Genomic DNA, 144,179 nt, shown 5'->3' on the forward strand with positions numbered 1-144,179 from the left:
ACCATTGGATGCCAACTTAAACCCCCTAAAAGCGAAAAAACAAGAACAGTCAAAACCCACAATACCAGAGGAAAGATTGACCCAATGGAATTCTGGTCCCACTTCGAAATCAACACCAATCCAATAGAAGATACGGAACAAATCATGACCTCATGGATACAAGATAGTACCAATATACTAAACGAGATTGCCCCCAAAAAAACCCGCAGAATAAGAAACCCCAACCAAGAAGGCTGGTTCGATTCTGAACTGCTGCAATGCAAGAAGGACCTCAGAAAAGCCGAAAGATCATGGCAAAAAACCGGAACGCTAGAACACAAACTGGCATGGAGACAAAAATTAAAACAGTACAAAACCCTCACTAGTGAAAAAAGAAAAAAATTCTACTCCAACAAAATCGGTAATCCTAAAACCAATAGCAATAACCTCTTCAGATTGGTCAATGATCTTTACAACATAGAAACCTACACAAACCTACACGAAGAAGCCACCTTAACCGCCAACACCCTGGCTGACTTCTTCAATACCAAGATCCAAAAAATAAGAACAACTCTACCAGCCAGCCCCAACCCCCTCGAGCTCTTCCCCATCCTCACAGACATGAATCCACCAAACCCAGACCCGGGAGCCAAAGTCGACCTTAGTTGGAAACAGTTCGCAGTAACCGATTGGCAAACCTTCAATACTTACTACAACAAGTATACTCACTCCTACTGCCATCTGGACACATGCCCACCAAAAATCATGAGAACGGCCCCTCCCCATTTTAAAGCAAAAATGATGACATGGGTTAATTACCTATTATCCAAAGGTAACTTCCCATCGGAGCAGGGTCAAATAATGATCACCCCAATTTTAAAAAATGAGAAAGAACCACCAAACTCCCCTTCTAATTATAGGCCGATTGCCAGTATCCCCCTATTTACCAAAATAGCGGAAGGGCTGGTAAAAGCGGAACTTTCCGCATACCTTGAAAAATTCAACATTCTAAGTGACAACCAATCAGGATTTCGGGCGGACCACAGCACTGAAACCATCATAGCCTCCCTTCTCGACCACCTCCTCACACTCTTCAGTCAAGGCTCAAGTGCCCTGATCATACAACTCGATCTGAGCAGTGCTTTCGACCTGGTCGACCACACCATTCTCCTGGAATGCCTAGCGCACATAGGCATCTCAGACCAGGTCCTCAATTGGTTTCAGGGGTTCCTACAAAATAGATCATACAAGGTACTCAAGAATAACTCTTTCTCATACTGCTGGGACAACACCTGCGGGGTCCCACAGGGCTCCCCCTTATCCCCCATCCTATTCAACATTTACCTTGCCTCACTAGGTAAACTCCTACACAACCTAAATCTCAAATTCTTCATTTATGCAGACGATATCACAATAACCATTCCATTAACCAACTTTTCACAAGAACTACTCGACCACATCTCAAACACTCTCAACCAGATAGAACTCTGGATGCTTTCATTCAGACTGAAATTAAACCCAGACAAAACAAAATTTTTTCTAGCCTCCCCCAAAGATAAAATTAAGGAAACCACAATTCAACTAAAAGGAAAGACCTTCCCCCTTGATCCGACCATAAAAATTCTGGGAGTCACGCTGGACAAAAACTTATCTCTAGATAACCATACCGACCTCATAATTAGGAAAAGCTTCTCGGTACTTTGGAAACTTCGCACCATAAAAAAACACTTCTATGACAATGCATTCCGCCTACTTGTACAGTCCTCCATCCTCAGCATCCTCGACTACTGCAATATCATCTACCTTAACGCCACTAAGAAAACTACCAGGAGACTAAAAACAGTCCAAAATACCGCGGTGCGCCTCATCTTTGGCCTAAAGAAATGGGAACATGTCACCCCTTTCTATCACCAACTACACTGGCTACCATTTGAATCTAGAATCCTCTTTAAATTTGCATGCTTCTGCTACAAATCGGTTAACGGCTCCTCCCCAAGTTACATAAACACACACTTCAACCTCTACTGCAGCAACAGGACATCACGGAGAACTCAACTGTTCGCCTTCCCCTCGCCTAAACACTGCCCTCTCAAAAGATTCCTGGATAGAACTTTTGCCTTCCAAGCAGCCAAGTCGAATCCATGGCTAGCACAGATGATACTCGAGGCCCCCACTTACCTATCATTCAGAAAACTACTAAAAACGTACCTTTTCAGCAAACACGACCCTTAATAACCCATTCACCTCACAGGACACTTACCCCACCGCTGCCCCCTTCCTCCTTCACCAGTCCCCCCCTCCCTCCCCCACCCTCTACCTCCCCTACCTAGCTCGGTCAAACCTGCAATTTCTGTAATATTGATGTAAACCTGCCCTCTGTGCAGACAGTTAAGAATCGCTGTAACTTCATGGCTGACTGCGGCAAATCACTGTAATTTATCGTAATTCGGCCTGCAATTTTCTGTCAAAAATTCTTCTAATTATGCTGTAAATCTGCTTCTAATTTTGTAAACCTACTTCTAATTTTGTTGTAAATCTGCTATTCAATGCTGTAAATCTGATTCTAATTTTGTAAACCTACCTCTAATTTTGTTGTAAATCTGCTATTCAATGCAGATCATTTGCTAATTGATGTAAACCGCCTAGAACTCACTGGGTATGGCGGTATATAAGAATAAAGAATAATAATAATAATAATATTAGCGTTTAGCGCATGTGGTATTGTAGCACGCATTAAGTGTGTGCTAAAACCACTAGCGCACCTTAGTAAAAAGAGCCCTTAGTCTAGTTTCACCTGATAAGATATAAAAAATTTTTTAAAGAATCAATTTTCTTTATAATACTTTAGAAAACTTTCAGAGACAAATATAAAACGCTATTGTAATTATATTCACTTATCTGATACTGCAGTGTGTCATCTATTGTTTTTGGTACAGGAACGCCAATGAAAGTTGTAGTTCTAAAGGAGTTTCTGCTGTTAAAATTCTGTTAGGTTAGAGGAATCAGAACCTACATGTAAACATTCAGTTAAATTTACTATTTAAAGACTTAAAAAAATAACATTTTAATAACATTCTCATTTACACATAGGAAAAGAATAGGTAGGCAATTTGAAGAACAAGCATGTCAATATTCTCATGTCAACAAACATCAAAGCCCACTAGCCCACATCTTGGGAGAGCAATCTTGTTATATTTAAAGAAAAACAAAGGGGTCCTTTTCCTAAGGCGCACTAACTGATTTAGCGCATGCTAAAAATTAGCACGCTCTAAATGCTAAGGCGTCCATAGAATATAATGGGCACCTTAGCATTTAACACATGCTAAATCGGTTAGCGCACTCTAACTCCCTCTTCTACGAAACCGTGCTAGCGGTATATAGCAATGGGAGCCGCACTAAATTGCCCGCGCTGCTCCCGACGCTCGTGGGAACTCTATGAGTGTCGGTAGCAGCACAGGCCATTCAGCACGGCTCCCCGTGCTAAAAACCGCTAGCGCGGTTTCGTAGAAGAGGGAGTTAGAGTGCGCTAACCGATTTAGCATGTGTTAAATGCTAAGGTGCCCATTATATTCTATGAACGCCTTAGCATTTAGAGCGTGCTAATTTTTAGCATGCGCTAAATCAGTTAGCGCGCCTTAGTAAAAGGACCCCAAAATAATGAAACCTAGACAAAATCTTGTCTACTTCCATGTGATCATTAATCTTTTTTCCACTCCAAATTAGCTTAGATCTTAATCTCATGACTAGTAATAAATTCATCTAACTGCAAAGAGTCCCCCCAAATATATTCTTTCTCTTGAAAGGTAATGAGACATTTACAGGGATACTTAAGAAAAAAAAGTATCTCCCAGAGTTAACGCTCGAGGCTTTATAGCCAAAAATGCTTTATGTCTTAAGTGAGTTGCTCTGTAAACATCTGAAAAAATATTTATTTTCCCCCCGCAGAAATTAACATCTTTTCTTTGGAAATAGGTTTTTATTACCAATGATGTATCTTTTTCATGGACAAATGTAACTAATATAGTGGATCTGATTGTAATATTATCTTGGGAATCTTCCAGGATTTCTCTTAGTTCCACTTGCTGTACAAGAATCTTTTTTTTTTCTAATTGATAAATAATAGCAATTACTCAGTTGAATCTCGTCAGAATTTACCAATCCCAATACTTCCTTTAAATACTTTCTAAATAATATTTCTGAAGATAATAAGTAAGTAGAGGGAAAACTAAGGAGACACAAGTTCTTAAAACTACGAGCATTTTTCATCATTTTCAATTTAAAATATATTGATATGGAAATCTTTGATTGCTGAGATAGAAGTAGCTCTCAGATTAGTAACCGGTGTATCCATAACTGGGACATGTTTATCAGGTAATATTAAGTTTGCATCCACATTTTCACATTGTTCCTATACTTGCTTAGAGAAGGTAGCAGTCTGAGATATTATGGGGTCCTTTTATCAAGGCATGCTAGTGCGTCTGGTGATGGGACTAAAGCGCGACAATCGCGTGCAGACAAATAGCTCAGAGAAATGTGTGCAGGGCGTCAGTGCGACGGATTAAAAATTAATTTTAAAGCACTCTGAAGGTGTGTGTGGGGGGGAACTCCTACCCTCTTTACTTAGAAGTGTTGGCACTGCCATTGGGGTGGGGGTTGCCCCAAAATCATAAGTGTTCGAGGCTTGGGCAGTTAAGGCAGAGTTTACAGGAATGGAGTAGGAGCAGGGACAGCGACAAAACTCACAGGGATGGGGCAGGATAATTGAGTTCCTGCGGGGACGGGGACAAATTTGTCCCCGTGTCATTCTCTACTTTGTACCACTCAGAATTTTGTATATACCTCAATCATATCCACCCCCCCCCCTCCACACCCCCCCAGATGCCTTTCCCAAACTGAAGAGCCCTAACCTCTTTAGCTTTCCTCACCTTGTATCCAGTGGCGTAGCCATGGGTGGGCCTAGGCCCAGGTAGGCCTAGGCCCAGGTAGGCCCAGGTAGGCCCAGGTAGGCCTAGGCCCACCCATGGCTACGCCACTGGATACAAGGTGAGGAAAGCTAAAGAGGTTAGGGCTCTTCAGTTTGGGAAAGGGACATCTGGGGTGTGTGGAGGGGGGGCAGTTATGATTGAGGTATATACACTTATGATTTTGGGGCAACCCCTCCCCCCAACACACACACACAGACACTTAGATAGGAAACTGTAATTTTTCCCTAAAACATGGAAAAATTACACTTTCCTCTGTAATGGGGGGTTTCCTCCGAACCCCCCAACGGCAGCACCAATACTTCACAGTAAACTGGGGGGGTTCCCCCCCCCCACACACACACACCCTCGGAGCGCTTTACAGTTAACTTTTAATCCAGCGCGCTGACATCCTGCACGCATCTGTCTGCACTCCTTTGTCCTCGTGCGATTGTCCCGTGTGCTTTCATCTATATACCATGCGTTTTAGCGTGTGCTAAACCCTAATGCGTGCTAGCGTGTCCATTATATCATATGGATGCATTGCCACACATTAGCATTTAGCGCATGCTAAGATGCACTAGCACGCCTTAGTAAAAGGACCCCTATATTTCTAAGCAAACCCTCCATAAATATATTTATTTTCCAAATATCTTGCAAAGATATCTCCTTCGTTGGCTCTATACAAGATTCATTACTAGCCTCAACAATATATGCTCTTTCTATTTAAAGACGTCTAACATTTTTTTTAAACTATTAATTGGAATTTAACACTACATTTTGCCTATTTAAATGGATTTTAACTTAGGTGCAAATTTTAATTAATCATTTTAAAGTTTTTAAATTACATTTTTTAATTAGAATAATAAAATACCATAACACAATCTATACTGGTCATATTTCTTGATTTATTTAACATTCAATAATAATATTGTAACATCAAATGCATATTCATAACAACATCTATTTCTCTTAATGAGATTTAATTATCATTAAACATATTTTCCTCTAGTCTTCTTTGAGGAGTTAAAAGATGAAGTCTGTTTTATGTGATTTCCTGGTTCTATTCTAGAGCAACTTTGTCTGCGGTATCTATTTTCAGCCACCGGTGGTATATTTGTTGGACATCTGGTAAAAATAAAATAAACATTCTGCATGACATAGATAGAAGTGTGGAATCCATATGAATAGAAATTCCATGTGTGAAGGGAAGGAATATAAAGGTAAGGTTATATTACCGTCCCCGATCAGGCAGATGAAGCAATATTTTCAGAGATTAGGAAAGCTGGTGAATTGGGCAACAGTATAATAATGGGTGATTTCAATTACCATACAAAAAGGGGGAAAGAAATATGCTTGACACTAAGGGCTCCGTTTACTAAGGTGCGTCAGGGCCTTAACACGCGGAATAGCGCGCGCTAAATTGCCATGCACGCTAAACCTTAATGCCAGCATTGAGCTGGTGTTATTCTAGAAGCGTACTGCGCGGTTTAACGCACGGTAATTTTGTGCATGCGCTAAAAACGCTAGCGCGCCCTAAGGGCTCATTTTACTAAGCCGCGGTAGCATTTTTAGCACACGCTGCAGATTAGCGCGCGCTATCCCCCACGCTACGCGGAAAAACTAATGCCAGCTCAATGGAGGCATTAGCGTCTAGCACGCATGGCATTGTAGCACGCTAAGCGTGCGATAAAATTGATAGCACAGCTTAGTAAAAGGAGCCCTAAAGGATAGCCACACTGTCACATAGATGTCAGAATGCAAACTCAAGGAGAAAGTCTAATACTGTTAATACCAGCACTACTTCCACAATTAATTTATGGACATAAATTTGTGGAGAAAAAAAAGGCCTCAGTTAAAGCTTTATGGGCCTTTAAAAAAAACCTCCACATATCTGATATATTGCTTCTGGTATGTGCACAACCATGTATATTAATCACAATCAATTGAACAGTCCATCCAAGTCTATTTACTCAGAACTGTACAGTTCTATACACGCTAATAGGGTCTAATAGACTCTAATAGAGTTGAATGGAGCCTTAGTTCAAACTCCCTCCTGTAACACAGTCCAAAGACTGCAGCAAAGCTTTATGGCTTCTCTTTATCTCAGTGAGTCTCATTCCAAATCCCCAAAGGAAAAAAAGAAAAAGGAGTACAATTCTTCTGGCTGCCCTCAGCCCTCAAAACAAACACTTTAGCCCCGATTCTGTATAGGATGCCCGGTCTCAGAAGCTGACGGGTGTCTTATACAGAATCGCGCCTAAGCCCGCCTGAAGTGAACACGATTATTTAACCATCCGTCTGGCCTTCCTTAAAGGTTAGAGGGAGGTCTTGTGGGTCTGGGTGGGGTTCAGGTGTGTGTGTGTGTGGGGGGGGGATGTGACCGGGTGTAGGGCGTTGCAATCTACAAGGTGATCGTTTGTGGAGGGGGGTAAGGGTTTCCGGCAGGAGGAATTGGGCATCCCTCCTCCGGCGATCATTTGGGTGGGATGGGTGGTCACTCCTGCAGCCGCTAAACTTATCGAAGCAGGGAGATCCCTTGCCACGATAAGCTCAGCGGCTGCGTCTATTACAATATAGGCCAGCATTTTGCTGGCCTACATTGTACGTGTCTCCCGCTGGCCTAGGGAGGCGCGTTCGGCTGCTTAGATCCACCTAAGGCTACTTCTCAGGCAAACCACACCCAAACCTAGCCTTAGGCATGCTTTGGCATGCTTGCATGCCTCCTTATGCTCCCGGAGGAAACTCCAATGTTGGCAGCCTGCCTCGGGAGCTTTTTTTTTTTTTTTTTTAAATGTGCATCCTGATTGGCTGGTAGGACGCCTGCCACTGCCAACAATCGGAATACCGTTTATAGAATCCAGGCTTTGTCTTCAGCTCCAGCATAAAAACCACAATCAAAAAGAAAAGGAATACTTTGTTCCCCACTTCCAATGCATTTGTTCTGGTCCAGACTATTGCCTAGCTTGGGGACAGATCTGGGGTACCTCAGTAGGCAGGAAGGTGTACCTTGACCTCACTGATCTTCAGCCACTCACCCAAATAACAGGCAACTATCTTTTCCATAGCCCAGCCAGCAGCTTTGGTAGAAAGTCCAGATTCAAAAGCACAAAAATACAAACTTTCAAAAACAAAACGGCATTTCTTCTCACGCAGTCCAAGTGCTAGGCCTGCCACATCCCACAGAGAAAAAAAAAACACTTTATGCTGAGATAAGTCCTTGCACCCAGAAACAAAGGCAAAAAACCAGCTTTGTAGCCAAGAGGATTTACCGTATTTTTCGCTCCATAAGACACACTTTTTTCCCTAAAAAAGTGGGCGGACATAAGGGTGCGTCTTATGAAGCAAATATACAAAAAAAAAAAACCCCAAAACCCGGCGGTACCTTTAAATGTTGGAGGTCGGTGGACGGCTGCCTGCTGCTTGTCAGGGCCTGCGGCGCACAAGCACGCTGCTGCGTGGGTGGGTGCCATTTCTGAATGGCTGCCTCAGTAGAACTGAGCAGTCATTCAGAAGTGACGCCCGCCCACGCAGCAGCGCGCTTGTTCACCGCAGGCCCCGACAAGCAGCAGGCAGCCATCCACTGACCTCCAACATTTAAAGGTACCATCAAGGGGGGGGGGGAGGGGCAGGATGCAATTTAACTTGCTTGGGGGGCTGGGATTAAATTTAATGGTGCTGGAGGGGTATGTAAAAATGATGATTAATTGGGGGGGGTGCTGGGTCAGAATTTAAAGGTGCTGGGGGACTGGGATTGAATTTAAATGTCCTGGGGAGTATATAAAAGGGATGATTGATTGGTGGGGCTGGGATAGAGTTTAAAGGTGCTGGGGTATGTAAAAATGATGATTGATTGGTGGGGGGGGGGGGCTGGGACGGAATTTAAAGGCGTTGGGTATATATTTGTATACAATTTGATTTAGAATGTTTTTTTTTTTCTTGTTTTCCTTCTCTAAATCTGGGGTGCATCTTATGGTGAGGTGTGTCTTATGGAGCAAAAAATACGGTATTCACGATCCATTCCTTGTTCCAATAAGTCTGGTGAGCTAATATCTGGCTCCCACTCCATATAGACCTCTCCACCTGGTTCCTTTGTTTCACTGATGGCTCCAATGGATTCTGCCTTGTTCATTTCCCAGTCAGGTGCTTCAATATTTGACTTCTCTTCCTTGGCACACTCCTCCAAAGGAAAGACTGGTTTCCTTCTGGGCTGTGGCATGCTTCCTGGTCCCAGCTGCTGTCTCTCTCTTTCTGAAAGATTGTACATGAGGGAATTAGGTTACAACACCCCTCCCCCCCCTCTGGTAAAAACCAGGGCTGTTCTTAAAGGGCCAAGCACTACTGCCTAAACTTTCTTACAGGGTTTTTCCTTTCATTTGGGTATTTGACAGATTTAAAACCTGTATCTCTAGCAGAACTGACTTGTTCCTCCAAAAGCTCTGGGACTGGTCTAGCGGGGTCCCTGTCACAAGTATATCTAGATTTTCAGAAAGCTTTGACAAAGTTCCTCATGAGTGGCTCCTGAGAAAATTAAAGAGTCATGGGATAGATGGCAAAGATCAGTTGTGATTAGGAATTCGTTTTGGAATAGAAAAAAAAGGGTAGGGTCGTTAAACTGACATTTTTCTCAATGGAGAAGAGTAAACAGTGGAGTGCCGCAGGGGTCAGTACTGGGACTGGTGCTTTTTAACTTATTTATAAATGATCTGGAAATTGGAATCATGAGTGAGGTGATTAAATTTGCAGATGACACTAAACTGTTCAAAGTTGTTAAAATGCATGTAGATTGTGAAAAATTGCAGGCAGATCTTAGGAAATTGGAAGACTGGGTGTCAAAGTGGCAAATGAAATTTAATGTAGTCAAATGCAAAGTGATGCACATTGGGAAGAATAACCTAAATCACATTTACCAGATGCTAAGATCCACCTTGGAGGTTAGCATCCAAGAAACATAGTAACATAGTAACATAGTAGATGACGGCAGATAAAGACCCGAATGGTCCATCCAGTCTGCCCAACCTGATTCAATTTAAATTTTTTTTTTTTTCTTCTTAGCTATTTCTGGGCAAGAATCCAAAGCTTTACCCGGTGCTGTGCTTGGGTTCCAACTGCCGAAATCTCTGTTAAGACTTACTCCAGCCCATCTATACCCTCCCAGCCATTGAAGCTCTCCCCTGCCCATCCTCCACCAAGTGGCCATATACAGACACAGACTGTGCAAGTCTGCCCAGTAACTGGCCTAGTTCAATAATTCATATTATTTTCTGATTCTAAATCTTCTGTGTTCATCCCACGCTTCTTTGAACTCAGTCACAGTTTTACTCTCCACCACCTCTCTCGGGAGCGCATTCCAGGCATCCACTACCCTCTCCGTAAAGTAGAATTTCCTAACATTGCCCCTGAATCTACCACACCTCAACCTCAAATTATGTCCTCTGGTTTAACCATTTTCCTTTCTCTGGAAAAGATTTTGTTCTACGTTAATACCCTTCAAGTATTTGAACTTCTGAATCATATCTCCCCTGCCTCTCCTTTCCTCTAGGGTATACATATTCAGGGCTTCCAGTCTCTCCTCATACGTCTTCTGGCGCAAGCTTCCTATCATTTTCGTCACCCTCCTCTGGACCACCTCAAGTCTTCTTACGTCTTTCGCCAGATACGGTCTCCAAAACTGAACACAATACTCCAAGTAGGGCCTCACCAATGACCTGTACAGGGGCATCAACACCTTCTTCCTTCTACTGACTACGCCTCTCTTTATACAGCCCAGCATTCTTCTGGCAGCAGCCATTGCCTTGTCACACTGTTTTTTCTCCTTTAGATCTTCGGACACTATCACCCCAAGGTCCCTCTCCCCGTCCGTGCATATCAGCTTCTCTCCTCCCAGCATATACGGTTCCTTCCTATTATTAATCTCCAAATGCATTACTCTGCATTTCTTTGCATTGAATTTTAGTTGCCAGGCATTAGACCATTCCTCTAACTTTTGCAGATCTTTTTTCATATTTTCCACTCCCTCTTCGGTGTCTACTCTGTTACAAATCTTGGTATCATCTGCAAAAAGGCACACTTTTCCTTCTAACCCTTCAGCAATGTCACTCACAAACATATTGAACAGGATTGGCCCCAGCACCGAACCCAGAGGGACTCCACTAGTCACCTTTCCTTCCTTCGAGCGACTTCCATTAACCACCACCCTCTGGTGTCTGTCCGACAGCCAGTTTCTGACCCAGTTCACCACTTTGGGTCCTAACTTCAGCCCTTCAAGTTTGTTCAACAGCCTCCTATGAGGAACTGTATCAAAGGCTTTGCTGAAATCCAAGTAAATTACATCTAGCATATGTCCTCGATCCAGCTCTCTGGTCACCCAATCAAAAAATTAAATCAGGTTCGTTTGGCACGATTTACCTTTTGTAAAGCCATGTTGCCTCGGATCCTGTAACCCATTAGATTCAAGGAAGTACACTATCCTTTCTTTCAGCAACACTTCCATTATTTTTCCAACAACTCAAGTGAAGCTCACCGGCCTGTAGTTTCCTGCTTCATCCCTGTGACTACTTTTATGAATAGGGACTACATCCGCTCTCCTCCAATCCCCAGGAATCACTCCCGTCTCCAGAGATTTGTTGAACAAGTCTTTAATAGGACTCGCCAGAACCTCTCTGAGCTCCCTTAGTATCCTGGGATGGATCCCGTCTGGTCCCATCGCTTTGTCCACCTTCAGTTTTTCAAGTTGCTCATAAACACCCTCCTCCGTGAACGGCGCAGAATCTACTCCATTTTCTCGTGTAACTTTGCCAGACAATCTCGGTCCTTCTCCAGGATTTTCTTCTGTGAACACAGAACAGAAGTATTTGTTTAGCACATTTGCTTTCTCCTCATCACTCTCCACATATTTATTCCCAGCATCTTTTAGCCTAGCAATTCCATTTTTTATCTTCCTCCTTTCACTAATATATCTGAAAAAATTTTTATCTCCCTTTTTTACATTTTTAGCCATTTGTTCTTCCGCCTGTGCCATCGCCAAACGTATCTCTCTCTTGGCTTCTTTCAGTTTCACCCTATAGTCCTTTCTGCTCTCCTCTTCTTGGGGTTTTTTATATTTCATGAACGCCAACTCTTTCACCTTTATTTTCTCAGCCACTAGGTTGGAGAACCATATCGGCTTCCTTTTTCTCTTGTTTTTATTGATTTTCTTCACATAAAGGTCCGTAGCCATTTTTATTGCTCCTTTCAGCTTAGACCACTGTCTTTCCACTTCTCTTATGTCCTCCCATCCTAACAGCTCTTTCTTCAGGTACTTTCCCATTGCATTAAAGTCCGTATGTTTGAAATCTAGAACTTTAAGTATCGTGCGGCCGCTCTCCACTTTAGCCGTTATATCAAACCAAACCGTTTGATGATCGTTACTTCCCTGGTGAGCACCCAATCGAACATTAGAGATACTCTCTCCATTTGTGAGGACCAGATCCAATATCGCTTTTTCCCTTGTGGGTTCCGTCACCATTGGTCTGAGCAGAGTCTCTTGAAAGGCATCCACAATCTCCCTACTTCTTTCCGATTCCGCAGACGGAACATTCCAGTCCGCATCCGGCAGGTTGAAATCTCCCAACAGCAGAACCTCCTCTTTCCTTCCAAACTTTTGGATATCCACAATCAGATCCTTATCAATTTGCTGCGATTGAATCGGAGGTCTGTAGACTACACCCACGTAGATAGAAGTTCCATCTTCTCTTTTCAGAGCAATCCATATCGCTTCTTCCTTTCCCCAGGTCCCTTGCATTTCGGTCGCTTGGATATTGATCTTTACATAGAGAGCTACTCCTCCACCTTTATGACCATCTCTGTCATAGAAAAAGATCTAGATGTCATTGTAGAGAATACTATGAAACCTACCGCCTAATGTGCAGCAGTGGCAAAAAAAAAAAAAAAAAACCCAAACAGGATGCTAGGAATTATTTAAATAGGGATGGTTAACAAGACTAAGAATGTTATAATGTCTCTGTATCGCTCCATGGTATGACCTCACCTGGAGTATTGCATTCAATTCTGGTCTCCTTATCTCAAGAAAGATATAGCGGCACTAGAAAAGTTTCAAAGAAGAACAACCAAGATGATAAAGGGGCTGGAACTCCTCTCGTATAAGGTTTTTTTGCAATGACTAGGGTTAAATGATTATTTTATAATCATAGTAACATAGTAGATGACGGCAGATAAAGACCCGAATGGTCCATCCAGTCTGCCCAACCTGATTCAATTTAAATTTTTTTTTTTCTTCTTAGCTATTTCTGGGCGAGAATCCAAAGTTTTACCCGGTACTGTGCTTGGGTTCCAACTGCCGAAATCTCTGTTAAGACTTACTCCAGCCCATCTATACCCTCCCAGCCATTGAAGCTCTCCCCTGCCCATCCTCCACCAAATGGCCATACACAGACACAGACCGTGCAAGTCTGCCCAGTAACTGGCCTAGTTCAATATTTAATATTATTTTCTGATTCTAAATCTTCTGTGTTCATCCCACGCTTCTTTGAACTCAGTCACAGTTTTACTCTCCACCACCTCTCTCGGGAGCGCATTCCAGGCATCCACCACCCTCTCCGTAAAGTAGAATTTCCTAACATTGCCCCTGAATCTACCACCCCTCAACCTCAGTTTATGTTATAATATTTTGGTATCACTGTATCTACAAACTACTTCTCTTTTCATATAAAAATATTTTTGTGTTTCCTCTTTTTCTTTTTCTCACAAGTCCAATTAATAAACCCTCAAGTGATAAACTAGGAGGATGGTATATCGTATACAATGGACAATTGTCAGTGCATAGGACCTCATATAACATACATTATTCCAAGTCCACATTCTGTTCAATTCTACCAATAATCATTTATACCATTATCTCCTTCCCATCCCTTATCTTTTTGTATTTCTGTAATTAATGAATGTATGTGCTATATAAAAACCTAATAAACTTGAAACTTGAACTTGAAACTTTAATATTAATCAAGCTATTACATAAATAAACTATTATATATTTTCCTAGTTTTCTCAGTTAACAATTTTGTTTTTCAAATCAGCAATACATATCTTATACAGCAAACTGCTGGTCCAACGTTAGTTCAATGGGCTTAAACTACCCGTTGCTCTGATTTCACTCGAGCATTTCAGTCAACTGACCTTCATCGGGGAATATCATTGTTGCTGAATTCCTGAAAAATATATATGAACATTCTAAATAATTACATGAAACCTGTGTTAAAAACGTAAAGTTAAAACCAATTTCATACGTTCACAAAGCAACTTCACAAATGCTGCAACACTACCTAATTGCCACAATCCTTATCTATAAATTTTGAATGTGAAATATTATAGAATTTCTAACTTTTAGCAGCACAGCAAATATGAATAATTCACACATTACATTACATTAGTGATTTCTATTCCGCCATTACCTTGCGGTTCAAGGCGGATAACATTCAAACTAAAAACAAGAATACATTCAAAATTTGAAAGAATAGAATAAGCGATGATATAAAATTTTTAAGGTAATAAAAAAAAAAAAAATACACATCATTCAGCTGATTCACTTGCACCATATTTTATCCATCGCGCAAAACCGCTGCACAAGTCCTGAGCCCAAAAGAACTTGCCCGGCTCTCCACCATTATATCCCCGCTCATCATCACGTGCGCGACGTGCATGACGTTGAAACGTGATGTAATATTATAGGTGGAACATGCCCGCCGCGCTGACATATGCTTTTCTATACATTGTAAGTGACACTAATTAATACCTGTCAAGTTTATGTCTGTATCCCACACTGGACCCTGCACTCAATCCTACGATGGGGGGACATACCGACCCTGCTAGATGGAAAGCATTCTTTAATTTAACTATCCCACTCTCTATTGAGTCCTCCCAGTGTTAAACTGCTTAAATAAAAAAATCCAGCGTCTTTCTTTCTTCAACAACACTGAGTTGATATCACTTCCTCTTAATGACACGTTTACTACTTCAAGCACTGCAAATCTGAGATCATCAAAATCATGTCTAAGCTCTAAGCAATGAGCAACCATAGGTGCAACAGTGTCACATTGTCACAAACGCGAAAGATGTTCAATGAGTCTCAACTTTAGTGCTCGTGTGGTCTCCCCAGCATACACTAGCCAACATGGGCACCAAATTACATAAATCACTTGAGTAGTTAAACAAGTGGAGTGATGTTTCAAAACAATGGTGCGAGTGTTCAATTGTAATGTGTGGCCTGAAAAAGAACACTTACACAAACGACATTGGCCACATGGAAAGTGACCCAGTGGACCAACCTCAGGTGTGACACCGTCCCTCTTGGGTTTTTGTCAGATGCTAGAGACCTGGATCGGAAACCATGAGGACAGGTTACTGGGCTTGATGGACCATTGGTCTGACCCCGTAAGGCTATTCTTATGTTCTTAAGTAGGACAAAGCTTGCTCTTGGAACCGGAGGGTTCCATGAAAATGGCATCTTGAGACAGGATTCAAATTCGGAACGTAAAAGGTTATAGAAGAGTCTAGATTTCTAGAAATCCTAGTATTAGCAATTTTTTTTTGTCCCATATACTCCACAATTTTAAAACAGAAACACAATCTCAAAATATGCTTCTGATACTGGGGAAATACAAAGTAGCCATGAGGGTTGCACAGCTCACTGCTTCAGATTCAGATGTTTCCAAGAACGCACTCAGATCCAAACTATTTTGAGTTGAGATTTTATTTTTAATGTCTCCAGAGGTTTTCTGACCCCTTAAAGGCAAATATTTTGCTGAAAGTCAGGATGGTATACTTTAGAAAAAGGAGGTAATACCTCTTTAGGGATATGCACAACTTTTTAATAAATCTGTGGCAGATAGAATTGGTTGTCTTGAAAAGTTTATAAAATGCAAATTAAGATATCTCTGAGCATTTTCCAAAGCCTCCAATTTCCTTGCTGTTAGCATTTTTTTTCCTTTATTAAAGGTCACAGTCTGCTTCTCAATGTTATCCACTCTGAGCTGCAGTCCCATTTGTGATTTCTTGATTAGAAGTCACTACTGCAGTCAAATTAGAAATGGATTAATGAAGCAGAATGATTCTATCCCATTTAAAAAAAAAAAAATCAAGTATTACATTAGCTGGCTTAGCCAGTGAAGGTAACTTCAATAAAGGTTCCATGACCTGCTCTTGTGTCTGAACTGAACTCAAAGCTCCTGGAACATCCACCATTCTCGGCATACGCAAAATCAAAGGAACTGTCTCACAAGCAACTGCCAAAATTACCAGCATCTCTTCACTCAGTCCAGAAAGCCCCTCAGCAATCGGGCAGCCGACTAGCAAGAGCTCTGATTGCACATCCAGAGTCAATTACGCCCTAACTGGAGGAAGTGAAGCAAACCCATTGAACAGGGCTCAGCATCATTTTGAGTTTTCAAAATGACACTGCTCCTAGTCCCCCAGTGGAGCTGAACCAATGGAAATCGGAGAAAATAGCGAGCAGCTCTGGAATAGTTGCTTGCCTATAGGGAGATGATTGCATGGTCACTGAGGATAAGTCCTGCACTTCCCCCTAGGTTTCTTCACCACTACAAGGAAACTCTCAGAGCATTGTTCACTGCATCCTTCCTTCAGGGCACCATCTTGTTTCTCCCACAAACAAATTCTATTTCATGCCAATTTTTGCAATTATTGCTACTTAAGGGCTCATTGATTGATTAAGTTGCACATGCAACTTGGGCACACACCCAAATTCTGGCATGCAATTTTGGGTGCCGCATATAGAATTCCCTTACAAAGGTCTGATTGTACTTCAGGTTAGGGTGATCTGGGGTGGAGCACAAGCAGAATCAGAATTAGGTACAGAGAAGGGTAACAAAAATGATAAAAGGTTTGGGATGACTTTCCTATGAGAAGCGGCTAAAACAGCTAGGGCTCTTAAGCTTGGAGAAGAGATGGCTCAGGGGTGATATGATAGAGGTCTATAAAATACTGAGTGGAGTAGAAGGGGTAGATGTGAACCACTTGTTCATTCTTTCCAAAAATACTAGGACTAGGGGGCATATAATGAAACTATTAAGTAGTAGATTTAAAACAAAACAGAGAAAATATTTCTTCACCCAACGTGTACTTAAACTCTGGAATTTGTTGCCGGAGAATGTGGTGAAATCAGTTAGCTTAGCGGGGTTTTAAAAAGTCTTAGATAATTTCCTAAAAGAGAAGTCCATAGGCCAATATCGAGATGACTTGGGGAAATCCACTGCTTATTCCAAGGATAAGTACCATAAAATCTGTTTTACTACTTGGGATTTAGCTACATACTTGGGACCTGGGTTGGCCACTGTTGGAAACAGGATACTGGGCTCGATGGATCTTCAGTGTGTCCCAGTATGGCAATTCTTATGTTCTTAACCAGTTAACTGAGCAGATAAAGTTAGGCCAGCTGAAAAGCTGTACTATCTTTATCTGCCAAGTTAACCTGGCTCTGGTCTCAATGTTGGCCTGTGTTCAGTTAACTTTTGGGTAGCTGCACTAACCTGGGTATTCAATGTCAGAGGCCAGACATACCCCAGCACTTAATATGGAAGCTTAATTCAGATCGTGGTTGTGAGCAACTTGCAAGTCATTTACTACTTCAGGCTTAATTTTAAGTTCAATGTGTAATACATGTGGAGGAACATTTTCGATACGACATCTAAGTCTAATTTTTGGAAAAAAAAAACCATCTAGAAATCCAGTAAAGACAATGTCCATTTTCAAAACAGCCTTTTATTTTTGAAATTACCTATGTAGACATCTTGGTCCTTAGTACGTCTATCTTTTTTAGCCATTTAAAAAAAATAAAAACATCCACATGAAAAACACACAAAAGCAAGCTTTGTAGATGTACCCAACTATCTTGTTTAATCACAGCAGGGGAATCCCCATCAGAATCTCCATCAGCTGAACCAGTTTAAGGGATTCCTGCCAGCTCAGCTGATGGGGATTCCCCTGCCGCGATCAGATGATGGCAAGCCCTCAATGTACTGGTTTCCCCCCACCCCACCCCCATCTTTGGATGGTGGGAGGTAGTCAGTGACCACTGGAAGAGTAAGGGAGATCATGCCTTAATTCCTCCAGTGGTCATCTTGTTAGTTTGGCCAACTTTTGGGCACTTAGATGCAACTAAAACAGGTCTAACTGCCGGCGTCTAAGTTCTATCTAGGATGTCCTGGAAAAGTATTTATTATTGCTGCAAGATGCCCAGGTCTAAGCCTGCCTGATGTCTGCCCATAACACACTTCCTAATATGCCCCTTTGAGCTCTGGATGCACAGCGGCCTAGAAGTGCTGCTGGACATCCAGAAAATCAGTTTTGATTTTTGGCACTTGGACGTCCCGGCTATCAGGATGTCCAAGTTCTGACCTGGGCTGGTTTTTGGACATTTCAAACTTTTGATTATGAGCCTCATTGCCTCCACCATTCAGTGCCTTCAAACAACATTTTTACATGTGGTGATCATTTAGTGACAGTAAATAGTTGCTAGCAGAGATTAAAATCTGAGGAATAACACATATAGGACATGTGGTGTTCAAAGAGCCTTAAGTGGGCAGGAGAAGCTCTTAGTTGCTTAAGTTGCTCTAAGCCACCTGATGATCTTCCAAGTGTACTACTGCTGAATATTGCCTATGCCTGCCCATGTCTAAAGTTGGCAGGTCATGGACAGTACAGGGCAGCACTGGGGAGGAGTTGGCGATTATGTAGGTACCAAAAGTATTTAGTGCTGGGACCAATACATAGACAGCGGAATGCTGTGGCACAGCCTCTCACCAGCTCCTGACTCCCCCACCCACCTCCTCCCAGCACTGTACTTTTAAATCTTCGGGCAGCCACCATGCAGCATCAATGAGCAGGCCTGCCCGCCGAAGTAGAATGAAGATTTCTGGGCCAGGCCTGCTCGTTGATGCTGTGCGGCGGTTGCCTGAAGATTTAAAAGTACAGCACCAGGAGGGGGTGGGTGAGAACCGACAGCTGTCAATCTCGGGGGAGGCCACAGCCCTTGTGGCCTCTCCTGTTCCGACGTACATGGACCTCTATAACTTTTAGCTTTCTTATCCCCTGAAAAAGCCTCCTCCTGTCTTTCTCCTCGCCCCAGTCTGCAAGTAACAAACCTCTTCAGACCGCCTCTGGAATGATCTCTTGACCACTCAATTCCGCTTGTCTCAGCAGGCCCTCTCCTCCCTGATAACCCTGGTGATCCCGTGGGGTTGAAGAGGTAAGAATGAAGGTCACTCGCTCCTGCCCTTTTCGGCCGCTAAAGGAAAATGGTGACTGCAACCTTTTGTGGCAGCCTCACGGTACTACACAAGAACCAAGAGCTGCCACAACAACTCACAACAGCTATGTTACCTTAGTGGCCTTAAGAGGTAGGAGCCACTGGCCTTTGCTCCTACCCCAAAGACCCCACTGGACCACCAGAAATTTAATTTAGGCCTGGGTGGTCTACTGAGATAGGGGAAGGGATTAGGGAATTGTTCTGGAGGTGGGAGGGGGTTTGTGACTTACAGTCTGGAGAAGTGGGAAGAAAAGAGGAAGAGAGGCTTTTTCAGGGGATCAGATAGCTAAAAGATGTTATTCTGATCCTGACCGATATTCAACCGGGGCCCATATAGCTGTTTCATGCAGGCCCCAGCTAAATTTCAGCCACTATTTCTGTGGAGGGGCATAAATAAAAAAAACGTCTAAGTCCCCTTTTGACCTAAGTCCTTAAACGTTCAAAGCAGAAGCAGGGAAAGTGTCCATAACCAAACAAACGTCCTTGTTTTGATTATTGCCTGCCTCTAATAAACGCTCAGATCACCACTACGTCTAAAAGTACACCCCCAGGACGTCTACACTTTTTGGCCATAATGAACCAAAAAAAACGCCTAAGCCCCAAACGTCCAACAGAAGGGCTTTTAGGCGAAGGAGGAGCCAGTCCTTCGCCTAAAAGCTGGATTCTGTAACCAGTGTCTGTCAAAAACAACACCGGCTACAGAACCCCCCCCCCCCCACAACTATCCAGGCAGAAGGGTGCCCAAGCCCTCTTGCCCCGTACAACCGCGACCCCCCCCCCCCCCGACAACATCGGGGCAAGAGGGAGCTCAAGCCCTCTTGCCCCGCCGACTCCCCGACGATATCAGGGCAAGAGGGAGCCCAAGCCCTCTTGCCCCGGCGATCGTGCCCCCCCACGACTCGATCTGGCCAGGAGAGAGCCCAAGCTTTCCTGGCCCCGGTGACCCCCCATACTGGATTGGGCGACCCCCTACCCCTACCCCCCACTACAATACGGGCAGGAGGGATCCCAGGCCCTCCTGCCCTCGACACCATCCCCCTCCCCCCAACGACCGCCCCCCCAGAACCCCCGATCAGACCCCCCCGCTGATCCGCGACTCCCGGCCGACTCCACGACCCCCCCTACCCCCACCCCTTCCCCGTACCTGAACGTTGGCCAGACGGACGGGTGCCAAGCCCGCCCGTCCGGCAGGCCAGCCGGATCCTGAATGGGACTGGATTGGCCCAGGCGGAAGAAACCCCACCCACAGGTGGGGCCTGAGGTGCCTGGGCTAATCAGAATAGGCATCTCTCCTGCCACGTGTCGCGGCAGTTCGGGTAAAGGAGTGATGGCATCACGGTAGGGGAGATGAGGCATCTCTCCTGCCTCGATGCTTGTGGTGGGTAGGTTACCGAGCCGCTGAACTGAAGGTGCCAGTGGCCATCAGCTCAGCGGCCCCTTTTTCGGCACTAAGACCTGGTTTGACTTTGTTTAAGTTAAAAAGGTCTAAGTGCCGACTAGGCAACCTGTTAATGTTTTGGTTATACGTGTTGTACGCCTAGGTGTAGGTCGGCCCACCTCCCACCCACTGCCCGCCCTTTCCCCTTCTCTAAACACACCTCTTTTCTCTCTGTGCGTTTAGTGGCAGAGGAAAGGCCTAAGCTGCTTTTAGATACGACTAAAAAACAGCTTTGGTTATGGGTACTTGGACGATCAGGCTTTTTGATCGTCCAAGTAGCCATTTAGGACACTTTTTAGACTTTTTTTTTATTATTATGAACCACATAAGCTCTAGCATCCAGGGTCTGTTTAGTTAGCCCTGAAAATTAACAGTGACTGGACAAAACCCAGCACTGAATATTAGGGGCTAACCTAGCTGGAGACAGTAAACATTCACATTTAAAAAAAAAAAATCACTGACTGCCATCAGCTGAATATCGGCTTGCTTGTATTTTAATAATCAGATTTTACTTGTTTAGAAAATTTTTGATTGACTAAAATAAAAAATATAATAGGACCAGAGAGTGCTGATGTTCTCAATAGCAGCAATAAGTTCACAGTTATGGAAATAAATCTATGATTCCATTGATCAAGGAAGAGAAAAATGATAGCTATTATTTTGAATCAGAAGTAACATAAATATTTTATAGAACATTCCTAGTGGATAAGTTTAACAATATTTGTAGATTCTCAGTGAGTCAGTGCACATTATAACTGTAGTCTAAACTGATTTTTATGTTTTTATGTATGCATTTATTTATTTGCTTAAATCTGTAAGCCTTCCACGAATTCTGTTCAATTCTGTTGCAAAGAAACTAATCCGCCAGTCAGTGACCTTCATTCAGAGATCCATATGCTGCAGGATCAGGAGACACAAATCCTATTAAAAGTATGGTGATTTGTAATATTGCTGAAATAAACAGCATTAGGAAAACAGCTTAAGAAGCTAAGTGCCACATAGGAATTGGCAACAATATAAATGACTACTACATTTCAAACATTGAAGCTGAAGCCAAGGGTGTATGAAAACAGAAGGACAGGCACACTGCATCTTTCCCCCAAATAGCACTTACATCCTGGCTATTAATGTCAAATCCTTGAAGAGAATGGTTTTCTGCTATTTCTTCAATGATTTTTATTTCATTTGTGAGCAAGTTAAAACAACAGGCTAAATAAATACTCTAAATAAAACAATATTTTTTTAAAAAAAATCTAAATAGATGTCTATGGATATTTGATTAGTCCATGGTTCTATGGGTAATGCAGTAGAGGAATGATTTTCCATAGTAGTCTGGTGGAAGAACAACCACGACGATATTGGGGATGGAATTCCTCTCGTCTGAGGAAACACTGAAAAGGTTAGGGCTCTTCAGCTTAGAAAAGAGATGGCTGAGGGGAGATATGATTAAAATCTACAAAATCCTGAGTGGTGTAGATTTTTTTTTTTTACTGTATCAAGATTTACAAAGACTAGGGGACACTCAATGAAGTTACAGAGTAATATTTATAAAACCAATAGAAGGAATTATTTCTTCACTCAGAGGATGTGGTAAGAGCAGTTAATGTAGCTGGTTTCAAAAAAGGTTTGGACAAGTTCCTGGAGGAAAAGTCCATAGTCTGCTGTTGAGACAAACATGGGGGAAGCCATTACTTATCCTAGATTGGTAGCATGGAATGCTGCTACTATTTGGGTTTTTGCCAGGTACTTGTGACTTGGATTGGCCTTCGTGAAGACAAGATACTGGACTAGATGAAACATTGGTCTGACCCAGTAAGGCTTTTCTTATGTTCTTATCAATGTAGGAACAAAGGAAAGGAAAGAGAAGAGAGTAAGAAATGTTCAGTCAAATTTGAGGTTGGTAAATTATGATAAAAGTGCTGAAAAGAAAGAAAGATTCACCGGTAGAAAAGAAGAAACTGATAACCCAGAATGATGTAGAGCAGTGGTCTCAAACTCAAACCCTTAGTGGGGCCACATTTTGGATTTGTAGGTACTTGGAGGGCCGCAGAAAAAATAGTTAATGACAATTTTGCTTAAGGTAAAACTCTTTATAGTTTATAAATCTTTTCTTTAGCAGTTAAAGGAAAGATTTATAAATTATAAAGAGTTTTATCTTAAGCAAAATTGTCATTAACTATTTTTTCTGCGGCCCTCCAAGTACCCTATTTTTTCTGCAGCCCTCACATTTAAAGTTTAATATCTTTCCTTTCTCAAAACTGACACATTTCAATCACTATATTGAAAATAAAATCATTTCCCCTACCTTTGTTGGCTGGTGACTTTATTTTTCTGTGCTTTTAACTATGTTTCCAGGGCCTTCTTGTCCTTTGACTGTTTTTCTCTCCGTCTTCACTTTCTGCCTTGCATCCATCTTTATAGAACAAAACGCAAGAAACCCCCTCTCATCAAGTTTCTCAAATAGTATCTTCATATAACATTTAAAGGCTTTTAAATATTTAAATGTGCTCATAAGCTCTTCAGCAAGGCGCCACAGCAGGGGTACATTGTCGCTGGAAAGGTGCTTGAATTTTAATCATAACACATTGGATGGAGCAAGGATACTTGCTTCTTCTGGAGTGGCAAATGTTATAGCTCTACAAAATTTGTTTAACAGTAGACCACTTATCTGAAAAAGGTCAGTTCACAGCTCCGGATCCAGGCTGAGAGGGGGCGGAGGAAGGCTGAGATCATGAGATGCACAGCGCAATCCGGCAGCCGCTCACTGACATTAATGCCACCTAGAGACGTAAGCCAAAGTGGGCAGAGGGAGACTGAGACTGGAAGAAGCATAGCGCCACCAGGAGACCGTTTTCTGACATTCCCTCCGACGCAAGTCAATTACAGCAGTCGCGGTCTGTACGCGATTGTACTCTCCACAATTGGAAAACTTGTGAAGTGGAGAGGACAAACCGCGAGCTGCAAAATAGTCCCTGGGGGGCCACATGCGGCCTGTGGGCCACGTGTTTTAGACAGCTGATGTAGAGGATACAGAAAGTGGTAATTCATATTTTACTTGATGTGAAATTAAATTATCATATTTCACCTAAATTCTGTCAATCACATTTGTTACTTATTATAGTAATGATTAAATTCAAAATCCTTTCCAATTTTTTTAAAATTTATATTTATTTGAGAGAAAGAAACCAAAGAAATACAAGTACTGTACAAAAAAACCCCAGTTGTAACATGTCTCTTTGATACAATGCAAATAACCCCTCAGCATATGTACTTCAATCATCCCTGACCATCCCTCCCCCCCCCCTGTGGTTCTGGAAATAGCAAATATAACGGTATAAAACCACTAAACAGAGAGCCCCTTTCTTCACACCAAACTAAATTCTTTCTGGATCAGTTTTAGTGATAATATTCAATATTAGGCAGATCTCTTCATGCTTTGTCCCAAAATTAAGCAACTCTGGTGCTTAAGCATACAAATGTCCCAAAATGCTGAAATGAGCATCCATGTGCTTGAAATGTCCAAATCCTAACTTTGCAAAATCAGAATTTGGACATCCAAATAGCAAGGGGGCATGTTGTGGGCACCTGATGCCCATTTAATGTTGAGCTAGTAAAAGAGGTGGTATATAAGTCACCTGTAAGCCTCAAGGCTTTTGAGGTGGTGCATATTCAGGTATAGCTGGTATTTTTCTGTTCCTGTAGGGCTCACAATTACAAAATAAAAGAGTTGGCATGGGATTTGGACCTGGGTTTCTTGGTTTACTGTCCACTCCATTAACCACTAGGTTGTCCCTCTGCTTTGCATGGATAGCTGTATGACCTTTTCTAAGAATGCTGTCATACAGATGCCCCTGTGCCTTGTTTTCTGCTCACTCATAATCTGAATATTCCATTGTAAAATGGCTGTTTTATGCTGGACATCTCCTGTAAAAATACATGTGTGATGGATTTCTATTTGGGATGTTCTTGGTTTTTTTGGGGGGGTTAACTTTCTTTTTTTAAAAGGATATTCAAAAATTACAATCAAAATAACATTCATGATTGAATAAATATAAACAAAACCCACTTTGAGGAATAAAAATATAAAGAATTCAAATACAAAGAATTTTGGCCACAATGTATAGTAAATATGAGGAGGTGCCCAAATGTGTATAGTAAATAATGCATAGTATAAAGAAGAATTCAACATTTTGGCCAACAGTAAATACGAGGAGGTGCCGAAAAGTTCTCAGCCCAACCAACCAACTTCCTAAATTCTGAGTCTACATGAGTGTTATTTTATTTCATTACATGCCAATTTGCAGAAACAAAATCTTATGTTTTGACTTTGTTTCAGATCATTGATTGAACCATATCCACGTCATTCTCTTGGTTGGGAAACAAAACTCAGGGAAAAATGAAAGGAAAGAGAAATTAACCAAATACAAATTCAACTCAATATTTCTAGCCAGCCATAATGGAAATATCTAAATGATATCAAGACCCTCAACTCATCCTTGGAAATGATGGGCCCCTTTAATCAAGCTGTGCTCAAGGCCTTTTTATGAAGTTCATTACAGTGCCTCACTGCTCTGATGGGATGTCTGTATAGCCAGTCTACTAAAAATGCTGGCCCTTCTTACATCCTAATTCTATGAGCGTCAAAGCATTTACCGTGCCGACTCACGCTAAAAAGCATGAGCCGGTACGGTAACTGATTTGACGCTCATAGAATTCCTATGGGTGTCTGAGCACTTACCTCATCAGCCTGCGCTAAGAACCTCTAGCACATCTTGATAAAAGGAGAAAATATAAGGGGATGCTGAAAAGTTCTGAGCCCATATCTTAAAAATGAATATGAAGTGTACAAAGCTCTGCTTGTATGTAAGACAGAAAATACAAGCAACAGATGGCGTCCCATAGGGATGTGTAGCCTGGAAATGGAACACATAATTGCCGGTGCTTGAGAAGTAACTCAGAGCAAAATTGTACAACTTAAAAGCAAGAGCATATTCTCAGCCAGAACCAACTTTCAGACCAAAACTACAGAGAAATAATGCACCAAAATCAAGGCTGCAGAGAGCTGAACAGCATGCTTCTTATAAGTGACAGAAATCAAAAGCTCTGATTAGGGAAGAATAAGAGATGGGCTAAACCCCTACTGTCCTCTATCATTTCTCTGAACAGTGGGAGCATTTCATTCTTTGCTATATTTCAGTATAGGTGATTTGTAGGAAGTATGAGTACTTAAGCAAGTCTAGTAATAAGAAGTGGAACCTATATTGTCAATGTGAACCAAGTATATTTTATAGTCAATTGTACTCAGGTATGTTGTTATCTACTTGCCCTAGGGTTACCAAACTGCCAGGAAAACCTGGATATGTCCTCTTTTTAGAGGGCTGTCCGGGCTCCCAGACCAGGCATTTGCCCAGGTTTTAGAAAGACGCAATGAACTCCAGACACACATGGAAGGCCTCTGAGCAGGCATGGATGACGTCACACACATCCGCGCATGCTCCAGGCCCTCCGGAAGCGACCGGAGCTCGTCGCAGAACAGAGGAGGCTTGCTGGGGGAGGGTGAAACTGTGCAGGGCCAGAGGCGGAACGGAGCGGGGCTGAGCAGGACCAGAGGTGGAACTAGTTGAGGCTGGGGCAGAATGGGGTGGGGTTATGTCCCTGGGGTTTTCCATAGCAAAATATGGTAATCCTATATAGCCCTATGCAACTATATAATCCTAAGGGCTTCAGTACATTTAGGGCTCCTTTTATCAAGCTGCACTAGCGGTTTAATGCGCGTAATACCGCTAAACCGCCAGCCGCGCTAGCCGCTAACGCCTCCCTTGAGCAGGGGGTAGTTTTTAGGCCAGCGCAGGGGTTAACGCGTGATGAAACGTTATGCACGTTAACCCCACTAGCGCGGCTTGATAAAAGGAGCCCTTAGTGTGGCAGCATCGTTACAGCAGCTTTATAAAAGGGGGCTTATGGGGTTATGATGAGATGTGTATGTAGGCCTTTTTATGAAGTTCATTACAGTGCCCCACTGCTCTGCTAGGATGTCTGTATAGTCCAGTGGTTCCCAAACCTGTCCTGGGGGACCCCCAGCCATTAGGTTTTCAAGATATCCCTAATGAATATGCATGAGAGAGATTTGCATATAATGGAAGTGACAGGTATGCAAATTCTCTCATGCATATTCATTAGGGATATCTTGAAAACCTGACTGGATGGGGGTCCTCCAGGACAGGTTTGGGAACCACTGGTATAGCCAGTCTACTAAAAATGCTGGCCCTTCTTACATCCTAATGGTTTGTTTTGTGCATTTTTATTTTGGACATTTATTTTTTTCAAAAAGATAGTATCACCCAAAATTTGAGATCTTGTATGTGAGCCCCTATATATATATATTGTTTATGATGAGTATCATTGCAGTTATTTTATTTTTATTTTTTATTTTTTAACATTTTCCCTCTTTATATTTTGCCAATTGCATTTGGTTTTTATGTTTATTTTCCTTCTGTTTTTTGTTTTTTCCTGTTTTTTCCTCTTTTGAGGACCTTATAGTATCATTTGGCTTTCTGGTACGTTTCTCTTTAGATATTGATGATGTCATCACGTTTCTTACGTCATCACGTTTTTCCTGCTTTTTATTCACTGCCTTTTTGCGACCTGTACAATTTCACTTTACAGCCAGCATTCGCATGACGGCGTTTTGGTAAGCGTTTCTTTTTTATCTTTATCTTTATTTTCATTTTCCACTTTGTTTTTGTTCTTAGTATTGTTTGCAACTTTGCTTTTTAGTTTCACTTTTAGCAGCGTTTGGGGCACTACATGTCTTACCCTCAACTGTGCTTTTTAGTTGCCTTTGATTTTTTAATCACAGCTCCGTTCGGGCTGTGGCTCTATAGCCACTTTCACTGTGTTATTTTTTGCTTTTTACTTTCAGCACCGTTTGGCTGTGGCACTTTAGTCATTTTGTCTATGCGTGTTTCCACTGTGCTTTTTAGTTGCCTTTGATTTTTCATCACAGCCACTTTTACTGTGTTTTTATTTGCTTTTTACTTTCAGCATTGTTTGGGCTGTGGTCATTTTTTCTATGCGTGTTTTCAACATTGTTTTTCAATCACAGCTCCGGTCGGGCTGTGGCTCTATAGCCACTTTTACTGTGTTTTTAGTTGCTTTTTACTTTCAGCACCGTTTGGGCTGTGGCACCATAGTCATTTTTTCTATGCGTGTTTTCAACTGGTTGTGCAAGCATTCATACAACTATGTTTTGACAAAAGTTTTTAGCAATTTATGTACATTGAAATGTGGTACTATAGACATATGTTTTACTTTTTTAATTTTTTAATTTTTTAATTTTATAATGGCATAGTCTTTATATATATATATATATATTTGGTTGTTCTACCGTTCAGTAGATGTACCTTTTCCATTTTTAGATAAATACAGTTTTCTAGAGTGGTCCATACACCAGGTTATTTCATACCCAAAGATCTCTAAGGTACTGCAGTGTTCTTATTACTATTATTCTAGTTATTTAATCCTTTTTAATATTGACGTTTGCTGGGTTAGTTGTTTTTGGTTTAAATTATATTCTCTTTTTATAGATATCTGTTCTTTTGGCTTATTGTTCTTTTTACTCCAGAAAATACACTGATGCATTGATTGATTGTTATATCTAGATTGTGTTTTATTTTTAAATTTATTTGCTATATATGGTTTATTTTAAATTTATATATGCTTTTATATGATACATTTATGTGATATATGTTATTTAAACTTTTTTATACATTTGGTGTATTAAAATATTTGGTTGTGTGTATTGGTTAATTAATATTGCTGTTTCTTCTATAATATATTTTTATGTGTTAATATATATTTTGATAGTGTTTATATGTTTTCATATATGTTTAAATGATTTTATACATTGCCTATAGACTCCTGACGCAGGCCGTAGGGCCGAAACATGTACATGTCGGGTCGAGTATTTTTGGAAGAATAAAGGATCACCTGATTATTCAGATGAGTTGAAAGACATTTTTATTCATTGCACCTTTTCTTATTGGACAATTCCACTTGTCCCTATCATCAAAAACAAAACCCAACATTACCAAATACAAATTGTCAATTCAATGAAAAATTTGGTAAAAATATATATGAGTATATATATATAGGAAAGTGAAAAGGCTAATAGACCCAAATTACACAATTTCTCTAAAAAGTGTATAATGTTGAAAGAAAAGAGGAAAACTTCAGTACTGGAGGAGACTGCACCAAGTCAAACCTTGCAGTAAACCCCGCGGGCAGACAACTCATATATTAGCTCTATACAATGAAGCCTAAATGAGTTTGTCCCGTACATCACAATGTCTCCTCTGTGTGTAGTGCAATACCAAATGATAATGTGAAAAAATAGTGTGAAAAAGTAAACAAACACTTATTTTCAAATTCTCCCCTCTTAGTCCTATTTTCATTCAGTTTTTTTTTTCACTGCTCATGAAATAAATTGTAAAAATAATTCAGAATCAACTTATCTGATTCCCAAGTCAATATTCGCTGCCCTGAATCACATAGTCACACTGAGTACAAGCACATCTGAGAAATGGCCATTTTTGAATCAAAAAGAGGTTTTTGGTTTTGAAAATAGCCATGTTCACCACTGGATTTTTGTGCATGTTCCTTAAAACATCCAAACTTGGATTTGGACATCATATTGAAAAGGCACCTCTTGATGTGATGTAAAATAACATATTTGATCCTGATCTGTCATTGCCATAATTGACTAAGTCAAACACCGAAAAAGGAGGAAAAACTAAAATGCTTGCAAAATTGGAAGCATGAAAAATCAAAACTCAAAATAATTAATAACATGTTTGCTAGCACAATTTGATATATAATTCTCTACTTGCAATAAACTTTTCATATAAGAAGAATTTGTGCTCAGAGACATGGAGGAAAAAGAGGAATAAAATTCCCCCCAAAACCTCACCACCCAACATTGTATCTTTTCCAAAAATACAATAAAGCTGAATTTATATTGGATCTTATAATAAGTAAGGAGCCAAAGAAATAATAGCATGTCTCCCCATTTAAGTGGGCTTGAAAATGAATTATGTATGTATGATTGATTATGTATTGTTTTTGAGATTCCTTTTTTTCCTTTGTTTTATTGAATTTTGTAAGTATTCAAAATTATAATTAAAAAAAAAGAAAAGGGGCGCTTGGAACTTACTTGAGGGATATTGGAGGAGATTTCTTTGGCTGCCCCCGAGCCCACTGCAGCAGCGGCTCCTTCTCTCCTTGGCCTAAACGGCAGGCACTGACTGAGACGGACCCCTGACGTCAACGGGTCCATCTCCAACTATTTAAAGTGAAGCCGCTGCTGCGGCAAACTCGGGAGCTTGGAACTTACTTGAGGGATATCAGAGGAGATTTCTATGGCTGCCCCCGAGCCCACTGCAGCAGCGGCTCCTTCTCTCCTTGGCCTAAATGGCAGGCAATGACTGAGAAGGACCCCTGACGTCACCGGGTCTGTCTCCAACTGTTTAAAGTGAAGCCGCTGCCGCGGCAAACTCGGGAGCTTGGAACTTACTTGAGGGATATCGGAGGAGATTTCTTTGGCTGCCCCCGAGCCCACTGCAGCAGCGGCTCCTTCTCTCCTTGGCCTAAATGGCAGGGACTGACTGAGACGGACCCCTGATGTCACCAGGTCCGACTCCAACTGTTTAAAGTGAAGCCGCTGCTGCGGAGATGCTAAGTACTTTTTCGGACTTTGCACTTGTTTTTCTGTCCCTGCTTGGATGGTTGATTTGGTCGCTCCTGCACCCTCGGATGAGCAGCAGAGACATCTATACCTTCGGGATTTTCATTTGCACTTTTAGCACAAAGTTTGCACATTGAATTACACTTCGGGTGAGCCCGAGGATGTTTCATAGTTTATGCTCATACAGGCACAATATTGTGTCAGCTACCGCACTAGGGGTTATGATTATACCCTATGGCGAGCTGTGTGACTGAGGGCTCCCCGTTCACCACTTATTATTATTATCTTTCTCGATTATTTTAGTTTTGAGTTTTTTTTCTGTGGGTATAGTTGTCTCTTCCCCTCGTCCTTATTCTAGGGTAAGGGAAGATCAGTTTTTTCCATTGTTTTGTCGTTTCTTCCCTTTTTGAGTTTTTTGAGATTTCTTAATGATTGTTGGAACATCGTTCCAGGTCTTGGTGCCAATATAAAAATGAAAGTGAGTTAAATATTGCCTTATATTTTACTCCTTTGAGTGAGGGAAGAATAAGTTGGAGTGTTTTGAGTTTTTTGAGTAATGTGGACCAGCATTTGGTGAAAAAATTTATGAATGGTTCTGCCGAGTTAACATACAGGATGTAATATATTACACATGATAGTTTAAAGATGATTCGAGCATTGATTGGTAGCCAGTATAACTGGCTATAATAAGGTGAGATGGAATCATATTTCTTCAGTTTAAATAACAACCTCAATGCTGTGCTTTGGATCAATTGCAATTTGTGCAATTGAGTTGATGCCAGTACTAGTACACAGCCTCTTAGTTCCTAATCGCTGTCAGTGATGAAGATCAGACCAAAATCAACAGCGTTTAAGTTGTTCTCACTGTATTCAATATAAGCAATTTTTGGAAAAAAAAAATTTTAAGTCTTCAAAATGTGCCAACCACCAGCCAATTGATTCAAGGCTCGGTCACTCAAATGGCAAGTTCATCCTCGTCAGACTTGTTTTTTTTACATATTTGTGCTCTCTGCATTGTGCATTTTAAGTGCAATAAATAACTTCTTACAAATTATTGTTGCTTTTCTTTTAAAGAAAAGAAAAAAAACTTGTACTTAACTTCATGTATTGTTTTTGCATGAGAAGTAAATTAGCTCTTCTTAAGATGTTGGGTTGACAGGTCCCTACCCGATACCTTAAGAAGATCTAATTTACTTGTATTGAATACAGTGAGAATAACTTAAACGCTGTTGATTTTGGTATTGAGTTGATGCCAGCATAGAGAGAGAGTTACAATAGTCGAGCTGGGATAATATAAGCATCTAGGTCAGTATGGCAATGTTCGTGGAAGAAGGATCTAGCAAGGTGATTGGGACCTGAGTTGGTCACTGTTGGAAACAGTATACTGAGTTTGATGGACCTTCGGTCTGTCCCAGTATGGCAATTCTTATGTTCTTATGTTCCTATTAGTCTACGTTGTCTCATGGTATAGAAGGGTTTTTTTTTTTCTATAGATTTGTAGCTCGTAGGAAAAAGTAGAGTCAAGTATGATTCCAATTACCTAATTTTTAGAGAGGTTCCTGAGGATATTGTGACAATTATAGAGACTGTTTACAAAGTATTGTGAAATCACAGGACTTTGGTTTTTATTTAGTTTGAGTATATTAAGTGTGGCCCAGGCTTGTATATTGTCTATGTTGTTTGAAATTTTTTGTGAGCATTGCATTTACTTGGAATCAGTAGGAGGATGTTGTCTACATAGGATAGCAGGTATTCGTTATTGCTGAATGTAGTATGACTCAAAGAACTCATGAAAAAGTTAAACAGTATTGAAGAAAATGAACATACTTGAGGGACACCACAGAACAAATGTCAGCTTTTAGAGAGTGTTCCATCTTTCCATTATGAGGTATTTCCTATTTTGCAGGAAATCCTTGAACCAGTTTTAAACAATGCCCTTGATACCTATTTTATTAAGTTTTGTTAATAATAGATGGAGGTTTACTGAGCCAAAAGCAGGTAATATATCAGATTGGAGTAGAAGTGTCTGGTGTTCCAAGCTTAAGGTTTGCTTGATTTTCATAGTTAGGTTAGTAGGAGAAGCTCAGTGCTATGGTGAGGGTGGAACTCAAACTGTGTGAGGTAGACGTGGAGAATTTAAGAATTGGCTAATGATTGAGCAGTTGGTTGATAACTAATGTCAGACTTACCTAATCTTGGTGGAGAGGTCATGGAGTGCATTAGATGAAAAAGGGTTTTTTAATGTCAAATTCACACAAAATCTCATGTGGCATGTTTTGTGCGGGATTAGGGCATACTTATGATTTTGACATTTTTCTGCAATAATGGTACATTACGGAAAATGTCCAGGGCAAAACTTGGATGTTTGAGGCTAGGCCTGTTTCCAAAAAAGTGGCCAAACTAACCAGATGACCACTGGAGACAGCCCAAAGATATGAATGAAACTGTTCCTACCAGCATGTATGACTGCTTCAGATGTTTTGACCAGTCCTATTAGAGCAGCAGGGAGGTCTCTGGAGTAACCTAGTGGTCAGTGCAGTAGACTACAGAGATAAAGATCCAGACCCATATCCTACTCTAATACACTTGTGGTAGAATGTGTGAGCCCTCTAAAACCTATTATACTGACATATAGGTAGCACTGCAGGCATAAGGACTATTGGGAGTTGGTGCAGTAGGTTATGGGTAAGGTTTGGAAGGCTCACCATACACTGTAAGGAAGTTAAGGTGAGATGTATACCTGGAACCTTATATGTGAATTCTACTGAAGTGCCCCCTAGGGTGCCCCACTGCTCTGAATGCAGGTCCCTCCTGTTTTTTGTGCATTTATCATTTAGACTTTTTAAATGGTTCAAAATGATAGATGCACTGAGGACAAACACATCTAGAAATGGTAATTTTCAGCCCCAAAACATAGATGTTTTTCTGTTTCAAAATAGTCATTTTCCCTTCTGGATTTTTGGACGTTCCCTGCAAATCTCCACCTTTTCTTCATGGAGTACCGTATGAGCACTGTTGCTATAACTGGTCATTAATATACATTGGTAGACAATTTTAACACTGATTAGTGCATTGACCTCTATGTCTGAGCTGCCCTACTAAGGCAGATTTGTGGCCGTGTGTGGAAGCCGCGTCACAAATTCTTGGTGACGTCCGTTAATAACATTGCTTTAAAAAAAAATCAACTGAATATCTTCATTCTGAAAATAATATTCCGAAAATAGTATTCACCCAAAATTAAATATCCTCTCATAATTGCCACCTTTCAAATCAAAACAGGTTTGGTTGAATGAAGGCCTCTGAGGCCTCTATTTTTTTTTTTTTTTACTGAGTCTGCAGTCAGGAAATGGAAAATCAACAGAAGCATTGCCATTTTATTTCCTACTGTTTCTTGAAAAATTGAAGTAAGTAAACTGTCTGTTCATCTTGGATCCTAACAGTGAACCTTTATTTATCATGTTACTTTTTAACAAAGGACAGGTAGCGTGGCGTGTGCATTAGGCAATCTATCTCCGAACTGTGAAGGCTAAGAAGCTGGTTTTGGGACATCGGCACAATGAGGTGAAATGTGCTCATTTCATTGACTAGGTACATGCAACTAAGGTGCTGCCTCTTCCTTCACATAAAGCAAACCCTTGCTGGATAAAGTACTATACTGGATTGACCAGAAATGATACCTACCAGACTGTTATTACCTATATCCCAGACCCCTCGTTAGAGCTAGAGACATTGTATATGTAGATAAAACTCGCACATGGATGTTGGCATAAGAACATAACATAAGAACATAAGAACTGCCTTCTCCGGATCAGTCCTTCGGTCCATCAAGTCCGGCGATCCGCACACGCGGAGGCCCTGCCAGGTGTACACCTGGCGTAATTTATAGTCCACTATAGTAGAGTCCCCCAATGGGAAAAAACCACTAGTATATATATTATCTAAATATTCCCATATACTTAAGAGAAAGTGTATAACACTAATAATTCAACTATACTTAGGAAGAGACCTCAGTAACGGAGCCCACGCACAGTCGTTTTTCATAGACCGAAATTTCAACGTGGTTGTATGCTCCTTTGCTCCAATCATCGGTCTCCTTCCCACGTGTATTCTACCCTATATTCTAACTATCTTATGAATAGAGTATCATTATTTATTCTTAATATTTATTTTTTAATCCTTTTTTTTCAACAGTGAAATATCCTAATAATTTTACTTTAAAAATGATCGTAATTCATCTAATATAAGTCAGGTGTCTACACTCACTCATTAGAGACCAAACTGACATCATTCATACACTTCTAATTTCAAATTGTTGTTAAACATTCGGTATTAGTCTATAATATTTTTGAAAAAAGTACTTAGCTTTCATTTTTTAACTTTTAGTTTTCATTTTTTAGAAGAGTATGAGCTCTACTAAAAAATGAAAACTAAAAGTTAAAAAATGAAAGCTAAGTACTTTTTTCAAAAATATTATAGACTAATACCGAATGTTTAACAACAATTTGAAATTAGAAGTGTATGAATGATGTCAGTTTGGTCTCTAATGAGTGAGTGTAGACACCTGACTTATATTAGATGAATTACGATCATTTTTAAAGTAAAATTATTAGGATATTTCACTGTTGAAAAAAAAGGATTAAAAAATAAATATTAAGAATAAATAATGATACTCTATTCATAAGATAGTTAGAATATAGGGTAGAATACACGTGGGAAGGAGACTGATGATTGGAGCAAAGGAGCATACAACCACGTTGAAATTTCGGTCTATGAAAAACGACTGTGCGTGGGCTCCGTTACTGAGGTCTCTTCCTAAGTATAGTTGAATTATTAGTGTTATACACTTTCTCTTAAGTATATGGGAATATTTAGATAATATATATACTAGTAATTTATAGTCCACCATATCCTTATATGCCTCTCTTAAGGAAATATGCATCTAGTTTGCTCTTGAAGCCTAGGACGGTCGATTCTGCCATAATCTCCTCTGGGAGGGCATTCCAGGCGTCAACCACTCTCTGAGTGAAGCAGAACTTCCTGACATTAGTCCTGAACCTGTCCCCCCTTAGCTTCAATACATGTCCTCTAGTCCGTGTCAAATTGGACAATGTAAATAATCTTCTCTGCTCTATTTTGTCGATTCCTTTCAGTATTTTGAAGGTCTCGATCATATCCCCACGCAGTCTCCTTTCTCAAGGGAGAACAATCCTAGTGTTATAAGTCTGTCCTCGTATTCCAGTTTCTCCATACCCTTCACCAGTTTTGTTGCTCGTCTCTGCACCCTCTCCAGCAGTTTTATATCCTTCTTTAGGTAGGGAGACCAATGTTGGACGCAGTATTCCAAGTGTGGTCTGACCATTGCCCTATAAAGCGGCATTATAACTTTCTCCGATCTACTCGAGATTCCTTTCTTTATCATGCCCAACATTTTATTTGCCTTCTTTGCCGCTGCCGCGCATTGTGCCGACGGCTTCAGGGTCCTATCTATCAGTACACCCAGGTCCTTTTCTTGTTCACTCTTCCCCAGAGTTGCACCTGACATTGTATACTCGTATTCCTTATTCTTATTGCCTAAATGCATTACCTTGCATTTCTCCACATTGAACTTCATCTGCCATTTCTCCACCCATGTTTCTAACCGACACAAGTCGCTCTGGAGTTTCTCTCTATCACTTGTTGATACATAGGGCTCCTTTTACCAAGGTGCGCTAGTGTTTTTAGCGCACGCACCTGATCAGCGCACACTATAGTGCGCGCTAGCTGAAAAACTACCGCCTGCTCAAGAGGAGGCGGTAGCAACTAGCGCACGTGGCATTTTAGCGCGTGCAATTCTGTGGGTTAAGGCCCTAATGCACCTTCGTAAAAGGAGCCCATAGACTTGACATATACATCACATCCCTTTATCGTGATCAGAAAATGTACTAACTGCAAGTCTCCCCTATAAAATTTCTTCCAATAAAAGAAGAATTAAACGAATCAATGCTTGGAACCTATTGATTACTTCGTGTCGCTTTTTATATCTGTGTGATCTATATTGATGCATAGTGCATAATAACCTTTTTGATTAAAAAGATTAATATAGACAATAATGCAGTGCATAAATATACATCCATTAGTCACGTATTTTAATGTTGATTTTCATTAGTGTGTATTCTACTTGCTCTTCTGTAGCATCTGTTGGTTATTAATATTCTAGTCTTGACTAAAATATATTGCATTTAGATTGCGTTTTTTTTTTCCAAAGGAAGAGAGCATAGTTAAAATATAACACTGTTACTTTATGTTCCTCATAGTTTCCTGGGTATGCAGAGATGGTTTCGCCTCCAAATGAATTTATTCAGCCCCTCTTGAACATGAGCAAGTCCTTTTGTCCTAGAACAATTGGGAGTAATTGTAAAACATAAATCTACTTAGGTATTGCTATCATTTGATATATGCAAATCTTTCCCAGCAAAAAGGTCAACGTTTCCTATCTTTGGAATGTGTCCAATATATTTTTGAGTGTGACATACACCTGTCCCCAAAAATGCCTCAGCTATGGAGTATAGAGTGGGAGATTTTATGGGAGTCGCAGAGAGGAAAATTCTGGTAAGGGCCACCTAAAATTCCTAGATCACCCCAGCTAGCATCCAACTCCTAACTTAGGCCTGGATGCACTAAACTCACCGATCGTGTCCCAACCAGTTTGCGATCATTCCCCGACCCTGACACAATTCACTAACCTGCTAATCAATCTCCCATGCAAATGAGGGGAAATGGCATGCACAAGTAGGAAGCCATCGTTTTTCTAAGCAGAAGAAGAAGCACTGATTGGGTTTGCCGATCTGAAATGAAGCGACTTACTGTCCTTGCCGACTCTCCTGCTCTCTGCCACCCTGAAATCCCAGTATCGAGGTTATAAAACAAACATCAAAATAAAAAATAAAACTGTACATATGCATACGAACTCCCTTTTTTATATATTCTGCAAAAAGCGCAGTGCGAGTCCGTGGTTCTAACCTGCAGGTTTAAAGTGTGTTCTGTTCCATAATCTGGCTACACAAATTGAAATGATTCCTTTTAAAATGTCTACTCGTAGGGCCAGCAAGTAAACTGCAGCCACTTCTCCCCCTTTATTTTGACCTCGCTTGTGTGAAGAGCAAGCGCATGCACATGCACATGTGCAAATCACATCTATAACCAACAAGGATAATCTGAGCATGCGTCTCAATCGTTCTACAGCCGTGGGATCGCTGTAGGGTGTGCGTCCGATCAGATCATTTGCATGAAGAATCTGTAGTGAATCGGTCGCTCAGCATAACTCGATCAAGAATCGCCCAACAACGATCCAAATCTAGGCCTAAATTGTTTTAATCAGCTGTAAGTGGCATAATAATTGATTGTACCATTAAAAGCCAATTAAAAACAATAACAAAAAAATAAAAACAGAGCACCACTGGGCATCTCCCGGGATTAGTGGCTAACAGCTGGGCACCTAGCGGTGATTAGTGATGCTGCACACCTAAATAGGCGTGATTAGAGGTGGAGTTCGCCTTAGGTGCTACTAAGCGCCACTAGCTACAATTCTACAATGAATCTAGGTGCCGAAAATGTAGGCCTAAGCTCTGACCTATATTACCAGCGTCTAATTTCATCATTAGGCACCGGTAGTTGTGATTCTCTAAGTGGAACCTGAACATGATTGAAATGTGGCAGATACCATTTTTCTAGGCACCTGCTGTTTCATGCGCCACTTATAGAATCAGCCCCTGAGTGGGGTATGTGGATAGAAAAGCTATGTTTGAGGAATTGGAGAACCCTAACCCAAGAGGAAGGGGGCCGTGTATAAAAGGGTTAAGCTGAAAAGAAGTGGGGCTTTTGGCTATCCCCGTCTGCCACCAGAGTCTGCGGTTCTGAGGGAGGCTCCTGAAAGTGTTGCCAGCCTTTGGAGTGAGAGTCCGAGTGAGTTTGCCAGTTGAGCAAGCAGAAGAGTGTTTCAGCTTTGCAGGGAAGAAAGGACAGAGGAAAGGGAAGAGTGTGAACCCCCGTTTTGGCTCACTGAACGTTAATACAGAGGGACCCTACAACTAAGGGTTGATTTTAAGAGGGGACAGAGACAGTAAGTCTGGATACCAACCTCAGTGGAGAAAAGGACGAGTGAGTGATTTCACTAGCAGTAGAGCCTCAGTGGATTATTTCAGCTTAGTGGAAAGATAGCATGGTCCTGGGCTGAGGGGAGAGGGTGATACCTGATGCAGCTCACTGCAATAATTAAAAGATTTATATGAAGAGTTTGGGAAGCGCAATGAAGGCATGATTGGACTGCCATTTCTAAAGGAGCTTTTACCAATTTCTGTACTCTGAATCTAAGATGTAAATAGTTTACCAGCTGGAACTACAAATCAAGATTTAATTAAAGTTCAAGTTACCAATTGCACCTCAAGTCTCTGCTTAAATTATTCTGTTTAAGTGGAGGACAGTATGGAATGATTCAATCCAGAGAAAATTATCCTCCGGCCTACAGGGACTTGGCCCGGCCTTCACCCAGCTCAAAATTTGACTTTCTTTTTGTGAGCCCTTGTCATGGGTACCTGACCCAAAAAGCTAGCTGGCACCCCCAGACTGTGTGTGAATGAGGCCAGGGAAACAAAAATGGTGTCCAATCCAGGGCAAAAGGATATAAGTATTTCTCTGGGGAGAAAGACAGTATTACATCAGAAAATTATATGTGAATTACAAATTCATCTACCTTTAGGAGGGAGATCAGTAGTATGGAGAAATCTCAACACCCTTTGATGTCAAGAACTGTGAGTACCGAAGGGGTTCAAAGTGGGTGGGAAGAACTTTTGAAAAATATGGCACTCATTCACGCAGGTGGGAAACACAACTGAAGAAGGATGATAACTCCACATTGGTGATGATGGCTGGAGGGTTGTAATAATGTCATCATGTTCCGTAGAGACACTTTTGTTGTTGAAACAAGTGATGTAGCTTGGAACTACACCCAGTTTGAATATTCGCACATGGAGAGTGAGAGTAGTCACAGCTACAGATGAGCCTGAGATTCATTAAAAGCAACAGCATGTCCCATCAGCTGATGGCGAGAATCAAGATTTGAGTGGAGGATGGGAGCCCAATGGGCCAAATAATATGTGATGGATGCCTAGGGTGATGCTATGAATATTTAATTGAAATGCATTCTTTGCAGCTACAAGTTGTTGTTTTTTTGTTGGAGAAGAGACATCATGATAAAAAAAACTACATTTTATCCAGATGAGGACACATCTAGCCTAGAGACCAAGGGAGAAGTTAGCTTCAAGGGATATGAATCTAGATCATCCCCTTCCGAGATTTAGGGAAATTTAGTTCAGGAGATGGCCTGACAGAAAAAATCCTCTCTGAGTCTAGGAATTTGCAGAGTGGAGAATGGCCACAAGGAGACGGCCAGAACAAACTTGTGCTGAGTGGGAGAGCCCCCTTAGGCCATGGTCAGAGGGGGCGAGGAATATTCGATGACTTGTGTCCCCTCCATCCTACCAGATCACAGTGCAATCAGCAGTCCATAGGGTGGGGACACTACCGAGTGGAGACTGGGAGTGGAATCCCAGGGAGTGAGACAGAGACCCGAGAAGCCATTGAGGGAAAAGTCCCTGCTGCCATACCACTTGATTTGATCTCCATTTGAGGGATTGACTTTCCAAAAAAGAGTTTAGAGAAAGTTGTGTTGTATCCACAAAGACATGGAGATGCGATTATCATACCCAGAAAATACTTTCCAAAATCTATGCCTGGCTACTTTGAACAATATTGATACTCCTCTTTTCTTCTTTTGAGCAGGGGAAAACACATATAAGTTATACCCTAGAGGTTTGAAGAAGGAGCATTCGTTCAAGTTAAGATGAGTTTCTTCTACAAGGAGAATATCATAATCCTTGAGTCTGAGATAATCCATTATTTTCTTACTTTTGATATGTTGATTTAAACCGTTGACATTCCATGATGTGAATTTAAGGGGAGTCATGCAGCATTGCAGCAAGGGCATAATATGAGAAGCTGTAAGTTAAATTACACATGAGAAGTAATACAGTATGAAAAAAAAAACCCTATTTCAATTGGGATGGAGGTGCTAAACATCTTTTATAACAGGGGTAGGCAATTCCGGTCCTCGAGAGCTAAAACCAGGTCAGGTTTCCAGGATATCCACAATAAATTTGCATGAAATAGATTTGCATCTCAAGGAGGCAGTGTATGCAAATCCATCTCATACATATTCATGGTGGAGATCATGAAAACCTGACCTGGTTCTCGAGGACCAGAATTGCCTACTCCTGTTTCATTCTAGTGCTCTCTTATTTTCCTTTATTTCAGTCATCAGTGGCACCACCACCACCACCACTACCACCACCAAAATGCTTTCTAGAATACCGCAGAATTTCTTAACATTGTGTAAGGAGTAGTTTTATAATTGGTCCATGCTTTCTTTCAATTACCACTGCAAAACAATTAGCATTTCAAGTGCTCTTACTTCCTGCACTTGTCATTCAGAAATGCTTTTTTCAAGTCTATGTCATTAATGGGCTATGAATATAGATGACAGCAGATAAAATATTTAATTGGCCCATATAGTGCGCCTAATCCTGTTTGATTTAATTGGCTTATTCAGTCTGCCAAAGAAAACATATCCTCTGGATTCCTACTTCTAAGTCCTGTCTAAAATGGGGCTGCACACGAAGATATGAAGACTTCAGAAAGACATGCTTGCTGTGAGCATACAGCACAAATAATCTGTATGGGAAAGGAGCTTTGCAAGGGTGCTCTGTACAATGCAGTACAAATGATTTTCTGTACTAGCTGCAGAAAATCAGTTTGTTTTATTTTTCACATTCGTACTAAATTTAGACCAAAGGTCCAATAACCTGAAACATGTCTTCCACACTAAGGGGGGGTTTATGTGCCAGAAAAGAATGAATAGAAATGCTCTGTTTCACCTTACACTTTCCATCATCACCTGCTTTAACTCGGAAATTCTTTTCCAGCAAGGATGCATTCAAAAATTTGTCCCTAGCAAGAGATACCATGGATAGGGTTACCAGATTTTACTACTGTAAACTATGGCCCCAAGGTCCCGCCCCCAGACCCACCCAGCCATGCCCCTCAACCTGTTCTCATGCTCGGAGCCATGTCGGGAGGGCATGTGCAGATACCCTCCTGACGCTGTCCCATGCTGAAACCTTTTCAAAACCCAAAGTGCCGGGTTTTGAAAAACCACCTCTACAAAGAGGACATATCTATTGGGGATAACCCTAGCCATGGGGAGAAATGGCCAGTTAAGATGGAAGCTTCCATCCTCTCCCCACCCAGCCTGCATTAGGCTTACCGTTCTGGTGCTTGAATAAGCTGACAACAACATTCTTTGCCAGGCCAGTGTGGGACCTTGAGCTTCTACGCATGCTCAAGGCCTGTCGGCTTCCGCCCTCTCAGAGAATAGGGTGGGAGCCAACGGGCCTTGAGCATACACAGTAGCTCTCAAGGCCCTGCACTGCCCTGGCAAGGAATGTTGGTGTCACCTTCTTCGAGCACCAGAACGGTAAGCCTTATGCCGTCAGGGCGTGGGGGGGTGGGGGTGGGGGTGGGTGGGGAGGAAGGATGGTGTCAATAGCAGCACCTCTGATGGAGGATTTTAAACTTGTGAATAAATTGCTGATCCAGTTGGCAGAGAAATAAAAATGAATTAAATTACATGGCGCATTCTAAAGTGCAATATAATATACAATTTAAAACCATAGGTGACATTCATGCACATTTTTCCATTTGTAGTGAGCAGCTCCAAAGACCATGAAGAGGAACAGAAAGCACAAAGGGATTCCTACATTTTTAAATGACACATACATCAAAGGGGGTTAAAATACACTTTCCTCTAAAAGCAACAAAAAGTCCTCAAGCCTAAAGATATCAGAAAACAAAAGTCATAGTAACATAGTAGATGGCGGCAGATAAAGACCCGAATGGTCCATCCAGTCTGCCCAACCTGATTCAACTTAAATTTTTTAAATTTTTCTTCTTCTTAGCTATTTCTGGGCAAGAATCCAAAGCACTACCCAGTACTGTGCTTGAGTTCCAACTGCCGAAATCTCTGTCAAAACCTACTCCAGTCCATCTACACCCTCCCAGCCATTGAAGCCCTCTTCAGCTCATACTCCTCCAAACGGCCATATACAGACACAAACCGTGCAAGTCTGCCCAGTAACTGGCCTAGTTCAATATTTAATATTATTTTCTGATTCTAGATCCTCTGTGTTCATCCCACGCTACTTTGAATTCCGTCACCCTTTTTTTCTCCACCACTTCTCTCGGGAGCGCATTCCAGGCATCCACCACCCTCACCACCCTCTCCAGCCAGATTGGGACTGCTTTTTAAAAACAATTACTGAAACAAAAGCAGAACAAGAGAACAAGGAGTTACTCACAGTCTCAGCCCTCTGTTAATAGCACAGCAGCACTATCCCTTAATGCAAAATGTGGAAATTATCATGTTGGAAAGGCTGCTAATGCTTATTGCGTCAACAAAGGTGAAAGGTCACACTCAAAAAAATATTTAAATGGCTAGAACAAACAATTTTGAAATTTCATAGTCCATAACTAATATTAAAAGTGCCTATATGGCTTGGGGATCATTAAAAAGAATTGAAAATATAGCTATAAACATCATCAAAATGCTAAATTAATATGTGGTCATTAGGATGTGAGCTCTTACCGATATTTAGTTTGTAGGGATTAAGGGCTCCTGAGTTAATCCTAAACTAATCACGTCAGCATGTGCCAGTGCCCACATACAAGGGGGTGCTGAAAAGTTCTTAGCCCAACCAACTTCTTAAATTCTGAGCATTATTTATATATATATATATATATATATATATAAATAATGCTCAGAATTTTATTATTTTATAATCTACAACAGTGTATTACATTTAATTGAATACAAAAAAAATTACAGAAGTTACACTATTTCATACAATCTAATATAATAAAAGCCTAAGCCGCGCATGCGCACTCTGACCTGCGTGCTCCCGTTTTCTGTGCACTGTGGGCCCCTGCAGGTATGAGTATGCATGCGCGCTTCCATGCATCTCTCTCTCCCAAGGTGGATGTCGGCTTTGGGTGGCGCGGAGGCTGTCTGCTGCAGCAGCTGTCGGCAGTGCAGGCCGCGGTGGCTGTCGGCGTCTGCAGACCATGGTGGCTTGAGGCGGCTGTCGGCAGAGGGCAGACGCGAGGTAAGGGGTGCTGCTGGATAGGGGAAGAACAGGGGGGGTAGAAAAAGGAAGGGAGGCCTACTGCTGGACGGGGGAGCAGGAAAGAGGTGCTAGGGAGGAAGAAAAAGGAAGAGAGGCCTACTGCTGGAAGGGGGAGCAGGAAAAGAGGTGCTAGGGGGGAAGAAAAAGGAAGGGAGGCCTACTGCTGGACGGGGGAGCAGGAAAGAGGTGCTGATGGACAGGGGAAGAGACGGGTGGGGGGGGAGAAAAAGAAAGGGAAGCTTACTGCTGGACAGGGGGAGAGGAAAGAGATGCTGCTGGACAGGGGAGAGATTAAAAAAAGGGAGAAGGGCTGCTGCTGGATAAGGGGAGCAGTGAAGGGGTGGTGGTGGACACAGGGAAGGTAAAAGGAAGGGAGAATGGGTGGACAGCCGAGGAAAAAGAAATACAGAAATACAGAAGGAGAGGAGAAGAAGGAGAGAGAGAGAGAAAGAAAGAAAGACAGACACACACACATATATTATAGCATCCGTTAATGTAACAGGCTATAAGACTAGTTAGTATATAAAACCATAACTTTACCCACCTACCCTTCTATCAATTATTGATAACACAAGATAATTTTATTATATTGATACCAAGATTTAATATTCAATTTACAAGTACCTCTACTCCCCCTACTCCCCCCCCCCAGATGTGTAAGGCAAAAACCTCAGAGAAAAATACGTAAACCCTTAATGTGAAGCAGCAAATAAAGCCAATGGACTCCATACTTTGTTAAATAATGCACTGGACTCTAAACATTCTGCATTCATTCTCTCATATTTGTATGTATTACATACATTTGTCCACCAAAATGTATAGTTTAGTCTATCATGACTTTTCCAATTTATCGTGATCAATTGAATAGCTATTCCAGTCAATATCAAGAAAAGACAGCTTTTATATTTATCAAAGGGAGGTTTAACGTGTAACATAGTACCACAAATTATGGCTTCATATGTTAAGGGAATTAAATTCTGAGCATTATTTTTGGCACTGTAGCTGAAAAGACTGTTATCTTATTCTGTTAAGTGCCAATTTGCAGAAACAGAATTCTATGGGCTCCTTTTACAAAGGTGCGCTAGGGTTTTTAGCGCACGCACAAAAAGGAGGCGGTAGTGGCTAGCGCACTCGGGAATATAATGTGCGCTATTGCTCGCGTTAAGGCCATAGCGCACCTTTGTAAAGGAGTCCTATGTTTTGACATTGTTTCAGATCATTGATTAAACCGTATCCACGTCATTCTCTTCTAGGTTGGGCTAGAGAACTTTTCAGCATACCCTTGCACTAACCCAGGGGTAGGGAACTCCGGTCCTCGAGAGACATATTCCAGTTGGGTTTTCAGGATTTCCCCAGTGAATATGCATGAGATCTATTTGCATGTACTGCTTTCAATGCATATTCATTGGGGAAATCCTGAAAACCCGACTGGAATACGGCTCTCGAGGACCGGAGTTCCCTACCCCTGCTAACCGATTAGAGCACAATGGGCCCATTCTCCATCCTGAAACACATCCCTAATTCTAAAAGAACTACTAAGTATTTTTAGTGTGTAGTTGGTGTACACAGATCCCAAAATTAGTGCATGGCACATAAGTGCACTGTGCTGACTAAATCATACTATACAGCTCACTGTATAGTATTTATCTCAGGTTTTTGTGCCACTGTAGACGGTTCCTATTCAGCCAACCCCTAATTCCGTAATCTTGGTGTCACCAGCCAGACTCTAAATTCATTGAACAGTTTCTTTAATAAATTAAGCAAAACAAGCAGTCACATGGATTCAATGCAGTTCAAGCCTGTTACATATCTTCTTACGTTACCAGCATATCAAGGTTACACTGGGAGTGTCTGCCTTGTGGAGAGGACACTGGTCTCCAGACTTAGAAATAAACCTAAGCTGTGTTAGATCATTTGAACTAAAGGGGAAACCTGGTGGGAGAATAATGCTACACTCAGGTTCTCATTTAGCCATGTGCTCTGCAATATGGCCTCTGCTGTCTTTCAGACTTCAGAAGGAAGCGGGCTTATGCTCTGTGGAAGCAGTCTAGCTCTCAGGAAAAGCAAAGCCCTCTGGGAATTTAAGTCCACAAAGCATACCTTACTTACAAACACTTAACTAGTTCTTATACAAGAAACTGAGCAAATGCTCACATAACATGGGGGCAGAACATGCAGCGTGTGACCATGTATTTTAAGCGGCAGTAAGCATGTTAGCACTTTCTGCCGCTTGGTAAAAAGGCTCTAAAGTTATTTGGGACATGAAATTATACTGTTTCTTGTGTTGCATCATCTCTCTGGAAATCATTTCTTGGGGAAACTCATATAGCTATTTTATTCATAAACTGAAGAAGACATATGTTTAATTTTTGACCTTTATTTTTGGTTTATTTGATTATTGATGGAAAGTTAATAATTTTTTTTTTATCAATGAGGTAGTTTTGTCTTGTTATGATAAAGTTATTTTATGATTTTAATTAGGTTTCTAATGTATACCACTTGTACAGTATTGTTTTTGTTGATCATTTTGTTGTACATGATCGCCCTTGATCAATTTTGAAAAGACTGGTTGCAAATCCTAAATTTTAAAAAAGAAAGTAGTTTATGAAACACATTTACTGTAGCCCATGGAACTCACTGTCACAAGAGGCTAAGGAGAAAAATAGCATAACATGGTTCATAAAGAGATTAGATAATTTATGAATGATAGAGTCCATCACAGGCCATAACAACTTGGTATGTCACTCCAGATTGAATGCATCACTAAATCATAACTACAGATTAACAACGCTTCACATACCATATTTTCTCTAAGCAACCACTGCTTGTCACTGTTAGAGACAGGAGAGGCTGGAGTAGATGGATTGTTGGTGTAGCTCAGTCTGGCAGCTCTGATGCTTTTAATTCTTATTGCCATTGATTATTAAATATAACAGTTATGTATTGCATTGCTACTGGAAATAAGAAGAACTTAAAAGATAGACCCGCATTACACTTACCTGTTCTTATATACAACATCTTATAATCTACTACTTCCTGTCAGAAATAGGAATTTGGCAGAGGAAAATAGTAGATAAGATGAAACAGAGATGAAACTTCATCAAAAATCATAAATAAATACTAGAAATGAAATGAGACCGAAGGTAAACTTCATGACTCTGAGTGTATTTACCTCCCTTTCCCCTTTTACAAAACAATGATAGCATGTTTAGTTCTGGCAGCGGCGGGATCAGCTCCGAGGCTCATAGAATGCCTAAGAGCGCCTGAGCTGTTACTGCTGCAGCCAACGCTAAAAACGCTAGCACGGCTTTGTAAAGGAGGGGGTTAAATCTTGTGTGAAGGGCATTTTCTCCAAAGATTTGGAGATTTACATCCTCCACAAGAAGCAGTTTTTCCCTGGTCTTTAAATAACAATAGTGGACATTGTGTAATTGTCATCCTTTTGCACTTGCTCATATTAAAAGTCATCTGCCATTTTGCCACCCAATCTCCTAGTCTCACAAGGTCCTCTTGCAATTTTTCACAATCCTCTTGTAATTTAATGACTTTGAACAACTTTGAGTCATCAGTAAATGTGATTATCTCACTAGTTATTCACATTTCTAGATCATTGATAAATATATTAAAAATCAGCAGCCCCAGCACAGACCCCTGGGGAACCCCACTATTTACCCTTCTCCATTGAGAATATTGACCATTTAAACCTAATCTCTGTTAAGAACATAAGAATTGTCACTGCTGGGTCAGACCAGTGGTCCATCATGCCCAGCTGTCTGATCCCACGGCAGCCCTTGGGTAAAGGACCAGAGCCCTAACTGAGTCTAGCCTTACCTACATATGTTCTGATCTAGCAGGAACTTGTCTAACTTTGTCTTGAATCCCTGGAGGGTGTTTTCCCCTATGACAGCCTCCGGAAGAGTGTTCCAGTTTTCCACCACTCTCTGGGTGAAAAAGAACTTCCTTACATTTGTATGGAATCTATCCCCTTTTAACTTTAGAGAGTGCCCTCTCGTTCTCCCTACCTTGGAGAGGGTGAACAACCTGTCTTTATCTACTAAGTCTATTCCCTTCATTATCTTGAACGTTTCATAGTAACATAGTAACATAGTAGATGACGGCAGATAAAGACCCGAATGGTCCATCCAGTCTGCCCAACCTGTTTCAATCATGTCCCCTCTCAGTCTCTTTCAACCTGTTCTTAATCCAATAAAGGACATTATCTCCTATTCCATGACTTTCTAATTTCCTCAGAAGTCTTTCATGAGGTACTTTGTCAAATGCTTTTAAAATTTAAATACACAATATCATCTGTCTCACCTTTATCCTATCCACATGTTCAGTCACTCCTTCAAAGAAATGTTATAGATTGGTGAGGCAAGATTTTTCTTGACTAAATCCATATTGGCTTTCTCTAACTAATCCATTTTTATGTATATGTTTTGCCATTTTGTTCTTTATAATAGTCTCTACCATTTTGCCCAGCACTGACATCAGACTCATCGGCCTATCATTTCCCAGATCACCTCAGAAACCCTTTTTAAAAACCTGTGTCACGTTGGTTACCCTCGGGTCTTCTGATACTATGCTGGATTTTAAAGAAAAATTACAAATTACTAACAATAGCTCTGTAAGTTCATTTTTCAATTCTATCAGCACCCTGGGATGTCCAGGTCCAGACAGTTTTGCTGTGAGTCTGGACTCTCTCTTCTGTTTTCTCCTGATGATGCGTTTTGCAAAACAGGATATACTCCTGCTGGGTTTTGTGGGACTTTGTGCTTAAAATGGATTTAATAAGACTTGTGTGAAGGAGCACTGAAGAATTTCATTGAACTAAGTACTATATTCTGTTTCTGAACTGTGAATTGACTGAGTTTGCTTACTTACTTTCTCAGAGTCTGTTTGGGAATGTGTATGGTGACAACTACTGTGGAATTTTTTTGACTTATGATTAAGCTGTGCTTACTTGATTTGGAGCTTTATACTGGTACTACCGTATTTAGGTGCAGTAATTATTGAGGTCTTTTTCTCCACTATATTGTGTTGACAGATACTTCCTGGACAGGTCTGGAAGAGAGTGATGTGGTTTGGTTTATTTGGTAGTTGAAATCACCCATTATTATTGTGTTACCCAGTTTGCTAGCCTCCCTAATCTCTGATAACATTTCAGCATGGTCTGGCGTACCAGTGGCGTACCAAGGGGGGAGCGGAGGGGGGGGGGCGGTCCGCCATGGGTGCAAGCCATGAGGGGGGTGCTCCCAGCCTTGGAGTCATGGCCCGGGAACTTCCCTTCTCATGGCCCGACCCTCGCTTACCCGACTGCAGCAGAAAGCAATCTGCAGAAAGGATCGCGAGTACTTTAGTGATCCTTGCAGGTTGCCATAGGCCTCCGGAGTTGTTGTCCCTCTGCCTCGGTCCCGCCCTTTCTCTGACATCAGAGGCAGGACCGCGGCAGAGGGACGACAATTCCGGAGGCCTATGGCAACCTGCAAGGATCGCTAAAGTACTCGCGATCCTTTCTGCAGGTTGCTTTCTGCTGCAGTCAGGTAAAGGGGGGGCAGAGGGGAACACACAGGCCTTCCAGGGGGGGGGAGAAACAGTCCTGGGGGTGCAGGTCTTCAGGGGTGACAGACCTTCAGGGGGAGGTTCAGGCCTTCGGGGGGTGCAGGCCTTTGGATGGGACAGACCTTTGGGGGGGAGGTACAGGCCTTCAGGGCAGATGCAGTCCTTCAGGGGGGACAGACCTTTGGGGGGAGGGAGGTGCAATCCTTCAGGGGGGGTGCAGGCCTTCAGGGGTGGGGTGTAGGCCTTCAGGGGGCTTGCAGGCCTTCAGGGGGGGACAGACCTTCGGGGGGTGAGGTGCAGTCCTTTGGGGGGGACAGGCCTTCAGGGGGGATAAACCTGGTGTAGAAGTACATGGAGGGAGGGAGGGAAGGGGGGTTCAAAGATACGTGCATATGCTGGACTTGGAGGGAAGAAATAATGGGTCTAAAAACAGAGCAGTGGGAGATAGATGAACAGAAAGAAAGAAAAGTTGCATAAAAGGGATGGTGTGGAGGGGGGATAGAGATACTGGATAGGAGGATAGTTGGGAAGAGAAAGGGAGAGATGGTGGACCCTGGGGTGGTGGGGAAGGAGGGAGAGATGCTGGATGAAAGGGTAGTTGAGAAATGATGAATTTGTGGATGGAGATGAAAAAAAAGGAAAGATGCCAGAACTCCAGGGGAGAGAAGGGAAATGGAAGTGGAGGACAGAGATGGCAGATGGATGGTTAGCACGGAGAAAGAAGGAGACTCTGGCAAACAAAACAACAAGAGCCTGGGACCAACAAGATGTGAATATTGCCCAGATAACAAAAGGTAGAAAAAATAATTTTATTTTCTGTTTTGTGATTGCAATATGTCAGATTTGAAAAATGTATCCTGCCAGAACTGGTGTTAGACCGCAAACGTAAGCTAGGATTTAACAGAGAGAGGAAAAGTCCTTTTTGTTTACACCACAGCGCCAGTGTGGTTAGGAGAAGCCAAAGGGGGTGAAAAAGCTATAAAATAAATCCACCAGGATGTTTGAAAAAAACACCCAATTGGGCAGGAAAATCGAATCGAAAAACCAATTCAATAGGCTGAATCGTATGAATTTTTTTTCCCTGAATCGGGCAGCACTAGTTTGCACTACTGTCTTAGACTTTAGGACCTGGGAATGGGTTGAGATGGCATCCTCAATACTTTATAATACAAGTGAAATGAGGATTTGGCCAGATTTTTGAAGGGTCTGCAGAAGAAAAATATTGTATAGGCCGGGGACATGAGACAGCAGGAAATGGGAACTTTTCTTCCTTCTGATTTTGTGAATGGCAAGGCTGAGGATGTCAGAGAGTTCAGTTAAAATATGTGCTTTATAAGAAAATATAATAATGTGTTTTATAAAGTTTATAAGCATTGCTGGCCTACCCGGTGAGGTTGTCCTAGTGGTGGTGGTGGTGGCAGCGTGTCAATGTGTTGAGAGAAAGCGGTGGTCTGGGAAATTCTGCTGAGCAAACTCCGGGCCCATTTCCACCCCCCATCCTCCCCCCCCCCCCCCAGTTAGTCCACTCCATTTAACTGGTTCACACACTGAGTGGGTCTTTGGGTGTTGTGCCTGGGTAGTTGTTTTACGGTCTCTTCCAGTGGATTGGCTACCATGAGAATGTGCTACTGGGCATGATGGACCATTGGCCTGACCCAGTTAGGCTATTCTTATGTTATGTTCTCATCTGTAGGGGCCTTTGTTTTCACTTCTTATTTTAATGTATTTCTTTTTCTGGGAACTTATCAGTGTTTTTTATAATGGGAACAAAATGGAAGAGAATTAATGCATGTGAAATGGGGGAGGGGTAACTAATTTCTTCAGCTAAATAAATTTACTTTGGTGTTCAGAAGCCAGGCCATTAAAAATGGATATACTAACTGTATAGGATCCCTAGAATAGAGGTTCCCAAACTTTTTAATGTCTCCTTTTTTTTACCTATCTTCCTCTTTCTTTCACCCCTCCCAGTATCCACTTTCCTCACATGTTCTTAAGATAAGCCATGCTATGTCAAGCCATATTCCTTGGGCAGTCTGCATCATAAGTAGCTGGCAAATACCAAAGAGTAGATCATATTTTTCACAGTTGATCTGAAACAATGTGATGGCTTTTACTGGTCTTTTTATTCAGCTATCTCCGTTCTGTTCTCCATATTCTCTCTCTTGTTTGTTCTCCTCTGCTTAGGCTATCAGTCCCAATCCTAACTCTTACCCCACTAGTTCAAATTGCCACTTTTCCAATCTTATTCCTATTCCTCCTCTCTTTCTCATGTACCTTGTGAAAAGTCTTTTGTCTCCAACAAGTTTGCCTACATTCATCTTTCTCTCCTATACTACCAACTCCCAGAGCAATGAACTACTCCTACTAAAAAGACAATGCAGACAACTAGAAAGAAAATGTAGGAAAAACAGTCAAGATTCCACAACCATGATAAAACAACTACAAACAATACAAAACACAGCCCTAAGACTGGTCTACTCACTGAAGAAATTCGACCACATCACAGAGGCATACCACGACTCACATTGGCTCCCAATACAAGCGAGAATACACTTCAAATTTTCCTGCCTACTATTTAAAGTAATAAATGGAGACAGCCCAGCCTATTGGAACAATCGACTAGTTCAATTCACATCAACCAGACATAGGAGAACTCACGCACCATTCACACACCCTCTAACCAAAAACGTCCAAAGAAAAAACTGTACGACAACCTCCTAGCCACTCGAGCTGCAACACTCAACCCCCAACTCTACAACCTATTCACCTCGACCACAGACTACAAAACCTTCAAAAAAGAAATAAAAACCCTTCTATTCAAAAAACACATAAAACTTAACTAACTCAATCAGAAATGTCCCAAGCATCACCTGCAACTACTCCATATGTAATTTTAATGTCATGACAATTCTGACATAATTTATGTTATGTTTGGAATAATGGTTACATATATGAGGTTCAATAAAAGAAAATTTCCATGCCTGTTTCTATTCTGACCATTTATTTCGTTTCATGGTTATTACCAAAAATATTTTTTTACATGGGGGGGGGGGATGTCAAAAAATGATGGGCCCCGGGTGCCACATGCCCTAGGTATGTCACTGGGTAGTACCCCTATCACTATCCTTTTCCCCCTTACATTTAGAATTTCTACCCATAGGTATTCCAGGGTATGTTTCTGCTCCTGTAGAATTTTAAATCCATTTGATTCAAAGACCTCCTTAACATATAGTGCTATTCCACCACTGATTTAATCTACTCTATCACTATGATATAGCTTGTACCCCGGTATGACAGTGTCCCATTGGTTTTCTTCTTTTCACTTTGTCTCAGAGATGACTATTATAGCTATCTTTTCATTTCAAGTAGTATATTCTAACTCTCCGATTTTGTTTCTTAGGCTTCTGGCATTTGCATACAGACATTTCAAACAATGTTTGTCATATCTATTTATAATTTTTCTCAGCAGTTGGCATGGATAATTTGCAATCTTTAAAATCACCCTGCTCTGTCTTTAAGGAAACCTGGTCTACTATGGCTTGTATTGCAATCTCACTATCGAGATGTTCTGTCTTCCCTTTTATAATGCTCTTTTGAGCAACTGTTGGCCTTCCCCAAGTTTCTAGTTTAAAAGCTGCTCTATCGCCTTTTTAAATGTTGATGCCAGCAGCCTGGTTCTACATTGGTTAAGGTGGAGCTCATCTTTGAGGAATAGGCTTCCTCTTCCCCAGTATGTCGCCTTGCTCCTAACTAGTCTAAAACCCTCTTCCCTGCACTATCACTTCATCCACACATTGAGACTACAGAGTCCTGCTCATCTCATGGGTTCTGTATGTGGAAAAGGATGCATATCTGAAAATGCTACCCTAGAGGATCTGAATTTTAACTTCCTACCTAAGAGCTTAAATTTGGCTTCCAGAACCTCCCTACCACATTTCCCTGTGCCATTGGTACCTACATGTACCAAGACAGCAGGTTTCTCCCCAGCACTGTCTAAACGTTTATCTAGGTGACACGTGAGGTCCGCCACCTTTGCACCAGGCAGGCATGTAAACAAGCGATCCTCACATCTACCAGCCACCCAACTATCTATTTGTCTAATAATCGGATCTCCCACTATAATGGTCATCTTAACTCTTCCCTCCCAGGCAGAAGCCCCTGGAGGCACATCCTCAGTATGAGAGGAAATTGTATCCCTTGGAGGGTAGGTCCTGGCTATAGGTTTGCCTCCTACTTCACCAGGGTGATGCTGTCCTTTAAGAAGACCTCCCTACTCTGAGGCAGCACAGAGCCTACCAGTCTGGAGGTGGAGATTTTTACAATACCCCTGTAGGTCTTCTCTATGTACCTCTCTGTCTCCCTCAACTCCTCCAAATCTGCTACTCTAGCCTCAAGAAATCAGACCCATTCCCTGAATGATAGGAACTCTTTGTACCAAGCACATACATAAGACCTTCTACCAACTGGGCAATAATCAAACATGTAACACTCAATGCAAAAGACTGTTGTCTGCATCTTAATATTGGTGATTTCTTTGTTAAGTTGCTATAGGAGTTTGAATATGCACTCTAAGTTCCCCTAAGATTGCTAGTTATATGTTGTTTAATTTTTATTATTATTTTGTAATGTTGTAATTGGTAGGTTACCCTCCAAAGATTTCTTAGACTATTTCTTAAGAGCTAATTACTTTTTAGTCTTATTAGTTCAAGGAACTATAAATCAAAGATTTTATAATGTTGTAATTGGTAGGTTACTCTCCAATGATTTCTCAGATTATTTCATAAGAGCAAATTACTAGCTAATTACTTTTTTAACCTTCTAATTAGTTGAAGGAAATATAAATCAAAGATCAGGCCAGGGATGGGTGGGAACTGGAGAGGGTGAGTGAGCGTTAAAACACTAAACAAGACTTTCCTCAACTGCTTTCTGTGCCCTAATCTGATCTGATCTTATGCTCTGAAATGCATCCTAAAATACTAATCTACAGTAGACCAAAACACTTTTTAAAAAAAATAAAAACCCTAACAGAGACTCAAAAGCTATACTATTGCCTAAACTGACTTTGCTGCAAAATCAGAGTACTGAACTAAAAACTAAACTAAAAAAGAGACTAAATTAAAAAAGAGGACAATGAAATAACCTACTGAAGCCCAAGTTTTACCTTTTCCCAAATTTGAATGCTAGCAGGTAAACTTAATTAGAATATATTTTCTACTTATTTATTTATATTCCACACTATTCTCACAACAGATTCTAGGTGGATAGTCACGATTTAAAAAATATTGTGCCTATACAAAATTATTCATTTAACAATCATTAAAAATAAAAAGTTTTAAACAATTTTCTAAAGATATAGTAAGAAGAAACTTTTCTGAGTGCAGTTTGAAGATCATTCCAAAGCCTTGTTCCTATTAGCTCAAAAAGGTTTGTTCATCAAAGATATCAAATGACCATATGAACTTATAGAATAACCAAGCTTAAATGACTTTATATCGGGAGGTAGCTCAATTTATTGAGAAAATAATATACTTTATTAAACCATGCCCTGCAACAATTTATATATAAGTATAACCAATTTAAAATGTACTTTCTTCTCAATCTTTAACCAATGAAATTGATTCAGAAAAGGAGTATTCCAATCATAATTTTTTGTTCTAAAAATCAAATGCACAGCCCTATTTTGAAGCAATTGCTGCCTATATTTTAAATTAAGTGTAACACCACAATATACAGTAAAGAATTACAGCAATCCAACTGAGGCAGTATGATAGCTCTTATGACCCTTTGAAAACTCTCTATAGATAAAACAGAACATATTGCCCATAACTGGTGAAAATGAAAAAAAGATTCTCTTTACCAAGCCATTTATTTGATTCTCAAATGTCAAAAACCACAATCCAAAATAGATTTTTCTTCTTGCGTAAGAATTTTTCCAGTACTTGGTACTATTTTTTGACCAATAAACCAGCTTGGATTACCAAAATAAACTAATTCATTTACCTCCTTTACAAAGCCGCGCTAGTATTTTTAAGACCGGCTGAAGCGGTAACAGTTCAGACACTCATAGGAATTCTATGAGCATCAGAGCTGTGACCGTGGAGATTGGCGCTAAAAACGCTAGCATGGCTTTGTAAAGTAGGGGTTAGTTTTTTGTTTATTCAGCTGCAATAAATTATTGGCTGCCCAATTGTAGCATGATATGATTAATTTTGCTGGAGGTAAATTAAATTATAAATTTACTGCCTGAACCAAGAAATGATTTCTAACTGGGCTTCTGAGAGACAGTGTTAAGTACACCTATTCAGGGGTGACAAAGAAATAGCCAGGTGCAGCTCAGACTAATCAACAAAGCAGCAGTGTGAGAACTTAAGCCACTCAAACAGAGATAAGAAAATTTAATCAGATGACATCATCCACCTAGAAATAGAGGGTAAAGCTGGAATTGAGATACTGCTCTTTGATTGGATGCGGTGCCAGCCTCAGGGAGGATGCTATATTACTATGCCCATGAGGAAAAGGAAGATTTGGGTCTAATCTTTGTTCAAAAATACACCCCTCTTGCATCCAAGATTAATAAATTGACACGGAAATACTGGCATGTGGCCAGAATGGCTCTCTCTGATTCTGCCATAACACCTATATTTTCATACAAACACATGAGGAACATTGGAGAAATGGTGAAAGATAACCAACACGCCTCTGGAATTTTGAATGGAGACGGACATAATATATGTGGTAGATGCCAATGGTGTACATCTGTTATGGTAGGGAATAGTTGGACGGACACACCCAAACACAGGAATGAAATATACTCGCAACTCAACAAATTGTGATTCCACATATGTAATCTACCTCATCCAATGTACCTGCAATAAAATTTATATTGGGCGAACTATTCGATCAATTAAAGTGCAACTTAACGAACACAAGTCCAGGGTGCACATGGAACGTGATACTGCCCCACTTGTAAAACATTGGCAACTAATGGGCCATACCTGCTCTGATATCAGATGAAGAATAATGGACTCTGTATCTGTTGGTTGGGAGGGAGGCAATACTCAAAAAGCGTTGGCGCTAAAAGAACAAAGATGGATATTCCGGTTAAAATCTTTAAAGCCTGATGGATTAAATGAAGAAATCGAATGGTTATCTATAATATAAATTTGATCCCGATGGTGAATCTTCAGTACACAGATGTCACTTTTACAACGCTAAGACAGCTGAGCGGATCGTGCTAGTGCACAAGGAGACTGACCACTATGATTCTTCAGAGTTTAGATGTTACGTTTTCAACGTGAACTCAGCTGATAGGATCGTGCTGGTGCATGAGACATTACATAGGTGCCCAAGGCAGAGTAATAGCTAAGTATTTCCTATTGGGTATTCTTTTGACATTGGACGTTGAACGTCAGCTCCAGCGTCAGACCAGCTGAAATAAATGAACTTGAACTACAAACCGCGGCCATGTTTGACTTCGGATGAAAGCTCCCACAATTGGTAAGCGTGTGGCTTTACTTCTACTTTGACAAGATGGTTTAACAAGTTGGTTGCAAAAGTATTGTTAGTGAAACCTCTGAGGCACAATATTTATATATTCATTGGAATAGTAAGATTTTTTTATTGTTCTATGTTTTCAGCTCCCGTCGACCCTGAAGAAAGTTTCATTTGAAACATGCATGTCAGGAGCGGTGATTTTGATGATATTTAAAAGAAAATAACAAAATTTGAAGCTAAGTGATTCAAATTGATTTTTATATTAGTAGTTGTACAATTAAAAAACTTTAGATACAAACATGAAAGGATAAAAAAAGATAAAGAAATGAATTTATAGACAATTTCAATAAAAGTTGGACTGACAAAGATTTCAGCAGTTGGAAGTATTCAGTGCCCATCTGCATTCTGAAGGTCCGCACAAAAAAATATCTTACACATGTAGCTGCTATATGTTCAGTAGTTTACATATGACAAATGCAATCAGAGTGCAGTATGTAAATTAGTACTTTCTATGGGAAGCCTCAGGGAGGAGACATAGCCCCTGAGTTCTTGCCATGGGATTAGACAATTGCTCCTGGATCCTGGTGCCTCATGGGACCAGATTTCAATCTAACATCTATAAAACCAGAAGATTCACCCATGCTCTCTCTCTCTCCTTCGGACCAGCATTGGAACCATGTCTCTCTCTTCTTTTCGGCCCATCACTACCATGTGGTCTCCTCTCCAACTAAAGAACTTTTCAATCGCCAAGGTCTGCATCATTGTGAGTAATTTTTTGAACCCAGCTAAGTTAATCATTCTGCTTTAGCAATATCTTGTCTTGTGGCATATTTTTCCTTGACACACAGCTCCTGATTCGTAAGGCCCGACTTTATACCACATTCTCGACCAAAAGATTGTCCAATTCCCAAACGCCCAGAACAAGACCTTTTGGATGTGGGAGAGACCAACATTGTGATGGACTGGCCACTCAGACATTGCAACAGAGAAGTGAAGCATCTTACAGGGCACTGCTATGAACTTCACAAAAAAGGTTGCCACATAAACATCTCATCAGAACTCCCTTATAGATTATGGTGAGTCCACCAAAACACCCCCAAACCCACTATATCCACCTGTCTACAATCCCAATAGCTCTTATGGCTGCAGGTGGTACCTATATGGCAGTAGAGTAGGGTTTGGGGGGGGCTCACATTTTCCATCATTAATGTAGTAGTTAGAGTGGCTTATGGGCCTGGGTCTTCTTCTCTATGGTTCACTAACCCACCCCCCAGACTACTTAAGCCACCACTGTGCAACTCTACTAGGCTTTCCTATACAGGTGCTGTTGTTCCGGAGGCAGGTATGTATGTTTTTATTCTGAACTTTGTGGGGTGCAATGGGGTCAGTGAACATGGGGGGAGTGTGTGTGTGTGGTCTTTACTTTGTTCCTGCAGTGGATATCTGGTTACTTTGGATACCTTTTTGGCACTTATACCTGTCTTTATGTTGTCTAACTCACAACTTATAAATTTTGCCTAGCAAGTCTTGTCAAACCTTCGATTATCCCTGTAGGACGACTAAGTCTAGGTTGGCCCACATCCCGCCCTAACCTTCAGAAACATTCCTTTCAGCTCTGGGCGCACAGTGGGAGTCAGAGGCCTTAAATGTCTTTGGATACGTCCCCAAAAAAGTTTTGATTATTATCGGCACTAGGTCGACCTGTCTTTTAGGATGACCAAGTGCCAACTAGGACGGGTTTTTAGACATGTTTAAGTTTTGATTATGAGCCCTAAGGGTGTATCTGTGATAGCTATATTTACATAAGCTTCAGATGGTGTTCTTTGATGGTTTTGGTACTTTTGGGCATCCTGGTATGGTGCATTTGCATATACTTTACTGAGTATATAGTATTTACACACTATATTCATCCTATATATGTGCATTTTAGAATACTATAGTTACCTTATATCTACATTCATCGGATCTTTTCCAGATAAGCCCCGCCAAAAAGTTAACCCCCGCCACCCAAAAAAAATTATTAAAAAAAGGCGCGATCTGTAGAAAGTAAAGTGGGGGGGGGGGTTTCCCCCCACACCCCCCCCCCCGTCGGAGCCCTTAAAAAAATGGTCGACAGTTTATCCTATTTTTTTACAATGTTAAGTTTCATATCCTCTTTTTATAATCTTTTTTGATAATGTTAAATTTCATATCCTCTTTTTTATAATCTTTTTTGGGTGCTCCGATGGGTGGGCGTGGGGGGGAACCCCCCACTTTACTTTATACACATTGCGCCGCGTTGTGGGGCCGTTGTGCTGAGAACTTCACTGGTTAAGGTTGCGTGCGCTGGCAAAAGGTGGCGGGGCTTAACTTTCGGCGCGTCCACTTTTTCCATTAGTGGCGGGGCTTATCTGGAAAAGATCCCATTCATCATACATACAGTATTTATACCATAATACATTTATTCTATGTATATACTGTACACTAAAATACTAGTTTCTGTTTTATTTATCATATCCTTGCACTTGCTTTTCAATATAATGAGAGTCTGCAGCTCAAACTACTTATGAGGATTTCAAAATTAAAACACCATATGGTCTTTGGTCAGTCTGCCTTCTCCCATCTCCAAAACCTCTCCTTTCAAAGCATGCTGTCAAATTGCAGAGAAGGAAACAATTTATAATAGTTTTTCCTTCTTTCTATGGGAAATAGCTTTTTTTAATCTGTGGTAAAAAGCTTTGTAAATTGCTTTCTTGAAGGATGCCATTCAAAAACTATATAATATGAAATACCTCGATCAGAGACATGTATGGGGCTCATTTTCAAAAAATACAGATGTCTAAAAAAAATGGCATAAACTGGCATTTTGATATCCTAATATCAATAATAATAAAACCCTAAGTGCGCATGCGCATTCCTACCTCCGTGATCCCTGCCTCCGTGATCCATAGCTCCGTGGCAGAGTAGGCAGAGACATGGTAGTAGCGGCGTGTGCACGGGTGGCAGTTTTCAGCGTGTGCGCGGTGCTAATAAAACCCTAGCTGTGCACGTGCACTTGAAACTCCGTGCCTCCCTGCCTCCGCATGCGCAGTAGAAAGAGCCGCTGAGCAGGGAGGAACCGCCGAGCAAGGGAAGCATCTGAACGCAGTGGCAGCAGGAACCGCCAAGCAGGGATGCGTCTCAGCACAGTGGAACTGCCGAGCAGGGAGGAACCGCCGAGCAGCGAAGCATCTCAGAGCAGTGGCAGCAATCCTGACCTGCCAACCCCCTATTCCTTACCCAAAGCAGCAGTGGCAGTGCTGTAAACAGGTTGTTCGCGGCAAGCCCTGACAGGGCCTTTTCTCTGCTGCATCACTTCGGATGCGGTACAGGAAAGGCCCTGTTGGGGCTGGCTGTGAACAGCCTGTTTACAGCTCTGCCACTGAAGAAAGAAAGAAAGACTTACAAACAGACAGGGGGAAGGGAGACAGAAAGAAAGAAAGACGGGTAGGCATAGACAGAGAGAAAGAAAGACGGGACAGGGAGAGAGAGAAAGAAAGAAAGATAGAGGGGGCAGGGAGAGAAAGAAACAAAGAAAGAAAGAAAGACAGGGCAGGGAGAGAGACATAAGAACATAAGAATTGCCGCTGCTGGGTCAGACCAATGGCCCATCCTGCCTAGCAGTCTGCTCATGCGGCAGCCCCAAGGTCAAGACCAGTGCTCCAAATGGCTCCAGTTTAGTATGAACTTGTCCAACTTTGTCTTTAAACCCTGGAGGGTGTTTTCCCCTACAACAGACTCCAGAAGAGAGTTCCAGTTTTCTACCACTCTCTGGGTGAAGAAGAATTTCCTTACGTTTGTATGGAATCTATCCCCTTTCAACTTTAGAGAGTGTCCTCTAGTTCTCCCTACCTTGGAGAGGGTGAACAGTCTGTCTTTCTCTACTAAGTCTATTCCCTTCAGCATTTTGAATGCTTCGATCATGTCCCCTCGCAGTCTCCTCTTTTCAAGGGAGAAGAGGCCCAGTTTCTCTAATCTCACTGTACGGCAACTCCTCCAGCCCCTTAACCATTTTAGTCGCCCTTCTCTGGACCCTTTTGAGTAGAACCGTGTCCTTCCTCATGTACGGCGACCAGTGTTGGACACAGTACTCCAGGTGAAGGCGCACCATGGCCCGGTACAGTGGCATGATAACCTTCTCAAATCTGTTCGTGATCCCCTTCTTGATCATTCCTAGCATTCTGTTCTCCCTTTTCGCCGCAGTAGCACATTGTGCAGATGGCTTCATGGACTTGTCGATCAGAACTCCCAAGTCCCTTTCCTGGGAGGTTTCTCCAAGTACTGCCCCTGACATCCTGTATTCGTACATGAGATTTTTGTTCCTGACATGCATCACTTTGCACTTATCCACATTGAACCTCATTTGCCATGTCAATGCCCATTTCTCGAGCTTGATTATGTCACATTGCAGTTCTTCGCAATCCCCCTGTGTCTTCACTACTCTGTATAAGTTTGTATCGTCCGCAAATTTAATCACCTCGCTCATCATACCAATGTCCAGATCACCTTGCTCATTGTACCAATGTCCAGAAAGAAAGAAAGGGGGCAGGGAGAGAGAGAAAGAAAGATAGAGGATACAGGGAGAGACAGAAAGAAAGAAAGATGAGGCAGGAAGAGACAGAAAGAAAGGGGGCAGGGAGAGAGAGAGAGAAAGAAAGATAGAGGAGGCAGGGAGAGACAGAAAAAAAGAAAGAAAGATGGGGCAGGGAGAGACAGAAAGAAAGAAAGACGGGGCAGGGAGAGAGAGAAAGAAAGATAGAAGGAGCAGGGAGAGAGAGAAACAAAGAAAGAAAGAAATACGGGGCCAGGGAGAGAGACAGAAAGAAAGATAGCGGGAGGGAGAGAGACAGAAAGAAAAAAATTCTACACATCTATTCTAGCACCCTTTAATGTAATGAGCTAAAACACTAGTACAGTATATATATAATTCTCTTTGGTTTAAGGTTTTTTTTTTCTTTTTTTAATCCACAATGAATGAAACTGAATGATAACAGAATGTGTTTGAATTGAGTTGAATTGAATATATTGAAGAAGCTTATTACTCTGAGCAGAGCACTCTATCTCCTTATCCCAACTCGTTCTGTAGTAAAAAAAATTTTAGTAGCAGTGAATGCTCTTCTATTGCTCATTGAATCTGAGGTCATTTGAACACTATAGACAATGATGCAGAATGCTTCCTATGTGGCTACCAAGGGTTTAGCACATTTTTACTACAGAATAACAATACAGAAAGGGATTTGATATGGAAGTTAACTTGCATGTAATCCCTGACTGCAAGTGCACTGAAATGAATGCAAATGCACTGCATTTGCTATTCTATGGCAAGCAAAAAAAAAAAAAAATATTAACAACATTTGGCCACATTATTATCATAGGAAAATTTATGCCAGGGTCTGGGGTACTGTAGTAGGACTGATTTTCTACTACTACTATTGATATGTCTACTGGCACATTCTGTCTCCTCCAAACTGACCACCCTGCCCCAGAAGCCTGTTTTGGTCCTCCTGGTAGTCTAGTTCACCCCTGTCAAAGGACCCCTGCAGTTCAAAACCTTTACCTTGTGGTCTAGTGGTCCTCCCCTTATACCCCCTTCCTTCCCAGGAACCAAGCCCCTCCCTTCCCCTGAACCCAAACTTCTTGCTTCAAATTTAAAAAAAAAACATAAATTCTTTGGCCTTGATTCTATAAACTGCGTCCTGACTATAGGCAGCGGTAGGCATCCCATCACTGTCTAACCAGCCAATTGGGAGGCACGTTTTTAGAAAAAAAGCTCCCGAGGCAGGCCGCCTACATTGGAGGTGCCCCCAGGAGCCAAGGGAGGCATGCATGCCCACCTAAGCTCGCTTAAGGCTAGAAGTGGGCGTGATTTGCCCCGGAAGTCGCCTTAGGCAAACCTAGATGGCCGTACGCATCTCCCTAGTCCAGCGGGAGATGCTTACTATGTAGGGCAGCAAAATGCTGGCCTAAATTGTAAGTAGACACGGCCGCTAAGCTTATCGCAACAAGGGATCTCTCTGCTATGATGTTTAGCGGCACAATAGCAACTGACAGTCCCCCTCCCCCTGAATGAATGTGGCAGGAGGGATGCCCAATCCCTCCTGCCTGAAACATCCCCCATCTGCACCTGAAGATCACCAGCAGGAGGGTCTCCAATCCCTCCTGCTGGGACACCCACCACCACCTTGAAAATTGCTGGTAGGAGGGATGCCCAAACCCTCCTGCTGGGACATCCGCACCCCCTTTGAAGATTGCTGACAGGAGTGAACCCAATCCCTCCTGCCAGAACACCCCCCACCCCCGCCCCCTTGAAAATCATGGCAGGAGGAATGCCCAATCCCTCCTGCTAGAAACCCCCACCATAGATTTCCCAATGCCAGGGGCCCCCCACGCATGCCGCCCACACTCACTCTCCACACGTGCAACTCCCACCCCTCCTAACTCTTCTCAGACACCCCTCTAACCTTTGAATTTTGGCCGGATGGACGGGTCTTCCCACCGTCAATCCAGCAGGCCTGCCTCCATCACAATGAGGCAAGCCTGCCCTTTCCCGGTGCACTGTGGGATGTACCAGGTAAGGGCCTAAGGCCTGATTGGCTCAGGTACCTATGGCCCCGCCTAAGGGTGGGGCTATAGGCACATGGGCCAAACTGGAATCTTAGGTTGGCTCATGTGCCTATGGCCCTGCCCATTGGAGGGACCCTAAGTATCTGTGCCAATCAAGCCTTAGGCCCCCTTCCCGGTGCATCCCACAGTACACTGGGAAGGGACAGGCTCGCCTCATTTGAATGAAGGTGGGCCCTACGGCTGGATGGTGAGAAGCCAGCCAACATTCAAAGGTTAGAGGAGGGTCTGGGGGGGGCCCGGCATCGGGAAATCTATGGTGGGGGTTTCTAGCAGGAGGGATTGGATATCCCTCCTGCCGCAATCTTCAAGGGGGGTGGTGGGGGTGTCCCAGAAGGAGGGATTGGGCACTCTCCTGCCGGCAATCTTCAGGTGAGGGTGGGAGGTGTTTTGGGCATGAGGGATTGGGCATCCTTCCTGCCACATTCGGGTGGGTGGGGGTGTTTTGGGCATGAAGGATTGGATATCCCTCCTGCCGCGTTCATTCGGGGGGGGGGGGGGATTGGTGGTCGCAGGTGCAGCTGCTAAACTTATCACAGCAAGGGAGATACCTTGCCGCGATAAGTACAGCAGCAGTGCCTACAGTGAACCTGATTATCTGACCGGTGTCTGTAACATGGACGTCATTAGAGAATCGGGTTCACTGAAGGCGCGATTCTGTATAAAACACCTGTCGGCTTCTGATACTATCAAAAAGTAAACTGACCTCACTTAAAACCTGTCTATGGAGATTGATCAAAAATGTGGAAGTTGCTCAGAGACGTGAAACTCTTCAGGGAAGGTATATACCTCCCCAGTATGGGTACAGAGTTTACCTTCCAGTCATTGCAGCTTTTTCAATAATGATCACGCTCCAAGCCAGGGAAATTTAAAGAATATATCACAGTCTTTTAAAACTACTTCAAAAATGATGGCATTCTTTGTTTGTATGTTTCATGAAAGCAAACATCACTTGTAATAGGTGACTTATAATGCTATTACTTAGCTTTATGAAAAGTTTGGGGTTCCAACGTGGCCCCGTTTCGTTTTTCTTCTTCAGGAGACCCAATTGTAAAAGTACTGAGAGTCCTTTAAAGCTTTAAATAACTATTTTGAATTGGTGATGTAAACACACCACTACTGGAAACAGCTACCAATATGGGAGGTTTCAACTGATACTAGGCATCCTTTTTAGAATCAGGGCCTTTGTGTTTAGTGGCATTTTCTCACCCCCCCCCCCGACCCCCTTCCCCAGCCCACCTGAATCCACCAAATGTACATAACAGGAGAAGCACGGGTGCTACCCATTTTTCCTGCCTCTGGCGCTGCTGTCTTTAAAATGGCAGCATCTTGCTCTGTGCAGTGTATCTTGGGAATTCAGCAGATGCGTCCCGCTGCCATATAAGGGAATTTTGAGGAGTTGAGGTGGGTTGGTGACAGTAACTTGGGGGGGGGGGTGGATTTGAGAGGGCCAATAGTCACCAAAGATTTGTTTAATTAATTTATTATTTTAGATGTGATAACCTCCTTTTTCATGAAGAGATTCACCCAAAGTGGTTTACAATTCACCGAATAATAATTAGGTACTCTTAAATATTTTCTCCATCTGTCCTGACAGGCTCTCAATTTAACTGTGGTACCTCAGGCAATGGAGTGTTGAGTGATTTGCCAGAGTCAAAAAGGGACTGAGGGCTCCTTTTACGAAGCCGTGTTAGCGGTTTAATGCACGTAATAGCGCACGCTGCGCCAGCCAGTACCGCCTCCTCTTGAGCAGGTGGTAGTTTTTCGGTTAGCACGCGCTAAAAATGTGCGCGCGATAAAGCCGCTAACGCGGCTTCATGAAAGGAGCCCTGAGTGTGTTTGTATATGTGTGTGTGTGTGTGGGGGGGGGGGGGGTGAGGTCGGCCAGTCAAGAGCCAGTGCATATCACTGGCAATGCGTTTTTTTATACATGTCGCCCTTACTATCAGTGCCTGAGTCAATCACTAGTCAGGCACTAGCAGAAAGTATGCCATTTGGTAATAAGCTGTGGATTACTGCCACAGCTTTAATGCAACAGTAATTTGCAGCTCATTGACTACTGCATCGCATGTCAATTTTTTTTACATAAACCCCCCACCTTCACCATTCTAGACAGTATCTGAAAAGATAAAAATGCGTCTGCTACCTTCATCAAAATCAATGAAGATTCTGGAAGAGCTTTGCCTCTGGAGAATGACATCTTATCTACCCTGAATCCTTCGGATTCTCAGATTCCCTTATTCACCAGTTTCTTCCCTTTTTACAGAGTTATTAGGAAAGACAATTAGTATTTACATTTAGGGCTCCTTTTACGAAGCCGCGTTAGCGGCTTTACCGCACGCACCTTTTTAGCGTGCCCTAGCCGAAAAACTACCACCTGCTCAAGAGGAGGCGGTAGCAGGTAGCGCGGCCGGCAAATTAGCGCGTGCTATTACGCGCGTTAAACCGCTAACGCGGCTTCGTAAAAGGAGCCCTTAGTATGTTTATAATTTTCATAAATATGATTTTGCAAAGACAGGTTATTTTTATTACTCTCCCCCTCCCCCCCCCCTTTCATCAAGCTGCATAAGGGTTTTTTTTTTTTTTTTAAATTGCTATGAGCATCAGAGCTTTTACCGCAGCGGTCTGCGATTAAAAAAAAAAACAACAACAACAAAACCCTTAGCACAGCTCGATAAAAGGGGGCCTATATTTTGTAATGATCAGTTTAATTATGTAAGCTCTATTCAAGCCATGGGAAATAGCTAACATGTAATCAGCTGTAGTGAGGTAAAGTATTGTATTTAGTGTCTGGAATACAGGACTGTTTGTTCTAATGTCGGTAGCAGCTGCAGGAATCAGCAATATGTGCCCATGTGTATCATACGCAGCTCCACTGACTTCAGAAGGACCACCCAAAGGAGCCATATTCACCAGCTGCCCACCCCCAGGATTGCCCACTGCATGCATTAATGAATGGCACCGTACTTTAACTTGTGTGAGCCTGAATATGATTTATTACAAATAGTCTACGCATCTCCAATAGCACTTCTGGGTTTCTATAATAATAAAATACAGATACCGAAACCATTTAACTTAGGTGATGTTTTTTTTTTTAGGGCACAGAAGACATGCACTTAATTCAAAGCAAGTTCATAAAAGATGTGTTAGATATTTCAGCTGACCTTTGAAACTCAAAATTTACTAGAGTCCCAACATGTTTTGTATTTCTTTCAGAATAAAAATAATGAAACCCCTGCTATTGATTTAATAGATAATTTTACATTTCAGGGTATTCCAGTGCCCAAGGATAAAATCAAAAGAAATATGTTATGCATCAAGTTTAAATTAATGTGATTTTAAACTTGGGGACATGTCGCTGAAAGAATTAGACTAATAAATCTCTCTAGCCATAGGTCATAAACATACATGAATAATAGAGTTTGCTTAGTATTTCCATACTAATATTGTTTAGGGACTTTTTTTTTTTTTTTTTTTTTGCAGATAATGCAAAGATCAGCCTCAGTACAGACATTTCAGGCATAATAGGAAAATGAGATTTGACATAAGAAACCATGCCTGGCCATGAATTTGGCAACAAAGATTTAATACAATATAGAATGAGAAAAAAGTGGTTGGCAGATAAAGATTATGGGACTCATAATCAAAACAAAAAAAACATCTAAAAAGTGGCCTAAATCGGTACTTGGACGATCAAAAAGCCAGATCGTCCAAGTACCGATAATCAAAGCTGGGTTTAGATGTATCTAAAACCAGCTTAGGCCTTTCCCCTGCCTCTAAACGCCTAAAGCAAAAAGAAGCGTTTTTAGAGGAGGGGAAGGGCAGGAGGTAGGCTGACTTACACTTAGTCGTACAGCAGGTATAACCAAAACTTTTCACAGGTTGCCCAGTCGGCATTTATACGTTTTGACTTAGACCAAGTCAAAACAGGTATAAGTCCTGACGCAATCAGCTCAATGGCCCCGGCAACCTACCCACCCCCCACCGCAACGATCGAGAGATACCTCATCTCCCCTGCCACAATAACAATTCCCGATGAGGCCTCTCTCCTTCCGCAATCATTGGGGGGAGGGGGAGTGGAATTCTGTAACCGGTGTTGTTTCTGACAGACACCGGTTACAGAATCCAGCTATTAGGTGAAGGACTGGCACCTCCTTCGCCTAAAAGGTCTGGTTTTGGGTGTTTGGGACTTAGGCCGTTTTGGGGTTGATAATGTGTTGTAAGTCTGGACGTAGAGGTAGGCCATTCTCAAAAAAAATAATCTCATTTTGTACGTTTGTTTTGAGAATGGACATTTTCTCTGCTTCTACTTTCAGCATTTAGGGCCTAGGCCAAAAGGGGACTTAGACGTTTTTTTTTATTATGCCCCTCCACGCAGTCTATCCAATCTGCACATCCATATAAACTACTGGGCTCTACAATATCTTTCTCACCCTTAGAGGTCTTCCATGCTTGACCAGTGATTTCTTAAATTCAAATTATGGGCAACATGGGGAGAGGGAGTGGTCTGGCTGGGTGATCCTGCAATGCAGACTCAGATTCCTGTTGTCACATCAGAAATCCAAGTCCATTTTGAGAAACATTGACATTGATATTTACAACTGTCCGAGGTACATCTAAGTGCTTGTTGTAAGGGGCAGCTTAAATGTAGATATATGGGGCCATCTTTGCAAGCATCCATCTATGTCCACTCCGTCTACCATCAAACCTGCCATCTAATCCTCTATAGCAGGGGAAGGCAATTCCGGTCCTCGAGAGCTGGAGCTAGGTCAGGTTTTCAGGATATCCACAATAAATAAACACGAGATAGATTTGCATCTCAAGGAGGCAGTGCATGCAAATCCATCTCGTATGCATGGATATCATCTCGTATCCATACATATTCATTGTGGATATCCTGAAAACCTGACCTGGCTCTTGCTCTCAAGGATCGGAATTGCCTACACCTGCTCTATAGTAAGAACTATTATAAATTAAAACTTGATTAGATTTGATGTTGCTTTATTGTGACTTGGTAAAATATGCATTTCTGATGTTAAATTGCCAAGTAAAGTTTTGGTACTATAACCACTTCAAGAACCTTAATGGGAAATATGAAATAGATATAAGATTTTAAATAGTCTGATAGATATCTTGCCACTAGACCTTATTGAAAAATGGTATAGATGTGATATGTCTTTAGTTGGTAACTATGGTGCTCCTTTTCAAAGCAGATGGATGACTTAAAATGCCAAAAAAATCCATCTGTTAAAAGCATCCAAACCCTGATTGGAAAAGTCAGAATTTAAATGTTTCATACCAAAGATCATCCAAATTGCAAGGGGACGTGTTTTGAGTATGATTTGGGTGGGACAATGGAAGGCCCAAAAGTAGGATGTTCAGTGGGGATTTTTGAATGGGAAGAAAATACCATATCTAAAAAGAAGAATGATTTTTACCTAGACCTGTTTCAGGTATGCCCAAATTTCAAAAAGTTGCTCTAATTGAATAGCTGACAGGGTAGAGGTGGGGAACAAGTGCCACAATCCAGTCAGGTATTCTGGATTTCCCCAGACTCCACCCAAACCATACCCCTGACCCCACCCAAGCCACGCCCATGACCCCATCCCATAATAATGATAATATTAATTGTAATGCCATTTTTTCCATTCATGTTTTCATATGTACACACAATATAATCATATTAACAATACATAATGGTTAAACACAAAATTAAACTACACAAAGCACACTGTATGCTTCTCAACATTCATTCCTACCAGAACACCTGGCCTCAGTCACACATGCAGAACACAGATAATAACCCCTTTGCAAACACAAGACCACAAACTAAAAGTACTAATATACATAAACAAAACCCTAAGATGCCAGACTCTATATGCATTATAACACCTGAGAAATAGAAAGAAATTAATTTCTTCCTGAACAGTGCAAAATATAGATAGCAGATATAAATTCTCAAAACTGACACATTTCAACCAGTAAATTGAAAATAAAATCATATTCCCTACCTTTGTTGTCTGGTGATCTAATCATCTTTTCCCAATCGCTGGTTGCACATCTTTCTGTCTGTGTTCTTTTGTTTCCATGACCTTCTTATCCATTTGCTGTTTTTCTCTCCTTCTTCACTTTGTGCCCTACATTCATCTTTGGTGTTAACTTTTAACATTCAACTTTCTTATATTTTTCTGCTTTCTTCTCAAAATCTACTTTTCCGTGTCTTCCCTTCCTATCTATCCATGTGTACCATTTTCTCTTTCTTCTCCCGTATTCCCATCTATCCCATAAGAAGCATTTCTTCTCTTTCTTCCCTGCCACACCCATTGCTGTGCACCATCTCCTCTCTCTCCCTTCCCCCTTTCCCTCCATCTCTGTGCACCATCTTCTCCCTCTCTCTCCAGTGATCTGAGATCAGTCTTCCCCCTTACACCCTCTTATGGTCTGGCATCTTTCTCCTCTCCCATGGTCTGGCATCTCTCTCCTTCCCTCCCTCTTCCCATGGTCTAACATTTCTCTCTTCTCCTTCCCGCAGTCTGGTATATCTTTTTTCTCTCCTTTCTTTATCTGGTCTGGCATCTCTCTTTCCCCTTCCAGTGGTCTGACAACTCTGTCCTTCCATCACCCTTCTCCAGAATCTGACATCTGTCACTTCTTTGAGTCATCCCTCACAGTGTAATATTTGTCTTTCCCTCCTCTCTACCACTATCATGTCTAACAATTCTCCCTCTTCTTCCTTTCCCCATGTATACTATCTCTCTTTCCCTCCCACTTCATGTACCTATGTACAACAATTTTCTTTTTCTCTTCCCTCCCCCACAGGAAGAATCTCTCACTCTTTCACTCACTTCCCAGCACCTCATCCATGCATCATCTGTCCTTCCCAACCTCCTCCCTGCCTGTGCAACATCTATTCTTCCCTGCCTCCTCCCAACCCATGCAGCATCTGTTCTTCCCAATACTCTCCCAGCCTGAGCAACATCTTCCCTGCCTTCCCATGCCATATCTCTCCCATGCCATATCTCTCCCTTTCCAACTATCATCCCATTCTATACATCTCCCTCTGTAGGGTCATGAAATAGTTAACTGTTGTTTAAAATATTGCTCTGGCCTACATAGCTGAAAACAGTGTTTAATCTATTGACTGCATCTGCCTGAAATGTATGTCCTTGCCCTACCACATTGTAAGCTGAATAGATAAGAGTTTGAGCCATGATGTGCCCTGCCCTTCTGTACATGTAGCCTTTAGACCTGTAAGATTTAGATAAGCAGAGAAATGAGCTAGTTTCCTATAGGACTATAAGTTGTATCCCTGAGCCTATCATAAGTGCTGGCTTAGGACCAATAATAATTGTAGAAAGTTATAGAAGTAACAAATGAAAATTGTAGTTTTTGCATATATTAGTTTGCGAAAAGGGCATAAAAGTCCGTGTATTTCCTGTTTCTGACACTCTAGTAGGCAGGCTATTAACTGCACTAGAGTCCCGGCATGCTGTGAATAAAAAACTCTTGTATTTTCTTCACGCCTCTGACTTTGTGTGTCCAAGTGACCTTTCATTTGGCTTCCGAACAGGGACTTGAAGGTCTCTTGACCACTGGTTACTCGATTGGTCACTTGTTTCTGGTCCTACGGCTGATATGTCTGCTTAGCCGGCTGCCTTCCTTTTGGGGGGTTGGCAGACCTCAGGACGTTGGACCGCTTCAACTGACTTATCTAGTCTCAGTTTAAAGTACAAGAATCTGTATCTGTATCTGTATCTGTACCTGGAGTGGCCACTATCTGGTAAGTGGGGATTGATCATCCCTATCCTGTCTCTCGTCTCCTGCCTAGTAAGCCACGTGATCTGTCGCTGAAAAGTTGTGGGAAAGGGATTCTAGGAACTGTTATTTTCTGGTTGAGTAACTGAACTGAAATCTGTTGTGTTTTGTGTGTTTGAGAGTGTCTGAGACGTCCTTGAGGACGAAGCGAGTGTGGACCTGTTAGTACTGCGTTTCCCTAGTCCGGAGACGGGCGGGGCCAGGAATTCAGGGAAGTGTTTTTGTCCTCCATTGCACAATGGGGGGATGTCTGTCTACCTGTGGGGATCCCTTGATATGTTAGCTAATTTTAAAAAAGGAATTTGTCTTTGATTATACTTAACAAATCAACCCTTATTTGTCTGTGCCAGTTAGAATGGCCGATATTTGGTGTGGGCTGGCCCCCTCTGGCTCCCTGGAAGAGGACATAACTCGTCAGGTTTTTATGCATTCGTTTGCTGTCAGTTCCTCTTCCAGTCAGCCAATTTTTGCATTCCAATGGGAAAACCCTTCCACTGGACAAACCTCCTAAGTAACCTGGACCTGTCTACCCCAGGGCTTTAAAATTAGCCCCTCTCTATTCAGCACTGCCCTTGCTTCAGACCTTGCCAAATTCTTCCCTTCATCTGATTCCCAAGTTCTGCAGTATCCCGGGTTCTTTATGACTTCTGTCTGTTCAAATGTATCAGTGAAGTTTAAACTGTCAGTTGTTCACAGCATGAGAGGAGAGTACTTTTCCTTTTGTGCTGATAAGGGCCATGAAGTGTGTAGCACTTCCAATGTGGTTTCTCCTGAAACAGATAAGTGGTTTTGCATTTGAAGTTTTTGGCTATGTTATAAAATGTATATGCATATTCAGAAATGCATATAAACGAAAAATATGATTTCTGGAACTTATATTCCATGCTAAAAAGAAGTTCTTTGTCCAAATTTAGTAGTTATTTGTCTAAATTTAAAAGTTCTGAAAAGGACTACATCTGTAATTTGATCTCTTTGATCTTTAAGCAACTCTCTCTCCTTTGTGAAATTCTGTAGGAAGGGGGAGTAAGTCTCTACTGAGACCCATGTTGATTGTAAAAAAAAATAAAAATGAACAATGTTTAAACTTGTGAGTACAGTAAAACTTTGGTTTGGGAGCATAATTTGTTCCAGAAGTATGCTTGTATTCCAGGGCACTAGTGTACAAAAATATACATACTTGTATTGCAAGCCCTGCAGCGTCATATAGAGAGGAACCATTGGCTCAGTTGTGAAAATGTGATGCTTCTATACTGTATGTACGTGTATTGCAAGATGTTGCTGGTATAGCAAGTTAAAATTTAATCATTGCTTGTCTTATAGAACACTTGCAAACCAAGTTATTTGCAATCCAAAGTTTTACTGTATATTCCAATCTTTGTTTTGTATTTCTGTATATAAAAAATGTAAGTTTAGGTATAACAATGTAATTTTTAGGAATGCTTTTGTATTGAAGTAAATATTTTTGCCAGTCAGCTGATAGTGAAGGGACTGCTGCTTTAGAGAGCGCTTGTGTCAGACTACCCTGCTTAGTGGATGGATCCAGAACTGCATTTAGCTTAATTTTATAAGTCAGCTCTTTGGGGTAGGAACCTGATATAGAATAGGGATTGAGAACAATTCTTATGTGTTAGTACACATCTTAAGTTCAATTATTTTGTACCTTCTCTAATCTTTTGTAAACCACATAGCTCTTCACGGTATTGCGGTATATAAACTGTTATTATTATTATTTATCTGAGTCTTTCAGATAGTGGATCTGCCTTTTAAATTTTCCTGTGGCCATATTTACATTGATTTCAAGTATGCCTTCCTCGTGTCACCTACCTTGGCTTTCAAATCTCCCAGGGTACCAGGTCCCTTCCTACACCCGTGTCCAGGCTGTCTGTAGTCTCCCTGTCCCTGATAACTGCAAGGCTCTGAGCACCTTTCTCAGTATTGCAGGATACTGTCCCATCTGGATCCCTGATTTCTCTACTATTGCTCGTCCTCTGTATGATTCCACCAAAGGCGCTGACTCAGCCCCTTTTGTCTGGACCCAACTTCAGGAGCGGTCTTTTCGCTGCCTCCAAAAACTTCTGACTCAGGCCCCTGCCTTCTGGCCCTTCTGCCCAAGAAGCTGAGCTTTATGCCCTCACTTTTGCCCTGCGCCACTCTGCCTCTCAGTCTTGCAATATATATACTGACTCCAAATATGCTTTCCTTAACTTGCATTCCCATAGGGCCATCTGGAAATATCGAGGTTTCATTACAGCTTCCGGCCGACTGATCCATCATGCTCCCCTCATTCTTGACCTTCTTGAGGCCATACAACTACCCTCACGTGTTTCTGTTATGCACTGCCATGCTTACAGACGCGTGACGGACCTTGTCTCTCGTGGCAATGCCCTTGCCAACCGCACAGCCCGAGCTGCCAGTCTCTGCCCCCTCTTTCGGCTCCTCTGTATACAATCATTCCTTTTCTGGATTCCCTTACACCCCAGTACGCTTCTCAGGAACAGACTTGGGCATGCATTATTTTGGGCCAGTCTGTCCTGAAAGGGGGGTGGATACAAAATGCGCCAATTCAAGTGCCAATCCAGACCCACACACTGATACTTCAAACGCAAGCACAACACCCTCATAGTTATTCCTCAACACCTGGCCCTCACGATTGTCAAAAGATGCCATGATCTGGCACACTCTGGAGAACCCGCTATGAAAATTGACTCTCAAGAGACATTTCTTTATCAATCACCTTGATCAGCTAGTCCGGAATATGGTCCGACAGTGTGTTGTCGGTTCTAGAATAAAATTCCCAATCAGATGACTGCCACCTCTTGGATACCAACCTATTGGAACATATCCGATGCAGGTTCTGTCTGTAGATTTTACCCACATGCCCATTTCCCGTTCCCTCAGTCACTTCCTAGTCTTCACAGACACCCTGACTAGATGGGTCAAAGCCTTCCTTACTTGCACTGAACGCGCCAGAGACGTAACCAAACACCTCCTGAATAATTCCGTGCCTTGATCTCCTTGTTTTTATAGGCAGTGACAATGGCCCTGCTTTCATTGCCGATGTTGTCCAACAAATTGCTCAGGCCCTCCAAATTGAATAGAAATTATATGCTGCTTACCATCCTGAGAGCTCTGGTCAGGTCGAAAGAATAAACAGAACTCTTAAGACCCTTCTCACAAAATGAATTGAAGAAAGTAATCTGTCCTGGCCTGTCCTGCTGCCTTCTGTTCTTTTTCAGATTAGATGCATGCGCACGATACAGCGGCATGATGACTTCCTTCGTCCTGGTTGTGATACCCTTCTTAATAATACCCAACATTCTGTTTGCTTTCTTTGAGGCTGCTGCGCATTGCGCTGTTGACGTCATTGTTGTATCTACCAGCACACCCAAGTCCTTTTCAAGGTTACTTTCCCCTAGTACTAATCCTCCCATTTTGTAGCTGAACATTGGGTTCTTTTTCCCTATATGCATGACCTTGCATTTCTCTATATTGAAGTTCATCTGCCATTTATTCGCCCACTCCTCCAGTTTGTTCAAGTTCCTTTATAGGTCTTCACACTCCTCCGCCGTCCTAACCCTGCTACAGAGTTTAGTGTCATCTGCAAATTTTATAACTTCACACTTTGCCCTTGTTCCTAGGTCATTAATAAATACATTGAACAGCAGCGGTCCGAGTACCAACCCCTGCGGAACACTGCTCGTGACTCTCCTCCAGTCCGAGTAGTAGCCCTTCACTCCAACCCTTTGCTTTCTGCCTGCCAACCAATGTTTAACCCATCTATATACGTCCCCTTCCACCCCGTGGTTCCACAGCTTCCTAAGTAGCCGCTCATGGGGTACCTTGTCAAAGGCTTTTTGGAAGTCGAGATAAATGATGTCTATGGGTTCCCCTTTGTCCATTTGGCTGTTTATCCCTTCAAAGAAGTGCAGTAAGTTCGTTTGGCACGATCTTCCCTTCCAGAAGCCATGTTGGCTTGTTTTCATTAGTCCATTTTTTTCTATGTGCTCACAGATGCTGTCTTTTATCAGTGCTTCTACCATCTTGCCCGGAACTGAAATCAAACTTACCAGCCTATAGTTCCCTGGGTCACCCCTTGATCCCTTTTTAAAGATAGGTGTAACATTTGCTATTTTCCAGTCCTCCGGGATCTCCCCAGTTTTCAAGGATAGGTTGCAAATTTGTCGGAGTATTTCCACTATTTCGTTTCTTAGTTCTTTTAATACCCTTGGGTGGATTCCATCCAGGCCTGGTGATTTGTTGCTTTTCAATCTATCTATCTGTTGGAGGACATCCTCATGGCTTACCTTTATTTGCGACAGTTTTTCTTCTTGGTCTCCACTTATGATATCTTCGGGTTCAGGTACATTGGATGTGTCCTCGCTTGTGAAGACTGACGAGAAGAACTTATTTAACCTGTCAGCTACCTCTTTTTCCTCCTTTACCACTCCCTTTCTGTCTCCATCATCCAACGGTCCTACTTCCTCCCTCGCCGGTTGCTTCCCTTTAACATATCTGAAGAACGTTTTGAAATTTCTTGCTTCCCCAGCCAGCCTCTCTTCGTATTCTCTTTTCGCTCTCCTAACCACTCGGTGACATTCTTTTCGGTGTTTCCTGTGTTCCTTCCAGTTTTTACCGGTTTGGTCCATTTACCATTTTTGGAACGATTTTTTCTTCTCTCCAATCGCTTTCTTCACTTCATTGGTGATCCATACCGGATATGCTAATGTGTGCATGTTAGTCTATGGACACGTTAGCATTTCGTGCGCTAATCGGTTAGCGCACCTTCGAAAAAGAGGGGGTAAATATTAAGGCATCTATTATATTCTATGGACGCCTTAGCACTTAGCGCACACTAAATCGGTTAGCACACCTTAATAAAAGGACCCCAATATGCTTTCAAAAAAAGAAATGTTTTAAATTTATAGTAGAATCTCATATAGGACTCATTTTACAAAGCTGCGGTAGAGGTTTCTACCGCAGACTGGTGAGGTAAATGCACCGACACTCAGAGGAATTCTATGAGCGTTAGAGCATTTACCTTGCCAGGCCCACAGTAGAAACTTCTACCGCAGCTTTGTAAAAGTCAGTGATAATTTGTCTTAAGCCTAACTTCTGGTGAAAGAAGATTCCAGCTGATCATAGCTTGATAAGAAATTCTTAAAGAAAGCAATTTTTTTTGTACTTAACTCATGTTACTGAAGAGGAGTGTATGAGGGGCCGCTGAAAAGTTCTCAGCCCAACCAAGAAGAGAATGACATGGAGCCATGAAACTTACAAGCTATTCCACACTTTTCATTCTGTTTCATATCATTGAAATGAAAAGTGTCAAGAAAAGTGTGGAATAACTTGTAGGTTTTATGGCTCCACATCATTCTCTCCATGGATGGGCTGAGAACTTTTAAGAGGCCCCTCATAGTGTGCTGTCATAATGCCTCATTCCGCTAATGCCTAAGAACCAACCTCATCGGTGATGTCTTGGTTTCCCTATACTTGTGCCCATTTACTAGATGCATTTGCTTGATTGAAATGAAAAGTGTGGAATAACTTGTAAATTTCATTCCTTCACATTATTCTCTTCTTGGTTGGGCTGAGAATTTTTTTTCAGCAGCCTCTCGTAAGATTAGGCAACCTTGATCAATCAAGTACTAATCAAATGTAGGTCATTTAAGTAAAATAAATAAGTAACTAAATGGGCTTCCACTGGAAGCAATGTAATCTGATCAGAAGGGAGGTTACTTTACCATATCCACTTGCTTTGAACACAGCAAGCAAGAAGCAGTATTTTGCAATCTTTTCTGCAGTTTGCCTGACCAACCAATATATCAGGTGGTACAATAATTCAATAGAAAGTCACCAAGAGACTGACCTTTCTCTTGGACTGGTGACCTTTAAGTTTGCATAAATATGCACAGAAAAACAGAATAATTTGTCTCATTGTTGCCCATTGGAAGATGCCATGCTACCTAGATCATGTGACATCCTTTTGAAATGAAGATATTTGAGGTAATATTTAACCCACAGTAGTCTTTTTCTTTTCTTTTCTTTTTTTTTAAATGCTGGCAGTTGTTGGAAGTTATGTGGGTACCACAGATATTCAGTGCCAGTACCCAGATAGGGAAGGGAATAGGGACTTGTACACTGCCATTTTGTGGCTTTGGCATTTCAAAGCTGACATTCAAAGTGGTGGGTATTAGAGGATTAAGGCCCTAATCTAATCTAATCTAATCTAATCTAATGCTTAGTTTTATATACCAAGACTTCAATCCAGGAAAGCTCGACTTGGTTTACAATGATTAAGTTAGGCCAATAAGGGCATATAGAGAATTATCAAGAAAGATTAGTTTCCAAAATGTTTAGTAAACAGAATGGTTTTCAGAGACTTACGAAAAAAGGGAAGGGAACCAGAACTTCTTAAGCAAAGTGGAAGATCTTTTCAAAGTCGAGTAAATTAAAAAGACAGAGATTGACCAAGAGTCTTGATTCTTTTAATACCTTTACTAGATGGACAGGACAGCTTGAATTGTTGATCACCCCTTGCAAAAGAGAATCTATAAGAGTTCCAAGGTAAAGGAACTAGGGGAGTAAAGATACTACAGAGGATTTTAAAAGTGACACAGGCGCATTTACCATATTTTCATGCATATAACGCGTGCGTTATACACGATTTTTTACAAACAGTGCATAACCTTGCGCGTTATACGCGTGAGCGCGTTTTACAACTTTTTTTTTTACATAGTTTCCCCCCCCCTGACGTCCGATTCACCCCCCGCAGGACCGCTCGCACCCCCACCCCGAAGGACCGCTCACACGCACTTGCACCCGCACCCGCACCCCACCCCGAAGGACTGCTCGCACACACTCGCACCCCCACCCCCACCCTGAAGGACCGCTCGCATGCACTCGCACCCGCACCCGCATCCCCACCCCGAAGGACTGCTCGCACACACTCTCACCCACACCCCCACCCTGAAGGACCGCTCGCACCCCCACAGCCTCCCGACCCCCCCATCATGTAGAAGCTCCTACCATTGTCCTGCTGCTTCCTCTTGGCGGTCCCGGCCCTTCTGTGAGCCCTGCGTCTGCGCTGCTTCCTCTTCCGGCGGACCCACCCTTTCTCTGGATTCTAAAATATACAGGGAGCCAATGGAGATTATAAAGCAGTGGGGTCACATGATCAAACTTGCATGTCCCTCTTTTAAAAAGGCGCACTAAGCATTTTAGCGCGGATTTAGCATGCGCTAAATCAACGCGTGGGCTAACTGCTAACGCATCCGTAGGATAACATGCACGTGTTAGCGTTTAGCATGTGTTTAGCGTGCGCTAAAAAGCTTAGTGCACTTTTGTAAAAGACGGGGGGTAAGTGACTTGTCCAGGGTCACAAGGCACACCAGACAAGTTAGAACAGCTGTTTCTCTGACCTAACTTTCCTGCGTAGTTATTCAGGCCCTGGTGTTGAATTTCTGCTTCCCAAATAACTTCTGGCTCTGCTTTAACTCTATGTGCTGCACTGCCCCAGCACTACCTGGATTATGCCAAATATTCGGTAGCATCATTGAGGTACTACTGCCGGGGCCTGATAAGCTCTTGTTATGTGGGTAGCAGGTGCTGCTTCCCATTTAACTGGCTATAAATATTGACTCCAATGTTTCTTGCATATAACACTTTTTCTTACCTTTTAAGCTGTACATTTAGAACAGGGGTTCTCAACCCAGTCCTCTGGACAGACCAAGCCAGTCCGGTTTTCAGGACACCATCCATGAACATACATGAGATAGATTTGTACATAGCGGAGGAGGAACATGCAAATTTATCTCATGCATAATGATCACAGATATATTGAAAACCAGACTGGCTGGGTATGCCCCGAGGACTGGATTGAGAACCCATGATTTAGAAAAATGTGTAGGGACTTTTATCATTTTATTTTTTTTGCATCTATTTTCATCTTTTGAAAGAAAGGTAAATTAGATAAATCCCCCCCCCCCAAAAAAAAAAAAAAAAAAAAAGATCAAATAAATTATGTCATCTATGTGCAATGCACAGATCTGGCTGTCTAGTATGTATAGAAGAACACAAAACATTAGCTTTGGGGCCTGGAACACAAGTCTGGGTTTTGTTTTACTTTGCTTTTTGTTTGGTTTTTTTCCTTCCCCACATGATAGTAGTAGCTAAAGGTATTTTCAACAAATGCCCTTGAGTCCCATGTACATTTCCAATATCTTTAGTAAGGATACCCGCAGGAGCCATTTGTCCACTTGCCCACTTCCAGGGCTGCACTAACAAATGACTTTATACTCTAACTTGTGTTAGCCTGAACATGATTTACTTCAAATGGGTTATGTACTTCCAATTGCACTTCTCGTTTTCTATTATAATCAAGTGCTGATTTTATCATGTCACTGCAATTATTTCAAGTTCAATGCATTTCTGTAGAATCTGGAAAGAGCTGTCATATAATTTTACAAAATATGTCCAATAGTCTAGTTTGCCTGTGAAGCTTGCATTTTTTTTTTCTGAAAAATTAAGATGCATGATGTTTGATTTCAGTTTTCAAAAAAGGCCTAGACAATGACAATGTTAATCATTTGGACAAATAAATATGTTGAGGACTAATCAATGTTTGTAAATGGAACTCAAAGGAATACACTACATGTTAGGCTTCATTGCATATGTTTTGAAATGTGAAAGCATGCTCTAAGGCAGTAAATTAACAAATCTCTCTAGCCATAGGTCAACAATAGTAGACTTAATGAAAGAAAACAGTAACATTAGCATTCGCATTCCCATCACCTGCAACTGAAAGCTAATCTCCATCAATCAATAATCACACAACTCAATTTTATTGGAATAAATATTTGGCCACAGCTTTATTATCTATCTCAATATTATCTCCACTTACAATACAATCTGTGTCCAAAAACCAACAAACCCCCAATGCATATTTCACACACACCCAGGGAGCTATTCGGTGTCAAAACTAGCTCACGTTAAGTCTTTAAACTTATAACATTCCCCCAAACATGATCCATGGTGACGTAAGGCCATGCTTACCCTCCCCCAAACATGACCCACGGTGACGCAAGGCCATGCTTCCCCTTGCAGGGGTATTGCATACGGGTGTTACATTTATTTATTTATATATTAACTGCTCATCTCCCAGATCCAACTGGGCCAAAACCCATTTTCCGCCCCACCCAAAGCTGCGGCTACCTCCCCCCAACTTCATAAGCTCAACCAAACCCACCCAAGTCAACATATAACCTGTACCCCCCCCCACCCCACCCCCCACAACACTGACACAAAACATAACACCAGCACAAATGGGAAGGAGGGAGGGATAATTTTTCCTGAAGAGACTACTCTACAGTTCCCCTTTCCTCACAGAACTCACTCCAGCCTGCCACAACATCCAACCAATCATATGACTGCTCTACCCATCACCTTAAAAACCTCCCTAATCATTTATTTTTCTTACAAGCTCTGTCTATTAACCCTTTCTTACCTCCTTTTATAAACTTGTCAGTTCTTATTCTACAGACCCTTGACAACACCTCATATATTCCCCTCACCCTCTTCCCCCCCCCCCCCCCCACACACACATTTTACCTACATCACCATTCAATAAATATTACCAGCAGGTAACATCAGCTCAACTAATGTTATATCACACCAGATGAATCTGGTGTGCTTCTTTATAGACACTGAGCTAAACCAATTAGAGCACACCTAAGTGAATATTACATGCACAGTGCAAAGACTATCGAGTTTTGTGTTTTGATTTAAAAAAGAAATGCAAAATGGACTTAGGGGAGTATGGAGGCTGCATAGGCAACAAAGTTCAGTTGTAAAAATATCTTGTAAATATCAATGGAAGAAGCCTCCTTCCAAATAAACTGCATTGGAACCAGGGAAGATATTGGTCATTGTAGTAATAAAACAAGCTCCATCTGTTAAATGAAATAGGAGAAAAGAAATAAGAATTCTGTTAATAGAAAAGGTGACATGGAGAGCAATAAATAACACTAATAAAGTGAATTTATTGTGGGAATGCTATATCAAAGTGTACAGTAAACATTCTCTTATTTTTAAATTGCCATCCCTTGAACTACACATTGCTACTGCTGATTAAATGTCATTCAAAAAGTCTCTCCAAGGTGAGTAATGTCACTGTTTTGCATAGAGAATATTCCAGACTAACCTGTAATAGATTCCTTTTTGTTTTATTGCAAATTTTCCGAGGGGATGGCCTAGGTTTCTGAAAATCTTGGTCAGAATAGGAAAGCTTTTCTTTGCTTCATGTGAATTTGAATCTTCTGGACTTTTTGCTACATTTATTTTCTTCCTGAAAGAAAAACAGAGTGTTGAGACAATGTTGCATAGTAACTAATTACTGTATTGTACTCAAATAAAATGTTATTACTTTTAACTGTAACATTTGTTACTTTAACTTTTCCTGAAGTAATAATGTTTACCAATTTTCCCTACTTTTACCTAGTTACATCTGATGCAGTTAAAAGTAAAAGCGAAAGCAAGATGTAATTGATGATCCTCATTAAAACAAATCAAACAGCAAAACCTGGAATAGGATCATTTCATCTTAAATTTTGCTTTTCAGTGAATATAGCCTAAAAGAACACTGGAGTTGCCGCTGTATATTGAATTGGCTTTCAGCCAAAGAGAACAGTGATGAGTTGGGTCACTTTGAAGCGAAGAAGCTGAAACTGGTGGCAATTCATAATGAACTAAAAGATTATCACCCAAAGTGGCTCAAGAAATATTCTACCTAATATATGTAACACTACCACTTTTAAAGAAGGGTGCATCCAAAAGAACTTTTATTTATAGTTTCTTCTAGAAAGTTCACTCAGGAAAAGGCCTCAGAATTGGAGCCTACGCACAGTCCTATCACAGACTGAACCATCAGCGTAGTTTTGTTTGCTCCTTAGCTCCAGTCATTGGCCAGAAAAACCTGAGAGTAAATTTTAATACTTCAAATAATTTTTATAATAAATATTTTAAATAATTTTTATAATTAAATATTTGAAATAATTCAAATAATTTTAATATTTAAAATATTTATTATAAAAATTATTTGAAGTATTAAAATTTACTCTCAGGTTTTTCTGGCCAATGACTGGAGCTAAGGAGCAAATAAAACACTACGCTGATGGTTCAGTCTGTGATAGGACTGTGCGTAGGCTCCAATTCTGAGGCCTTTTCCTGAGTGAACTTTCTAGAAGAAACTATGAATAAAAGTTCTTTTGGATGCACCCTTCTTTAAAAGTGGTAGTGTTACATATATTAGGCAATTCATAATGAACAGATATGAGCCTCTATCACAACATCCCAAGGAAAATTTTACATTTGGGTGACTGTCTACTAAATTGATAGTCTTTAGAGAGGTAGCCTGCTTGTCTGGCCCTAAGACTGAAAGGTTCCCACACATCTGACATTCTTTCAATTTTCAAAAGATATTCAGAGTTTGCCATCAAATGAAAAATTGTTAGAACAACAACAGACAATTATCCCAACTTGTAAAGCCTTCTTGGCAATGAACCTGATTGAATTTTTTGATTGGGTGATCAGAGAGCTGGATCGAGGACATATGCTAGATGTAATTTACTTGGATTTCAGCAAAGCCTTTGATACAGTTCCTCATAGAAGGCTGTTGAACAAACTTGAAGGGCTGAAGTTAGGACCCAAAGTGGTGAACTGGGTCAGAAACTGGCTGTCGGACAGATGCCAGAGGGTGGTGGTTAATGGAAGTCGCTCGAAGGAAGGAAAGGTGACTAGTGGAGTCCCTCAGGGTTCGGTGCTGGGGCCAATCCTGTTCAATATGTATGTGAGTGACATTGCTGAAGGGTTAGAAGGAAAAGTGTGCCTTTTTGCAGATGATACCAAGATTTGTAACAGAGTAGACACTGAAGAGGGAGTGGAAAACATGAAAAAGGATCTGCAAAAGTTAGAGGAATGTTCTAATGCCTGGCAACTAAAATTCAATGCAAAGAAATGCAGAGTAATGTATTTGGGGATTAATAATAGGAAGGAACCGTATATGCTGGGAGGAGAGAAGCTGATATGCACAGATGGGGAGAGAGACCTTGGGGTGATAGTGTCCGAAGATCTAAAGGCGAAAAAACAGTGTGACAAGGCAGTGGCTGCTGCCAGAAGGATGCTGGGCTGTATAAAGAGAGGCGTAGTCAGTAGAAGGAAGAAGGTGTTGATGCCCCTGTACAGGTCATTGGTGAGGCCCCACTTGGAGTATTGTGTTCAGTTTTGGAGACCGTATCTGGCGAAAGATGTAAGAAGACTTGAGGCAGTCCAGAGGAGGGCGACGAAAATGATAGGAGGCTTGCGCCAGAAGACGTATGAGGAGAGACTGGAAGCCCTGAATATGTATACCCTAGAGGAAAGGAGAGACAGGGGAGATATGATTCAGACGTTCAAATACTTGAAGGGTATTAACGTGGAACAAAATCTTTTCCAGAGAAAGGAAAATGGTAAAACCAGAGGACATAATTTGAGGTTGAAGGGTGGTAGATTCAGGGGCAATGTTAGGAAATTCTACTTTACGGAGAGAGTAGTGGATGCCTGGAATGCGCTCCCGAGAGAGGTGGTGGAGAGTAAAACTGTGACTGAGTTCAAAGAAGCGTGGGATGAACACAGAAGATTTAGAATCAGAAAATAATATTAAATATTGAACTAAGGCCAATACTGGGCAGACTTGCACGGTCTGTGTCTGTGTATGGCCGTTTGGTGGAGGATGGGCTGGGGAGGGCTTCAATGGCTGGGAGGGTGTAGATGGGCTGGAGTAAGTCTTAACATAGATTTTGGCAGTTGGAACCCAAGCACAGTACCGGGTAAAGCTTTGGATCCTTGCCCAGAAATAGCTAAGAAGAAAAAATTTAAAAAAAATTAAAATTAAATTGAATCAGGTTGGGCAGACTGGATGGACCATTCGGGTCTTTATCTGCCATCATCTACTATGTTACTATGACCAGCTTGATAATGAAGCTGAAGGTGCAGGTGATGAATTAGACCATGCTGCTTCTAATGTAGATAATAATGGCAATGATGATGGTAAACTATTTTTTCACTATACAGAAGTGTTTCAGTTAGAGATTCCCTTAATCCAGGGGTGTCCAATGTCGGTCCTCGAGGGCCGCAATCCAGTCGGGTTTTCAGGATTTCCCCAATGAATATGCATTGAAAGCAGTGCATGCAAATAGATCTCATGCATATTCATTGGGGAAATCCTGAAAACCCGACTGGATTGCGGCCCTCGAGGACCGACATTGGACACCCCTGCCTTAATCAGTACGAATATCTGTAGACCCAGTAAAAAGATGGCAGCAATATTAAAACCTGGCCTGATTTGAAGTAATCTTTTACTCAGAGTGAGCAATCCACTTTCTGCCAATGTAGATGCTAAGCACCCTTTTAACTGTGCTGGTTTAGTAATGACTCATAAGGAGACCAGCAAGAATGACAAGTCATTTTCAAAATTTAGTTTTACTAAAAGCAAAGTTGACTGAATAACATAAGCATGGATTAATGAGAGAAAGCCAACATGGATTTAGTCAAGGGAAATCTTGCCTCTCCAATCTACTGCATTTCTTTGAAGGGATGAATGAACATGTGGATAAAGATAAACCAGTTGATATTGTATATTTTGATTCTCAAAAGGCTTATTGCAAAGTACCTCATGAAAGACTTCCGAGGAAATTAGAACATCATGGGAAAGGAGGTAATGTCCTATTATGGATTATGAACTGAATTAAAAAAAAAAAAAAAAAGCAAAACAACGAGTAGGTTTAAATGGTCAATATTCTGAATGGAAAAAGGTAAATAGTAGGATTCCCCAGGAGTCTGTGCTGGGTCCGCTGCTTTTTAACATATTTATCAATGATCTAGAGATGGGAATAACTAGTGAGAAAATTAGATTTGCTGACAACACAAAGTTGTTAAATCGCAAGAGGATTGTGGAAAAATTGCAAGACGACCTTGTGAGACTGGAAGATTGGGCATCAAAATGGCAGATGACGTTTATTGTGAGCAAATGCAAAGTGATGCATGTGGGAAAGGGGAACGCAAACTATAGCTAAGTGTTAAGAACATAAGAATAGCTTTACTGGGTCAGACCAATGGCCCATCAAGCCCAGTAGTCCATTATCATGGTGGCTAATCCAGGTCACTAGTACCTGGCCAAAATCCAAGGTGTAGCAATATTCCATGCTACCAATACAGGGCAAGCAGTGGCTTCCCCCCTTGTCTTTATCAGTAACAGACTATGGACTTTTACTCCAGAAACTTGTCCACTAGCTACACTATCTGCTCTTACCACATCTTCTGGCAACATGTTCCAGAGCTTAACTATTCTCTGAGTGAAAAAAAAATTTCCTCCTATTGATTTTAAAAGTATTTCCATGTAACTTCATTGAGTATCCCCTAATCTTTGTAATTTTTGACTGAGCAAAAAAATCAATCCACTTCTACCCATTCTGCTCCATTCTATATTAGAAGTCACTACACATGAAAAGGATCTAGGTGTCATTGTTGATGAAGTTACAGGGAAGTGCTCTTAAAACCAATAGGAGGAAATTTTATTTCACTCAGAGAATAGTTAAGCTCTGGAACATGTTACCAGAGGATGTGGTAAGAGCGGATAGCATAGCTGGTTTTCAGAAAGGTTTGGACAAGTTCCTGGAGGAAAAGTCCATAGTCTGTATTTGAGAAAGACATGGAGGAAGCCACTGCTTGCCCTGTATTGGTAGCATGGAATATTGCTACACCTTGGGTTTTGACCAGGTACAAGTGACCTGGATTGGCCACCATGAGAACGGGCTACTGGGCTTGATGGACCATCGGTCTGATCCAGTAAGGCTATTCTTATGTTCTTATAATGTGCAGCAGCAGCAGCAGCAGCAAAGAAAGCACACAGAATGTTAGGAATTATCAGGAAACAAATGGAAAACAAAGATGAAAATGTTTTAATGCCCTTGTATTGCTCTATGGTATGGCCACAACTTAAGTAGTGTGCAGTTCTGGTTGCCGTATCTCAATAAAAGATATAGCTGAATTAGAAAAGGTACAAAGAAGGGCGACAAAATTGATAAAAGGATTGCGAAGATTTCCGTATGAGGAGAGGCTAAAGCGGCTAGGGCTCTTCATCTTGGAGAAGAGATGGCTCAGGGGTGATATGATAGAGGTCTATAAAATACTGAGTGGAGTGGAAAGGGTAGAAGTGAACCGAGTTGTGCAATTAGCATCAACTACAACAGGGGTGCCCACACTTTTTGGGCTTGCGAGCTACTTTTAAAATGACCAAGTCAAAATGATCTACCAACAATAAAATTAAAAAAAAACACAACGCACACTGTACGCATAGAAAATGTTAATTATCATTCCTATTCCAGGGTTTTTCAAAGAGGTCAAAGCAGATGACTCTATACACTATCACCTCAGTAACAACCATACAAAAATAGACAAATATACCACCTCCCTTTTTATTAAACCACGATAGCAGTTTTTAGAGCGCAGGGAGCTGCGCTGAATGCCCAGCGCTGCTCTCGACGCTCATAGGCTCCCTTCGCTAAAAAACTCTATTGCAGTTTAGTAAAAGGGGACCTTAGTGTAAAATATAGACAGCAGATATAAATTCAGATACATTTTGATCACTAAATTTAAAATAAAATCATTTTTCCTGCCTTGTCTGGTGATTTCATGAGTCTCTGGTTGCACTTTCTTCTTCTGACTGTGCATCCAATCTTTCTTCCCTTCTTTTAGCTTGTATGCTTCCTCTCCTCCAGAACTCATTCCCTCCCCCAACTTTTCCTTCCTCTCTCATTTCCCTTTCTTTCTCTCTGCCTCCCTTTCTTTTTTTTCTGTTTCTCTTCTTTCCTTCTGTCTCCCTGCCTGCCCTTTTTCTTTCTTTCTCCCTGCCCTCCCCCAAGCCACTGCCATCGGGGACCAGGACCCAAACCGCCACCAATAACAGGCCCCCAAACCGCCACCAATAACAGGCCCGAAAGCCGACGCCGCCCCAAGCTCTCCCTGCTTCGGCCGACCAGCATTTCTCTCCCCGACTTCAATTCTGCCGTCGGGGAGAGGAAGGCTGATTGGCCCAAGATTGTGATCGACCTATTGGGGGAAATGCTGCCGGGTCCTGCCTTTGCGGAAACAGAAAGTAGGCAGGACCCGGCAGCAAGAAGAGCAAATGCTTCACTAACCTGTCTCCCGCCTTAGCCCATAGCGAACGCTTGCTTCAGGGCTCTCAACATGTGCGTGCCGGCTTCCCTTCTCCCCCCCGGACATAACTTCCGGTTTCGGAGGGAAGAGAAGGGAAGCCAGCACGCACACGTTAGAGCCACAGAGCATAAGTTCGCTACGGGCTGAAATCTCCAAGCCGGTTTTTTTGTGTTTTTTTTAATGTTCAGCAGCGGCGGCAGCAGCAGATGACAGCTGGGCAGACCGCCCAGCTAAAAGGCCCTAGAGAGAACACTGGAGAGGAAGGCTGATCGGCCCGGTAGATCAAGACGGCAACACGAGTCTTTCACGGAGACCGGGATGGGCTCCGTGATCGACTTGCGTTGCCTTCCTGAGCTACTGGTCGATCGTGATCGACGTGTTGGGCACCCCTGAACTACAAGATGTTAATTGCCAATTATTGACGCTGATTAGCCCAATTAATTAAGCAATGTGCATACATTAGCTATGCTCACCAATATGCACACACAACTTTAGGTGCCATATACAGAATTTTGGGGTTAGTGTGCTGTAAAAATATTATTTTCCTCCCTGTAATGTTAGCCTGGAAGTTGTTACTTTAGTCCCTGTTTCCGACTGGCAATGTAAGAACTGGTTCCTGTGAATTTATAAATGAGAATATTTTGGGAATTATTTTGTTTTGATTACAAATTTACCAAAACATTCACAGGAAATGCGCTTGTGACTTTATGCCTCCATGTAGTTATAAAAGTATCTCCTAAAATCCCAAACAAATGTCAAAGCTAACTTCTGGGACTAGTGAATAATATATTTTACAGTCTTGTTCCATCTAGCTAATACATCGTATCATTTCCCACATTTAAGAAGGTAAGAAAGGATCTGTTCTGCACGGTTCATAGACAGTAACGTGGAAGACAAAGGCGCCCGCCGACAACTGAGCACAAGACGGAGGCGTGCGCCGAAGAAAAAGACTGTTTTTAGGGGCTGCGATGGGGGGTTTTGTTGGGGAGCCCCCCCACTTTACTTAATACATATCGCGGCGGCATTGTGGGGGGTTTGGGGGGTTGTAACCCCCCACATTTTAGTGAAAATGTAACTTTTTCCCTAAAAACAGGGAAAAAGTTAAGTTTTCAGTAAAATGTGGGGGGTTACAACCCCCCATACCTCCCACAACGCCCCCACAACGCGGCGCGATATATATTAAGTATAGTGGGGGGGTTTTCCCACACACACCCCGTCGTAGCCCCTAAAAACAGTCATTTTCTTCGGCACGCGCCTCCGCGCTGCGCTCAGTTGTCTGCTCGCGCCTTTGTCCTGGCGCGCTTTTGACCTGACACCGCTCTTTACAGGTGACGCATGCATTATTTTGGGGACTTCTGTCAGAATGTTGAAGAGATAAAAAGCTTTTACCACTGCTTGGAAGAGAAATATGACTTTGAACAAAATGTCAATATATATTATTTAACCTGTATTTTCAGACTCAGGGCTCCTTTTACGAAGGTGCACTAGGGTTTTTAGCGTGTGCACGATAGCCAAAAATCTACCGCCTCCTTTGGCTAGTGCGCTCGGAAATTGTATACATTAAATAAAATGATGATATTTATAGCCTTTTTTTTTTTAAAGCAAAATTCCTAAAATGCTAGATGTTTCCACAATTTTGGCCACTAATGTAGATGCCACAGTTATATAAGAATGAATTCCAAACTCCTGGTGGTCCTTTCCAAGTTTTGTTAGGGCTTTTTTGATTAGAATGGCAAATTTTTACCTTGAGGTAGCTGGGATGACAGGCTGGGGCCTACTATCACAACATGTTCACTGGCTCAGTGATGGGTACAAACTGCCGTTTGCTGTAAGTTTCCCTTTCATCCTGTCTTAAACGTCCAGCACTGCTCTTTCCTCACGAGCCCTGGCTGGACTTCTCTTCCTTCTTAAGGGATTGAAGAGTAGAAATTATGCCTGGCAAGAAGAAGGGTGAGAGAACAGGTTGGAGTACCAAAGGCCCATCACCTTCTTAGGTGTTGCTCCTGCACAATTCAGACTCAATGGTTGACGTTATGTACCAAATGCTAGTGAAAAATACAAAAAAAACCTCACTCCATTAAAAAAATCCCCGCTATGCACCAAGATAGTACTAACCAGTAAAAGAAAAAGCCTCAGACAATAGAGAGGTGAACCCACACTTTACCACCCAGTCATCATAGGTTAAAAAAAACTTTCACTCTGGTTACAAAAAAGTAGCCAGTGAGAAATATCAGTGTGGAAATTCACTAATAGCAGTAAAGCATACTGAAAAAAACAAAAGGCCGATGATCGTTTCGTGGCTGGGATGCCGCTGCCTCAGGGCCTCAAGTGAAACCCAGGCTAACTGCTTGATAATAACTCCCTCTGCGTACTGCCAAATCCTAGTGAAACACCGAATATTGTTATGATCCAATAATCCATTGCAGAGATAATGTATATAGGTTTCAAGAAAAAAATGAATGAGAAGAAAGGGGGGTAGGTAGAAGAGAACATGTGTTATTGGTAATTTTGCATTATCCTGTGAACGGGAGCATATTTATGTTTGAGATAAAATAAGGCAAAACAGTGCTCATTATCTTCAGATCTCTTGCTGTACTTGTTGTAGTAAAGGTCTGCACGACAGCTATATGATTGTCCCAAATGACACAGACGGAATGTTGAATAATCAATTTGTGAAAAGGCCTCGGCCTTTCTTTCAACACTGTTTTTAATGGTTGCACAGATCATTTTCCTTGCTTCTGCTATGCTATTGATCTATCCCCACTGTGGCCACACTTAAGGTTTCTAATGGAGGGGGAAAAAAAATCAACAATGGCATTGTCATACACTGTCATGCACTCGGTTTTTACACCTGCTGTCATTATATGGTATGTTTGTCACCATTTGAAGGAACATGCTGTTCAACATTGCTGAATTCAATTTTAAATTTGATGGTGAGGGGAAAACAGAGCCATAATTCTATTTCCTTTGCAGGTAAATGGACTGTGATGTTCATTTTCTTCTACTAGTAAGAATTACTAAGAATTGCACTATAGTGCCACATTCTAACTAATATCACACACTATATAATGTGACTGACATAAATATCTAGTTCTTCTTAATGTACGCTGCACGCTGGATTAAATAATATTAGGAGTAGGGGAGGTTCTCATCAACGAAGCACTCGATGTAGCTAAAGAATTAAGCTGATCTTATAGGCTAGATGCTTCCATGGGAGTTTAGTACGACTTGTGATAAAATAACCTATCTTAATGGTAGCCCACGTTAAGTGGCTTACAGATTAATCTGTGGGCTTATAACGCTGGATGAGCCGGCGAAGATTGTTTTTTTGGGGGGAAGGGTTAATTAAATAGTAGTAGGTAGGTAAGAGGATGAGTAGTGGGTTGTTAGACAGGTTAGGTAATGGGAGGGGTGGAAGTAAAAAGATAGAGATAGGTGTAGGTCAGGGGTGTCCAATGTCGGTCCTCGAGGGCCGCAATCCAGTCGGGTTTTCAGGATTTCCCCATGGAATATGCATTGAAAGCAGTGTATGCACATAGATCTCATGCATATTCATTGGGGAAATCCTGAAAACCCGACTGGATTGCGGCCCTCTAGGACCGACATTGGACACCCCTGGTGTAGGTGAAAGCGAGCGAGGATTGGTTGGAAAAAGGGGCTTAAGGATTGGTGGAGTTTTCTGAGGAGATTTGGCAGGCAGTGGAGAATTAGGGGTTTGGAGGGAGTGGGGAAGGTTAGGGTTGGGGGAGTAAATTGTCCCACCCTCCCCTTCCCTATTTTGGGGTTTGATTTTTGGTGGATTTTCTTTTGGGGCTGGGGTGGGGGGGGGGTTAAGTTTGGTCGCAGTTTGGTTGCGGAAAAAATTATATGTCGGAGAAACAATTTTGGATCAGTGGTGACTAAATTTTGTAACTGCTCATGTGCGATACCGCCATGGGTGGCGACTGGACTCTGCGGCATCGCGAGTCGTGCTGTAAGGGAATTGGGGAATGGGGGAGAATTTTGGAAGAGGAGCTAGTTCGACACCGAGTAGCTCCAGAATTTTGAGAATAAGCTACACTGTTTTTGAAAATGTTGATAAGTTGATTTTATTAAGGTTTGCTCTTAATGAAAATATAGCTGCGGCCCATTTTTTGCCACTATATCTGAGTTGGTGTATTTTATTGTGAACAATCTGAGTGTGGTGCGAATTCCAGTGTTAATAACTTTCACCCTTACCCCCTGTTTTACTAAGGTGCGCTAAGCGTTTTTGCGCATGTTTAGCGTGCACTACCTCAACCATGCGCACTAAACGCTACTGTGTTCATAGACTAACATGCACGCAATAGCATTTAGCGTGTGATTAGCGCGCGCTAAAGTGCATAGTGCACCTTAGTAAAGGGAGCCCTCATTCAACTAATAATGTGCTCAACAGTGTCCAAGCAAATTTATAAAGTGAAAAAAAAAGCACAATCAACCATCCAAAACAATTAGAACTACACTAATCTGAAATATAGATCAGCAATTATTAAACTGTCCATTTATTAGGATTTATGAGCTGCCTTTTTCATGAAGCGATTCACCCAAGGTGGTTTACAATACATTGGATAGTAATCAGATACGCGTGAGTATTTTCCCTATCTGTCCTGGCAGGCTCACAATCTGCCTGGGGCAATGGAGGACTGGGAGGGCTTGTATGGACTCATGGGGTGCAGGCTGGGCTTGAGCTCGTGGTCTTGGGGAGCTAAGGCAGTAGCCACACCCACTTGTCACTGAAACATCACTATGCATTGTAGCGTGGCCGTCCCTTAGGGCATAGCAGGGACCAGCACACAACCACAAAACAGCCCCGGCGTGCTTCCTCAAACGGGAAGAAGTCCCTGTGATGGAGAGTTTACCTTGTGGCTAATGAACAGAATGGCACCACACAGGTAAGTATCAAAAAAATGAGCTTAAATTTATTTGACATCCAGTCAGGGTAAAAAAAAAATACAAGAAAAGCAAAAGTACAACAATAACTGGCAGCCCAATAATGCTGCACTCATCAGCCTGGTCTGATTAATACTCAAAAGTGTTCACCTTATGTCCCCAGGTAAGTCTTACTTCATTGTGGCAGCAATGGAACAAAACTCAATTCAGTCTCCTGTAGTCTTCAATGCAAACAGAAAAAAAAACCACACCTCATCACATTGCAATGTCATATATCTTCCCTTCTCCTCAGAGTTCAAGAGTAAAAGGTTGGCGGATTTGCCAAAGCGGCTCCTTGTCAGGACAAAGAGCAAAATTAACCCTCAAATCCCACTTCATAGATGTTGGGCAGATCCTGCCCCAACCTTCAGGGTTTTTCCAACTCTAAGAAGGACATTGCTAGTGCTGCTCACTGCAGTTAAGCCTCAGCTTGCAGCGGCCATCTTGGCTAAAAAAAACCAACTTTCAAATACTAGCAACTTTCCTTCTTTAGCAAACTCAGTCAATTCACTTATTCAGCAGCTGAATAGCTCTCCCAGCAGCAAAACAGCCAAATCCCAAAAAATCCAGAAAAAGAAATCTTTTCAAAAACAAACACAGTCAAATCAGCTTACTTCCATTTCCTCAGGAAGCACAAACTCTGGCAGAGCACTCCAGTCTATCTCCTCTGGTTCCTGGTTTATCTGAACTTCTTCTTCTGTCTCTGGGTTCAGCATTTCCACATCTGCTGGCTCTTGAAGAGGTGGAGGCTCTTTCAACATGAGAGCTTCTCTGGGCTACGCTCTCCTCTGAGACAGCCAGCTCTCTAAATGCTCAAGAGCTGCTGTGGCACGCCCAGCCCTATGTGGGGGAAGGGTTTCTGCATCTGAGGCTGCTTTCTAACCTGTTTGGTCAGCAGTTTCAAAGATGGAGGATTTAAAGGGACCAAACCGTTTTTCCCAGGGCTATACACTAAGTCCTGCCTGAACTCAGCCTGAGTTTTCTGGTCCTGTTCCTGCCCAGCAGGGACATACTGGTCAGCTCTAACTATTTTCACCAAGCGATTTCAGGGGCTCTTAACTGGCACAAGTTCGGAACGGGAGTCGGGCTTGTGACAGCATCAACAAACTCAGTTACCCTATTAAACCTACAATGAAGGTTCTGGGGGTAATACTGAATCAAGGCCTAACCATGAAAGACCAAGTGCACTCCTTGGTTAGAAAGGGTTTTTTTACTCTCTGGAAGCTTCGGTCCATTAGAACATACTTTGATGCTTCATCATTTAGAATTCTGGTGCAATCCCTTTTTACTAAGCCATCTTGATTACTGTAATATCGCCCATCTGGCAATCCAGAAGAACATGCAGAGACTACAACTGGTGCAGAATGTGGCAGTCAGGTTGATTTTTGGGTTGAAGAAGTCTGATCACATAATCCCTTCCGACCGACTCCTGCATTGGCTGCCGATGGAGGCATATACGATGTTTAAGCTGGGATGTTTTTGCTTTAAGGTTCTATACGGTTTAGCCCCTAAATATATAACTGACCTCTTCTCCTTCTCAACCAATAGACATAAGAGAAACTCACACCAGGAGAGTTCACCTGAAGGTCCTAATACGAAAACTCATGGATCAAAGACTAAAAACAATCCTTGGTGAAAACTCTGCATGGTTGAGAAATCCTCAAAGTTCTGTTTGGATTGAAAGCTGACGACCTGCCATGTTTAGAAAACTTTCTAGTAGATTAGGCAAAATGAACCATGCCCTGAAGCAGTGATTGGGGTCATGCAACGTGTATGTTGGCAGCGATACTTTTAAAGCACCGCAGGCGGCAAAATAAAGTTCTTCACTTATCACACTGCTCAGATAAGTCAACAGTTATTTATCTATTTAATTAGTATAGAATTTAAAAAATAAAAGACAAAAAATTAAGCACTTTAATGAAAGTTTTAAGAATTTATAAGAATTTTCATGAATATCACTGGAGCTGATGAGGAAGCCCAGCGACATTAAACCTCCATTAAACCAGTTCGTTGGAGGGTCACTTCTGATGGCTCTAGTGTTAAAAGTGTTATGAAGTTGTATGACATATGAGGGTTAGGAGGAGAATTGAACATTATTAACCCCTACAAAGATTTTATAAGATTATGTTGAGTCTGTATTGGTGAAGTGATTTGGATTACACAGACTCATTTCAATTATTGTGACTAGTTAAAATGATCTACCTGTACACTCAGCAGTTTAATCGCCCAGACTGCCACTATGTGTATGTTCAGAACACATTCCCGACCAAAAAGTCGCCTAAGTCCTAAACGCCCAAAACAAGATCTTTTAGGTGAAAGAGGAGCCAGTCCTTTGCTTAAAAGCACGATTCTCTAACTGGCGTCTGTCATAAACAATGCCGGTTAGAAAATCGTGGAAGCAATGATTGCGGCAGGAGAGATGTTCAATCTCTCTTGCCACTACATGCCATGATCCCCCTGACACATCGTGACAGGAGAGATGCCCAATCTCTTCTGCTGTCACTCCCCCGAAGCGGTACATTTTTGCCAGCAGGAGGGATGCACAGTCCATCCTGCCGGTACTTCTCCCAAAGCAGTGTGATCTTTGCGACCTTCCCCAACCCCCTTGCCAGACCACCCAATCCACCTTGCAGACCCCTATCTGAAGCCCCCGAACCCTCCCGGACCCCTCCCAACCCCCTGGTCCCCCCTCTAACCTTCTCTTGATGGCCGGACGGACATGTCCTCCCTCTCTCTGTCCGGCAAGCCTGGCTTCTTCTGAATTGTGAGCCTGTCCTTTCCAGGTGTATTGTGGGGAGGGGCCTAGTGCCTGATTGGCCCAGATGCCTAAGGTCCCGCCCATAGGGCCAACCTAAGATTATGGAATTTATGCCCGTTTTGACTTCGTCTAAGTCAAAATGTCTAAGTCCCATCTGGCAACCTGTCAAAGTTTTTTGGTTATGGCTGTCAGATGACTAAGTCTAGGTCAACCCACATCAGCCCCTCCTGCTCTATCCACTCCTCCAAAAACACCCCTTTTCGCTTTGGGCGTACTGAGGCAGTGAAAAGACCTAAGCTGGTTTTAGATATGTCTAAAACCAGTTTTGATTATCGGTACTTGGACGACCTGTCATTTTGATCATCCAAGTACTGACTTAGGCTGGTTTTTGGATTTTTATTATTATTATTATGAGCCCCTTAGTTTCTTTAGCACACTTGCTATATCTATAACTTCTGACTGGGTGTTCACAAACTTTTGCTCCCCACTCTAGTTGTGGAAGTTGTGGAGCAAAAAACCCCACAGTGACAGAACTCAAGAATCTGTAGGATAAACACAGAGGAACACTAATCCAATTAAAAAACACTTAAATTATCTCAGAACTGGAGTGAGCTTTGATGACAGCTTCAGAGGTTAGAAAGTAAGAACAATGTCGGGCAGACGTCTACTGTCTGGATCCTGTAAATGACAAAAAAATAGATCAGGATTGAGGCTGAAGTGGTCTTCAAAGGCATCTCCAGTAATTGGGAATTAAGACCAGTGCTGGAAAGATTTCTATGATCTGTGCCTCAAAATTGGCAGGGAGAGACAGAAATCTAGTATAACAGTGTTTAATCATGAAGAAATGAGCGGGCCACTATGCATCTTTTAGCTTATTCCTTATATGTGGGCAGGTACTAAAGGGGGATGTTGGGGAAGTGGGAGGAAGAAGGACATGGGAGGGGAGGGTGGGGTGAGGGGCAGGGAAGTGGGGAATGGGAGGGAAGTTGGATTCACGCAACCTGGATTTGTTCCCAGTTTGTTTTTCTCTTCTGTTGGGGGGTGGGGGAAGGGATTGGGCTGGAGCCCCGCTGGCATTTCTTAATGTGTCCTTTATGACCATCTGTTGGCGGAGTCCTCAGTGTTCCCTCTAAGCTGAGCGCATGAGCGATCGCTCACTATTTTCAGTGGCGTCGCTCATACATTGTCTCCTGTCACTCTCTCGAGGGCGGGCGGAGGTGAGAGGAAGCGGCGGCGGTCTTAGTGTATTTTAAAATTGAATGATGCAGCAGCGGCTCCTTTCAAGATCCCCGACTGCATCAGACTTCCGATGCAGGTGGGGATTCATGAGAGGAGCCGCTGCCACATCTTCAGTGGTGTACCAAGGGGGAAGGGCGGTCCGCCCCGGCTGTGCACCCCTCCTAAGGCTGCAGTTGGAGAGGAAGTTCGGGCCAGCCAATCGCTGCCTGGCTGGGCGTAACTTCCTCTCCGATGGCAGAATTGATGTCGGGGGAAGCAGAGAGAGCTTGGGGCAACCGCGGCGGTGGCTTTGGGGCCTGTTTCCCCCGATGGTTGCGGCGGTGGCTTTGGGGCCTGTTTCCCCCGATGGTGGCAGCAGTGGCTTTGTGGAGGGTAGGGAGAAAGAAATAAAGAAAGGGAGCAGGCAGGGAGACAGAAGGGAAACAGAGAAAAGAAAGAAAGGGCAGGGAGAGAGGAAGAAAAAGTTAGGGGAGGGAATGAGGTCTGGAGGGGAGGAAGCATACAGGCTGAAAGAAGGGAAGAAAGATTGGATGCACAGTCAGAAGATGAAAGTGCAACCAGAGACTCATGAAATCACCAGACAAGGTAGGAAAAATGATTTTATTTTAAATTTAGTGATCAAAATGTGTCTGAATTTATATATGCTGTCTATATTTTGCACTATGGCCCCCCTTTTACTAAACCGCAATAGTGTTTTTTAGCGCAGGGAGCCTATGAGCGTCGAGAGCAGCGCTGGGCATTTAGCGCAGCTCCCTGCGCTTAAAACTGCTATTGTGGTTTAATAAAAAGGAAGGGGGGTATATTTGTCTATTTTTGTATGGTTGTTACTGAGGTGACAATGCATAGAGTCATCTGCCTTGACCTCTTTGAAAAAAACCCAGAATAGGAATGATAATTAACATTTTCTCAGCGTATAGTGTGCTTTGTGTTTTATAATTTTATTGTTGGTAGATCATTTTGACTTGGTCATTTTAAAGTAGTTCGCAAGCCCAAAAAGTTTGGGCACCCCTGAGCTAGAGCGTTGAAGCTGTGTATTTCTATTTTATCCCCCCTTTTACAAAACTGTGGAGCGTTTTTTAGCGCCAGCCGTGGTGGTAGCAGCTCTGATGCTCAGACTTCTATGAGCGTCAGAGCTGTTACCACCGTGGCTAAAATCCACACTACAGTTTTGTAAAAGGGGGAGGAGTTAGTTTGTGATGACATATTCCATACTAGGCGAAGGTGTTTTATGTGTTCTGTGTTCGAAAGACATGGTTTTCTGTTAGGATTGACGGTGTAGGATTGATCTGTGCTGGTCTGGCTTGTTTAGTTTTACAATGGGTGTATTGATGTACTGCTCACTGCAATATGCTGCCTTTTCCTAGGTACTCATGTATGACGTGTGGCTTGTTACTAAAAATCATGTTTTTTGTACAAAAAATGATGGGCCCCTGGTGTTGCATATGCTAGGTATGCCACTGTATGTAAAGATACCAGAAAGCTGGCGAAGCAAAAACTTTAAGTAAATTGTTATTCTTCTAAGTTTTGAGTATTTAACCCTCTCACAATCTCACGGGCACTCGTCCTCCGCGCCTGCTCATAAATTTGTGGAGTATGTAACTTGTCGCTCATGCATATTTTTTTTTGCACACACCTCATCAATCTTTAGAGGGAACATTGATCATGACATCTAGATCTTTGCAAATTGTTTCTTGGAATGTGGCTGGAGTTGGCTCCCCGGTGAGGAATTCTAAAATCATGCAAGCATTTTGTTTGCATTCAAGAAACTAAGCTGTCAGATATGGAACATGAAAAGCTTAAAAAATATTGGTTTCGAAAATGTTTATTTATTTGTTTTCTATCCCATTCTCCCTAGAGTTCAGAATGGATTACAGGTTGACATATATAATATACAGTTAACAGGTTACAATTTGCCTTAGTTACAATACAAGTTATTATCCTAATTCTGCATACAGTATACTAGGGATCGAATACCAATATACGTGGAGGGGCATAATAAAAAATGTGCCTAAGTCTGAGGTTGGACGTTTTGTGCAAGATGTCCGCAAACCCAGCAGGAAAAATGTCCATTTTCAAAGCTGCCAAATGTCTATCTTTTATTTTTGAAAATGACCAAGGTATAAATTTTGGTCCTTAGGATATCTACTTTTCTTGCCCATTTAAAAAAAATAAAGACGTCCATGTGAAAAATGTACAAAAGCAAGTTTTGTAGACGTACCTACCAACTACCTTGTCTGATCAGAAGGAATCCCCATCAACTGAGCTGGTTTCTGGTGGCTCAGCTGATGGGGATTCCCCCGGCCAGGATCAGCTGAGCAGTAGAGCCCTACACCCCTCCTCCTGACATCCTCCTCACATCTCAACATCACCCTGATATCTCTCACATCCCTCTCACATCCCGACATCCTCCTGATATACCCCACATCCCCCCTCATATCCTGACATCCCCCCTGACATTCCCCTACATTCCTCTCACATCTCGACATTCCTCTGATATCCGAAACCTCCCCTGACATCTCTGCCCCCCAACATTCCTGGGCCCCTTCCCACATCCCCAGAACCCCCCCCCCACTGTATCTTCGGAGGAGCAAATAGCAGAAAAGAAGCTTACTCCCTCCTGCCTACAGGGGCCGTGTGCTACTCCTCCAAATGCATCTTCAGCTCCTCCCAATGCATCTTCGGATGCTATTTATTGATGTAAACCTCTGAGAACTATGATAAAGATTTGGCAGTGTATCAAATTTTAATAAACATAAACATTAGGACATCCAAGTACCAACTTAGGCTGTTTTTTTACATTTTTAAGTTTTGATTTTTTTTTTTTTTTTTTAATAAATCTTTATTGATTTTTAAACTTTGACAGTGCAATATAATTACTTGAACATAAATATTTCATAAAACACACTATTAAATACACAATTTATACATAAAACAATACATTAAAAAAAAAAGTTATGATTAGGAGCCCCATAATATACAGGTTACAGGTTACAATTTGCCATATTTTCAGTGCAAAGTTTTTCAATACAAGTTTTATCCTAACTTGACACATACTAGGGATGTAATACCACTATACATAATATGCAGTTTACAGGTTACATTTGACATAATTACAGTGCAAGATTTATCAATAAAAGCTTTTATCCTAATGTGACACATACCGAGGATCTAGTACCAATACGCAGTACATTTATATTTCTTTGTAATCTATTGGCCTTAGGCAGGGGAGTTAGGTGAAGGGGTATGTTTTTATTGCTTTTCTAAAGCTGAGGAGTCCTTTAAGGGATCTGATCTGTGGGGGCAGTTGATTCCAGTGGCTTGGTATGAAATGAGAGTATGAATGTTGTTTGGCCGTTTGCAGTTGAAGGTCATGATCAGGGGACATTTTAAGGCATATTTCATTCTGGAATCAGAGGACCTGTTTGGCACGCAAGGAGGAAGCATAGTTGTCATGTAGCCTGGCGCCATGTCAGACAAGGTTTTGAATGCTAGCATCAGGCCATTGAAGACATAATGTTTGGCGTCTTCTTCATTTCATATTGAAAAGTGTCGAGAAAAGTGTGGAATAACTTGTAAGTTTCATGGCTCCACACCATTCTCTTCTTGGTTGGGCTGAGAATTTTTCAGTGGCCCCTTGTATGGGAACCTTATAGGAATGCCTTAACGCATCAACAATGTAGCTTGGAATTAAATAGATTAAATCAGGTTGGGCAGACTGGATGGACCATTCAGGTCTTTATCTGCCGTCATCTACTGTGTTACTATGGTTTGCTCATTGGCAGTACAAACGTTACCTGTATTTCTCTTTAGGTTCTGTGAGGATGGAGAAGAATGGAAAGAGTATACCATAATGGGTATTAAGCTGAAAAGCATGTTTGGTAAGAACGGGGCACAAGATTTTGTCTTTATATAGGGTTTGTAGCCCTAATGTTAAACCATTGTCTTTCTGTGCTGGGATATGGTGTTTGGTGAATGAGAGAGTGGGTACAGATGCGAGCCCATTGTGCTCTTCTCTCTCCCCACCCCCAGCTTACAGTTTGTTCCATTGTTCCAACGATGTTTCAATGTTCTGTATTTTGTTAGCAAATTGGCATTAATAGATTCGTTGTTATACACCATGGTTACTTATGGATATATTTCATTTACTATATTGCTGATGTTTGCTTCTGGATGCCTTGCTCCCAATAAAGATAATTTATTTAAATTCTTAATAATTTTCCAAATGTCAACAGTGCAAAACACAAATATATAACATATAATAAGTCAGTAAAAGCACAATCAACTTAGAAATATACATAACCAACCATTTAATCCCCCCACCTACCCACCCAATGCTTAATCAACAAAACACAGAAACATAGATTTACCCAATAACCTTACCCTATTCAGATTAATAATATCCTCCCCAACCCAGGTGTAAATACTCAAAGGACAAAATTAGGACATAAATAGCCCCCCTCCCACCCTTCCCTGGATGTGTATGAAGATAAACAAAAATTGCCTCATAATCAAAGACCTACTCTAGTGAAGTAATATAAGATGTCAACGGGCCCCAAACCAGTTTAAATAAATTACTAAATTTTCCAATAAAGATAATTTAAAATATATATGTACTGTACTCCCCAGATATTTGCGGTGGTTCTGTTCCAGGAACCCCCGTGAATCTTGAAAAACAACGAATATGGTTTTTCATGGGGGAGACTGGAGAGGGCAGTGGGAGCGCCGGCGAGTGCAGGAAATCACTCGCTGTATGCTCCAACTGCCTCTTCCTGCACTAAGTCTGGCCTTAACCAATCAGGAGCTAAGTGTCAAAGCAGCTCCTGACTGGATAAGGCCCGACTTAGTGCAGGAAGAGGTGGTCGGAGCATACAGTGAGTAATTTCCTGCACTCGCCGGCACTCCGGCTGCTCTCTCCTGCCTCTCCAGCTGTCCTATCCTTGTCGGTGGTTCGCGGTCGGAAAATACCGCGAATGACCGGGGGAACACTGTATTCCATGGAAGGGGGCCTGTCAATTGTAATTGTGCCTAAATATGCCAAATTTGCTCCTCTAAATGATGGCTTCACCAAAATCTTTGACATTAACATTTATTTCCTCACATACATGACCTGGCCAAAATAGGCCATTAGGTGCTTAATTCATTTCTAGAAAGAAAATTTTATTTTATACAATATATAAGAGTGAGACAAGGCCGACACATCAGAAAGAAGTATCAAGCAGTGATGTCCGTATGCTAAAATCAAGGAAAATAGTTTTTTTCCATAACTGTCGAGCTATAACAGCCTTTGATCTGATGAACTTATTCATGGCAACTAATGAGTCTGCAAGGCAAATGTCAGCAGGAGATTACAAAAAGGTCATTTTGGAACATTTGCTGTGATCAGAGACACGTACTATAACATTCTCATTGGAGCATGGTATTAAACCTACCCAGACTAGCAACAAACTCTTTTTTTTTTTTTTTCATTTCAATTAGTGTTCTTCCACATTACCATCCAGTAAAATGGAACACAGAGTTCGGCATGAGCCACTACTGCTGCTCCTTTCTTGCAGCAAAAGAAAGCTTAAATGGGGCAGATATTCAGAAATTGAGGGACATAATGGATCTATTTAATAAACCACATTATCAGTTTAATGTTGATTTTAATGCATGTTAAAGGAATAATGCATTTTACATTACATTAGAGATTTCTATTCTGCCATTACCTTGTGGTTCAAGGTGGGTTACAAAAGAAGATCACTGGTCATTTCTAGTGAAGGTAAAGAACAGATCAGGTAATATCAGTTGTGAAATGTTTTGAATGATCCCGTACAAAGAAGGCAGTATATACATTTTTAGAAATATAATAAGGGTTGCAATGTATGTAAAATTCATATTAAACTTTTAGTGCAATTTTGCTTAAATTGGAGAGGGGGGTTGGAGGGGGGTGCTGAAAAGTTCTGGGCCCAACCAACCCAACTTCCTAAATTCTGAGCATTGGAAATTTATGTCTTATGTACTTATTGCTTTGTATTTTATTTACTCATACTGTTTTAACTTGTATATCATATTTTGCTACTGTAGCTGAAAAGAGTGTTATCTTATTTCGTTAAGTGCCATTTTGCAGAAACACTATTCTATGTTTTGACATTATTTCAGATCATTGATTGAACCATATCCACAGTGTTCTCCTTTTGGTTGGGCTGAGAATTTTTCTGCCCCCCTTAGAATGGGTTTTAAAAATAACAAGTTGGCAGAATTGCCCTTTTAGTTTGACAGTTCTATAAACTGCTCAGGTGCTGGCTAGCTCTCAGAGTTCTTCTGAAATAAGAGCAGAATTTACTTTTCTGCTAGTCTGTTATCCCCTCTACTAACCCCCCGTTTTACTAAGGGGCGCTATGCATTTTAGTGCGCGTTTAGCATGCGCTAACTGCTAATGCATCCATAGACTAACATGCACGCATTAGCGTTTAGCGTGTGGTTAGTGCGTGCTATTTAGCGCATGTTAAAATGCTTAGCACACCTTAGTAAAAGGAGCCCTAAGTGTCTGAAATAGCAAAGCAAATAAGAATAGCCTTACTGGGTCAGCCCAATGGTCCATCTAGCCCAGTAGCCCATTCTCACGGTGGCCAATTCAGGTCACAAGTACCTGGCCAAAACCCAAGGAGTAGCAATATTCCCAGAAGCTAGAGCAGGTTAAAACTGGGTTCAGCACACCAGCTTGCACCTGGGCAAAGAGTTATTGCCAGCAGGTCAAACACCAAAACAGAAAGAATAGGTGAGAATGATAGATATCCTTTACTTGACTGCAAATTTCGCTTTCCTATCTGCATTTGTAATAACTACACCTTTTCCCTGAATAACCCTTGTGATGAATTATATACATTTTCACAATGCTAACATGTTTCACACTTTTTTCCTTCACAAGGGTATACTTCTTGATGATTTTCTGACAGAACAGTAATTGGTGAGTTTTAGACTCTCTTTTTACAAGGTTGTGCTAAATCACACATGCGTTAACTGCTAATGCGTGCATAGGACAACATGCATGCATTACATTTACCATATGCTTAAAGCATTGCTGTTTAGGGTTATCCTATGCACGCATTAGCAGTTAGTTCATGCGTTGATTTAACGCACCTTTGTAAAAGAGAGCCTAAAATTCTCTGATATACTCTTAATTTGTGTCAATACATCTTCTACCAGGAGAAGATTATGGGACCTGAACAATTCAACCACAGTTGGACCTAGGCATAGCTTACTACTCATACCTGTCATCCATCTCATCGAACTGCAGTTGCCTGATGTTACACTTGCATGCTGCTTTCCTGGACTGTGCAATGATTCTAGATGTTCTACAATAAAAATCTTAAATCATTTTTGACCTTGTGCTTATTTACAGTAGGAAGGCCAAGGCCCATTTATATACATTGAGTAGCATCCAGACATTAGTGTTTCCTTAATAAGCACTACTTCATCACTTTGACCTTTGACTTATCTAGTATTCCATGCGGCCCAGGCTCCAAAGGAAAGAACTGGGGTGGCCCTTAGGGGGTGGCAAATAGGGTAGCTGTGCTAAATGTCGGAAGGGGGGCATGGGCTGCTATGTCTCCTGCCTCACAGCCTGCAAACAGCATAATATTTGAGAAAATGGCATTATATGAGAGCTGGAGAGGATGAACAAGGTGCAACAAGGTGCCTTAACTTGGTGAGCCAGAAATTAGCTAATAACATTGCTTCTTTAGCCAGGAAATGAGTAAGTTTTAAATTCAATATGCTTGTATGGATGTCCTGTTTATGTGCTGGCTGAATCACAGAATAAATCCCTGAACTGTATTTAGATCATTTTGGAAACGTCCAAAATCTGCCTAAATCCCATTCAAAGAAACGTCTATCTATATCCCACACAAAACTCAATGGATGACCTACAGAGCTGCCTAAATAGCATCTATCTGACTACCATCTTTTTGAAGCCCAAACCACATCTATCTAAAGCCCAAACAATGCTCAAACAGCTATTACTTATAGTGCACCTAATTTTACAATAACTCTGCAGCTTCCTATGTAGCATAAGTTAAAGTTACCCCTTCTACACTGATGTTCCCAGTTCAACTTCAAGTCAGTACCTCTAACTGAAAATAAAATATTATAAATATCCTTTTAAAGATGGCATAGTGTGTTACTTATTTTGTTTTTATTATGTTAAAGCTTATAATCCTGTATTAATGAAGAAAAAGAATATGACAGGGCAGTGAGTCCACCTTGTATTGTCTCCTGGTATCTATCCTAGCAGAATTAACTGCCATAAAGACGCTTATACAGAACAGTATAATAAAAACAGAATTGCTATTATTGTATGTATTTCACAGCGGATTAGAATGAAGGTTAGCGTGTAAGCATGTCACATTTTTTCAAGATTCACACTGATGTTCCAAGTTCAACTCCCACTGAAAATAATATATTATAAATATCTTTTTAAAGATGGTATACTGTGTTTTATTATTTTAAGCTTACAATCATGAAATAATAGAACAGAATCAGTTAAAAAAACACATTTTTACATATAACTAAATACATTGTAGGGACATCTACCTGGCGTCTACATGAGAAAAAAATGTGATTATAGGTGAGGCGCATGTGACGCCTAAGTAACGCTGAGCAGGGCATGCAGCGGGACATGTCTAAACCACGCCTAAACGTAGACACAATTTGCAGAATTGGGGCCCAATTCTCTTATAATTCTCATTCATTCATTGCTAATCTCTCGGTTAGATTACTGTAACTCGCTCTACCAGGGCATTACACGAAAGGAAATTATAAGGTTACAAATCATACAAAATACTGCAATTAAACTCCCTCTTTTACTAAGGTATGCTATGCTTTTTAGCGTGCACTAAATATTAGCACGCACTAAACACACACTACATACTATGGATGCATTAGCATTTAGCGCATATGTTGATTTAGCATGCAATAAATATGCTCTTTCCTTATAAACACTTATCATACCTTAATAAAAAAGGGCCAAAGTCATTTACAAAGCAAAGAAATATCATCATGTCATACTCCTCTTAAAAAGGGCATATTTGGCTTCCAGTAGCGCATAGGATCACCTTATGTTTAAGGTCCAATTCATTCATCACTGGCATTCAATGATATATATTTGGACACCCTATACCACCTCTAGGACACTCCAATCAACCCAGAAGTCTCTTCTAACAATCCCCTCTATGCGCCCGAACAGTGTTATGACACCACCATAAGACCATCTTCTCCGTTGCAGCAACCATCTTTGTAGAACTCCCTTCCTATCAATTTAAGACAAGAACACTGTGCCTCCAAATTTCAAATCAGGCCTCAAAATATTCCTGTTGCAAGATGCGCTTTTAACATCTTAAGCACTTCTTCAGCCCTAGAATGCACATCGGCCTTGATATCATTCTCGCTAGGCCTCTTCGCCTTTTATCTATTCCACTAAGTATCTTTCCTACCCTTTTGTTTTATCCCTTCCTCCATCCTTAAAATTATATGATGTATCCTTTCACTATCATTCCTCTTATATCCAATGTTTCCTAACAGTGTGTTATTATTGTTTGTGCCCCCCCCCTTTAAGTTTTATTATTTGTTATATTTTGTTTAAAAAAAACATTTGTACAAATGCAATAAACTTGAACTTGAACTTATACAGAAATATTTTCAACCTAGGTTATGCTATGGTTTTTGGGAGTTGGATGTCCCAGTGCCTGCAAAGTAATGACCCAGAACCTCTTTCGCAAAGGAGAGGATACCTGCCTTTTCATATCCTGGGCATAGGAATGTGTGTGATGAAGTATTTGTGGCTCAAGTATGTGAATAAATGTACAAATAGACGTGTGGCACAGGCTCCTTCCCCTTGTTAGTAGCCTTTTTATTTTATTTTTGATTTAAATAAGGAAGGACTTAGAGAGTTCATTCGTTAAACCCTTCCATAAATGTTGTGTCTCAATGCTAGCTTGAACTTGCTAGGTGCATCGACTCGTGTTCATGTCCTAGTGACTGATAATGATATCAAGTTTGTTTGTTTATTCATTTATATCCCGCCCTTACCCAGAGTGGGTTACAAACTTACATACAGAACTATAACATTGCATCAACAATACATACACCATCAACAATAAATACTCCCATAATACAAAACAAGAAGTGCAAACCATGTGGCAGAATACAGAAGTAGATTGTCAGGCCTTCTGCACAGCATAAGGTCATTGTTGTCGATCAAATGCAATCCTCCGCCTCTAACACTGTCCATCTGCTGCTGCTGCCCAGATGGAAGGTACATCATTAATCTGACATCTCCACTGAAACTTATCACCTTGGGAGGCCATGTTGGTAGTGAAACTACCAACTGCATAGCTTTAAGCTTCACAGATGTACCACAAGCCCCAGTGGCACAACAAGCCTATGTACCATGTGTGCCTCTTATAGAATTTCCCCCTAATTGTTTAGCATATGACATCATATCTACAATAACTGATTAGTGAGGAACGCACTACTCTCTACTCCTTATCTACCCTAGTGCTAAAAATAAAATCTATTTTTTAGTGTCTGGGAAGACACATGCTGATCACATTATTCTGGGACACCTGAGTGTGACTTATGGTAAGGATTTTTTATTTTTTAATTTGCAGCAGCTTGCATGCGTTCGTTTTTCTTTGTTGTTGTTTTTTTTTTTTTTTACTAAGCTGTGGTAAGCACTAAGACTGAAAGAAGCCTGTCAATTTTTTAGGTTAGATTCAATTTTAGCTAAGTTATTCTATCAGCATTTTTTAAATTTTTATTTAGGTTACTGAATCAGCTTTTACGTTGGTTTGGTTTGTCACAGAGTCCATAGCAGAAATACCTGAGGCTTGAATACTAGACTAGAAGAAGACAAGAAGTAGGATTGTTCAATGTAAATCCTTAATGTCACTGTATCTCCAAGAAGTGTATCCATCACAAAAGGGCACACAAAGATTACTGAAAGCAAAAAGCCAATCAGGAATTTAAGGGGCCATTTTACTAAAGGGCATTTTTGCCCTTAATAGTGGTTTCTGCAGGTTTTCATGAAACATGTTAATGAGTTTTATGGTATTTTGCCTGTTAGCCCATGCCTTACCAATTTCATACAATAGATATTTTTGGAGGGGGGTGTCATGGAAGGATCTAGACTTTATTCGACTAGCACATTATGATTATTAAATTATGATTGTGGATATAACACGAAAGCACTTAGGCCTAGATTTTGTAAACAACACCTAAAAATAGGCACCAAAGAATGTGGCAAATAGAGGCTGTCAATCTTCAGTAGGCACCATTTATAGAATCATACCTAGTGGCCACCTAAATTGAACTTAAATGTCAGTAGGTATCAAATTGGAGGTGCCCTCTATTTATGCCCAGGATTTTTGTTTTTTTTTTACCTAAATACCAGTGCCTTAAGTTCAATTAGGCACCTACATGGTACTTAATAATGCCTAATGTTAGGTGCCTATAATTGACTAGGCACACCAATTTAGTTGCCTAATTTTAGACATCTTTCATAAAATCTGGGCCTTAATGCCACCTAAATAGGAGGTGGTAAGTGGGCCCACACTCTTTCTGAGGAGATACATAGAGTAGGTCCGCACTCTGGAACTTGTTACCAGAGGGACTACATCTAATTCAAAACTACAGTACCTCTTCTTCTGGAAGATGAAAACATGGCTCTTCTTCCAAATCTCATATCTCTAGAGTTGTTTCTACTTCATTCTTAAAACTTTGCCAGCTTTATTCTGTTTGGTCAATTTTAAATTGTACTTCACTATAGATTCTCTTACACTCTTTGGTCTTTTCTAAACTGGAGAATGACACGGTGGCTGTTACCCACGGCTAGCCACAGGTAACCCACTAAAACGGAGACAAACAAAAAATGGTCACTGCGAGTACGGGAATAAGGCAATTCATCGCCCGATGGAGCGGTGAATGACCTTGTCTCTGCAGTTAAGGGAGTGAGCATGCATGGTGAATGAGCGCGCAGTCCAGCAGCCCCTCTCTCTCCTGCCATCTGTCCGGGCATTTCCCTCCCTTCCCCTTTCCTTCCCTTCATAGTAATTTCTACAAGGATATGCATTCTATTGCAGCCGGAGCCTTGAAGTTGCATCGGGTGTAGCTGCTGGAAAGGTCTCCTCTGATGCAACTTCCTGTTTCTGGTTGCATCAGAGGAGTCCTTTTCAGCAGCCACACGTGACGCGACGCAACTTCAAGGCTCCGGCTTCAATAGAACGTGTAGCCTTGTAAAAATCGCCACGAAGGAAAGGTAAGGGGAAGGCAGGGAGGGAGATGAACTGACGTCCGGCGGGAGGGAGCTGCTGGATCACACGAAGGGTGCTGGGGAGGGAGGCTGTAGAGAGGAGAAGACACTGAAGCAGCCTGAAGGAAACTGGGGAAGAGAGAGAGGGGAGAAGACACTGGGAAATGGGGAAGAGAGAGTGGGGAGAAGACATTGGGAAAGAGGCTAGATTAAGAATATTTGTCTCGCTATCACTAGGTATCATTCTCCCCTTTTGACTCTTTCCTATCAATCTCCCCTGCCTTTTCTCCCTACCTTCCCAATTCCCTTCCCCGATCCCATCCATTTTGGTTAACTCCTTCTACTTAAAGAACAATCTTCTTCTCTCTAGGTTTGCGGGGACAGGACGGTGATGGGGATGGGACGGTGATGGGGGCGAGCTCGTGGGGACAGGGCGGAGAAAGGGACAAATTTTTTCCACATGTCATTCTTTATTCTAAACTTGACTATTGTAACTCACTTTTAATAGGCCTTCTTCAATATCAACGCCATTCACTTCAGCTTGTGTAAAATACTACTCTTCAATTGCTTTACTGTCAATCTAAATATGATTTCAAATATGTTTATTGAAATTTTATCAGATCAGATTACCCCTTTGCTCAAAGCAGAACATATCCTTTCAATTGCTTATAGAATTCCTTTCTGTTTCCAGATTCAGTCGTCAGGTTTTCCCTTATTACTGGATAGCCGTCCGATCCACGACTCACCTCAAAGGAATCTTTGCTCCTCTCAACACTTTCTGGTTGTGTAATTTTTCAGGCAGAAGCTCTTGGATGTTTACAGGGATCCAAGCTTTTCAGTATGTCTTAGGAATGAACAATCTTTGAAAACTTTTAAGTCTCAATTAAAGGCTCATTACTTTAAAATGACATTCGACTCGACTCTTTTATATTTTTCTTTCTTTCTTGCTAATATAGGTTTTCTATTCCCCTTTGCCTTTTGTTGTCTTCCTTTTTGTTCTTCCCCATAATATACGTAAATCTTTCCTTCCCTTTATAGCAGGGGTGTCAAAGTCCCTCCTTGAGGGCCACAATCCAGTTGGATTTTCAGGATTTCCCCAATGAATATACATGAGATCTATTTGCATGCAACTGACTTTCATTGTATGCTAATAGAACTCATGCATATTCATTGGAGAAATCCTGAAAACCCGACTGGATTGCGGCCCTCGAGGAGGGACTTTGACACCCCTGCTTTACAGCAAATTGTATTTGTTTTGTCATGGTTGATTTACCTTGTTTGTCCTTATTGATTTTATCATTTTAACCCTTTTCATTATAAACCGCTTTGGTTTAACAACCTTGTTAATAATTTGTGGTACATCAAATCAAGTAACTTTAACCTTTAATATATGTGGTGAATAAACCAATCCAATCACTCTGCACTGGGTCTAAGTTACAGGGTATGCAGCAATCTAGTTGAATTCCTTATATTTTATTCAACTGTACATATAAGTTGCCTTCAAGTTAGTCACTCACCTGTTTATCCCAATCGATTCTGTACTACTCATCTCGTCCTTGTGTATCTCAACAGCACTTGCCTCCTTGGCTACATAGTACGGTTTTGTTAGCTACATAGTAAGATTTCATTGTAATGTATAAGAACATAAGAATAGCCTAACTGGGTCAGAGCAATGGTCCATCTAGCCCAGTAACGCGTCCTCACAGTGGCCAATCTCGGTCACTAGTACCTAGCAAAAACCCAAAGAGTATCAACATTCCATGTTACCGATCCAGGGCAAGCAGTGGCTTCCCCCATGTCTTTCTCAATAACAGACTATGGACCTTTCCTCCAGGAACTTGTCCAAACCTTTCTTAAAACCAGCTGCACTAGCTGCTCTTATCACAACCTCTAGCAATGCGTTCCAGAGCTTAACTATTCTCTGAGTGAAAAAAATATTTCCTCCTATTGGTTTTAAAAGTATTTCCCTGTAACTTCATCGAGTGTCCCCTAGTCTTTGTAATTTTTCACTGAGTGAAAAATTGATCCACTTGTACCCATTTTACCCAACTGAAGATTTTGTAGACTTCAATCATATGTCCCCTCAGCCATTTATTTTCCAAGCTGAAGCGCTCTAACCTTTTTAGTCTCTCTAATATGAGAGGAGTTTCATCCCCTTTATCATTTTGGTCGCTCTTCTTTGAACCTTTTCTAGTGCTGTTATATCAATGTTATTTAACTGTTCTTATGTGCAATTATGTTATCATTTGTATTGTCCTGATATTTTTCATATTTCTGTTACATCGCTAGGTATCTTGGAGGTAGGCACTGGTATAATAGGCTAGGTTTTACTGGGCCTAATTTACCAATGTCTAACTCAGACACCTAGCAATCCCTACGTCAACCACATATATTCTACGTACCTAACCATATCTACTTTTCAGGTAGGCAGCATTAGATGTCAGAAGGCACCTCAATTTAGCCGTCAATAAGCACTGTGTAGAATTCCATGCCCAACTTTTGATTTTATTTATTTATTCAATTAACTTCAATGGCACAGTCAATTATCATGCCAAAGTAAAGTAGAGTCAGTAATGTTATTGTGTTGAAACCCTTATTGTCAATTATCATGCCATTTAGCTTAATTTAAGTAATTTAGGTTAGGTGTGGATTCTAGTTAGATGTTGCTAGGCAGCATCAATTAGGGTGCCTAGCGATGCCTAACTAGGGTGCCGTTTATAGAATCTGGCCCTAAGGGTTGATCTCAGTACATGACATACAAAATTTGGTGCTGAAAAAATTGGCGCCAAACAGTATTCCTTAACAAGTGTTCCGTGATGGGCTTCTTGACTTGTTAAATGTTTGGGCAGAATTTCACTGTGACTTCCCTTCCCTTTTGTTGTGCAGTAAACCCCCGCAAATTCATGGTTCACAAATCGCGGACTCAGTAATTTACGGTATTTTCCAATATCCACTCCTTATACTAAAGTTATGGTTATACCAATCAGAAGCTGCTTTGACTCGCTATCTGGCATGTCAAGCAGCTCCTAATTTGGTTGTAGCCTGAATTTTGTAACAGGAAGAGGTGGTAAGAGCAGACCACGAGTGATTGTCTGCACCCGCTGGCGCCCCAGTTGCCCTTTCCTGCCTCTTCTGCCTTTTGACAGACAAAAAAACGTATTCAAGGTTTTTCAAAATTTGTGGGGGTTCCTGTAATGGAACCCCCAAGAATTTCAGGAAAGCACTGTACTCTTTCCCTTCCCCAACTTTTAAAAATATTTTTATTGTAACCTTCCCATTTTTTATCCTCGTTGTAACCATTTTTGTTTGTATGTTGGTTGCATTGTTGTTTTTGTTTACTGCCTCGCTTGTTATGTCTTTTAAATTTTTTGTTTTTGTTTATAATATATTATTATTGTAAACCGCTTAGACTAACTGTGGTTGTATTTGCGGAATTTCAAATAAATTGAAACATGAAACTTGCCCTTTATGCAATAGCATGAAGCGCTGACATTTGCACCCAAATTTGGGTGTGAGGATCTATACCAGCTGGTGTAAATTTTGGTGCGCAGGTTAGGCATAGCTCCTCGCACATCTTTAATGGACCCCCCCTGGCCTACCCATGCTTTCTCCATGGCCATGCCCCCTTTTGAGTTGCCCGCTAATAGATTTGCACATGGAACTTCATAGAATGGGGCGGAGCAAGACGCACGCGCAATTAAAAAATGTTGCCAATTAAAATCAGTAACTGATGTTAGCGCCCAATTATTAGTGCTAATTGGCTCATTAGCCATTTAATTGCATGTGCATCTCACAAAGGCTTACGATTTTGTTTGCAGAAATTTGCGTGCAATTTAGAGAATTTCCCCATAAGGGTACACGAACTCATACAAGTCTAGTATTCTCTAATTTAATCTAAAAAAATGGTGCTTACTCTTACCCCCTCTTTTACTGAGGTGCGCTATGCTGTTTAGCGCACGGTAAATATTAGCATGCGTTAAACACGCGCTATACGCTAATGCGTGCATGTTATCCTATGGATGCATTAGCAGTTAGCGCACACATTGATTTAGCACGCGCTAAACACACGTTAAAACGTTTAGCGCACCTTAGTAAAAGAGAACCGTAGGCATCCAAGTTATTGAATGATGAGGTTTGTGTCCAGCCTTCTTGTCTGTTCTTTTTTAAGTGCGCTTCTTTTATCTACTATCCAGACTTAAAAAAAGATTAGCTAAGTTTCAAGTTTATTCGTTATTTGATTTATCGCCCTATCACAATTACTAAGCGATTTACATATACAAAGAATACATAATAAAACAATAACAATAATATAGTAAAAATATAAAAATCATTTAAAAACTAGACAAATTACAACAGGAAACACTGGGATAGAGGGGAAGAAATACAATTTATAATAGGAAAGGAGGGACTGTTAAGGGTATAAATACAAAAGGAAAGGGAAAACAAAATAATTTTTTTGGAAATAGTATACATAGCTGACTAAATGAAAGGGAGTTATAAAGAGCAATTGGCATTTCAATTAAATATTGAAAGCGTCTTTAAAAAGAAAGCTCTTAAGTTGGCTTTTGAATTTATCAAGATTTTTCTCCTCCCTTAAATAAAGTGGGAGAGAGTTCCATGTTTGTGGTGCTGTAACAGTGAAGATATATTGTCTTCGGGTATTTATGAATTTAAGGGTGGGAATGACCAATAAAAGTTGTTCATTGGATCGTAAAGTTTTTTGAGAGGAGTATGGAATTAAGACTTTAAGCTACACCAATGTGGCCCTTTTCTGTTAGCTTTTACTGTAAATATGCCTTTTCACAGGAACACTGGAATTGGATTATATCATTAGCTGTTTAAAAAATAAAAATGAAAGGAAGTGTTATCTCTATTTAAATTCTCTGCATGAGCTATGTGGGTATTTTTATCAAATTTTTAATGGATTCTGCCCTTAGCCCTACTCATCCATGAATTCACACAATTATTTACTTCCTTCCTTGATTTGCTAGAGGACCTCACACTTTATTTGAGGGTCTCTTCTTAAATTGTCTCTGCAGCAACTTGTCACTTTCAGTAAAAGCACGCTGCAATATATATATTTTGTTCTTTGGGCAATGTCCTCATTCTGTTAGTAGAATTGCACACTCTTTGGAGCCCCAGCCATTCTAACTGTTAAAGAACTTTTTTTCAATTTCTGAAATCAGTTTCCAGATAAGAATCTGTCACATATCTGTCTTTCCTTTACAGTTTATCCATTGGAGACAGCGCTCCAGACTGACAGGCTTGTCAGAGGTTCATTTTTCTCTGGCAGGTGACAGGACTTAACACAGTTGACCTGCATGTCCATTTAAAAGACAATTTCATAACTTGGTGTCCATATTTAAATGCCACTTGTTTGTGTAAATGTACAGAATACTAGCACTTGTGCAAGTAAGTGTGCACTTTATTTATTCACTTTTCTATACTATTCTTCCAGGTGAATTCAGAACGGTTTACATGAATTTATTCAGGTACTCAAGCATTTTTCCCTATCTGTCCCAGTGGGCTCACAATCTATCTAATGTACCTGGGGCAATGGGGGGATTACGTCGCTTGCCCAAGGTCATAAGGAGCGATGTGGATTTGAACCTAAGCAGGGAGGGATTGGGGGTTCATGGGAGGTGTATAGCAGGAGAGATTGGGTAACTCTTCTGCCAGTGATCATTGCGGGTGGCTACGGGGGTGTCCATCAGTAGGGATTGGGCATCCCTCCTGCTGTAGTCTTCGGCGGGGGGGGAGGGGGCAATGGTTCCCCGATTCTCTAACAGGCACTTATGACAGACACCGGTTAAAGAATTGTGCTGTTAGGTGAAGGACTGGCCCCTTCTACTCCTCAAAGGTTTTAATTTGGGTGTTTGGGACTTGGGCAAATTTTTAGTCGGGAATATGTTTTAAAGATAGACATAGTTGTAGTCTGGGCAATTAAATGCCTGAACATACAGGTAGGCCATTCTTGAAAGGAATCACATTTTGGATATTTTTTTCGAGAATGGACATTCCCCTGCTGCTGACTTTGGGCGCCTAGTTCCGGATTCTGTATAGGATGGCCTTCACCCAGACCCCCCACCTGGACCCCCTTAGATTCCACTGACCCCCACTCCCCATAGATTTTGTGACTCCCCACCCTCACTATAATTCCTTCTAAACTCCCACACCCCCAGACCCCCCACTAGAACTTCTCCTAACCCCCACACCCCAGGAACTCCCCAGACTCCCCCCTTCTAACCTGTAACCGGAATCTTAGGTTGGCCCGTGCCTAAAGCCCCTCTCATAGGCAGGGCCTTAGGTGCCTGGGACAATCAGGCCTTAGGACCCTCTCCAGTGCATCCCACAATGCACCGGGAAGGGGCAGGCCTGTCTCATTCCAACGAAGGTGGGACTACTGGACAGACATAGGGAAGACCCGTCTGGCCATTGTTACAGGTAGAAGGGAATGTTGGAGGGGGGGTTAAGAGGAGTTCTAATGGGGGTGGGGGGTCCAAGTGGGGGTTTGTGGAATCTATAAGGGTGGTGAGGTCACAGAATCTACTATTGTGAGTGGGGTGATCGCAGAATCTACAGGGTGGGGGGCCACGGAGTCTACAGGGGGTGTGTGGGGTAGTCACAATCTATGACGGGTTTCTGACAGCAGGGATTGGGCACCCTCCTGCCAGTTTTTTTTTGGGGTGGGGGTGTTCCGAGCAGGAAGGACTGGGCATCCCTCCTGCCAGTTTCATCCAGGGGGAGTGTTCCAGGCAGAAGCGACTGGGCATCCTTCTTGCCTTGTTTGATTTGGGGGGGGGGGGGAATGGCGGCCGCAATAGCGGCCACTAAACTTATCACAGCAGGGAGATCCCCTGCCATGGGATAAGCTTAGCGGCCACGTCTAATTACAATGTAGGCCAGCATTTTGCTGGCCTGTATTGTATATATCTCCCGCTTGCCTTTGGAGACACTTACGGATGCCTAGGTCTACCTAAGGCTCCTTCCGGGCCAAACCACGCCAGTGCCTAGCCTTAGGCAAGCTCAGGCAGACTTGTGCATCTTCCTACTCTCCTGGAGGTGCCTCCAATATAGGCGGTCTACCTCAGGAGCTTTTTTTCAAAATACTTGCATCCCAATTGGCTGGTTAGACAGCGGTAGGACGCCTACTGCTGCCTATAATCAGGCCACCATTTATAGAATCTGGGCCCTAGTGCCTTAGGCTAAAAGGGACTTGGATGGTTTTTTTTTTATTATGCCCCCTCCACGTATTGAAAATACAACAAACACATGTTTTTTGTAAAGATATTTCCCAAACATCTCCAAATATCTATTTTGTATTCTCATGGATGAAAGAATGCGCAGGGGAGATTTGGATGTGCTTTATTTTGTTGAGTTTCTTGTCTTTTACAAGTACATGCATTATTTTTAAAGTTCACGCTAACATGAAATGATAAATGTTATTTCATTTTAGTATACTTATTTCATTATACACCACAAACATTCAGAGAATAAAATTACTTATCACTAGATTTTGTTGGCAATGAAAAGTATAGGGGCCATTTCTAGAGCTTTAAATACAGCAATAACCTGATTATATGCAAATTCATCCTTAATCATCACTACACCTGCATATAATCCAAATAAATCTGTGACAATTTCACTCATATTTTCAATTGTTTTAAGACGAAGATTTGTTTGAATAACTTTAAGCCCTAAATTGACATTCACCAATTCACTGGGCACTTCTACCCAATTCTTAATGTCATCATAACTTCCTTTCTGCAAACTTCCCAACCTTATTTTAATGGTTGAACTGAGCACTTGTGCATTAAAGAAAGGATTTGTACGAAACTGCTTCCATGAGCAATTTCTAATGCATAATAATAGAAGACTCAATGCTGCACTTTTTCTGATTCAATAAGCACTGAGCCTAAATGAAACAATACATCTTCCCTCTACTTATTCTGTCCATATACGTGTATCCCTCAGTATCAGAATGCATGAAAAAGGAAATATAGGTATAAAATATCGATCTGTTTTTTGGGGTTTTTTTTTTAAAACAGCTTAGTAAAATTAAAATCAGTGGTATCTAGGTCAGAAGAAGAATGGGTTATTAACAAGACGAAGTAGCTTTATGATGTTGTTTACTCTGCAGTAAAACTGCACAATGGTACATTTAGATGACTTTGTAGAACGCAATTGACTTAGCATCTTTGCAAATCAATGGAGGCTTTAGACAAAAGGGAGGATAGTAGCTCAGTTACACAATTTTATTCAATTGGGATTAAAAAATAACAACCAATTAGATCCATAGACAGCGCCCTGGTGATTTTTACTCTTTATTTAATACATGTTTAATAAATATATATTTTTATCCACAGAGAGTCTATGTGACTTGCTGTGTAATGGTGACACCTGCTGGTGGAAATTAAGCATCATGTGGATTCTTAAGAATAACCTACTATAATTTTTGCCAACAACTTTGATCCAACATTTGGAAGGCACATAAATCTAAGAACATTGAATCTAAATATAATGTAACTAAGGAGCCAAGATGCCAGAAGAGCTACTGGATCAGGTTCAACAAGCATTCCTTTATTAATGTTCAAAATCCATAAATAACCCAGCAATGGCTGTGTTTCAGCTTCACACATGCATCAGGGGCCATGTATTGGATGGAAAACAGAAGTGACATGCCATCTGTGCAACATAAATAATAACACTAGCACATGTTGAACACGGGCTTTACATTAATTAATAGTAATATAAAGTTGCCAGTAGGGTACGAGAAAATATCTTTAGCAGATTTGGAGAAACGTTCCTCTAGGACTTTTACTCTGGAATTGTGTTCTTCGTTTGTTTACAGAGGACATCTTTTTTTTATTATTATTATAATTTTGAATACTTACAATATCCAATACTCAAAGGAAAAAAAGGAGTCTCATAAACAATATATAATCAATCATACATAATTCTTTTTTAAGCCCACATTATGGGGAGACATGTTACAATTTCAAGAACAAATTTTAGGAAGTTTACAGAGGACATCGTTTCTTCTTTCCTTTACCTTCTCGAACAGAAAAGACTGTTTGGTCAATCTAGTCTGTCAAGATTCCATCCCGTGGTCTGGCTTACATACCCCCTCTTTTACTAAGGCGCGCTAGCCGATTTAGTGTGCGCTGATTTAGCGCACACTAATCGATTTAGGGCACACTAATGATTAGTGCACGCTAAATGCTAATGTGCCCATTATATTCAATGGACACGTTAGCATTTATCACACACTAAATCGATTAGCACGCGCTAAATTGGCTAGCCAGCCTTAGTAAAAGGACCTCATAGTAACACAGGAGATAATATCCAAAAGGTCTTATCAGGTTAACACTGAGTGCTAATTGGATGAGTTCTTGCTTCATTGAGGGGGGGGGGGAATGATAACTTTTAGCTGATAATCTCAATGTCTGGCCAAAATTACACTATGTGACAGTTTTTGCTCCTTGGCAGTGATTTCCAATTGCTCATGCCGACAAACACACTGATCTTGAAAAAAAGTGGTCAGGATGTTTGTCGGCGAATCACAGGGAGTGAGCCTTGAAAAAGCAGGAAATGAAGCATGTTGGCTTTTCTCCCCGGCTTTCAAGACCACATATTGGCGAGAGATGCTGGAAGGCCTGAGAAGCGAAAGATGCTGTTTATGCATATATGGGATCCTTACATCCTAAGGGCCATAGTGCGCTCTTAAGATGGGTGTCCTAGAGCAGTGTTTTTCAACCTTTTTACACCTATGGACCAGCAGAAATAAAATAATTATTTTGTGGACTGGCATTGGTCCGTGGACCGGCGGTTGAAGAACACTGGGCTAAGTAGTGGGCCAGACCCTGCCCATCTCTACCCAGTCTCCACCCCAGACCCTGCCCCCATAATAGTACTAATTGTAACACTATTTTTTCCATTCATTTTTCACAGATACACAATATAATCAACAAGACAAAGTGAGAGAGAAGGCTTCCGGTTCAGGCGCAGGACGCGCGTAGGAGCCACTGCCTGTGGCTTTGTGCACTGAATCAGTGAGGAAGAGGGAGCTGGCTTGAAGATAACACCGCATCGATTGCACTGTGGACCGGCGGTTGAAGAACATTGTTTTGGGCCTGATGCGTGTGCTGGCCCTGTGGACCGGCAGGAAATTTCTGTGGACCGGCACTGGTCCACAGACCGATGGTTGAAGAGCACTGTCCTAGAGTGTATTGATGCATCATAGTGAGGAGAAATAAAGAGTACCATTGGGAGGGGGACTAGGGGAGGGGAGGTGGGGGGTATATATGCTTCTTATTTTATTTTATTTGTTGCATTGTTGTTGTGTAATGCACCTTGGGGTGCCCTTATGTTGTATTTGATGTTGTTTGCATCAATAAAAATTGTTTATTTCTAAAAAAATCTAAGTGCTGTTAACTTTCAAGTATCTTTAGAAGTCATAGTGTTACAAACCTGTTACAAGTTTATGCTGCTTTAAATCTGGATAGAACCAGTGAGGAGACGGCCCATAAAGCTTAGGACAATGAATGATATGAGTCCTGAGTGGTGTCTCTGAGGTTCCTAAGTCTTCTAGTAGAATATTAATGCTTAAGACTGGTAGTTGACGAATATAAGATAGCTGTCTTAAGGAAAATAAACAATTAGAGCCTGGTAAAAGAAGTGATCCCTTAGTTGGTCATGCCAGAATATCGTATAATATCTATATAATTCTAAGCATTTGCTGATTTTGTATTCTAGAAACATAGAAACATAGAAATTTGACGGCAGAAAAGGGCTATAGCCCATCAAGTCTGCCCACTCTTCTGACCTACCCCTTTAAGTCTGAGTACTAATGACCTAGTTCCTTAACTCTACCCTCGTAGGGATCCCACGTGTATGTCCCATTTATTCTTAAAGTCAAGCACGCTGGTGGCCTTGATCACCTGCATTGGAAGCTTGTTCCAGTGATCTACCACCCTTTCTGTGAAGAAATACTTCCTGGTGTCACCATTAAATTTCCCTCCTCTGAGTTTGAGCGGATGCCCCCTTGTGACCGAGGGTCCTTTGGGAAAGAAGATGTCGTTCTTCCACCTCGACACGTCCTGTGATGTATTTAAATGTCTCAATCATGTCCCCCCCTTTCCCTGCGTTCCTCTAGAGTGTAGAGCTGCAATTTGTTTAGTCTTTCTTCGTACGGGAGACCTTTTAAACCCGGAGATCATCCTAGTGGCCATCCGTTGAACCGACTCAACTCTAAGCACGTCTTTATGGTAATGTGGCCTCCAGAATTGCACACAGTATTCCAGATGAGGTCTGACCATGGTTCTGTATAGTGGCATTCTGAAGAAATATTATAGGTCCCCTTTTATCAAGCTGTGTAGGGATTTTTTTATCGCCAGCTGCTGCGGTAAATGCTCCAATGCTCGTAGAATTCCTAAGAGCATTGGAGATTTTACCACAGCGATCAGTGATAAAATGACTATAATGAGGCTTGATAAAAGGGGTACTATAACAATAAACACCAGGGAGTACACGGTTTAACACTGGGATATAACTAATTCTAAATATGAAAAAATTCCAGCTAAATTGTGAAAACATGTATATTAAAATTTTTTAAGTGACGTGCTCAGACCCACAACCATGTGTCTTAGTATAAAACTTAACCAAAGCTGCTGCTGGGACCATTGTAGCGTGTCACTGTCACTACCGCCATTGTAAAATATTGTGACTAAATCAAAATAAACGAAACCAAACTTATCTGTAAGAACGGCTGCTGTGGTTACAGTAAAAGTATAAAGGAATCAAACATAGCCCCCCGACTCGAGTTTCATGGTCATCATCAGGAGGGGAAAACTTATCCCCTCTTTTACAAAGGTGCGCTAATCGATTTAGCGCGTGCTAGACGCTAACGCATCCTAGACTAACATGCGCACGTTAGCATTTAGCACGCACTAAATCAATTAGTGCGCGCTAATCGGTTAGCACACCTTAATATTATTGTTTATAATTAAGATAAAAAGGGGTTAAAAAAAGTTCAATGTAATAATGTGATAACAATGTATTTTCATACAGTTTTTTCTGATTCTTTAATTGTATACATTATAAAGTTTGAAATGTCAATAAAGATTTACAAAAAAAAAAAAGAGGGCCTCAACGCGGCTGCACTAACCAAACAAGCTGGCAAGGCGGAGACTTAATAAAAGGGGGCATAAGTGGGTGTTTTACAACTACTACACTTGTTCAAATGTTTGTTGAATGCCATCGTTCTTTTCAGGTTACGTACAATATCTATGAATCCATAATCACGAAAAGAAAAACGGTCATTCAATATATTTTTATTCTGATTCAACACAATATTTAAATTAGAAAAATCAGCAGAGCAAAAAAAAAAAGGGGTGACTCTCCTGTAAATGCATGAGCTAGTTTAGAAAGCTGAAAACATACCACACTATGCTCAGATTGCTCTTTTCACTTGACTCCATGTGGTGTGAAAAAAAAAAAAAAAAAAAAAATACAATAGAGTAGTTTTGAAAGACTGTGAGAAATGCAGAATTATAAGAAAGAGATATAAAATATTGTGTTCTCTCTCAGGTGTATATATACACAGTATATACAATCTCTATCTCAGTGGTTCCCAACCCTGTCCTGGAGGATCACCAAGCCAATCGGGTTTTCAGGCTAGCCCTAATGAATATGCATGGAGCAGATTTGCATGCCTGTCACTTCCATTATATGCAACTCTCTCTCATGCATATTCATTAGGGCTAGCCTGAAAACCCGACTGGCCTGGTGGTCCTCCAGGACAGGGTTGGGAACCACTGCTCTAGGTATATATAATTGCTGATGTTTGTTTTGATATATCTGCCTTATATTCTGTGGTATTCTCTGCTCTTTTGTTATCCACTTTGAACCACTGTCAGTGGGAGTTGGTGAAATATAAGAGTTCTATAACATAACATGAGGGAAAGAGAGAGAGAGTGATCTTTCTAGCTATGTGATCATAAAGATGTTTTTCATAAGAATAAATAGTTAAAGATTAATGGAAAACGTGTGGAACATTGCTGTGGTGACACAGCTTTTTATTATGTGGTGGTCTTGCGTAAGTCCATTTTTTTTAATTTCATAATTTTATAAGTTTATTATTATTTTAATTCCTTTTACTAAGCAGTGTAAGAGCATTTTATCAAGGGCCCATGAGGTAAATGTTCTGACGCTTATTGAAGTCCGGCCCACAGTAAAATGCTCTTACACTGTTTAGTAAAACCCAGTGATAATTATTGATTGATTGATTTAATTATTCAGGATTATAATTATGACTGTGTTTATGCTTTAATTTTTTTTTTTTTTTTTAATGTTATAGCCATTACCCATGATGCAGCCTGGGGCAAAACTTGGCTACATCAGGTCATTGATACTAATAAATCAGACCTCTTATTATTTGGACTGATTGACATTTTATTTGGACTGATCTGCCTTTTGGTTTTGTATTTGATTTGTGGCAGATCTTTGCCTCTTATTTATGTTGCTCCCTTGATTGGTGAGGCACCATGTCTTACTCATCATGGAGAAACATTTTGACCCCGATTCTGTAAACGGCGTCCTGATTGTAGACAGCGGTAGGTGTTCTACTGCTGTCTAACCAGCCAATTGGGATGCATTTTGTAAAGAAAGATTCTGAGGCAGGCTGCCTACATTGGTGGCGCCTTCGGGAGCCTAGAGAGGCCCACATGCCCACCTAAGTTCACCTAAGGCTAGGCATTGGCGTGGATTGCCCTGGAAGTAGCCATAGGCAAACCTAGGTGGCCATACGTATCTTCCTAGGCCAGAAGGAGACGCGTACAATATAGGCCAGCAAAATGCTGGCCTACATTGTAAGTAGATGTGTCCGCTAAGCTTATCGCAACAAGAGATCTCCCAGCCCTCCCCTCCCAAATGAATGCGGAAGGAGGGATGCCCAATCTCTCCTGCTCAAAACATCCCCACCCGCCTCAAATGAATGCAGCAGGAGGGATACCCAATCCCTCCTGCCGGAATAGCCCCCACCCCCACTTTGTAGATTACTAGCAGGAGAGTGCCCAATCCTACCTGCTGGAACACCACCTCCCCCACCCCCCTGTAGATCACCAGCAGGAGGGTGCCCAATCCTTCCTGCTCTAACACCCCCCACCCCATAGATAGCACAAACCCCACCCTCCCCGGACCCCCCTCTAACCTATAAACCTCCCCTAACCTTTAAAGATGGCTGGCTGGATGGGTCTTCCCTCTGTCCAGCCGGCAAGCCCGCCTCCTTCGGAATGAGATGGGCCTGCCCCTTCTAAGTGCATTGTGGGATGCACCAGGAAGGGGCCTAAGGCCTGATTGGCCAATGAGCCTAAGGCCCCGCTCATAGGAGATGGCCTTAGCCACCTGGGCCAATAGGAATCTTCAGTAGGCTGATGTGCCTAAGGCCCCATCCATAGGAAGGGCTTTAGGCATGGGCCAATCAGAATCTTCAGGGGGGGTGGGGCTGTTCCAGCAGGAGGGATTTGGCACCCTCCTGCCAGCAATATACAGGCATCCTCTTCAGACACTTAATAGCTTTAATAAATTCAAATAGATCAATACACTATCTCAGTGGTGTAACAATATTACCTGTTAATTCTAATTTTGTTATATGTTTGATGTCAGATTAACCTTATGAGTTTACTAACTTGTCGGGTCTGTCAGTTCTTCCATTCATCCCTATTTACTAGAATCATCATCTTATTATCTTATTTCATCTGCAAGGTTAGTTGTAAGTAATTTAAATAACTTAGCTTTTAAGCAGTACTATTTAATTATTCCTATTGTATTTCTCTAGCACTTCAATAATTCTCCCCTTTTGCCCACACGTTTTCGCATCTCTTTATTCAAGGCTGGGGGTACTAAAAATAAAAACAAAAAGAAGGCCATGAGTTAGAATCTAAGTTTACAAATCTTCTAAAGTCTAATATTTAAATATGACATACCTTAGTAAGACTACATTGCAGATGAAATAAGATAATAGGATGAAGATTCTAGTAAATAGAGATGAATGAAGAATTGACAGACCCAACGAGTTAGTAAACTCATAAGGTCAATCTGATATCCCACATATAACAAATTAGAATTACTCTATAATATTGTTATACCACTGAGATAGTGTATTGAGCAATATACAGGGGCAGGTGGGGGTGTTCCGGGCAGAAGGGATTGGGCATCCCTCCTGCTACATTTGTTTGGGGGGGGATGGGGAGCCCCACAATAAGCTGGCCTAGGGAGACACGTATGGCTGCCTAGGTTCACCTAAGACTACTTGCAGGGCAAACCACACCCATGCCTAGCCTTAGGTTTGCTTAGGCGGGCATGCGGGCCTCCCTAGGCTCCTGGAGGCGCTACCAATGTTGGTGGTCTGCCTTAGAAACTTTTTTTTTAAACGTGGATCCCGATTGGCTGGTTAGACAGCAGTAGAATGTCTACCGTTGCCTACAATCGGGACACTGTTTACATATTTGGGGCCGGAATGAGGGTTGGGTGGGAGTGGGGGGTGTTCCAGGCAGGAGGGATTGTGCATCCATCCTGCTGCGTTCGCTAAGATCCGGGTAGGAGGGATTGGGCATTCTCCTGCCGCATTCATTGGGTGGGGGCCACTCTGAACAAGTTTTTCCAATTATGTAATACAGTAAACCTTGGATTGCAAGTAACTTGGTTTGCAAGTGTTTTGCAAGACAAGCAAAACATTTTATTAAATTTTGACTTGATATACAATCAATGTCTTGCAATACAAGTACATACCGTATACACACGTCACATCATCACAACTGAGCCGATGGTTCTTCTCTCTCTGATGCTGCAAGAGTGTAGTGACTGCTCTAAACGATCGAGGTCTTGCAATACGAGTGCATACGGTATACACGCGTCACGTCATCACAACTGAGCCGATGGTTCTTCTCTCTCTGATGCTGCAAGAGTGTAGTGACTGTTCTAAACGAGTGAGATCTTGCAATACAAGTACATATAGTATTTTGTATTAAAGTTTTTGGGTTGTGGAACGAATCGTCTGAGTTTCCATTATTTCTTATGGGGAAATTTGCTTTGATATACGAGTGTTTTGGATTACAAGCATGCTTTTGGAACAAATTATGCTCGCAAACCAAAGTTTGACTGTATATGGAAAAAGGATCTACAGCTGAAACACCCATGCAAAATCCTGAAATTATTCAAAAAAGGAATCTACTTTGTTACATGGGGAGAGGGAGAGAAAGAGGTGACATATAGACACATCAGATAGAAGTGATAGAAGTTATTGGAAATAGAAAGTGCTCAATGATATTATAACGTCTCAGGGGGAGGGTGTGGTGCAGTGGTTAAAACTTCAGCCTCAGCACCCTGAGGTTGTGGATTCAAACCCACACTGCTTCCTGTGACCTTGGGCAAGTCACCTCATCCCCCCATTGCTCAGGTACATTAGATAGATTGTGAGCCCACCAGGATAGACAGGGGAAAATGCTTGAGTACCTAAATAAATTCATGTAATCTGTTCTGAGCTCCCCTGGGAGAATGGACTAGAAAATTGAATAAATAAATAAACATGATGTGGTCAGTCTTTCAAACAGTTAAGTGATATTGAAATTACAGTTTTAGAAAAAGGAATGTCTTTTATACCTACCTCAAGTATAATGCTTCCAACACAAGAGTGGATTTGTTTAAACCAGGGGTGTCAAAGTCCCTCCTCAAGGGCCGCATTCCAATCGGGTTTTCAGGATTTCCCCAATGAATATGCATGAGATCTATTTGCATGCACTGCTTTCATTGTATGCTAATAGATCTCATGCATATTCATTGGGGAAATCCTGAAAACCTGACTGGATTGTGGCCCTCAAGGACCGACTTTGACACCTGTGGTTTAAACCAACACAGAAACTTAAGATTACAGATTTCTTTTCTAGAATACATTATGGAAATATGGATACTTCTATAGCAGGGGTCTCAAAGTCCCTCCTTGAGGGCCGCAACCCAGTCGGGTTTTCAGGATTTTGTCAATGAATATGCATGAGACCTAGGCACATGCACTGCTTTCAATGCATATTCATTGGGGAAATCCTGAAAACCCAACTGGGTTGCGGCCCTCAAGGAGGGTCTTTGAGATCCCTGTTCTTTAGCATAGTAAGATAGCCCATGGAATTTCCTTTGCCCAACTAATCCCCTCATACATGCATTTGAAAGTATGGTCCTCAAAGACACTGAATTATTAGAGAATGAAAACAAGAAACCTTTTTTTAAACTTGAGTAAAGAAAAGAACAATAGAATCCTTGAGGAATGACATGAATATTGAGATAAAACAAGCAAACCAAGGAGGAGCCATTGTAGTTATGAACACAGTAGATTAGGGGCTCCTTTTAAGAAGCCGTGTTAGTGATTTAATACGCGTAATAGCGCACGCTAATTTGCCAGCCGCGCTAGCCGCTACCGCCTCTTGAGCAGGCGGTAGTTTTTTGGGTTAGAGCAGGGGTTAGCATGCGCTAAAAAGGTGCGTGCGATAAAGCCACTAATGCGGCTTCGTAAAAGGAGCCCTATATAATGGAGATTAAGAGACAGGTGAGGGACCCTTGTTTTTTTTTATCAGGTTTTAAAATCTGACCCCAAATAGTCATTAAAACAAAAAAATTGATTCACTGTTAACACTGGAGAAACAAGCACTTTATCTTACCACAAAAAAATATCACTTCCTATAGGTAAAGACACCAAGAATTCATATTCTCTACATCTTTCCAAAAATTTATAAAACTTTGGATAATCCACCCGGAAGACCAATAGTATCTGCAATTGACTCAGTTTTAGAGCCTTTATCTGTCAAAAATTACAAAGACTAGGGAACACTCAATGAAGTTACAGGGAAATACTTTAAGAAAATGGGCTAGCAATCTAAGGATCCCAACTGAGCATTTAACCGAACTTGCCACGTTAGCACTTAAGAAAAACTATTTTTATTTTGGTAGATGCTTTTATAAGCAAATCAAAAGAACAGCCATGGGGGCTATGAGAGCCCCATCCTTGGCGAACCTTTATGCAGCAAATATTGAGAAAAAGTTCCTGTCCAGTCATGAATTTACTAAAAATATCTATGTCATTATTATATAGATCACTGACTTTTATGTGGCATTAAGAGTTTTATACTTGTACATATATGACTAATAGTATATTTATATAAACAAACATATATGTTTTCTCATTATTATGAATTCTATTAGTCTTTGGAAATTAACCCTCTGAGGTATAACCTTTAAGATAGTATGATTATAGAGCCAACACTCAAAGGGTTTTTCAACTTCATTAGGTCATCAAAACCCCTTTTTTTAATAAAGATTTTTAAAAGGTAATATTTTTCAAATTCAAAAATTTATCTTTTATTTGTGAAGCTCCAAAATTCATATATTGGAGACTGCATTTTACTTGACACGAATTCATGTTTCGCCAAAAAGCCGAATCACGAGAGTCCCCATTTAGCAAGCTGCACCTTTTAAAAATCTTTATTAAAGAAAAGGTTTTGATGACCCGATGATTATTTTTCAACCTGAAAGTTAAGGCAGTGGTATCGAAGGTGTTTTTTAAGCTTCGTTTATTATGAAGGTCACGGGATTATCCCTCATTAGAAAATTTTTACACCATTATGAGTGCAGTGTTGACCCTTGTGTTTGATTATTGCAATTAACTCTATCTTGGCTTACCTAAGTGTACTATTCAGGCCTTACAAATTGCACAAAATGCTGCAGCATGGATTATCATGCATGCTTCTAAGTTCAATCCCATTAGGCCCATCTTGCGTGATCCGCGTTGGCTTCCAATTGTTTCACGCATTGAGTTTAAAACATTATGTTTCATCTTTAAGGTATTGAGTGATACAGGCCCAGTTATGTTAAGTTCCTTTTACTCTTATCAGCCATCATAGTCGTCACATTCTGAGGGTCACATGCTTCTTGAAGTCCCGTCAGTGAAAGCTATGAAGCTCTCAAGTTTTCGTCATTCCACGATGACGGTGCAAGGGGCATGCATTGCCTACTGAGGTGAAGAGAGCTTCTAATGTGCAGCAGTTCAGGAAATTTGTGAAGACTCAGGGGTCCTTTTACTGAGGCGCGCAAACCGATTTAGTGCACACAGCGCATGCTAAAGATTTGTGTGCGCTAAATACTAAGGTGCTCATAGAATATAATGGCGCCTTAGCCTTTAGTGCACACTAAATCGGTTTGTGCGCCTTAGTAAAAGGACCCCTGTGTTCAGGGCAGGATTAATTCATCGAGGGCCCCTAGGCACCCAATTACACTGGGCCCCCTGCCCCGTCCCATCCCACCATGTGCCTAGGTGGAAACAGGAAGCTGCGTCAGAGGGAAGCTTTGGGCAAGCAGTTCCCGTTGCCTTTCTTACCCGCATTGCTTGCTTGTCTTACTTTCTGTCGATGGGGCGGGGGGGGGGGGCCTGCATTACCGATCGGGGGGGGGGCCCGCTTTGCCGACTGATGCTAGAGGGGCCCATTGCCGTTTGGAAAAAACAATGTTGATGCTCTCCATCATCAGGCCCCCCTGACCATTTCGGGCCCTAGGCACGTGCCTACTGGGCCTATTGGTTAATCCTGCCTGTGTTAAGAGTTTTCCCGAATGTCTTTGCATTTTATGTTTGATGTCATTGTGTTTGATTGTATGTTTTCATTTTATTGTGTATGTTTTATTGTTTCCCACTCAGAATTGTTGGATGCTTGCAGGTAATACATTTTCAAACAAATAAAATAAGAAGTTTGGAAAGCCTTTTGAGTGCTGGCTGTATAGTCATACTTTCTTAAAGGCTATACCTCAGAAGGTCAATTATCACAGACTAATAAGAACATAAGAATAGCCTTATTGGGTCAGATCAATGGTCCATCTAGCCCAGTATCCTGTCTTCGTGGAGGCCAATCCAAGTCACAAGTACCTGACAAAAAACCAAACAGTAGCAGCATTCATAATAATGAGAAAGAATATATGTTTGTTTATATAAGTCATTATATAGATGACATATTGATGATTTGGATAGGAGAACAAGAAACATTATTAAAATTTTACACAAGGCTAAACTTCAGTGGAGATAAAGGGCTCTCCATAAACAAAGCATGGCAAACACTCATCCAAAAGAAGTTCAGCGCAAAAAGGACAAACACCTTTTCCCGCCATCTAAAAGTTTCTACCCTCCTTTTTTTGTCTGTCAGAATTTTTAAAAATGTAAAAATTGGGTCCAACGGACGTTCCTGCCAAAATTCATATATCCCATCTAGCCATTCCTAGGGGATGGGCTTTTTTTAAAATTATTATTTAGGAATGATGTGGTGGTTGCATGTGTACTTTAAATATTAGCTCAAGTATATTACTTTAAAATGCATAGAAAGCCCCTAAGAATGTATGCTAATATTCTATGAGATATAGCTCCCATTTTTATACCCTAGACAAGGGGTGCCCACACTTTTTGGGCTTGCGAGCTACTTTTTAAATGACCAAGTCAAAATGGTCTACCAACAATAAAATTTTAAAAAAAACACAAAGCACACTGTACGCATAGAAAATGTTAATTATCATTCCTATTCCAGGGTTTTTCAAAGAGGTCAAAGCAGATGACTCTATGCACTATCACCTCAGTAACAACCATACAAAAATAGACAAATATACCCCCTCCCTTTTTACTAAACCACGATAGCAGTTTTTAGTGCAGGGAGCTGCGCTGAATGCCCAGCGCTGCTCTCGACACTCATAGGCTCCCTGCGCTAAAAACCTCTATTGCGGTTTAGTAAAAGGGTACCTTAGTGTAAAATATAGACAGCAGATATAAATTCAGATACATTTTGATCACTAAATTTAAAATAAAATCATTTTTCCTACCTTGTCTGGTGATTTCATGAGTCTCTGGTTGCACTTTCTTCTTCTGACTGTACATACAATCTTTCTTCCCTTCTTTTAGCCTGTATGCTTCCTCTCCTCCAGACCTCATTCCTTCCCCCAACTTTTCCTTCCTCTTCCCTGCCCTTTCTTTCTCTCTGCCTCCCTTTCTTTTTTTTCTGTTCCTCTTCTTTCCTTCTGTCTCCCTGCCTGCCCTTTTTCTTTCTTTCTCCCTGCCCTCCCCCAAGCCAGTGCCACTGCCATTGCCATCGCCATCGTGGACCACGACCCAAACGCCACCAATAACAGGCCCCAAGCTCTCCCTGCTTCGGCCAACCAGCATTCCTCTCCCCGACGTCAATTCTGCCGTCGGGAAGAGGAAGGCTGATCAGCCCAAGATTGAGATCAACCTATTGGGGGAAATGCTTCCGGGTCCTGCCATCGCGGAAATAGAAAGTAGGCAGGACCCGACAGGAAGAAGAACAAATGCTTCACTAACCTGTCTCCTGCATTAGCCCGTAGCGAACGCTTGCTTCAGGGCTCTCAACATGTGCGTGCCGGCTTCCCTTCCCCCCCCCCCGGACATAACTTCCGGTTTCGGAGGGAAGAGAAGAGAAGCCGGCACGCACACGTTAGAGCCCGGAGCATAAGTTCGCTACGGGCTGAAATCTCCAAGCCGGTTTTTTTGGGTTTTTTTTTTTTAAATGTTCAAGCAGCGGCAGATGACAGCTGGGTGGACCGCCCAGCTAAAAGGCCCTAGGGAGAACACTGGAGAGGAAGGCTGATCGGCCCGTAGATCAGGACGGCAACACGAGTCTATCACGAAGCCCGGGATGGGCTCCGCGATCGACTCACATTGCCTTCCTGAGCTACTGGTCGATCGCGATCGATGTATTGGGCACCCCTGCCCTAGACTTATTGACTGTACAGTATATTTGATTTTCATGCTGTGTTTAAAAATTGCAATTTTTGCTTCTACGACCTCAAGTCGTAAAGTTGGGGGCAACTGTTACTCTCAGGTATCCCTGTAAATGATTAATCTTCAGGGTGTTACACTAAATAACTATACAAGATAAAGATTGATTCTTATTATTTTATAATAATTTTCTGTGGTGTTATAATTTCTATTGTACAGCTATTACGTTTATGATTTGGTATGATCATGAAAATTTGAAATTTAATAAAGAAATAAAAAAAAATTGCCTCACTTCTATATAAAGAATGTACCCATCTAATCACTAACTTGTCAGGCTTCCTGATAACCTAGCAACTAACCATGACAGAGTGTAGAAATGTCTCACTATAGTATGGAGACTGTGCCTACCTTGTCGCTAACCTTAATTATTTATGTAAACTTGTAACCTGCTCTGGGCTCTTTTGGGAGGACGGACTAGAAAATCAAATCAATAAATAAATCTTCAACCACATATGCCATCAATTATTTACTGCTTTTTCTGCCAGATCTTCAGAAGTGCTTCCGATGGATGTAACGTCACCAATCAGAGATAATGCACTATCCTTAATCATTTGATCTGTTATGCAATTATTTCAAAATTCATTCCTTTCACTTTTATTTTGCAATATTTATGGTAATTCGCATAATATTATAAAAATCCACACTTTTCTGCTCATTTACTGCAACCTGTCAGTGGGGACATTATCCGACATGTTTCGCCCTTAGGCTGTATCACTAAGGCCCGCTCAGTATTTTATGCCCGTCCATCTTGAACCGCAATATTCTTTTCATAATATAAAAACAGCACTATAATGATAAGACTTTGGGCTCCTTTTACGAAGGTGCGCTAGCGTTTTTAGCGCACGAACCGGAATAGCACGCACTATAGCGCACGCCAGCTGAAAAACTACCGCCTGCTCAAGAGGAGGTGGTAGCGGCTAGCACGTGCGGCATTTTAGCGCGTGCTAGTCCACGCGTTAAGGCCCTAACTCGCCTTCGGAAAAGGAGTCCTTAATGATAATAAAACCACTAATACTTAATTCAGCAGTTAGTAGAATGAAATGCTGAAGAAAATAATCAGATAGTTTCAAAAGAAAGTGAAAACGGTTAACTACTTTAAGAAAGTAATTAACTATATTAACTAATTACTAGTAACTAGATATCACGCAACACTGGTAATGGGAATATACACAAACCAGAGCAGCAGTTCTGACACCTGCCTTGTCTGATGTCAGCCACAAAGCCTTGAATTAACTCTATATGACATTTAGGGCTCCTTTTATCAAGGCGCGCTACGGGGGTTAGCGCGTCGGTCATTTCATCACGCGCTAAACCCCGCGGCAGCCTAAAATCCCAACGCCTCGTCAATGGAGGCGTTAGGTACTAGCACGGCAGGCGGTTTAACGCGTGGTATTCCGCGCGTTAAACCGCTACCGCGCCTTTGTAAAAGGACCCCTTAGTTCATGGATATCATTATGACTGTACAAGGATTCAGAGCAATGTGTGATGATAAAGAACTATGAACATCTCCCTGCAATATGGTCACATCTGAAGGTTTTTGAAGCATATTCACAATTTTATTATTTTTTTTTTTTTGAACATCATTTTTATTAAAGAGACCACAGGAGAAACACGCAGGCGTCCAAGAATGCATAACAAAATTGCAAACACTGGCATGCAGTACAGAGGCAGAACAGGCAGCAATAAAAGTGCAAGATAAACCACTAAAACACAGGATAGTCCAATAAGGAAAAAAGCCCGCCTCTTCTGTGAGCCTCAGTACATTTTTTTTGAAATTTGATGGAAAATAATTGATTTAATATTTTTGTTCTGGATAAATGTAAAGTATTTTCTTTCAGAAAGTCTTCAAAAATGCATTTATCTTTTGATACTGTTAGGAATGATTGTTTTAGTCAGTGCTAACAATGTTTTTCTTTATATACAAATATATATATATATACATATACCTTTCCTTGTGACATTTTCTAAATTTGTTGATTTCCCCAAGTTTGTCTTCTCTAAAAAATGTTTGCTCCATATACTTGCAGCATGACTTATGTACTGCAAATGTTCACAAAGGCCAAAACTTAAACTAGTTTTATTTAGATTACAATCTTTTCTGGCTACTGAAGTGAGGAATAAATTGATTTGTGCTGCCTTTTTGCTTTCACAGGTTTGTGGTGGCATGTTACATAACTCATCTATAATTGCTTTGGCAAAGATGCTACATGTTTTATTTCATGCAGTTTCAAACATTTATCACAAAAAAAAAACCTCGTCCAGATTCATTGTGAATATATATACAAAAAAAAAAAAAAAAAAAAGTTGGTCCACTTTCACCCAATTAAAAAACTTGCTGTTGAACATTATAACTTTCTCTGGTAAAATTTCAGTTATTGTCTCAGGTGACTTTTTTTTAGACTAGTCTCATCAATTTGTATTGTATGTTTTGCTTTTGTTTCTAGTTTTTAAAAAGAGACATGAATGTAGAGATGTTTAAGAGGGCATGGGGTAAGCACAGAGGAGCTCTAGTAGCTAAGGGACCCTTTTTCTAAACTGTGTTAGGCATTAATGAACATCTCGTGCCACTTAAAAACACTTAAGGGCAAATTCTGTAAAGGATGTCTAAAGGTTAGGTGTCGTTTAGACGTCATAACATAAGAAACGCCTTCACCGGATCAGACCTAGGTCCATCTAGTCCGGCGATCCGCACACGCGGAGGCCCAGTTAGGTGCTCCCTGTTGGAGACCCGGATTTCCCGTATCCCCCGATATGATTTGCAAGAAGGTGTGCATCCAACTTGCGCTTGAAACCCTGAACACTGGTTTCCGCCACAAGCTCCTCTGGGAGAGCATTCCAAGCGCTCGCCACTCGCTGTGTGAAATAGAACTTCCTGACATTTGTCCTGAACCTGCTGCCACACAGTTTCAGGCTATGACCTCTTGTCCGTGTCACATCTGAAAATGTCAGTAATGCTTCTTCCTGGTCTATTATGTCAAATCCTTTTAATAGTTTAAAAGTCTCTATCAAATCCCCTCTCAATCTTCTCTTTTCGAGGGTGAACAGTCCCAGTTTTCTGAGGCGTTCTTGGTAGCGCAAATTCTCCATACCTTTGACTAGTTTCGTGGCTCGCCTCTGCACCCTCTCCAGCAGAGTTATATCCTTCTTGAGGTATGGAGACCAGTGCTGGACACAGTATTCCAAGTGTGGTCTGACCATTGCTCTGTAAAGTGGCATTATGACGTCCTCCAACCTACTCGTGATCCCCTTTTTAATCATGCTCAACATCCTGTTTGCTAGAGAATGGCACGAGTACAAATTTTCCCCCATCCCTGCGGTAACTCATTTTCCCATCCTGTCCCGGTGAGTTCTTTTCCTGTCCTTGCCCCATTCCTGAAAGCTCCGTCCTCAGTTGCACAAGCCTCAACCATTTTAAAATCATAAGTGTTCGAGGCAGAGCTTACAGGATTGAGGCAAGGACAGGGACAGTGACAAAGCTCATAGGGACGGGACGGGAAAATTTAGATCCTGTGGGGACAGGGAAAAATTTGTCCCCGTGTCATTCTCTAAGCAGTACAATGTTCAGCACGATTCTCTTAAGTATAGACGCACAATAGAGAATTGCACTTAGTGGCACTCAGCAAATTTAGGCACATCTATATAGTTAGGCATCCCTTATAGAATCACCTTTTAGGTGTCGCATAAACATCTACACAACGTCTATAATATTATCGTGTTTTAGTGTTATGACATCATTAGAATGGAAAATTTATGCTGGGGGTATTTTTACATTAAAATTGTATGCAATAAAATGGAATGCAGAAGGCAATCCAATTTTATATTCAGATGCTTTATCATATTTCCCTTCTATCCTGGTGAGCTCAAGTGACTTGCCCTGGTTCATAAGGAGCAGTGAAGGGTACTGAGGCAGTAGCTCTAACCATTGCACCACATACACTCAGATAGTAAACCACATGTCAATTCAAAAGCCAAGTTTATATCCTCTTGATTCATACACAATCAGTTTTTTCTAGGATAAATATCAAACATGCACCTTCAACACTTGTCCAGTTCCTCTTTTGGCCTCTGTGTTCCTCAGTCAAAGCACATGATACATATATATGTAATATTTATTTATTGCATATTAAATCTTCTATTTTTTGGTGAAAATAGGACTCCATTGCAAAACCAGGTCTACTTTTGAGCGTTAGTTGGGCGCAAGTTAGGTGGATGTGACTTAGACGTGCTGGAGACTAGTGCTGCCCGATTCACGATTCAAATCAATTCACCAATTTGAATCAGGTGAATCGATTCAAATCGATTCAATTAAAAAAATTTTGGCCTCCCAATTCGATGACCAACCCTTCCCCCATGCCTTCCTAAAGCAGAAGCGGCAGCGCTGCCTCTTGCTGACTGTCTGCTGATGCTCCTGCTTGAGGGGAGAGGGTCAGTCGAAAAGATCTGCATGTTCCCCCAGCTTCCCCGCACTTACCTTAAGCTAATATGGCAGCCTGCAGGATCGCTGGTGCTATAGCGATCCCTGCAGCTGCCGTCATCCTTAGCGGCACGTTCTCTCTGCTATGGTCCCGCCCCTCCTCTGACGTCAGGGTCAGGATCATGGCAGAGAGAATGTGCTGCTGAGGATGACGGCATGCAGGGATCGCTATAGCACCAGCGATCCTGTAGGCTGCCGTATTAGCTTAAGGTAAAAGTGGGGAAGCTGGGAGAACATGCAGGCTTGCGGGGGAGTGGGGGGCAGGCCTTCGCAGTGAGGGCAGGCCTTCACGGGGGGAGCATGCCTTTGCGGCGGGGAGGCAGGCCTGTGCAGAGGGAGGAGGAGGAGGAGGAAGAGTGCCTTCGCGGCTGGGAGGCAGGCCTGTGCAGAGGGAGGAAGAGGAAGGAGTAAGAGAGGGGAGGGGAGATGCCAGACTTGGGGTGAAGTGAAGGGAAGAGAGAGACCAAACCAAAATGAGGAGGAGGACTAATGGAGTGAGGGAGAGAGAAATGCAAGACCACAAGGGGAAGGGAACAGGAGGGACAGATACTGCTCCAAAGTAGGTGGGCAGGGTGCAGGATGGCAGGAGAGATAGTAGGAGAAAGCCTGTACCTGGGGAAGGGGACACAGAAGGTAAGGAAGAGAGAAAGAAAAAGCTGGATATGGGGAGAGATGAAACACAGATGCTGGGCATGGAGGGAGCATAGGAACAGGGATACAAGGGGGACACTACTGGAGAAGAGAATAGGGACAGGGACACAGAAGAGAGATGCTGGATGAAAGGGCAGTTGAGAAAAGAAGAGATGGTGGATCTGTTGATGGTGGGGTCCATCGCTGAAGCTGCGGGGGAATGGAGATAAAAAAAGGAAAGATGCATGATGTTTGGAGGAGGGTTTGTGAGTGCCAGGCAGGAGGGATTGGGCATTGTGGGGGTCCTGGCAGGAGAGATTGGGCATCTCTTCTGTCGGGGAACATTGATGTGGGTTCAGGGGCTCCAGGCAGGAGGGACTGGGCATCGCTCCTGCTGTGATCATTTGGGGGAGATGGTTTGGTGGGTGTCGGCAGGAGGGACTGGGCATATATGGGGGAGTTTCCAGCAGGAAGGATTGGGCATCCCTCCTGTCAATGATATATGGGTGTGGGGGAGGGTACCGGCAGGAGGGATTGGGCAGCCCTCCTGCCACACGATGCTCAGGGGAGGGTTCGGGGGTGCCAGGCAGGAGGGACTGGGCATCTCTCCTGTCGGGGAACATTGGGGTGGGTTCAGGGGCTCTGGGAAGGCAGGACTGGGCATCCCACCTGCTGTGATCATTTGAGGGATTTTCAGTGGGTGTAAGCAGGAGGGACTAGGCATCCAACCTGCTGTGATCGTTCGGGGGGGGAGGGGGTTTGCAGTGGGTGTCGGCAGGAGGGACTGGGCATCACTCCTACCGTGATCATTTGGGGGAGTGGCGGTGGGTTCCGTCAGGAGGATAAGGCATCCCTCCCGTTGGTGATGTATGGGGGGAGGGGACAGGCAGCCACAGATGTCCACTAAACTTATTGCAGCAGGGAAATCCCTTGCCGCAATAAGCTCAGCAGCTGCATCTGCTTACATTGTGCTGGCCTACATTTTATGCATCTACCGCTGGCATAGAGAGATGCTTATGGCTACCTAGGTCTGTCTAAGGCTACTTCCAGGCGAAGCCACGTCCACACCTAGCCTTAGGCGAACTTAGGCGGGCTTGCACGCCTCCCTAGGCTCCCCGAGGTACCTCCAATGTAGGCAGCCTGCCTCGGGAGTTTTTTGTTTTTTTTTTTTAAAAACCATACAATTCGATTGGCGAGTTAGGCAGCAGTTGGCCGCCTACAATGGGGACACCGTTTATAGAATCCAGGCCAAAATGTTTATTTTATTGTCCTCTCCAAATAGTGCTAGGTTTTCTATACCATCTTTCATGACACATAGCAAAGCACTTTACAATAAAAATAACCCAGCAACATTGTCCTCCTGTCTGATCTCATGTTGGAAAGATTCAACACTATTATGCTTGCACCAATTTTCAAAAAAATGCAGGGCTTCTAAACTGAACTTTAACGCACTGGGCCTATTTTTTCCCAAAGTCAACACAAACTTTTTGTATATAAATTTGTTTGTGCCTGATTGCATCCACCCAGTCATAAATGGGTACCTTATTTATTTTATTCTGTTATAATAGAATCAGTGCTCAAGGGACTGAACGTATAATCATGAAACTTTGCCACAAAAGATTACAAAGCGTTCTTATGGTTTAAATATATTTTCAAAATCAGTATCAATTCTTTGCAAACCCGAGCTCTACAGATTTTGTCATAATAGAAGCAAGAAGTTTAGAGAAGGCAGTCTAAAAATAGCAGCATAAAAGTATAATAGGAAGGACAGTTGGGGGGACTCCCCATTGCTTGTAAGAAACACCAACATGACAGTTAAAAAAGATACTGGGCTAAAAAGAACTTAGAATCCCAAAAATCGAGGACACTGTTATTGTAAGCAACCCTGTCTCGAACTCTGTGGCTTTCTCCACAGAGATGAATGACCCACAGTTGAACAAGTCAATTAAAAATTATTTTATAAATATTATAAAATGAATGATACAGGTATTATGTATCTGTTCTCCCTGCTGGAACTCAGTGAATACCAACTGCTTTTGGAGTCTAGCTGCTTCTGCTTGTGCTGTTATATTATGCTTCAGTGAGACTGCGTGAATGGCAGTGCTTTGTATTCTGACCATATCTACTCCACTTCGCTTCTTTCTTGAATGCTGCTTTTCTCACCACTGCTTTGTGTGCAATTTTCTTTGATCATGCTGGACAAATTATTTTATTTTCAAGACGGTGGTGACATAGATAGATGATGGCAGATAAAGCCGAATGGCCCATCCAGTCTGCCCTTCCATGACATCTTCTATCTCTTTTTCTCCCTAAAAGATCCTACATGCCTGTCCCACACTATCTTGAATCAGATACAGTCTTCCTCTCCACTACCTCCACCAGGAGACCATTTAATGCATCCACCACTCTTTCTATAAAGAAGTATTTTCTTACATTAATCCTGAGCTAATCACCTCTTAACTTCATCCTATGCCCTCTCCTTCCAAAATTTTCCTTCATTTGATAAAGACTCACTTCATATACATTAATGTCACAGAGCTATTTAAACATCTCTATCATTACCCTCTCTCCTGTCTTTCTTCCAGAGTACAGTGTTCCCTCGAGAATTCGCAGTTCGCGAATTGCGGACTCACTCATTCGCGGGTCTGCTCCGGCCACCTCTTCCTGTAGTAAAGTCGAGCTACACCAATCAGGAAGAGGCGGTCGGAGAGACCATGAGTGATTTTCTTCACCCGCTGGCACTCCAGCTGCCCTCTCCTGCCTCCCCTGCCTTTTGACAGGCGAAAAACCACATTTGCGGTTTTTCAAAATTCGCAGGGGTTACTAGAACAGAACCTCCATGAATTTTGGGGGAGTACTGTTTACATATTAAGTTCTCTAAGTCTGTCCCCATTTGATTTATGACAAAGACCAAAAACCAGTTTTGCAGCAGCCCTCTGGACCAATTCCATTCTATTTATATCTTTGTGAAGATGCAATTTCCAAAACTGCACACAGTATTCCAAAAGGGGTCTCATGGCATAATCACCTCCCTTTTCCTATTGGCCATTTCTCTCCTTATACAACCAAGCATCTTCATGGCTTTGATTGTCACCTTTTCTACTTGTTTTATCACCCTGAGATCACCGGACACAATCACCCCCAAGTCCTGCTCTTCTGCGCAGAAGTTCTTCAGCCCAGGTGCATGACACTGCATCTTTTCAGCATTAAATCTTAATTGCCAATTACCAGATCATTCTTCTAGTTTCGCTAAATCACGCCTCATGTTATCCACCCTTTCTAGAATGTCTACCCTATTAAATAGCTTGTTATCATCTGCAAAAAGACACGCTTTGCCAGACAGTCCTTTCACAATATCACTCACAAAGATGTTAATAGGGTCAGCTTAAAGACAGATAGCTGCGAACTCTGCTAATAACATCTTTATCCTCTGAACAAACTCCATTTACCACTACCCTTTGTTTCCTTCCACTTAACCAGCTTTTAATCCATTTTGTCAGTTTAGGGTCCATACCACATGCATTCAGTTTATTTATCAATCGCCTATGTGGTACCGTGTCAAAAGCTTTGCTTAAGTCCAAGTACGCTATTTCTAGTGCCCCTCCCATATCCAACTGTTTGGTTACCCAGTCAAAAAAATCAATCAGATTTGTTTGACAAGACCTGCCTCTCGTAAAACCATGCTGCATTGGGTCCTGCAGACCATTTGATTCTATAAATCTATCTTCTGCTTAAGAAACATTTCCATTAGTTTACTCAATACCGAGGTCAGACTAATCGACCTGTAATTCCCAACCTCCTCCTTACTTCCATTCTTGTGCTGAGGGACCACATCCGTCTTTCTCCAGTCCTCCGGGACCACTCACCCCTGAACATCGCCAGCAGGAGGGTGCCCAATCCATCCTGCCGGAATCCCCCCACCCGCACCATAGATAACCCAACAACCCCCCCACCCCCGACAACACCCCCCATGCTCGGACCCCCCTCCACCCTCCCTGGATCTCCCCACTAACCTTTAATGATGAATGGGTCTTCCCACCGTCTGGCAGGGAGGCCTCGCCTCTGTCAAAACGAGGCAGGCCTGCCCCTTCCCAGTGCATTGTGGGATACACCAGGGAGGGGCCTAAGGCATAATTGGCCCAGGCGCCTAAGGCCCCTCCTATGGGGCCCTCATATGTACACCTAACTGCTAGGCATAAGGGTTGGGCAGGTACACTACAGAAATTATACACCAAGGTTATAAAATAATGGTTACAGGCACTTATGTGAAAGTGTAAATTAGTGTCAAATTAGTATTGATTAAATCCAATTATAGCCTAATATTGGTAATTTATTCATTCAAAAAAAATTATGTTATACTTACCATAGCTCAAGGTGGGAACAAAAATCATACATAATTACAGTAAAATCATACATAATCATAAAATCATACATAATCATAAAATCATACATAATTACAGTAAAAACAACATAATACAAAACATACATAAAAGCAACTAATTTTAAAAAGTTGTTTATTTACAGCTTCTATATGGCTACTAATGCTGGGGAGTCAATTCAGAGTGGTTTACATGAGCTTCTGTAATAGTGTTACACTACAGAGTTTGAGTGTTTCTGTGATGGTTTTCATGTTCTGTTGACAAACAGACATATTCTCACATATGTGTGACATCATCCACAGAACCTGGCAGGGACAGTCAAAAACTGTACTATCACTTTAAGGGCTCCTTTACTAAGCTGCACTAGCAGTTTTAGCACGCGCTTAGTGTACGCTAAATTGGCACGAGCACTAGACGCTAACGCCTCCCTTGAGCTGGTGTTAGTTTCCCCGCGTAGCGCGGGGGTTAGCGCTCGCTAATCTGCACCGTGCGCTAAAAACGCTACCGCAGCTTAGTAAAAGGAGTCCTAAATCTTTTAGGACTGTCCATACCACACGTATGCTGGTGCCTTCCCACCCGACATCAGCTCATGGGACTTGCAGTTCTTAGTTTTCCACAGAGTTGAGAAGCTATATTTTTTGAGTTCTCTTAAAGCGTATCAAACCTTGTTTGTGCCTTCCTACTGTTTTCTTCCTTCAGTTTTGTCATAATATTTTGTTTTCTTTCATATTTCTTCATTTATGGTTAAAATTTCATTATCCCCAACTTCATTTTTTGGGAGGGCCTTCAGGTTCTTTTCAGCTCCTTCCCATGCCAGAAGTGTCAACCTTTTTTCAGAATGGCATCTACTTGACCTCCCTGGGCCATTGAGTCTTTTACCTTTGCCTCAGCAGTTTTTCCATTGATATCCAAGGCATCTAGCAGATTCAAGTGGTGTAATCAATATCATAGGGCCATTTCAGCTACTGACTTACACAACTCGTTTGTACAGTGCCTAGGTCCGGAACACTGAAATATTTTATGCACACTCTGCTCTCATATGCAGAAGAGGTCACTTAAAGCCAGAATGTTACAGCTTGACAAATTTATAGGTACAACTTCAGGGACATCAAGCATGGCTGGGGTCTCTGACCTAAATGCTCAACCATGTACAACTCCAGTATCGATTCCAGTATCAACCTTACCAGTGACTTATTCTACCTTTTCATCTTCAATGCTACCCACATCGGGGAAGCCTCGTAAGCTAACAAAGAAGCACAAACATGTCTCCCCCTCTTTGCATGCATCAGCAATATCTTAGGCGTCTTCTGTATTGACACATTCCAAGCGTCATTGCTCCAGTGCCAAATCACCATCTCTTTTACTGGTGTCTCCTCAGAGGTGTGCTTTGGCATTGAGGTTCCTGTCTCTTCAAAACCCAACTCAACAAGTGCCTAATGTACCTTTGTCAATATCAGTACCGGCACCATTGCTGCATGAACAGCTTTGAATGCTGTTACAGCAGAAACTGGCTGTTCTTGGTGAAGTTTGAGTACAGTCTTCCTGACTAGTGAACTTGGAGGGAATGCATAGAGACTTGTCTCGCTAGTTGAGAAGAAAGGTATCTGACTCCACACAATTGGTAGAGTCTGGAACGAAAGAGCGGGAGTTTGTTGTTAAGGGGGAAGCAAAGAGCTCTTCTTTGGGAGTTCCCCAGTTTGAGAAAATATGTCATAAGAGAGGGGTGTTGAGTGACCACTCATGAGGTTATAGGAGTCTGTTCAACTTATCGGCTAAGATGTTTTGTTTTCCTGCTAGATAAATTGCCTTCAGAAATATGTTACAAGCAATCGTCCAGGTCCATATCTGTATTGCTTCCTGTAAGAATGGGTGAGATCCTGTCTACTTGTTTGTTCAAGTAGAACAGGGTGACTTGATTGTCTGCAAATGAGAACTACTTGATTCTGAAAACAATCCTGGAAAGTGTGAAGGGCATTGTGAATTGCCCAGAGTTCCAGGAGATTGTTGTAGAGAGTTTCTCATGTGGAGTCCATATGCCTTGACTGTGTAGGCCATCGAGGTGGGCATCCCAGTCAAGCATGGATGCATCCATATTACACAGCTTCTGCTGTGGTGGAGATTGGAAGAGAAGACCCCTGAAAAAGGTTGATGGAAGCATCTACCACTGGATGGATTGACAGAGTTCTGAGGTTACTTGTATTGGGCTAGATGGACCAATGATATGACCCAGGATGACTTTTCTTATGTTCACATGCCACCTCATGTCAAAAAAATGAAATACATTTTTAGCACAGGGGGAAGGTCTGGGGTTGAAGAGTGTGTATGTGTTCTGTGCTAATTAGATAGTGCTGTTACATTTTCACACACTGACTGATTAGCTCATGCTTAGTGGGTCAGCCCTTACCACTCATACATAAAGGATGGCAATAGGGGCTCATGTGCGAGTGGCCATATGCTAATGTGAAAATTAGTGCATGGTCATTTTACCCCGAAGGAAAAATGGCCTTAGTATGTCAGAATGACCTGAGTAAGGATGCGCTAAGGCCATTTTTAACCACAGTTTGGTAAAAGGGCCCCTAAGCATGGCAGGGACACATGCAACTTAAAATATTCTGTAAGCTGCAAATATAAGTTGAATCCCCATCTATGTCCCATCCATGCTTTACCTATGAATTAACTCCCTTTAAAATGTGTGTTACAGAAGTGGGTATTTGCAGACTAGCACTTAGGTAGCATACTAGCATATACTGTACATGCTTAAGTGCACGCATACAAGTGTAAATATTAGCACCTAGTTTATAGAGTCACTCCTTATATGAGTGCATTTTTATAAAAGCCTTGTATCTGTACGTACAAAGGGCTTTATACATGGGAGAAACAAATCCTTTATAAAAGTATCCCCATATGTATTCTTTGAAAATGTGTTTGGATTTCTAACTGGTCTCTTTATAGGTCTGTGTTGTACTTTGAGACATCAATCATACAAACCCTTGACACTGTGACCCTCTTTAGCTTGTATGAGAAACTAGCTCTTAGTAATTGGCTTGATGGGTATTATATTTTGTATTACATGTACTGTTTGCAATCTTGTCAGTTTTCTTGTTCTCTTTTCTTGTCGGGTCTTCTTTTCCTCCAGGGTAATCTGCTAGATAAGATGCACATGATTGCACAAGCAATTTTGCTTGCCCTTAACCATTGTAGACATAGACAAAATGTGTTAAAACTGAAATAATGAAGTTTTATGCAAAATATTCTCCAGCACTTAATCTAAGGCAGCTGTGATAACTGGAGAACTGATTAATTTTTTCTATACTCGCACAAAAGAGGGGGAGAAAAGCTAAACATAAAATAGGCTTTTAAAAGAAAATTCTCAAATAATTTTACCCAGGTAACCCAGTTAAGGAGGAATTAATAACGTGGAGGGGCATAATACAAAAAAATGCCTAAGTCCCCTTATGGCCTAGGCCCTAAACGCTGATAGAAGCAGGGAAAATGTCCATTCTCAAAAAAAAACGTCCAAAAGGAGGGTTATTTTTAATAATGGCCTGCCTCTATATTCAGGTGTTTAAATGTCCAGACCACCACTACATCTACACTAACAACATATAATCAACCAAAAAAAAGCCTAAGTCCCAAACGCCCAACACAAGAGCTTTTAGGCGAAGGAGGAGCCAGTCCTTTGCATAAAAGCTGGATTCTGTAACCGGTGTCTGTCAAAAAGAACACCGGTTACAGAATCCACCCCTCCCTCCCCCAGCAACGATTGCGGCAGGAGAGATAGCCAATCTCTCCTGCCGTGATCCACCCTGCCCCCGATTGGTTCGACCCACCCCACCCACCCCTGATTGGATCGGGCAGGAAGGAGCCCAGGCAACTCCCCACACCTTCCGACATGATTGGGGAAGGAGGGAGCCCAAGACTTCCTGCCCGAACAACTCCCACCCCCCGATACGATTGGGGCAAGAGGGAGCCTAAGCCCTCCTGCCCCTGAGACCCCCCTACCCCTCACCCCCACTATAATATGGGCAGAAGGGATCCCAGGCCCTCCTGCCCCGATGCAGTCCCAACACATCTGGCCCCCATGCAGCCCCGATCGGCTCCCCGAATACCCCCACCCGCTGACCCACAA

General features: G+C 41.8%; 1 long non-coding RNA gene across 2 annotated transcripts; it reads left to right on the forward strand.

Annotated features, from left to right (window-relative positions):
• The first annotated feature begins 27,343 nt into the window (after positions 1–27,343).
• On the forward strand, positions 27,344–118,707 carry LOC117353759. 2 transcript variants are annotated; one of them, XR_004538022.1, is made up of 6 exons: positions 27,363–27,389; positions 28,117–28,178; positions 100,224–100,291; positions 106,974–107,030; positions 113,929–114,111; positions 118,651–118,707. It is a non-coding gene; the product is annotated as an uncharacterized LOC117353759 (long non-coding RNA). The 2 variants fall into 2 exon arrangements; XR_004538023.1 differs by lacking the exon at positions 28,117–28,178 and having other exon boundaries at positions 27,344–27,389.
• Positions 118,708–144,179: the final 25,472 nt, after the last annotated feature.

Source organism: Geotrypetes seraphini, chromosome 2, assembly GCF_902459505.1.
Source record: "Geotrypetes seraphini chromosome 2, aGeoSer1.1, whole genome shotgun sequence".
NCBI classification, from domain to species: Eukaryota; Metazoa; Chordata; class Amphibia; order Gymnophiona; family Dermophiidae; genus Geotrypetes; species Geotrypetes seraphini.